Source organism: Ornithodoros turicata, chromosome 4, assembly GCF_037126465.1.
Source record: "Ornithodoros turicata isolate Travis chromosome 4, ASM3712646v1, whole genome shotgun sequence".
NCBI lineage: Eukaryota > Metazoa > Arthropoda > Arachnida > Ixodida > Argasidae > Ornithodoros > Ornithodoros turicata.
The window spans coordinates 33,485,950-33,630,128 of NC_088204.1; the positions used below are offsets into that span (position 1 = coordinate 33,485,950).

At 44.9% G+C, this 144,179-nt stretch overlaps 1 protein-coding gene across 1 annotated transcript; it reads left to right on the forward strand.

Moving 5' to 3' along the window:
• The first annotated feature begins 126,491 nt into the window (after positions 1-126,491).
• Positions 126,492-128,251, forward strand: LOC135392960 (uncharacterized). Its single transcript, XM_064623588.1, has 7 exons — positions 126,492-126,637; positions 126,725-126,772; positions 126,960-127,362; positions 127,437-127,535; positions 127,617-127,654; positions 127,891-128,110; positions 128,193-128,251. Exons 3-6 carry the CDS (start codon positions 127,195-127,197, stop codon positions 128,012-128,014), a joined length of 429 nt encoding a protein of 142 aa, XP_064479658.1. The 5' UTR covers positions 126,492-126,637; positions 126,725-126,772; positions 126,960-127,194; the 3' UTR covers positions 128,015-128,110; positions 128,193-128,251.
• The last annotated feature ends 15,928 nt before the right edge of the window (positions 128,252-144,179 follow it).

The following is a 144,179-nucleotide window of genomic DNA, read 5'->3' on the forward strand; positions in this document are numbered from 1 at the left end:
CGTTCTTGAGGGGATTACGGTGGTCTCTGAGAGAGCAACGCGACTTTCGGTCCTACTTTTCTTTCAAGAGGAGGCAGTGAACAAGTGTCCATTCGTGGAGCCCAGCCCTCCCCTTCCGATTTGTTTCGGTATCAGTCTGTCTACCAATGTCATGATGACATTTATATTATGTTGAGTTTCTTACGTGCTGTCCGGGACATGAATGTAGGTAGGTATGCCAATACATTTTTTTATTATTAACCTTTTTTGTAGTTTGAATCCCTCGAAAAACCATTGCACAGCACCAGAACACAAAGGCTACATGATGACCCAGTTTCACCAACCTTTTCAGCATCTGAACTAAGATGAAGAGTCATTAAACTATCTGCTTCACTAAATGAGTTATTACTGAAATATTCCCCTCATCACCGATGGAAAAAAAAGTGTCTGTTAAGTTCAAGAATTGGCAACCCTTGATATTGGTTCAGTTAACCAGAGTTGGTGAAACCGGGTCGATGGAAGTCACCGAAACATTCATCACATCACAATCCAAAGTTTGTAAAAAGAATTGAGTGCTAGCATGAAGTTTTGGCAATTGTGAGTAGCATTTGAACTGCTACCTATGTAGCTGCAGCATAATTACGAGTAATTCAGAAAAAGTAGTACAAAATTTGAGGGTACTCTACTCTATATTCCTCTGCATGGTACTAAAAGCTGTGATGATTCCAAGTGTTCATCGTCTTGGCCCACATTTTGCAGCAGATTTATCAGCCATTTGTGTTCCTATTTGTGGTACTGTGGCAAACTAGCCACTCCACCCACATACCAGCATTCCTAGGTTACACATAACATGTAGTTGAAGTGTATACGAAGAGGGGAGACAAGTCCTGTAGAGCTTTCCGTAGCGACAAGTCCTGTAGAGACAAGCTTTCGCGTGGAGGTCCACTCTTCCTCAGGTAGGACCTGAGGAAGTGTGGTCCCCCACGCGAAAGCTTCTACAAATTAAACTTAAACAAAAATCTTCAGTGTCGGTTTCTGTATTTTGTTTATATAACATGTAGTTATAAGAGTGGTTTAAACCACCTCGCAGAAGTTGCAGATGTTGTTCATCAACTTTCTTTTTAGATGGACAGGGAGTTTCATTGCCTGGGGCGATAGTCTACCCCATAGCTGCTTGTCGTGTGAGGGAGGAAATAATGTCCCATGGAGTTCCAAATTGCCAAAAGAGCTTTGAGAGCAGGCATTCGTGGGCTCAATTTAGCCATAAGCCAAGCAATTTTATCTGAAAATGGCAGTCTGGAAAGCTTGGTAGCAGAGGCGGGGAGTTTTCATTTTCCCGGGGGGGGGGGGGATATTAATAAAAGAATAAAGGAAAGGTGAGCCAGATGGATGTCTGCTTGTTATTAAAACAAATGTGAAAGGGGAGGATAAAAAGGCAAAGAAAAGCAGAACACAAAAGAAAACAAAAAGAAGGAAAGAAAAGGAAAAGAAAAATGAAGAACACAAACTAAAGCTGAAGAATCACACAATCTGGCGGGATCCTATGATGTACGCACAACTGGTATATAAATAAGAGGAAGGAAGAGCAGGAAAAAAAAAAAACAGAGAGAACGTAAACAGTGAACATGTGCACAACTGAAGGCATTACGCTTTGAAAACTGAGTGCATAAGGAAGAAAATGTATTCAATCCTCGGTGTTTGACCCGAAATGCGCGCAATATAATGAATATGGTCAATGAAATGGAGCCGCGGAAGTTGAACCCGCTCCCAACGGATATGCGTTCCGAAGATCCTACCGTTACCAGGGATCGGAACCGGTATTTTTTTCGGTCCGGTTCGGGTTCGGGTTCAGGCATATTGGTTCGGTTCGGGTTTAGCTCCGCTGAACCGAAATTATCAGCTTGAACCGGTTCAGGTATATCGGTTCGGTTCGGGTTCGGCTCAGGGAGACCCCCCCGCACATACACAGACAAAAAAAAATCTGTCAGCGGTCGGGCCATTTACAGGGATTGGAACAGTTACTTCTTTCGGCCTCGGTTTAACCGGTCCACGGGCAGTAATTTTGCTACGTGCAAGCAAGCTTACGCTCACCGTACACGATTGTAAGAGAAAGGCGTGAGATAACCGTTCAGGTGAGCAAAAAAAAGGTCCGTCAGTAGTACAATTAATTCACATCTGAACCGATTCCCGAACCGGTAACCGTATCAATTTTTTTCGGTTCAGTTCCGGTTCGGCTCAGGACAAGCAAAAAAATCGTTCGGGTTCGGTTCGGTTCGGGTTCGTCAGAAAATAACGGTTTTTTCCGGTTTTCGGTTCGGGTTCAGTTTCGGTTCCGATCCCTGACCGTTACACCTCACTGGCAGCTGCTGGTGCCTTTTCGACTGCTTCGTTTCATTGATCTGATTGCTTTGGGCAAAATTCAGGCTATGTGTTGTGTCATCCTCTGTGTTTCTTCGCCTCACCTTCTACTGTGATAATGAGTATGGTGGGCGGACACATATTTTACAAATTGCAAGATGCATTTTGGAGGTTGGAGCCTCTTTGCTCTTTTGACCCGGGCGCGCCCTGAGCCCCAAAGGTTGGTGTCAGTCTCTTAGCGGGACTTCCCGGCGACCCCCCCTAGTTCAAGTTCCGGGGGGGGGTATGGGCCCGCGCGCCCCCCGCAGTTGGCGCCTATGCTTGGTAGTGTGGGCAATGACACAGAATATACTCTGGGTCTTCTACAGCACTGCAGTGACAGTATCTGAGAGAGTCAACTTGCCTCAGATTGTAATGACACTGTAGCTGTAAATGCCCCATTGAGTCACAGTCCATGAGTCACAGTGCACCATCTTGGCGAGAAGTGTTTCGTGGCATCCAAAAACCAAGCTCTGGGTCAACATTACTCAGTATAGACGGGAGGAAGACTATTTATAGAATCCATTGATATGTTGGTGAACGAGATGTGCCGTCTACATGACCAGTAACAGTCCTTTGCTATCTTTCACTGTGATTTAATTAAACACCTCCCTCATGTGACGGTGTTCCCAACACAGTTTTACCTTGCTGAACCACTTTTCGCGGCTCTTATCAAGCATAACATTAGCGGTTCTTCGTAGGCTGAGGCCGCGGAACGCAAGAGACGTTTACATGATGTTTACGTGATTACCGTCATGACAAATGGTCGACACAGCAGTTTTGCGGTACGTTTTATATGTTGCTCATCCTGGACATTTTTCGCTACCTGATTTCCTGTCCAAAACAGCTAAGGCTGCATCGATGTCACTTCACCCATGAATTTCTTTATGAGTTACGCGCGCGTGTTAGCACACCAAATCGTTACACGTCTGAAAAATAAATACCTGACGAAATCGGCAGAAGAAACATATGCTTTATTAGAGCTTGCAGTGATTATCCTTTTTATGCAACACCATACGGCTCCGTCGACACTCCATTTTCTCAAATAGCCTCGTCCTGAATGGTAGCCGAACCGCTGAAGCGGCTGAAGCGTTGTTTTCCTAGTATTCATACGCGTAGTTATTTACGCCTGTAACTTAATTAAATTAATGAATAATTGAAAGATACATGCTGAATACGACACAGAATTGCATAAAAACTCGTTATTGTGGAGTGTGACCCTCTTAAACACTGATTTTCTCACGTAAAACCATGCTTAACACTGGACTGCATAGACCCATTGTGATTTACTTTGACAGCTTGGATTTCAAAGGATTGGAATTTGAAGGGTGGATTTCTTAGCGTGGATTTCAAAAGTTTTATTATTAAGAGTGGGTAACTGGGTACACCCGTCCGATATGGGGATTTTGCAATTTCGAGACAGGTCGGCGCATCGGAGAAACGAACGCGGGTGAAGCCTGAGGCAATAATGATCGAGAAAGGTCACATGGGGGACCGGAGCCAATGGAAAGTACATAGCCGGAATTTGGCGGGAAATGCCAGCGGCGACACTATGTTCGCGGTGGCGAAACCCGCTTACTGTGCCTCCTCTGTCCCGTACCGCACGCGCATACCTCGCCTCGCCTCGCCTCGCCACGGAAGAGCCATCGTCGCTGATATCACCTGAAAGTTACGCAATCCAATGCACATTGCAAGTTTCCACTGGCGTTCCAAAGGCGCTCGCTCGGATAGAGTACAAAGGAGGGCGTCGCAATGGGTAAGCTGATAGTTTATGTTTTTCGTCGTTTGTAACCTTTCATTAAGTAACATGAAAAACGGTTAGGAGCAACTAATATTTATTCGAACAAGAACTTTCGTGCAAGAGACTGCACTTCTTCAGGTTACACAACTAAGTGCGACACGAGTATATATATCAAGTGAACAGATACAATAAAACAGGTTTCCAGAACTAAGTAAACACAAAACAACCAGACAGTAATACAATGCATCACGTGAGCAACCGTCACATAAGAATCAGGAAAGAGAAGGTGTACGGGTAAATGAGACATTCGGAGAATTGGGGTTCAAAAGATTTGGTGGTGAGAAAACGGGGGCACAGGTGGATGTCTAGCCGTGTACGAGGGGAACACAGCTTTTGTTGAACTGCGTGGGAAGGTACGGGTGACCTTATGGGCTGAAGGGAAAATGGAGCTAAGAATGCTAAGAACAGAAGGCGAATGGAGTAGCTTAGCTGGATGATGGGTTGAACAACTGCAGAGGACCGCCATGAACGTTTAGTCCCCGTGGTTTTAAAGAAGAAAATTTTGAAATGAAGAAGGACTCGCGATTTTTGCGTTTGCAATCGGTGGTGTAGCCAGATTCCAGAATTGCAATGGACAGGTGTGTATCCATGTCGTGCCCGGGAAGATTAAAATGTATAGCAACGGGAGTGGGGCGATTATTGACAATGTCGGATTTATGACCGTAAAACCTCTGACGCATGGTGTTGGAGGTTTCACCAATGTACTGAACATTGCATTTCATACATGTTATTAGATAACAAATGTTAAAGGAGTTACAGTGCAAAGATTGTTTAATTTGAAAGGTGTAGTTGTTTACGGTACTGGAGACCGAGGTGCAGGTAGAAATAAGATTACAAATTTGGCAGCGTGTGCCGTTGCAGGGACCCGAACCAGGTGTTGTAGTACGGCGCAAACGCGAAGAAGTAAGGATATTCCGGCTATTCCTTGACCTGCGGAATGTAACAATGGGGGCAGAAGGAAATAGTTCTTTCAATTTTTCGTCACTGTGTAGAATGTTAAGATGGCGCTGGAAAATACTTTTCGTGTTACGAAGGGCTTTGTTGTAGGTAGTCACGAAAGTAATATTTCTGTGTTCCTCGTTAGGTTGGCTGGAAAGAAGTAACTCTCTGTCCAGCGAGCATGATTTGGTGAAAGCATTTTCAATTAGATTGCTGGGATAGTTACGCTTCCTGAAATCAGCAGACATTTCGTAAGCGCGTCTGTGGAAATCGTCGGTATTGGAACATATGCGCTTGAGTCGTGTGAACTACCCAAAAGGAATATTTGTTTTCTGGACATTGGGGTGATAACTACTAAAATGAAGATACTGGCGTCTATCGGTTGGTTTCTTATAAAGGTCGGTGATCCCCCTCATCCCCCTCATCGTGGGGGATGTTAGTATACAGTGATTTTACGTCAATGGTTACCAGTGTCATATTGGTCAGATCTGAGAACTGGTTGTTGATAGAATTAATTTTAAGGAGAAAATCATTTGTGTCTTTGACGTATGAAGGAAGTAGCGGAGGTACATGTTTTATACAATGGTCTATCAGAATGGAAATATTTTCTGTTGGTGTGTGAATGCCTGATATTATAGGTCTGCCAGGGTTATTTTCCCTGTGAACTTTTATAAGGAGATAAAATGAACCAGGATTAACGTTTTTAGGCTTGATGAATTCTGCTATGTGGCGTGGAATTAAATTGTCATTAGCGAGTGCGGAAATCTTTTTGATGATTATCTGACAAAACAAGGGTGTAGGATCATTATCAAGAACCCTGTAGAAAGTAATGTCGTTGAGATGTTTATTGGCCTCATTAATATAGTCGGAAGTGTCCATGACCACAATTCCCCCTCCTTTATCCGCAGGCCTGATCACTATGTCATCCCGTGTTTTAAGATTACGTAAAGCAATCCTCTCAGCTTTAGATAAGTTAGGATTTTTAACGTTAATTGACTCGCCGACTAGCTTATTGATATCGTTATAGACCGCCTTGATGTAGTTGTCGATCATGGGACTAGTTAGTGATGCGTCAGGGGTCCAAATGGAGGGCTTCTTAAAAGGGTTCGTGTTGGTAATTGCACTGCCATGAAAAAATGTCTCATTCATCAAGCCTAAAAACGTTAATCCTGGTTCATTTTATCTCCTTATAAAAGTCCACAAGGAAAATAACCCTGGCAGACTTATAATATCAGGCATTCACACACCAACAGAAAAGATTTCCCTTCTGATAGACCATTGTATAAAACATGTACCTCCGCTACTTCCTTCATACGTCAAAGACACAAATGATTTTCTCCTTAAAATTAATTCTATCAACAACCAGTTCTCAGATCTGACCAATATGACACTGGTAACCATGGACGTAAAATCACTGTATACTAACATCCCCCACGATGAGGGCCTGAATGCAGTGGAATCCTTTCTCCTTTCTTTTCCCTCCGACATCCTCCACACTTCTGCGGTCATCCCACTACTTGAATTGGTCCTAAAGTATAATAACTTTGAGTTTAATGGCAGACATTTTGTCCAAGTACATGGCGCAGCGATGGGATCCCGCGTGTCACCTAACTATGCAAACCTCTTCATGGGTCAATTTGAAAAGAGGGCCCTTGAATCCTTCCCCGTACAGCCGCTCATTTTCTTGAGATACATCGACGACATTTTTGTTGTGTGGCCAGGTGACAACTCTCCCTTATTGCCTTTCTTTGAACACTTCAACTCCTTGCATAGCACTATCCAATTCACCTGCAACTATTCCAATGTTTCAATCAATTTTGTTGATGTCACTGTCTCCATTCGGTCTGGAAAACTAGTCACCGACTTTTATAAGAAACCAACCGATAGACGCCAGTATCTTCATTTTAGTAGTTATCACCCCAATGTCCAGAAAAGAAATATTCCTTTTGGGCAGTTCACACGACTCAAACGCATATGTTCCAATACCGACGATTTCCACAGACGCGCTCACGAAATGTCTGCTGATTTCAGGAAGCGTAACTATCCCAGCAATCTAATTGAAAATGCTTTCACCAAATCATGCTCGCTGGACAGAGAGTTACTTCTTTCCAGCCAACCTAACGAGGAACACAGAAATATTACTTTCGTGACCACCTACAACAAAGCCCTTCGTCACACGAAAACTATTTTCCAGCGCCATCTTAACATTCTACACAGTGACGAAAAATTGAAAGAACTATTTCCTTGTGCCCCCATTGTTACATTCCGCAGGTCAAGGAATATCCGGAATATCCTTACTTCTTCGCGTTTGCGCCGTACTACAACACCTGGTTCGGGTCCCTGCAACGGCACACGCTGCCAAATTTGTAATCTTATTTCTACCTGCACCTCGGTCTCCAGTACCGTAAACAACTACACCTTTCAAATTAAACAATCTTTGCACTGTAACTCCTTTAACATTTGTTATCTAATAACATGTATGAAATGCAATGTTCAGTACATTGGTGAAACCTCCAACACCATGCGTCAGAGGTTTTACGGTCATAAATCCGACATTGTCAATAATCGCCCCACTCCCGTTGCTATACATTTTAATCTTCCCGGGCACGACATGGATACACACCTGTCCATTGCAATTCTGGAATCTGGCTACACCACCGATTGCAAACGCAAAAATCGCGAGTCCTTCTTCATTTCAAAATTTTCTTCTTTAAAATCACAGGGACTAAACGTTCATGGCGGTCCTCTGCAGTTGTTCAACCCATCATCCAGCTAAGCTACTCCATTCACCTTCTGTTCTTAGCATTCTTAGCTCCATTTTCCCTTCAGCCCATAAGGTCACCCTTACCTTCCCACGCAGTTCAACAAAAGCTGTGTTCCCCTCGTACACGGCTAGACATCCACCTGTGCCCCCGTTTTTTCACCACCAAATCTTTCGAACCCAAATTCTCCGAATGTCTCATTTACCCGTACACCTTCTCTTTCCTGATTCTTATGTGACGGTTGCTCACGTGATGCATTGTATTACTGTCTGGTTGTTTTGTGTTTACTTAGTTCTGGAAACCTGTTTTATTGTATCTGTTCACTTGGTATATATACTCGTGTCGCACTTAGTTGTGTAACCTGAAGAAGTGCAGTCTCTTGCACGAAAGTTCTTGTTCGAATAAATATTAGTTGCTCCTAACCGCTTTTCATGTTACGTGTGTGATTCCCTCTTCGCGGACTCCTTGACAGTGTTTTATTTTTTTTCTCCCCTTTTCGACTTTCATTAAGTGTGTGATTGCAGTGCAGGTATATTTATCCATGGCTTGTCGTCCTGTACTTGCCGTTGAACAGCGGCTGCAGCCATTGCTTGCGTCCCATCCATGTAAGCATGTAGAAAAATAGGTTGGTGGCCGATGTTGCTTCTGCTAATTTCATCGTCGATTTTGTAGGCTTCGATTTGTGGTAAGGTAAGCTGTTGAACCAAGTTGCAGTTCGAAGATGACTAATCTGTGATCGAACATCTCATTTCAGACCTGGATTTCTTCATGCAGGTTTCAATTAGATCTTGAAATGTACGAAGATTCATCGTAGCATAATCACAAGACGAAATGCGGACTGCACGAGTCATTGTCTGTCCGTTGTGATACCTTGTAATATTGGAGCATGTGTGCGTGTGAAACACTTCCCGACAGTGTGCACGGTATGTTCCGTGTGACTGTGTCAATCTGGATACCACTTACAAGGTATGTATTTTCCTAATAAAATACTGCGTTACTGTGTGCCTCATTTCCTGTCTGTGTTTTGTTCGCGTCGCCAGTGTGTGAAACTGTGAAAATCAAATTAGACTTCCCGGACGGCATGGTTCCCTTTTCCACGTCAGGTTGGAGGCATGAAATGGCACGGGGTAATGAGACCTGACAATGTTTGACGTTTGTCTGGTTTCTCGCGTCCGTGCATATGCTTCTTCCATTCAGTGACGAAGGGGCATCGTATCGTATGCGTACCTCATGCACCAAACCGTTCCGTATCTCATATTCTATCAGGTTCGCCGTGTATATTTCTTGAATCGTGAGGCACAATTAAATAACAAGTACTTCATGTACTTGTTTATGCTGTTTATGCGGTTGTTTATGCGGTTAAAAAGAAATTTAAGACATCTATTGGCAATATCAAGCATTGCATCAACTGCATCAGAAAGACACACTCTTATGCGGAATCCATGCCGCAGGCAGTTCTTAAGATTCACCATATGAAGTCTGTTTCATTTTTTCACGGTTTTTGAGATGCTTCTTACTTGTAAAATTTTTATTTGTAATCTTTTTAAAGCTCAGTATATTTTTACTGAATATAATTGTATGTATGGTGTTCAAAAGATTGTCTGCGGCATAGAATACTGTTTTCAGTGATGCATTTGTCAGTCATTTCATTATAATTATAACGGATATAAGAACTATATGTACGAAATGTTGTACATCGTCTTCTGATTTGCAAGTCCGTCTAACTCATTTGTAGGCAGAAGCTTTTGTGTTCTAACCGCAGACATTGTAAATAAAATGTCTAACAGGTTCATGCGTACTGTGTCTTTTCCATCTGTCACAGAAATTATAATAATTGCACGATTATTGCACGATTATAATTGCACGATTTTGGGGACGGTGTAGGCATCGAAAGGGGCGTTAATATCCACTTGTAAAGGAGTAACTTATGGTATGTGTCAATTACACATTAAAAGAGTGTTTAAGATTAACAGTGCAATGGAGCCTGATGGTACATCAGGCAATCCTGTTTGGATCCCGATGGCCCACCAGTCCTCTTCTGGTGAAGCCTGTTGGGCCACAAGATATCGAGGTGTCATATATGTTACAACATGTGTTCGCTACGAGATCGACTTATAGGTGAAACACCGTCACCGTTCACGCCGGCTGCTGTTCGCAGCCGATAGCTCTTTTCCGTAATTCCTGGGTATATTCACCAGAACATCACAATTGTACCGCGATGGTACGGTACTGCTTGAGTCCCTAATAGTACACCTACTGCACTGAACGCGGAATAAACATGTAAAAGCAGACGACGTGAGGAAGCTAGCCACACTGCTGTAGTTCACCATTTCTCCGCAGCTCGCCGACACCGTTCGATCTCGGAGCGAATAGCACAGAATTGCTCTTCTCAGATGTGATTACTATTTCATGCAGACCTTACTGTCCCGTGTCCTGGTGCATGAAGAAGCACAGCCTTACTGTTACTTACTTTTTTTCTCTTTTATTTTTCTACCTTTCCCTTCCCGTAATCAAAGAGATTGTCAACATTCAATCCCTCTCGAAAGAATTAGGGATGTCACATAAATGCATTGTATGAGAAATACAAAGAAAGACAAATGCACTGTCAACATCGTGTCCATGCAGTTACAACAAACAGGGATTCACCTTCGGGACGAATTGTGCATTCTACAATATACTGTACTTGTCCGAGATCCCATGAGGAGACTATGACCTCCTTGCACACCAGTATTATGTTTCCACTCTGTACACAATTGTATATTATGTGAATTTCAAAGTACTTGCCACTGGTCGTTTTGACGAATCGGGAGCATGTTTTCTGCGGTCTTGTGTATTCTGCACTGTGTACAGTTACGGCTGTTCCAGACAGCACGTAAATACCGCTCAACCCATGGGACGTAGCCTGTGTGTCGAACAAACACAGAATCGATGAAGTGATCCAAGTTGCTTGTCAGCTGTGGTGCACCTAGAACACTGTTTTTCGATGCTTGCTTTTGCCATCTTAACCGGTTATAGACAGTTTGCAGAACAATGCGAAGCTGTACAAACGACTGGAGCCTGTCTAGTTGTTGTAACACTACACAAGGTTCAGACCCTTGAAGTGGGACTGTTTTTGCAGCTGTCACCTTTTTGAGGAGTGTGCCGTTTGCTCCTTCAAAAGTGAACGTTGATGTTGTCCAAAGAGGACCAAAGTTCCGAACTGTCTGTGACAAGTGCAACAGCTGATGGACGTTAGAAGTGCACGCAACAGTCCCTTAATAAAGTTCTACCAGTTTCAAGCAAAATTCACTCAGCAGCCTTTCTGCACCTCACATCTTCTTCTGAAACCGTGTGCTCTAGAAGAACAAACAGTGCTAGGCTAAGACCTGAGAAGTGCATGAAGAACCTGTTAAGCAAGATACCTTTCATACAAGGAAGGCAATAATAGGGTGTTCATAATTTCCATTCCGTTGCCTTCCATAGTGATCTGCCCTTTGTACTCCTTGGAAGACGGGCGAAAGTTATTGGTGGTTGAATTCCACACAGTCAATGATGTCGGCTGGTCTGCCGATGTACGCGGGGCTATTGGCATCTCGAAACCAAACTTCTGCAATCTGATTCGCAACGCCTTCTAATATGCAATGCATATAGTCTGGACATATTCCAAGGACGATGTTGAGACCCTTTAGGTTGACGATTGGGCTCACACTCTTCACTCCGTTGACAATTTGTTTTTGTTCGCGTTGAATTTTTCATGTCCCTTAAGTCTTCGTGGTGCTGTCGCTGCTCTGTATTTGGACGACAAGGGTACCTCAAGCTTCCTGTAAACGGAAATTTGTATTCCATGTAGACAACTGACGACTGCATAAAACACGAGTGGGATCAACTATGTTGTAATTCTACGCACAAGCATATGATATATACAAAAAGGGTCGTGCCACGCCCAGTCCTGCTCGTACCCCTCATTTCCTTTCCAAAAAAAAAAAAGAAAGGCCGTAGATACTTTTTTCCTATCAACAGGATATACGGATATTTTACTGAAAAATACTGAACCGCTCACTAGCTATAAAGTTTAAAAATTTATTTACACAAAGGCGAAAACCACACTACGAAGGAAAAGCCAAGATGGCAGTCTTCTTCACGTGGACAGGGCTTTGTGGCGCAGAATGACCAAATGAGGCCGCGGGAAAGTGCCAAAGGCAATTTCGTTGCCCACTTTTGATTTTTAAGCACAAAGGCAGGCATATAATTTCGCACTATATCTTGCATATCTGTGATTCTTTTGAGGTACCTTGTGTTCAAGGAGGAAGAACGGGAAATTTTGTGCTTGCTTAATACTCCTCACACAAGTTATCGGTACCTTTTCTAAACTTGTCGAAGCAGCAAATTTTCCTAGCTGAAATTCTAAGCATGATAGTTATGTCGATCCACGGCAGTTTTCGCAAATTGAAGCAGTCAACGGGGAAATGTGGCCACATAAGCCTATTTTGTTGCACAGGAGCCCAGAGATTCCCCTGAAATGTCTCGGACACTCGAAACAAGGAAATAAGTGGGATCGCGAAGCGTTGCCCCGTCGAACGCCATGCCTCGTGCTTACGGAAAAGTAGTATTTGACTGGGGATTTCGCTCTTTCATTTTCAACGTGTCTCCTATTTCTCCATCCACCACTACGTTTCTGAGAACAGCCCTGAAAACAATCATCTTTGACAGAACTGTCATGTTCAATGTAGCAAAATCTGCTGCGCAGAAAAGCTTCAAAACATGCGAACATGTTGTATGGGATGCGGTAAAGTTATCACAAATTATTCTGGTATTCCTCCTTGAATGCGAGGTACCTTAAAAAAATTGCAAACTTGCCGGAAATAGCAGTGGAATATGGCCCCGCTTCTGGTGCTAAAAATAAAGCACTTTGGGCACATTGTCGTGACATCGCTCTGTCATTCTGTCCATGTGAAGCCTCTTGGCTTCTCCCTTCACTATATGCTTTTCATCTTTTGCATAAATTTTGAGCCCTTGTAACTTCGGGTTGGTTCAATATTGTTAAGTAAATCTTTGGGAAATGCCCATTGGTAGGACACAACAGGGCCAGTGGACCATTTAGCGTGGGATGACACTGATTTTTTATTTTTTTGAAAAGGTGCATCCCATGAGAAGGTCCCATGGGATAGGGAAAGGTTAAAATCTCACATGTGGTGACAACAAATTTCACTCGAATATGTGAGATGTGCATCTGTTGCGTTTAGTATGGTTAAGAGATGTATAAGCTCTTGGTTATAGCACTAAAATCTGAAATTACAATGATCACAAATGCTTTGTCTACTACGTCTAACACTTTAAAACTTTCAAATGAAATGAAAAAGAAAATCAAAAGCCAAGGAACTCTGTGCTGGACACACCTTGTTCGTATGTGCCAGGATGGCAAAACCGTGGGCAACCAAAGGAACCATTAAACTATTTCATGTTGAGCAGCGCCGCTCTTGCTGGTGAATCAATGACACCACATACTGCATAAACGTTTCAATAGATACGTTCACCGTTACTCTTTATCAAGGATAATTGTCCAATGTTATTGAGTGTGTCAACAGAGGCTTTCATGAACAGCAGCATATTTGGATGACCGTTCGAACACCAGATTACAGCTAGAGAGACATTCTGCCATCGTGGTAGCACAGGGAGCTCATTCAACTGGAAGTGAACTGGCCAGAGCGATGACGTGCTTGATTTGAACACTGACGCACCGTCAGACTTAAAAGTGATGGCTAAATCATAGGGCGCACATCCCAGACCCCGTCGTACCTTTCTGTACAGAGCACCATCTGTGATGTCGGAAAGGAAGGACGATGTATGTATTTGCTCTAGATTTTCGGTGAGTATGTTCCCAAATCTTTGTGAGCAGCTCAATTTGGGACTTCAAATTGAACAGAAGAAAGAAAGTGCCATCTTGAACCATATCTCTTGTGTTTTACACCTTGTCACATATTGCGCTCTTCTGTTTTTCACCACCTTTCGGTTTCTTGGGTTTTCCTATGTAGTACTGACAGTCGGCACAATAGTAATGGTATTCAACCACTTCAGATCTGGCTGAATGCAAGATTTTTCGCAGCATCTTCTGTGAGTTTGGCAGCACTTTGTCACCGAACAATGCATTGATCAGTTTGAGGAGGCCATCTGCTTGAGACCATGAAGGCCCTGCTGTCTCAACATGTACAAGAATCAGAAGAATGGCTTGCGCCTTTGTTACAGCACTTCCAGGTAGAGTCAAAATCAAATTCGGATGCTCCTTCATTATGGAAGAGTGGCTGATCACTTTGTTCAAAGATATCTGCAACAGCTGCACTGTGATCATTCAAACTGCCATCTTCAACAATATTCAACTGAGCAGGGCCCCAATCCACCCCCACGCACTCAACGTCCGATCACTGCACTTTTATCCAAAAAGGTAGACATTAACTCCAGAAGAGAAGCAAACGGCTTGTCCCATAGCGAACGCCTCCAGAGGAGTTATTTTTACCATTCTAGAAGGAGTAGGCCTGTACTCCTTCTGGGCTGTAGCAGACATACTCCTTTGATGGAGTTCTGTAGCCCACACGATATATCAAATCAGGCGTGAAATACGAAATACCGAACGAGAGAAGTGGAACACGTCAGTAGTAAAGTGTCAGGCCGTACTCTAGGGGGGATGAGTTAGCAACATGGACCCCTGACCCTGGCGTGTGTGGAGGGTTGTCCGCGCGGTTATAACATGCATAGACATGCAAAGAGGAGTCATACACAAAAAGTATCAGTTGAAATATATTTATTAAAGCCAATAGTGCTGGGAATTGTACCAACTGTAATGCGAATAATGCTGCCAATTGTGATGCCAGCCAGGTGAAGCAGAAAACCCCAGCCGAAAAACCTTCACGAGCTGAAACAGAAGAAACAAAACACAGGACAGTACGTGTATTTTTTTACTACTTGTAATTTATTCACTATTAATAGTTCAAGTCATCAGATTTTGAAAGAAAACATAATATCAACATTCATCACATTGCTTACCAATTGTTCACTTACGGAGCCCCGCACCAACGACCTGAAAGATGACATTATTATATGAAACTACATTCGCATTCAATAATACATACAATATTGCGGCCACACTGGATAATCTCAAAAAGACATTTTAAGATCAACAATCACACTTCCATTATAGCAACAATAATCTGAAAGAGAGTAGTAGTAATGACTCGACACAGAATACCGCCAACTCACAACTTCCTCTAAACACGATTTAATTAGCAATAAGAGCTAATTGGGACCCCCCACATTAATCCGCACCCTCCAGGGTGTCACCACATTAATTGGGGAACATCTATCTCGTGTCCAGACCAAGCTGTGAGTTGGCGGCAACCTGTGGCCATAAAAAAGAAAAGAAAAAGAAGAAAAATAGATAGAAATAGAGTGGAGAGAAACAATTTATTCGAAAAGCAACGACGCCGTGGCGAAGAAACCGCTCCGGCGAAGAAACCGCTCCGAAACGTCCCAGTGACCAGCGCCCGCCATGTTGGTAGTTGGCGACGGGCAGTTGCAGAGATCGACGACAGGTGGCCACTTAGTTGCAATGCATCACACCAGATGGTGCCACCATCATAGCTCTATGCGAGAAAGACAGAGAACAACAAGATACTAGCGGCGGGTAAAAATGGCAATACTGCTAAACAAGTCTATAGGCATGCGAGAAAAAAGGTCTAACTGCTATTGCTAAACAGCACGGAGAAAACAGTACACATCAGGGAAAAGGCTCGATCGGTTAGGCCTAACCACAGCGTCACAACACTATGCAGCTAACACAAGGCGGGAACCACTGGGCACACATCGCTAAACATGCGTCAACACTAACAAAAGGCTTGCTCACTGCTAAACAAGTCTAAACATGCGCGTACGGCGAGAAGGCTTAACACAAGCGCGGTCAAACATCGGCAAATCACTTGTTGGTCACCGCTAAACAAGTCTAAGCACAGGGGCACGGCAAACCTGCGAGAAAAAGAGCACAGTAAAACAATGCAGCAAATCACTCTCCTTTTTTCCCGCGGCGACGTGTGCGACTGCTCTGTCTTAGAGCCAGGCCGGGCGCAGGGACTGCGGAGCAACCGAGCGCACGTCTGCTGTCCGCGACAGCCAGCGAGCAAATGACTGGGGTGACGCGACGCGGCAGCTACGCATGCGCGCGCCCTCTGTGCCGCCCGCCCGCAGGTGGTTTCGGTTTCGGCTCTCTGCTCCTCCCACTGCGCGCGCGCGCTCCTGGCGGCGACGGGTGGCTTCTTCGTTTCGGTTTTGCTCTCGCTTCTTTGCGCGCGTTTATCTGTATAAACACACCGGGCTTGCGTCATCAATACGTGAACATGTACAGCTACCACTTGTTACAAAATTGTTCGCATTCAATAATACATACAATATTGCGGCCACACTGGATAATCTGAAAAAGACACATTTTAAGATCAACAATCACACTTCCATTATAGCAACAATAATCTTAAAGAGAGTAGTAGTAATGACTCGACACAGAATACCGCCAACTCACGACTTCCTCTAAACACGATTTAATTAGCAATAAGCATAGATTGAGAAGTTACCCGTCAGAAAGAACTCGTTACAAGTGAAGTTACCGTCTGCAAAATGTAACTAAGTTAATAACGAAGTTCTTCAGCATGAAATCTAACTCGCAGTTACTGAGTTACTTAACAAAAAGAACGAGTTACTTTACTTCGGACACAAAAGAGCATTACGCAGGTGCAGCGCGCGAGCAGTTGAGTTAGACCTTGAGTTGCTTGCGGAGGAGTGCAACACGCTTAGGTCGTTTTCGTTTATGCCCAACAATAGACCTCTCCCTGTTTGTAAATAAATGACGTCATAGTGTTCGACTGCGCCAAAATTTGGTAGAATTGAACTACGCTCGAAGCTAGAGGTGAACAAGGTCGCGCCCGAAAGCCACAGTCTTGAGGGGATTACGACATGATCGCTTGAATGGACGAGACCCTCGGTCCTACTTTTCTTTCAATGGGAGACAGCGAACAAGTGCCCGTTCGTGGAACCCAGCCGTCCTTCCGCTTTGTTTCGGTTTCAGTCTGTCTACCAATATGTCATGATGACGTTTCTCTGGTAGAGGTCTATTCGAACGCTTTGCATCTTTCCCCCTGTGGGCGCACAACGGTTCAGCTTTATTTCAATGGCAGCAGTTCTTACTTCCTGAATAAAATACTGTCACTCATTGAATATCACGTTTTATGGCAAAATATGCCATGAAGGAACCGGGGACAAAGCAAGAAAATGTGTGGATGTGAGTGAAAAGCGCGTTAAAAGTAACTTGGAACTTAACTTAAGTTACTTTGGCAAAGTTACCAAAAAAAGGAACAAGTTCCTCTGAAAGTTACCACGGCGCAAAAGTACCGAGTTACGTTACAAGTTACCAAAAAAAGGAACTTAGTTACAGTAACGAGTTACTTGTAACGAGTTACCTCGAACTCTGGCAATAAGAGCTAATTGGGCCCCCCCATATTAATCCGCACCCTCCAGGGTGTCACCACACTAATTGGGGAACATCTATCTCGTGTCCAGACCAAGCTGTGAGTTCGTGGCAACCTGTGGCCATGTGTTCCCGCACCCACGCTTCTTGGGAAGAAGTGGAGAAGGAATGTTTGAGCACCGAAAGTCCCCGCAACGAGCTCGTCATCACTGCTTTTCGCTACGTGATAGACATCGTAGGCTTTGGCAATATAGGAGAGATCTCGCCGGGGCCGCTGCAGGGGATGGTGCGTCGGATGTACACCCATTACAAGAACGTCTGCATAACGGTTCCGGACGGACCCCTGGGACTGATGAGCGAATTTGTGAGCTTGGCCAACGCAGAATTCAACTACATCGCTGTAGGCATCGTGGACCTTCTCGCTCGTGCCATCGCTCATATTAAGCACGCCCTGCGGAAACAGCGACATTTGCAAGCAGTCTACATCGTGAACTTCATTCATCAACTGTCATCGAGATGCAACGCATTAAACAGTCCGAATAACTTTGACGAGACTGTGTTTTCTTTCACTGAAACACGTTTATTGAATACATACAAAAGAGTTGGTCGATAGATGCCTGCACCTTCCCTCACTTGTCTGATCTCACGAACGGAGCATTACGAGATGATCAGACGTGCCAGAAAAGGAACAGGGAATCTTCATCGCAGCATCGTCATTGCGCGGGTCACTGCACCAGCACGATGACGGAATGGTCATTCTTTTCATACCCCCATTCCGCTACCACACTGCCACAACGACCCGTGTCTCTCCTCTCTGCGAGAGAGAGAGAGAGAAGCATGTCTCGAGTAGAACTTTTATTCTCAATTATATGCGCGTGCAGGTCTTTGTTCCACGGTGACTCGATCCTTGACGTCGACGGTCTCGGGCTCTCTTCCGGGTTTTCCGTTGCTGCACAAAGAGGGAGTACTATCGTAATGCGATACGCGTCAAAACACCAGCAAAGCTTACCGTATTCGCTGCTTCCATAAGGGAAGGAGTGTACGGCATCCACGAGGTAGCGTTTGTCGTCATAGGGGACCAAGCTCTTCTTGAGTTTCGAAATGGTGTACATCGTTTGCTTTATACTCTGGATGGTGCACTGCTTCTGAGAGACCGTCTTTTCATTGAACGGAGAATCTCGGTACACTTAGTGCAATAAATGTTTCCTCACCATGTAATCCGGGGGAAGAAATTTGTTTTTGAACCGCTTCTGGAAGTCCTGAAAGGACGGAAACTCCGATTGCGACCGAAGCCAGCAAGCGGCGTCTCCGACCAAAGCAACCTGCAGGATGCGTTGGATTAGAACTTTGTCAGGAATTCCCATACCCGTCTGATAGGCGGTAAGGTCATCCAGGAAATCGGTAACAGACTTCTTATCGGCGTAACCTGAGAAGGTAGGCACCGGTAAGTTGAGTCGTAGAGGTGCTTGTGCCTGCGGCGGCGAAACCGACCCGGCATCCAGGTGTTGAACCACCAGCGAGCACAACTCCGTCGTTGCGTTGGCGTCTGGCTGCGGCGTGGGCACCTTCGCCTTGTCAGCCATCAGCTCCGAGGGCTCGTCCACCGGGTGGGAGCTGAAAAACTCGAAGAAAGAACACACGCAAAAACACAAAAAAGAAACAGCAATGAAACACAAACAATTGAACCGCAAACTAAAACAACTACTATAAACTAACCAAAAATCTAGTACAAACTAAGCAAGATGCGTGCCGTGTGTTCCCCGCCACTCGGACCCCAAACGTGGGGCGCCAGATGTGGAAACCTACCTTCTCACAACCTCGGGGTGTCAGCCCGTCTGTTCCGCGCGCGAAGGAACAAGCAGCACACACAGAAATTCAATGCAACAACATGGTTTATTTTACCTCTTCAGCTTGCATCCAGCAAATCAACCCTCTTTCCCAGCGGATCACCGCTTTTATCCCCTGTAACAGGGGTACGCACCCCAGAGCACGGCTGCCCTGTGTCGCCGTGATACTTGGCGCTTTCTAATCGCCACAGGTGACATTCTTCGTCCGGACAACGACAGTGGCTTCAACCATGGCCCACGGCAGCGTTACGTCGTACGGAACAGGGAGTAGCTGGACCGCGTGGCTGGACAGGCTTCATTTCTATTGTGAGGCGAAGGACATAACCAGCTGTGAAAAGAAGCGTGCATTGCTGCTGTCATTTTGTGGGGAGGAGACTTAGGACGTACTGTGTGGACTTATCCTGCACAGGAACGTTCGGGAAGTCAGCCACGAAAAAATAGTGCAACAGTTGACCAACAGGTTTGAAACCAAGCCATCTTAGTTGGTTGGTCGGTCTATATTCTACAGAAGAGATCAACAATTGTCGGAGAGTATCGACGGCTACGTGTCTGCACTCAAGACGCTAGCAAAAGAGTGCAACTTTGGCGGCATTCCCGAGACAACTCAGACAATGCCGACAACAAGTTCACAGACGGTAGAGCCCCCAGTTATGGTGTCCACAGCATCCTCATTGTTGATGACAACGTCTTCTACTACAGAATCTGTAACGCGTCTTCCCCTGGACGTCATGTTGAGAGACAGGTTTGTGTGTGGACTGCACGACACGCACCTGCAGCAGCGTACTGGCCGAACGTCACCTGACGTTTCGTCTTGCACTCCACATGGCAAAGGCAGCTCAAGCGGCTGCACAACAACAAGCAGAGCAGCGTGGTCAGGCACAAGAGGGTGCCGTGCATTTCTCGCACAAGAAGAAAGGCGGCTCCCACGACGGTCAGAAGAAGAAAGAAGTACAGAAGTCATGTTTTAGATGTGCTAGTATGCACCATCCAGGCACTTGTAAATTCAGGAGCACCGTTTGCAATTTTTGCGGGAAAACAGGGCACATTGTAAAATCGTGTCTTGGCAAGAAAAAGACACAGCAGAAAGCAATGAAGAACCATCACGTGGATAACGCTGAGCCAGGCAGTGGGGAAGAAATGCTGTATGATCTACATCACGTACACGGCATCACAGAATCGTTTCGACGGTTTTCGGTTGACTTGAAAGTGCAAGGGAAGCATCTGGTTTTCGAGGTGGACTCTGGTTCGGCCTACACTTTGATTAGCGAAAAAACTTTTCAACTAACGTGGCCTCACCACCCACTGACGTTACGCCAAGACTGTGTGCAACTACATACCTGGTCCGGTGAGGGTCTACACTTGGGAGGTGCCTGTGACGTAAGAGTTCGATGGAAGTCTAAGGGACTACCTTTTGCCACTACTTGTAGTTAAGGGCACAGGATGCAACCTGATGGGCCGGAACTGGTTCGGCCCCTCTGTATCACATTCAAAGGCATTTTCAAGTTGGAGCAGCATGATCGACTCACGGACATTGTGAACAAGCATAGTGCGGTGTTGAGCGACACAATATAGGGGCACGTTGGTCCGCCTGTCGATCTCGAGCTGAAGGCCAATGCAACCCTACAGTTTCAGAAGGCTTGACGCGTTCCTTTTGCGTTGAGGTCAGCTGTGGAAAAGGAGTTCGAAAAGTGGGAGGAGCAAGGTATCATAGAGCCAGTACAGCATGCAGACTGGGCAACGCCAATAGTGATTTTCTGCAAAAAGAACGGTACCATCAGGCTCTGTGGAGATTACCGTAGCACGGTGAATCAAGCAACTAAGAAGGCATTCTACCCCTTGCCTGCAGTGACAGAAGTCCTGGCTGGCTTGCAAGGAGGGACGTTTTTCTCCACATTGGATTTGGGAGTGACTCCAGGACTCCAGTAGAGTGACTCCACATACAGAGCACATATTGACACTGAACACAGTGAAAGGATTGTATGCTGTGAAGAGGCTTCCATTTGGCGTGGCAGCAGCGCCAGCCGTTTTTCAACGATATATGGAGAGACTACTTGCAGGAATTGAAGGAACCAGTGTATACTGGGATGACGTAATAGTATCCGGCTCCACAAGAGACGAGCACGACGACCCTCTAGAGCTGGTTGTGGATCATTTACAGAAGGCTAGATTGCGTTTACGAAAGGAAGAGTGCTAATTCCCAGTTCGAGAAGTATATTTTCTTGGTCATTGAATCAATGCAGAGGGAATCCACACCTCAGAAGACAAAGTAAAGGCACTCGTGGAGGCACCAGAACCAACAAATAAGACAGAACCTCTGTCCTTTCTAGGGCTTCTGGCCTTTTATGACAGGTTCATAGCCAACAGGCATCCATTGCTAAGGAGCTCTACGCCCTGTTTAACAAATTGCCCGTGGACGTGGAAAAGTGTCACAGTGCAGCATACGCACACCTCAAGAGCCTTATCAACAAACAAACTGTTTTGGCCCACTATGACCCGAACAGGCCTTTACTTCTATCTTGTGATGCCCTGCCCTATGGGGTCGGAGCCCTACTGGCGCAGATTGATGAAGCAGGCCTTGAAGCACCAATAGCGTTTGCCTCGCGGACTCTAGGAAGCTCCGAAAAAAAAACACTCACAGTTAGATCGTGAAGCTTTGGCTATAGTGTTTGCTGTGAGCAAGTTCCATATGTACATAGCAGGCCGACAGGTTAAGATTTTAACAGATCACAAGCCGTTGCTTGCCATTATGGGAAACCAAAAGCCAGTGCCACAAGTGTTGATGATGATTAGGATTTTAATGGCGCAAAGGCAACTTGCCACAAGTGCTGTCGCCACGGGTGACTCGATGGTGTGTTAAACTGTCTGCTTATGACTACGAGCTTGTCTATCGTAAGGGCGCTGAACATCAAAATGCTAATGCATGAGTAGGCTTCCCCTGCAATCCAACCTGGATCAGCCACGACCCCCGGGAGATGTGCTCATGTTAGAGGCCTTGCAGTCACCACCCCTCACTGCAGAACAGCTACGACAGTGGGCAGCGAGTGACGAGGTACTATCTGTAGTGTACCAGGCAGTAGCAAAAGGAGGACTTGAGAAGCTCCAAGGAGACCAATTTGGAACCTACGTTAGTAAGGCGTCGGAACTAGGAACACACAATGGTGCTTATCTAGAGGTAACCGAGTAGTATTTCCAGCTGCGGGTCGGAAGAGGGCGTTGGACCTGGTGCATGCGGGACATAAGGGAATAGTGGCATCTAAAGCCTGCGCCCGCAGTTATACGTGGCGGCCGGGGTATGAATTTGGAGATTCAACGAAGAGTAGAGGAGTGCATGGAATGTCAGCAGCACAGACGTATGCCCCCAAAATCAGTGATGCGAGAATGGGTGCGCCCCAGCGAACCCTGACACACGATTCATGTTGACTTTGCAGGACCATTTGAAGGTGTGATGTTACTGATAATAGTGGATGCGTTCACCAAATGGTTGGAAGTACGCATTGTTCGCCATGCAACAGCGACTGGAGTAATCCAAGAACTGCGTTGTCTTTTTGCTACCTTAGATATTCCTAAGAAACTAGTTTCTGATAATGGTACATCATTTGTGGCAGCAGAAACCCAAAACTTTTTGAAGCAGAATGGTGTCACAGCTGTTACTAGCGCAGCATACCACCCTGCCACTAATGGGCAGGCAGAGAGAATGGTGGTTGAAGTGAAGACTGCACTGCGCATGAATCAGAAGGAACTTTGGAGTGCAGACTTGCACGTTTTTTATGCAAACAGCATACCACTGTCCACAGTACGTCAGGACAGACACCGGCTTTCAGGATGTTTGAAAGGGAGTTACCGTGCCCCTTAGTGCATTTGGAGATGGAGCACACCACGAACGAAATTGAAGAATCTGATCCTTCACGGGTGCAGAAGCTGATAGTCGGACAGTCTGTAGAATTCGAAACTTTATAGGTCACACCAAGTGGATCAAAGGGAAACTACTAAAGATAGGAAGGCGTTCCTGGCTGGTAGAGACGGAATTGGGCATTTTGCGTAGACATGTTGATCATCTTCGGCGAGGTCCAACATTGACAAGTGAAAGTTGCCAAGGAATTGCACCTTCTACTGCCTGGAATATGCAAGCAGAAACCAACATGAGAACATATCAGGAAGACTAGCTGTAGCCAGAGGGCGCTTTGTGTGTGTGCTCTAGAAACATGGCCGATTGAAAAGTTGCACCAGTTGAAACGATGTATCATCCTCCTTAATCGGGTTCTTCCACGAACTCAGCCTCTCGGACACAACATTATCTTCAAGATTCTTCTTCATGTTCTTCTCTCCTTTTCGGTTTTGCCCCCCCCTTCCCTTTGGGAAGTAAAGCTTCAGTTGCTAGACAGCGCTCTGTGTGTGCACTTGTTGCTTCTGCGCTGTTTTTACGTAGTCATATCGCCCTCTGTAAGCTGCCAGAGAGGCTTGCTAGGATGGCTGAGGGACACTTTGACACTTTGGGAACCAGCTATTGATAAAAGTCAATCAAAGTGTCCGAGCAATATAATGTACAAGGTGTGCAAGCAAAGCGTGAACATATATCTAGCCAATAGCCAAGACACACTACGATGACGTCAGGAATACCCTTTATAAGCAACTGCGACTGAGGACAGCAACTTGTCCAGAAGAAAGCTGAGCCTCCGCCGAAACGTTGACCCTAGAATTGTTTAATTAATTTCCCCTTAAAATTGTAATACATTTCTTATGTTTTAATTCACGCTAAACTCCCCCCCTCCCCCCAGTCTGATTTTTCTTTTTCACCTATAACGTTTCGTGGCCGTCTGAACCTCCCTTTATTGACTTGTACATATATATATATATATATGTTTATAAGTCCCAAACGTCGCCACGCCAGCATTGTACAGCTGTTTCGGCCTTATTGGGCCTTCATCAGCAATGCGTAGGTGGGCGACGTATGAGCGAGTGGCGTCGGAAAGTCACTTGGAAGTCACTCGGAGTCGGAAAGTCACTGGAAGTCACTCGGAAAGTCACTCGTGACTTTCCGACGCCACTCGCTCATACGTCGCCCACCTACGCATTGCTGATGAAGGCCCAATAAGGCCGAAACAGCTGTCCAATGCTGGCGTGGCGACGTTTGGGACTTATAAACATATGTTCGACGTGCAGCCAAAGAGCGTATGCTATTTTTCTTCATTTATATATATATATATATATATACTCATGGAACGATGCGACAGCACGAGAGGAAGAAGCCATCTTAATCTGTAATTTTGAATTGCAAACACGTCTATTGTCATTTACTTGTTTCTTTAATGGATTTTTCCCTCATTATATATATATATATATATATATATATATACAAATGAAGAAAAATAGCATACGCTCTTTGGCTGCACGTGGAACATATGTTTATAAGTCCCAAACGCCGCCACACCAGCACTGGACAGCTGTTTCGGCCTTATTGGGCCTTCATCAGCAATGCGTAGGTGGGCGACGTTTGAGCGAGTGGCGTCGGAAGGTCACGTGGAACGTGATGTCCTCCCGTCAGGGTGAGTGACTCACCTCTGAAAGCCCAGTGCGAAGCCAGTAAAGTATTAAATGAAGAAAAATAGCATACGCTCTTTGGCTGCACGTGGAACATATGTTTATAAGTCCCAAACGCCGCCACACCAGCACTGGACAGCTGTTTCGGCCTTATTGGGCCTTCATCAGCAATATGTAAATGTATATATATATATCACTTTTTGCGAGATGAAATCAATTGCAATATAGCATGGGCTGAAGGGCACTCCTTAGGAGGGCATTAGCGATCTCCTAAGACAATGTCTTAATTAACTTTCAATAATTAACTTTTTAATTATAAACGCTACGAAGTTGTCCCAATGAGAACATCTGTTCCTTTCGGTCACCTGATATCGTAGCCGTCTTCGCAACAAAAATTCGTTCGGTAGATCGTGCGCAAAAAAAAAAAAAAAATCGTGAAGGAACACCGTTTTTATCGCGCTACTATTTTTATTATCGGTAGCAGGACTGCGATACTTTAAAAATGAAGTATCGATATGGTATTTCGATACTTTTTACTCAAGTAACGAATATCGGTATAGCGATACCATATTTCGTTAACGGATACAACACTGCCACAGGGTGTGTCCGTCTTCTTCGCGTAAGACACTTTGCCTAGCTGTACTTAAAGGAACTGTAAAGTGAATTTTAACCCAGGGTTATCTTATGATTTTATGAAAGCCTAGGAAGAGTACATCTCAGTTACGAAATATTTCTTTTTAAATCCCTTCTTTCTTTGAGTAATCGAATTTCAAAGATTGCATTCGAGCGCAAAGCTCAGTACTCCCTCAGACACAACACTGGGTTGGCTCGTGTCGGCTACGGCTAGTCTCGCTTTGCTATAATCCGCCTCCCGGTCTGTGGCGAAGGCGTAATGTTGTTTTGAGGTCCACGTCGTGTGATGTTGATTTTTCAAAACTTGAATGCCCTCGAGCTTGCGATAGTCCAGCAGTCACGCCCGCAAAACGTTTGTTCGTACGAGTGCACGCGGTAGACGCAGTATGACACGACATCATCCGCAGAATCGTCGACGGAGGATGAATTACCGTCATAGCAGTCACCTAGCCGCCGTGGGAAACACTCTTCATGTGTAATGAAAATGTTGAGAACCTCGCAGCGGAAATATGGCATTGCTCTTTCGGTTCAGGTGTCCTTGTGGCAGATGCGTGCCGATGCCGACGGCAGAAGAATGCCTTTGTTGCCGCGAAATGAGACGTTACTGAAGCAGCACAGCGGTTGCATTTCAAGAAATCTGTACTTTAAATACTGTGACTGAAGACTGAGTTGCTCCATTTATCCTCTGCTACGTGAGAGAAAGCGACGAGTACGCTGTTAAGAGGAACAGCAAAGTGAACAAGTGAGTTCACCCATGTGTGCCTTCGATTTGTTATTAGTTAAGTTACATATCATAATTTTACGTTGTCCATGATACATGCAGGAAGTTTCGGTACGTTGCCTACAAACAGTTTACCAGGTGGCTCTGGGGACCATTAGGAAAGCTGAAAGCACTGCAGAAAAGTCCTTGAAGCATGTGCTGTACATGCCATAAGGGAAAACTTTCCTTCTGAGGCATACAAAGGTTTTTGCCTTTTTGACGTGTGATGTAGTAGGTGCTGTCTGACCATGTATATGTCTCTTTGATTTCACTGAGATGAAGCTCTCAATTTTCTTTCAGGTGCTTGAAGGCAGCATTGAATGCCTCCCATCTTGACAGCAGTACACTGGATGGTTTGGTCGTGAACACTGCTTTATCACAACAGTATCCCTTTCATGAACAATAGAGGTCTGCCATATACCCTTCTGGAATAACCAGACAGCCGTTACACAGTAAAATACATTCTACAGACATCAAGGCTTGTAATGTTGCTTTATTGATCACTGCGTTTATGAATGAGCATACAAGTGATAGCAGTAAACAAGCAAACAATGAAGGAGAACATCCCCATACTGTATTCATATCAATTTGCAAGTGCTACTTCGCACCAACCAGTAACGCAATGTATGTATGCTTTTTTTTTATTCTGTGCAGTGCACAGGTGATTGCCGCAAACACGTTCCAGTCCATAAGCTCTAAGAGAACATAGGCTATCGCCTTGCCTATAATCGATTTATATATTGATATAGATATATACCGATTCAGCTGCGATCGTATCAAGGGTCAATTTCTATGTTCCACATTGCAACACTAGAACCCACAAAACATTTTATGTATGTGGTAACAGTTACGAGAAACCGCCTTCTTTGAGGCTTCAGATTGTATATAACTCCCATTCCGGGGTTTTTGATCTGTTCAGTGGTGACCTATTTGGCATCGTACGCCAACTTCGATGCCTCCTTCATGATGGGTCCAAAGCTAGGCCAGTTGTCTCGCCATCTACATGGTTTTGTCTTTGTCGTAGTATTTGTTTTTGTTTTATCTTATGTAATTATGGTAATTCATTTCTTTGTATTGACTGTCTGTATGGTGCACCATTAGGGAGGCCCTCTGGCCATTCATGGGCACGAGAAAAATAGAAATAAATAAATACATAAATATAACATCTCGCGTTCATGACTTTATCAGTATAAGAAGGCCTTACGTGGGGTCATGCCAATGGCATCAACAGTGGCTTCTCTTCAGAGGCATCCCTATCGTTGACAAAAATTTTGGACCTTTTCTGTGTCTGTGCACATCCATCTTTGCAACACCTTCTCAATTTCGTATTACAAATTTCCCATGTTTTCCCTCATACCAGTCCAACTGCAGCCATTGGTGCGGGCTCAGGCCTTTTGCAGACCGCTACTACTTCACTGTAGCTCACATCTTTGCAAGTTGTTGGTGTTTCACTCCTGAGGTGATCTACATCCTCTGCAAAGATAAGATATGGTCATGGCTAAGTGTCTTCCCTATGCTCTTTATATCGAAACATGGCCCCTCATGGCTGTCATGGCTGTTGAAAGCGTGCCAGGTCAAACCTAGTCACATTATCTCGAAGCTTGTATACATTGTTTCCTGAATGACAGCTGATTTGTATACGTAAGCTCATAATTCTCCACATGCTAAGTAGAAGCTCTGCATTTCCCTCAGAATTGGAACTACACCTGTAAAGGTGGTTACAAGTACGCTGCATCCACTGGTTTAGCTCAGCACGTGCACAGCACTTGATTGCAGGTTCGAGCTTTTTCTTAACCCATCGGTATCTTAGCCCTCTGTTACAAGATCCTCTTGTGGACTACATCGCCACTAAGCATTCCTGAGCATGGCATTTGCATATTGCAATTTTACAAGCTTGTTCTTTTTACCTTTTACTACATGTACCTTTTATGTCATTGTTGCAGATAGAAGTATTGTAACTGAAAATTCAACTACACAATGCCTGTGTGCCTTGTTTTGTATTATTTTTTCGTGCCCTCAATACATTCTAACAAGAATTTGGATTTCCTCCTCACTACCTTCTTTGTTCCCTTTCTCTAATGTACATCAGTATAAATATCTGTACCATGTGTGTCTGTATCATACCTAATGAAGGACAGACTCTATTCGAAAGCTTGTGTTTCAGTAAGATTATTTGGATGTTTCAGTCTCTCATGACCGTGAGTTGATAATCCTACCTGTGTCACGAAATAGAGCCTGCGACCTTTCTGGTTGGTGTTGTAGGTGAGGTCTGTTGAGGTGACTTCAATATTAATTAGCTCGAGTAACCACGGAACTGGTCAACAGCAAATACTACAAGGTGTCATTTGAATCTGTGAAAACATAAGGCACTATGAATTCACACCTTGGCTACACTGGTCCCATTGAAAAGGATTGTGCAGGACAGCAGGATGTTCCCTGCAGCCATCTTGTTCACTCCTGGCCGACGTTTCCAAGATAAATTGTGTTCACTTGGGCACTCTGCTTTTGTGGTGAGAAGCGTGACACGAACATCAGTGGCCTCTTTGTGAGATGCACCGGAAGTTCTGAATATGATGCACATTTGATGTACTACTTCTGGTCTGGTGAAGCAGAGGGCACAACACTGCAAAGTAGAAGATATTTTAGTATCTGCAAACCAGAGTTGTACGTAACGCGTTACTAGTAATTGCGTTACTAGTAATCAATTACTTTTTTCAGTAATTTTTTAACGTAATCAGTTAATTTTGTGAGCAAGTAATTTTCCAAGTAATCCGATTACAATTTGCGGTAATGAATTACTGAGTAATTGATTACTTCTTTAACCTTCTGTCAACAATGGCAACCCCTTTTCAGCAAGCCAATCTGTTCTTCTGTTCCACCACCAGTTCGACTGAAGCAATGACGCAGAGGTCACTGTGACGGCCGTCTCTAGTCCACACATGTTATACACACGCGTTATTACCGCAGCAATATGATACAACCGCAATAATATGATGATATGATAATATTACAACCGCGACCTACTCGAGCAACAGTAAAATAGGTGACTGTATTGATAAATTGTGGGAACTGAACATAACAGTAAGAAAACGAAGCCGAAGTTTCGATGTTGTTTTAAATGTATGTATAAATCTGTAATAAACGTGTGCATGTATTTAGTATGTTGCTTTCAAACGTATTTGTGAATTTCACTTATCATGTATGTTGGTGTCTCATATTAGAACTTGCAACAAGAGCTGCATGGTTGCATTCACTGCAGGCTTGTTGGCTTTGCTACAATTTAAAAGTAATGGGAAAAGTAATGCGTTACATTTTTAATCGGTAACGTATTACATTTTTGATGAAGTAATTTGTAACGGTAAAGAATTACTTTTAGTGCAGCTGCAACAGTAACTGTAATCAATTACTTTTTTCGAGTAACGTGTACAACTCTGCTGCAAACTTGTATCAGCAGGCCATTCAAAACTGTTGTCTTCAGATTTCCAGAATGACTCAACAGCTGGTTCCACCAGTGGTGAAGATATTGTCCTATCATGCACCTGCAAGGCATGCAGAAGTTCAAATGTTAAACAAAACAAGAGCTTGACCCACCTGTGAGCATGAGTGTGTATGGACAATAGGTGTTGAATTCATCACTGGATAAAGGTTGAGAGGTGTTGACGGTAAATCATGCGTTGACACGCTTTTACTTCTGAGTTTCACATTCTTGTCAGTCACGATGGAAGCCTGTGTCGCTGATATGAATGAAGAATGCGGTCAGTACCTATAGCGCATAATTTATTTGACACTTATATTCTCCTGCGAGAGCTCGGGGCTCCCCAGGGGAAGGGGGGTATTGCGTTTGGTACATTACGCAGCGTAGGCATCACAAAAATCGATTTGAATTTCAAGTGAACCACACATATGTATTATTCCTGTGTATCGGTACATACATACCTCATCTGCACTAGTGTTCGCATCCTCAGACGTCACATGTTGAAACACTGGTGTCGGGGTCGGGGCTGCCGTCCGTGTGAGAAGTTTTCGACCGTCCGCTGCTACCATTTCGTACGAGTCGTCAGAGAAATGGGTTGAGCAAATACGGCGTGGCTCACGAACGTCTTGACCAAGCGCTTGCAACAACTTTCGTTTCCGTGCATTTTCCATTGGAATCTTGTGGTACACAACGTCCCTTGTCGAAAGAGCACACTTGGTGTATCCCCGAACATTACAGTAGATACCTGGCATCTTCTCAGGTGAAGCTTTGTTCAATTTCGACACGAAATGAACTTTTTTGCGTACACAAACCTCGCAAGGCCGCAATAAACGCCGTCGCCGTGCAATATGGTTGGGAGGAGAGAAGACAGAGGGCGGTGACCGCGCTGACAGTATTTTGGTATACTGTTTCTTCGATATTTTGAAGAATTGTCTCGTTAATTCTTGTGATTCTAAAAGTAGTGTTTATTGGAGATTAGTAGCCGGTCGTAAGTTCATTGTGTATTACTTCGGTATCACGTGACAGGAGTACTCCCATCATGACTTTTTTAGCTGTTACGGGGCGCAACCTACCGTCCGATTTAATTTTTCTAATTTATGTTGTGTAATAATTAACCCACTTGAGTGCTTAGGCTCTATGTGAGGCATCACACAGGCAAACACTATCAGGTCACACACAGAAACAGGGGGGTCAAATTTCACTTTACAGTTCCTTTAAAGCACAGTTGCGATGGGAACTTTGTACTGTACTCGACTACTAACAAGACAAGGTACTGATACTTTAAGTACAATTTCGAAGTACTCTGTCCATCAGTATTCGAAGCCAAGTGCAAATCATGTTACAAAATGCACTGCTTAATTGCTTACTACATTACGAGGATATGCCGAACTGTTGTATTACCAAAGACGAAGATTACAACAATCTTATTTTGAGGTGGACCGGCCTCGGTGGATCAGTCGGTAGCGTGTTCGCCTTCTGATCCCGAGATCGCCGGTTCGAACCCGGCCGAGGACGCCATCAACATGGTGGCGGGGTACAAGTTGCTTAGTCTTCCGCGACGGACGTTAAATATGGGGTGCCGTGTGATGAGCTTTCATCGCACGTTAAAGAACCCTCAGGTGGGTAAAAGCAATCCACAGACCGACCGCTGTGGCGTCGCTCATGATCTCAGTTGCCTCGCGACGTAAACCCCCAATTAAAAAAAAAAAAATTGAGATGGAGAGTGGGGAGGTTCATCGCCAGAGGCGATACTCTACGCCATTGCTGGTGGGGATGTGGGGAATAAAATAATGAGCCCCTTCACAATAACGATCCAAGTCCGACGGTGTCCAGAAATGTCAAAAGAGCTTTGAGCGCCGATCGTTGCTGGGCTGGATTGGGTCAGGGACCAAGTAATTTCGATACGGAGAAGGGGCGAGAGTTCAGCTGACGAAGAGGCTCGGAGAGCGCGGTTCGGGAGGGTTGGTAGTGGGGGCAATGAAGAACAATGTGCTCCAGATCCTCAAGAGCCCCACAGTAGCACCGGGTGGGAGAGTCAACTTGTCTCAAGCGGTAACGCCACTGAGCTGTAAAGGTCACATCGAGTCGAAGACGAAGATTACTATGCTGCATTGAAATCTGTGGGATCTAGTCGCGTTCTGGATTGCAAGGGCGATCTTCTTGTATATTCTTGGATCTTTTTGCAAGGAGGATCAAACGTTTGTCTGCTTACCTTTCACTCGGGCGTTCGGCTATGGCTTGAATACCTTCGAAATCCACGAAACGAAATAATCGTCTGCCCACATGGACGCCAGCAGCACAGCAGGCAGACTGGTCGGAGGAAACGAACGCGAGCGAATCCACCGGTTAAATGAGCGTCAGCAAACCAGGAACGAGAAAGGTCACGTGAGGAACTGGAGCCGATAAGGAGTACATAGCCGAAATTCGGAGGGAAATCTATTGGGGACGCTATATTCGAAGAGGACATGACAGCAACGTTTCATAATGGCTAATTTCCGTGCTCGTCCGAGGTTCACACTACGGGCATGATTTAGAGCAGTGCCCATACTTTATTAAGCAAGACAAAGAAAGATGCAATCGCAAACAATCTTGCATCAAGTTCCGTAAAGTTAAACTCTGTTAAAAGTCCCAGGAACAGAAGCGATAAAAGCGTGGCCCAGCACTGTAGCGAGAACTAACTGGTTGCTCAGTGCAGGAGTCACACAGACGATAGCCGTAGCAAGCAATTAGTAATTGTTTGCTTCCCTCAGGTAAACCACGTAAAGGCGTGTCACTCAACGTTGTGCTTGACGGCATCAGTGGCCGTTGGATGGCACATTTCAGAGGATACACCTCACAAACCCTCAGGATTTCCACAATATATCCTACGATGCAAAATGCATGATAATGGCCACACTAATGTTGCCTGTGGGTGGCATCCATGAAATCACAACCAAATAACCCTGTGCTTGTCTTCAAGCATCATGGTGATCACGATACCCTAGACACAATACCACAAAGTGTCCCAACCTTCCACGCCTTGAAATCATCGGATGCCTCGCCGCTGCAAGACTCGCTGTTCACACCCGCCCCCCCCCCCCAACTTCCTTTGCTCACATCTCTACCCACCTATTTTTGGACCGATTCCAGAATAGCATTACACTGGATCACAGCCGACCTACCGTCTAAATTTGCTTTCATTCAGTGCCACGTCGCCGAAATCCAACGCCTCTCCGCAGGTCACACGTCGCGTCATTTTCCCGGACAAGATAACCCCGGCGATCTTGTCACTCCCGGTGTGTCTGCTCAGCGACTCAGCTCTGCTTTGGACGCCGCACGGTGAAGTCATCACTAAGACTGACCCTCGGCCATAGTCGCAAGGTATTTGAAGAACTCGTCACCGTCCTTCACGAAGTCGAAGCGGCCCTAAACAGCAGACCCCTTACGAGTGTATCCAGTGGCCATCAAGAGATGCTCCATCTTACCGCGCCTTATTTCCTTGACGAAAGACGGTGAAAGAAGGAAGCCACTGAAAGGGTTAGTCAGCTGTAGGCCTAGCTGTCCCATCATATTCCCATCACATTATTTCCTTGTCTGGAACAGTATTACCAAGCTGCTGCTTCTCGAGAACGTCCAACAAGAGAGCACGCCTTTGATGTTACGCAGACAGAGCGAAGGACGCCAACAAGCCATTGAAGTGTTCTGGAAGCGCTTGAAAACAGAATATCTCCTCCAGCTCTGTGCTCTGCACCAAGAAGCTGGCAGATTTCCTACAGCTCTGAAGCCTGGTGATCTTGTCATCCTTGAAGATGACCGCCTCCCGCCATCGTTGTTGCCGCACACCCGGGGCGCCACGGGATCGTCAGGAGCTTAACCCTCAGTCTTGCAAACGGAAGGGAAATTTCCCGTCCTGCTCAGCGGCTGTGTCTGCTACAAGCCCACGAGGAAACCATGGCCGCTCGCGGGACGATATTGACAATCGACGGGGACGTTTGTGCCCGTACGGGTACCGAAGGAGAATGAGGAAGCGCGAGCGCGACACTTCGGGCTGTACCCTCGTTCAGTCAGTTTGGTTTCCGCCCCTCTCGAATAAAGTAGGGCCATATTCACGATAGCAGTTCTCAGAGTTTCCTTCCTGTAACAACATTTTAAGAGGCGAAGATGTTTCTCTTGTCCTCATAACGGGACTTCAGAAAGAACTGATGATGATTAGAATTTTACTGGCGCAAAGGCCACTTATGCCATAGAGCGCCACGGCGGCAGCCATGTACTGTTTTCTTTAATCTCTCCCTCAACCAAATTCATACCTTGCAGTCTTGAAGTAAGATACACAACGCCATTCACTAGCCTTTCACCTTTACTAGGACCAGGACCCCCAGTAAGCACAAAAATGTAGCAAAATTGTCGCGGTAATATTGCTGCAGCACTCCAGTGTTGCAAAAATGTCACCCTAAAGATAATGTTGATAAAATGTTGACCTCTGAATGGTTGAGCGATGTTGCAGCTGCTATGCTGAAAGGGCACTGCAGCAGTGTTGATGGTGCGTCGTGTCATACGCTGCACTATTCACAGTGCAATATTGCTGTAACATTACTGCAACAAGTTGTGTTGACCTGGTACTTGGCATTTTTTACTCTGCCTGGACCATCTGACAAATATTAAATGTTAGATTTCTCGCCTATACCTCTCCATTTGAGAATGCTAGAAAGTACATAAAGGGGCACTGAAACTGGCGCTTGTGCTGTGCACAGGGTACGTCCACTTTATATTTCTGGCATATCGCCGTTTCTATCTGTTTCCTGTTTCCAACGAAGTCTTAACTACTTTCTCAGTTGCTGATGTTAAAACTGGAAAAATAAATAAGCAATATATATAAATTTTGTGAAGAAGATGTGTCTCCATGCTCATCACCGGGGGCCTATTAGCGACCGCTTTGTTTCGAACTGGGTCCGCCGAGTGATCCCCTTGTGTACCACTCCCAGAACACGCTTGTCATTACGATATATATATATATATAAAGAGGGGGAAAAGCCATTAAAAAATAAGTAAATGATGCTAGACGTGTTTGAAATTCAAACTTACAGATTAAAATGGCTTCTATGGCTGCACGTAGAGAAACAGATACTCATTGAACGATGCGACAGCACCAGAGGACACGTGTTTCGCCGTGTTTGCGGCTCGTCGGCCCTGGGTAGCTGCGCATCGTTCGGGATTGGCAAACCAGGGGTCACTCAGCGAGCGATATACACCTGGGAGGGTGACTGAGCACTCCTCAATGCCACACTGCAAGCCAGTGCATTATAAAGAGGGGGAAAAGCCATAAAAAAATAAGTAAATGATGCTAGACGTGTTTGAAATATATATATATATATATATATATACAGGGTGTTCCATTTAAGATTGACCCCACCTTTAAATAATAATGAATCATCGCAGAAGAATGAAATCAAGTGCATAGTGTTACCAGTGACCTGGAGCATTTAATATTATTTTTTGTAGCGCAATTAACTGATTAATTAATTAATTTAATTTTCTAACTTTTTAATTAGGAGGATAACACCGGAGATTTCTCATTGATTTAATAATCTCGCGCTCGTGGTTCAAGGTAAGCCGTGAGCAGTTATCTTCCGCTTCCCGTGTATTGTGTCGTTTCACGCCTAAAAAACAAAGAATCAAGAGATAAAGCGCCGCAGTGACCTTGCTGGTGTCCCCGCACCCGTGACAGATAACAGCATCGGCGGAACGGACGGCATCAATGCTTGTCCGTCAAGCGGCCGTGAGAAAACGCTGCAATCAACCGCTCTTTTCGCGCGACGGAAACTGATTTCATTGTAGTTTCGGAACTCCGGGCCCTTTCTGCTGGCCGGGGAAAAAAAAAGACTCGTATGAGCTAGAGAGTTGCAACACACTGCATTCGCTTTCTCATGTCTCAGAAATTCCTCTTAGAAATAGGTCTTCTATCGTGCCGTCAAGAGCTGCCGTGTCTTCTAGATTCAGGCTCAATGCCGAAGTTTTAGACGACAGATGCCCACGTGACCCGGGAGAAAAAAAAATGCCATAAAAACTGTCTTTTTTTTTGGCGCGTACGCCGTGTAGAAGACACGTTTATCACGTGACCAGGAATCGGACGTCGTGAAGTCTATTTCGTGTTGTCTAAATTTTTGCCGTGGTTTCTATGCGCTCGGGGTGATCACCTGACCGGCGTCGAGGACCGGAGTCACGTGAACTATGCGACGGGGCCAGACATGCTGGTGGCGCGGCACTGGTCACACCTCTTCTTCGATGCCTTGCTGCCAGCGTTTCTTCGCTTTGCTGATTCTGGGATTCTTTTACAGGTAAGACACCTCCGTTTAACAAATCGTATTGCGATAACTATGCTAGCAGCACTACTATTGTGGTGGCTACCTGTTACTTCCCCACGCTTCTAACGGGCATTTGGAAGGTGCAGGTGCGAATGGAAGTGTCATGGCGGTCGTGACCGAACGACAACGAAAGTTATGTGGTGATGCTTGAGAAGTTGAGTAGTGAAGGCATTCGAGAGACGCTTATGTGTTATGAGCTGTATCCGGTTTGTAGCTCTGTTAGAACTGCCTCTAAACGTGGACTTCACGAGCGCTAACGGTTGTGTACAGCGCAGGATGTTTGTCTTTCGGGGGCTCGTTTCGACCGTGGTTTGAGTAACCATTCTCTGTCTCAGCTGGCCGCAGTGGGTATGGACGTCACCAACGAGACTTCACTGGTGTTCAACGTGCCGCCTGGAGGAAATGTGCGTGCGATTCATACGGAAGACTGACAGATATTAGCCGGCACACTGCACAAGTGTTACCCGGAACATGCGTCCAATGCTAACACTCACCTGTCGACCATGACCGCATTCAGTAAGATATCTCTTTGATCTCTCCTCCTACATACTTGGTATTGCTGTGGTACCAATGAACCATTTTTCTCTCATCGCTGCCTCACCTATCATCGTTTTAGTATAACCTATAGCTCGTACCTTTTCACTGTTGTCGATAGTGACTTTTATTACACGTAATGTTGTTCGTATCCACTTAGTAATGCGTCCTTGTCGTCGTTTACTTTGTCACAGTTACGCCTTGAAGCAGAATTCCGATTTGAGTACAGGATGAGAAGGATGGAGGAAACGCTGCGCAACGGGTGACAACTGCCATATCAACAGCCCCCACAAAGAGATGTAGAGCCGCTGAAATATGGTGATCATATGCCCTGAGCAACAAACAGGTCTGCATCCCAGCGAAACTTGTTTCGTAGCGAGTTTCAAGCTTGCAAATAGTATCGCAGCAGCGGCGGCGAGCCGCGCCGTTTTGTGCAATCTCTGATATTTTGACTATGTGTGGTTATTATTCATTTTTATTTTATCTGAGCCATTTCTCTGTGAACAGCGTATTTTGCATAGTTTGCAAGTCTAGTCAATATTCACTGTATCACTGCCACAATATCACAACTTTGCCGAAATAAAGTCTTCAATCCCCTTTGATACAAATTCTGTGGACCGCAAGCCTGCCTGCCAAGCCTGCGCCGGGGGAGAAGGGAAGCCGTAGCACGCGGGGAGGGGGAAACGACCGGGAAAGGAGGAAACTGTGAAGCATAAAACAGACGCCACTTTTGTGGCTTCTACGAGGGAAACCACGTGATGCGACGTCATTCCCTGCGCTTTCGCGTGGTCTCTACGTAGAAACCCCGAAATTACTGTTTTTCGGGTGTTTGTAGAAGACACGATATAAGATCCATTTCTAAGAGTGTAGCACCACGTTTTACTCGGTGGTCGATCCATGCAGTACTTATCACCAATGGCATGAGTTTTTGTTAACCGCTCCATATTGTCCCCCCTCTCCGTTAGGTACTACGACCTTTTCCCTCGCAGACAGGTGTCAACGTATTCAGCAAGCTACTGTATAGCTTCCTGAACGACTGCCGTGGAAACCACACTCGGGAGTGGATTGTTCTGTTCAGGAATAGCGTTGTGAAACTGTATGGTGGACGACCAGAAACGTGGGCGCATTATTAGGGTTGGCACAGGGCTTAACACAAACATGCGCCTCGAAGCGTTTCACCATGTGTTGAAATACTGCTATATGGACGGCAGAAAGAACAAACGAGTGGACAAGCTCATTTCAATACTTCTGCGTCTCGCACGTGACAAGACCTTTGAACGTATAATTAAAATAAAGATGGAAAGACCCTGCTCATATACAACACCTGTAAATAATAGGCACAGGAGTGGAGCAGAGGCAAGGAGCTTCCTTGAACAAGACTTGTTTGAATATGAGCCCTATCAGGAGATCATACATATGTACGGATATAAGGTGACAGAATTTTGCACTATACGTAGCCATAAGTTTTAGGTTTCAGTGATTAGGTTTTAATCTATGGCATTGTTGAGTGGTGTTACTTTATGGCAGAGATATGCCTTCTGTTGCAGAATAACATCTACTGAGGGCAAGGCACTCACTTTAAACTGCTTCGTGTTTGATATAACAGAGGTTTGTCATGGTTACGAAATCAACCATGGCTTTCTTTCTTTTCAGACATGTTGCTGAGTGAATGTTGCACCATTTCTCTTTGTAGGCAGGGCTAAGGAGTACTGCAAGACAAGGACACACATTCACTCGCTCATTGATTCACACAGAGTGTGGTGGAGCGGCAGGTTTACTCTGTAACTTTGATGGAATCGAGATTAAAAGACAGATACGCACACATGCCTCTCAATGCTCAGTGGAGAGAATGCGGCGGGGTTGAGGGGTATGTGTTTCTATTTGTTGTATGCATATCTCACCACATTCTCATCAATGTCATAGAATAAAGCGAGCTGCTCTTGCGCCAAAAAAAAACCAAATCAAATCAAATAAAATAAAAGAACGAAGCTGCCACCCTGTCAAAATCGCGTGTATGACAACATGAGGTATGACAACAGTCCTTGTCATCGTGTTGTACGATGCTGACGTAGCCCAGTAGCTTTCATTTTTGAATGTGATAACGAAGTCACATCATACACATCCAGTGGACAATACAGCACTAAAACACATCACAAAGAGAGCGAAAGACAACACAGCCGCTGTGGTTGTATTGTGTGCCTCTCTTTGGTTAGGTGTTCTCAGAGACGATTGGATGCCAAATGAAGAAACTGGAGCTACAAGGACAACGCACAACACACGAATAAACGGAACCGGCTACACCGGACGCATTGGTGAGATTTACATTGACATCATGCCCAGCTCAGAAGACTAAGTCAGCCTATATGGACCGTCATGACGTACCATCACTTACCCTATAGGATATCTACAATCACTGTTCAAGGATACCTTCACAGGGCTACCGGCAAAGTGCATGACAGCAGGGTTTTCAAGCTCTCCTTTATTGCAACAACGTTTCAACAGTTGTGTGTCCCTGAAAACTTGACAGTTTGCTCATACCACCTCCTGGGGGATAGAGCTTATTCACTTCGGGAGTACATGATGACTCCCTACAAAGAATATGGAGACTTGTCTTCCAAACAGAGAGAGAGAAACAAAAAACTCAACTAACACCATGTGTGACCCCATGGAAACTTGTAGAACTCAAATCACCAGTGCTGCACTAGACCAGATTCAACACGTGGAAACAATGAGTAGTCTCTAGATCTCCGCTGGTGACATCCTGACTGGTAACGGAGCATGCGAACATCTCACGTAACAGGGAAATCATGAAGTCTCCTGTACCGCATCGGCGAAGCGGACGTTACATCTAACCAAGACCTTGATAGACCCTTCCGACATCTGCGACGGCGGACATGCTATGGCCTTTTCCATTGGCATTACTGCAGAGGTTGCTCCAGCTAACGCTAGCCCTGTGAACAAGAAACACAAAGGACGTGCGTTTGGTCAGGCATGTCTACGTCATATCACGCTTCGTAGCAGGGACTCTTCCTGTCGTCACTTCGCCTTGCGACGACGTCTTCATCGGAACATTCATGTGAGGTCGCAGTGCCACCAGATCTTCTCATGTAAGGACGCTCACTTATCACGGGATTCCGGGATTCGGCTTTCTTTTGTACATCGGTTTCTGTTACGTTTTTATGGTCTACGTTTCGTGTTTAGGCGTATATTTTATCGTATCACCGTTTGCGCCGGGAGTGTGTTGGAAAACGACGACGACGAAGTTGCATCGAGTATCACACGCATCTCTCATTCGATTCATGACCATTAAAGAAGCCAACGTCTGCGACCACTTGTTCGATTACTTACATTTTGAAGCTGAGCAGCTCCCGTGTGCTTGTCGAAAACGCTTTCGGGCTCCTCAAGCAGCGTTTAAGGCAACTGCAGCACTTGGAGCTGTTCACAGTTGGTTCATAATAGCGTGTTGTGTGCTACATAACTTGGTAATTGATGCCGGATCGTAGGTGGCGGAAACATTCCTCTGCTTCTTCAAAAGTGGACAACACAGTTGTATCGGCAGATAATTTAGACCCGTTATGTGAAGACCATTTGGCATCTGTCGTTAACATATTGATAATGAACATATTGATATTGGTGGAGAAAGAGATCACGAAGGTGCGCCACCGCATTGAGCTGTGTCAGTCCGAAGCTGGCTCAAAGATATGTTTCCTGGTTGGTGGATGGGTCGAGGATCGCCTAACATGCCATGGCCCCCAGGATCTCCAGACCTCTGTGGGGTTGACGGTAGACAAATTGCAAACCTGCAAGTACTTGAAGAACGCATATAAGCAGGATTTCTTAGTCTCAAACGAAATGCAAGAAGCCGCACGTCGCGAATATGTGACAGGCCGCATCGCTGTATTGCCCTGGACGGACGCCAGGTCGAATCGCACTTCTAAAAATGAACATAACAAATTTCATCATATCCCTCCTTTGACAACGGCCCTTAGCCTTCTCAGAGAGTTTTTCAAGCGCTTATTAGGGCTACAAATGATTACACAGAGGCTGCGTCATACCGAAAAACCCAATCGCAATTATTCTGGTGAAACACCTTATCTCATGGCCATTCAGGTTGTTGTTCAAAAATCCACCTCACCTTCGCACATAGAAAGACATTCGTCAAAAAACAATGCGACAACAACAACTATTTCTAAAAAAGTCAGGCGGAATCAATGGCACTTCCCACTTCACCGCTAAAGTACCAAACATGCACATTTGATAGGAAAGTTTGACAGACTCTGTGTACGAGCGTCATATGAGGGGAAGAAGTAGCCCTGATGGTTGTCATATACCTCAAAAAGATTAATTTGCTATCACATAACCCTTCCCAAACACGGAAGCGAAATTTAAACGTCAAGCAGGTTATGGAGAACCGCAGTTCCACATGGCTGGCTGCGTGATGTTGTGCGACTTGTTGCCGTCTGGGGAGCAACGTTGGCAACATCTGAAGTGCTCTTGGTAACAGCGCCATCTTGGCTATTTTGACTACGAGAATCACACGTTTCGCGTTAAAACTTCACTGCGCACGGCTCAATCGTGTGGAAATGTAGCACGGTTGATTGTCCCAAAGAGCTTTACATGCAGGCAGTATAATGTCACGCCTGCATTGTGTATTTGCGAAGCATGGAGTGCCGGCGCGAGGTAGGCTTTTATAGGGTAAGACCCTGTACATCCAGCGCATCATTACAGCCTGCCGCTCTTCTGAGAAGGCCAAACAACGCCTCGATCGGGTCGCTGGAAAACTTTCGCGTTAACACGAAGATGAACTTCTTTTCGTTTAGCGGGAAAAGGAAGCACTGGACATTCGAGGGTGTTGTCACTTTCAGGGCGTGGTACGTCTCCTTGCTCATGAAGTTCTCGGGGAGAGAACTTGGAGAACCACGAGAAACGTGGTTTCCAGCCACTCCAGTCACGGGTCCTCAACGTCACTGAAGTGGCGGCTATCAGGATCGTTTTTGTGGATGTATTGCTGCGTATTCCTAACATCCATAGCTGAAAACCACTTGTACATCATGGTCATAAACTCCACAGTTGGGCCAACCAACGCAAATGCCGAGTTGTGTGTGTGGCCAGCTTGGTCTTGCATGTACTGCAAGGCGGCAGGGACAGGCGGAGCAAAATGCTGCACAGCATGTTTGACAGTCATTTTTTCAATGTTTGATGGATATAGGTGTTTTCGTGTGCGAAATCTTATGGGCTTTACAGTAGAACATTGCTGCATTTGGTAGAGCTCCTTCAAAGAAGTCGATGAGATTTCTCTGTCGCCGCCCATGTCATTTGCGAGGAACTGTGACCGTATGTTCCTAATGACGTGACGTTGGTCAAAAGGAAGAAAAAGTCCGCTGGATGAGGGGCTGACGTTGCTACTTTTCCTTTACAAAGTGCTTCCATGGCAGCAACATTTGTTTTGTGGTTATCCGTCACTAACCTGATGACATCGAATCCCAGCTCTTCCGTGGATTGGATTTCGTGTATTATTGTCTCAGCAAGCTGTATTTCTGTGCAGCCCTTTGTAACAAAATATCCTGACAGGAATTTCGAAGCGATTAGCCAAGCTACAGAGGAGGAAGCAAAGCAATGAATTTGCAAAATTGTAATTGTTGCCAGTTAATACTAGGTGCTTTAAATCGGTTGTCATGTCGACGTGGCCAATGAAAGCATCACGATATTTGTGTTATTGCAACTTTCATTTTATCCGCATTGCCAACCAAACGGCGACCAAACCGCAAGCCCTTTGAGGCGCATTAAGGCCCTGAAGGAGTTTCTAGCCTACAACACAGGGGAGGAGTGAAACCGATAGCACCAGTGGACGTACCGATATATTTTTGCAAGATGTTCCTGCACGGCAGGCGCGGAAGGCGTTCAGCGCGAATATACTTATACTTGCCTAAGAGTTATTTCCGACTAAGCTGTTTCCGGCTCTCGCGGATTGCCGTGTGGAAGTGCCAAGTTGTCCGGTGTTCCCGTCGTTCGCGGCTTTCAGTGGCGTAGTGTGGATGGATCATGAAACGGCAAAGGGCTTGCTGCTGGAGATAACGGAATAGTTCGACGTGGCATTCCGCACCTAGTCTTTGTGTGAGATCACCTTTATCCACTGCTGGCGCAACTCTAGGTTCGACAGGAATTTCGTCAAACGAAACACCGGACTTTCTTTTTAGCTTTTGTCGAACATACCGGCACGCAGCACCCTTATAAAAATTGCAGTTGAGTGTCAACTGAAACTCTATCGACTTCACTCAATGTACCATACATAGTTTCAGATGAAAAGCAACTGAGTTCCTAACGATGGAGCCGTTGAGTTCTTACTGTGTGGTATTGAAAAGTGGCCACCGTGTGCTTCTGGAAATTATGTTGAGCTCGAGACGAGTGAATTTCTGTTGACATTCATCTGGATATGAACTGGAAGACAGGAACTGCTGCGTACCTGCAGCGCTGAGTTCCGCGCTGAGTTCCGAGTTCGTGAGCAGTTCCGCGTTCCCGAGCATGTCCCGCCCTGTATCAGAGCGATGCTAAAGTCCAGATCCAGAAGGCTGTACACTGGCTTCCTCTCGTGGTTGAGTCGACACAGTTTGTCCTGCTTCACTTGAAATGATTTCGTCCTGCTCCTGAGCCACGTCCCCAAGCGGAACTTGCTACCTTGCTAACCGTCCCACTTGCACCGGTTCATCAGAGTGCAGGTGGAGTGCAGGGTTGATGGCTACTGACACCGCGGAAGCACTTCGCGTTCTGAGTGGCATTCCGTGCAGCATGCGCCGGTTCGTTGTTTCAGGTACCAGCTCAGTTAACCCAGGCTCTAAGTAGCGCTTTCTTGTTTTGCGAGTTTTTCTACCTCCTGCAGACGACATATGTTGACGTGTGACAGAACTTAAAACGCCTCACGTCACTGAACTAAACCGCGACGGATCGATAAACAAAAACGCCACGAAACGCCACGAAAAATGCTACAACAAAACTCGCGAACACGAACTAGAACTAAACGAACGCACGTTGGAGCACGGAGGCGGCGCGCACGCGAAGAGCTCAAAAGCAGGGAAGGGTAACGGTAATGGCAACGGAAACAGAAACGATATATTACCGAAATTGGAGGTGGTAACGATAACGGAAACGCATACCACGGTCCTCCATTACCGGAAACAGAAACGGAAACGAATTTATTGTTCGGTATTGAATTCGGTTAATGACTATTCCTGTTGTGCGATAACACTTGAGTGACTTTTTTGTTTGTTTTTGTTTGGATGACTCCATTTCCTGTAATACTCTAAATACTATACGAAAGCATGGAAGGAAAGCGCAATATTGGATCTCGAGGGTGCATCCGTCGCTTACATCGTCCCAGTCCTCATAATTCCATGACATCAACACATGACTATACTCCACCATTGCACGAGGATGACAGCCTACTATTTAGTTACTTATTTTGTACTTTGTTATTTTTTTTTTATTTCACCGTGGCCATGACAGTATTATTTACTACTGAGAGCGTCTGCTTATGAATGCGACATTGAATGAAGGTTGCGCCCATCTTGAGTTGCTGGACTCCGAGCGACTGAAGACTCAAAACATGTTCCTACATTTTTTTTAAATCTTGCCAAATGTGCGCATCCCAACGACGTAAAATTACTTGTGTAGTGTGTACGCATGACACCGAAGGCACTTGGGCAAAACAGGGTGCTGACAGAGCCGGAAGGGCTGTCCTCTCGCAGCTCTGTAACAACCGTTCCATTACCGGAAACGGTAACGGAAACGAAATTGAAGGGTCGGTATCAGAAACAGATAACAGAAACGAAAATATAGCAGTACCGAAAATAGAAAGGGTAACCAAAATACGTCCGTTATCCTTCCCTGCACAAAAGGCGAAACGGTAAAAAAAAAAAATAAGAAGAAGAAGAAGAAGAAGAAAAAGAGCGAGAGCGAGAGAGAAAGCATACCAGTGTTATATCGGGGCTGTCGGAAGTTTTAGGCACTGTTTTTCTGTCGATTTTGTGAAATAATTGGGCTTAAAAACAGAACACTGTGGCAACAGAGTGCTATGAAACTGCGGAATGAAATAGATGGATCAGCGTAAGGGGCTCCCCGCGCGCGAGTCAAAGCTGGAAATCACGGGAGATGGAGAACAGTAGCTTCAACAGCTGTGTCGTCTGTGACAGTGTTCCGCGTCTTCTTGTCTTTCTTTCTTTGTTTTTTTTTTTTTCTTTTTGCAAAGTATGCGCTACTTGAATACATTTATGAGAGGGCTGCATGCCGTACAAGCATGTGAGATCGAAAACTTCGATCCAACGGACGAAACCGACTTCAACAACTTGTGATATTTGATTATCTGTACTGCATATGTTGGTACTATAGTACTGACGATGCACTGGTTGTGTAGGGAGTACACTGGCACACGCAGTGTAGGGAGACGCGCGTCTGCACTCACTAACAATGATCTGTACGCATGAAATGGGCAGATCTTCTATTACCTACAAATGGTTAAATGCAGGTAGCTGTGCCAAAATCTCCCAAGCGTCGCTGTCCCTGTTGGTTGTAAGGTGTCCGAAGGCACAGGGTGGGATTTTTCCCAGCACCCCCAACCAATCTCTCCCAAAATCTTCTTACAGCCCGAAAATTCCTTCCAGAAAGACAAAACGAAAAAAAGAAAGAAGACAGAAAAGCGTGACTACTAAGAAGCGCTTGGGAAGCCAAACACATACACACGCACTGATGGTGCTATGTCATGCGTTTCTTCCCAAAGCACCTCTATCCGCCTCTCCAATCACCTGTAGGGGCGCTAGTGTTGTCATCAAGCTGGCGGAAGAAAGGATGATTGCTGCCGATTCAACGTGTCGTCTCTCACAATGCGAGGTCGTTAAATACGTTGACTACAATGTAAAATGCAATGAATTTGCGAAGGGGAAGCAATACTAAAGGCAGGACATATCATAGCGTGAGGCAAAAAGGCCGAAACAGAGCAGCAGGTGAACATTCTTGCACTCTGCCTTGCAACGAGTGGCGTGAAAAAGGAGCCGCGCACCATCAACATTTCGCTGCGTAAGCACGGCGATGAGCTTCGCATATCGGACAGAGAGTGTTCATGTAAAGCCGGGAACTCTGGTTCATGCAAGCAAATCACTGGCGTCCTGCACTTTTGCAACAAGGAAGTTAAGAACGCACCTGCATGCCTCGCAAGTATCTTGGGAGTGCATGAACACTTTACCCAGCTTACCCTGTATGTTTGTATGGACATGCGAAACCAGGTAATAACACAATATGCAGGATCAGATACAAAGCCGGTGCTAGGGGTGTGCGGGGCCTGAGGCAAAGGCACATCGCGAGGCTTGTTTCAGACGATTAAGTGTATACTTGATATTTAAAAAAAAAAAGTAATCTCTGGTTGAGGGCTTCGTGCGCGGTGCCTATGAGAGCGCGGGGCCTAAGGCGGTCGCCTTACTCGCCCTCCCTCCCCCCTCCTATCGCCAGCCCTGGTCAGATAGCAGCTTCACGAAAGGTCGAAAGTTTCACAGCGCTGTCGTTGTTCCCGTATTGCTCTATAGTTCCAGTTCCCTCTTGAGATACGCACACATGCCACCAATCATAATTGCATGTTTCGCTAAGTTGCACTAATTAGAAAGTTATGCAAAGTGGTTAACAAGAAATGAACATGTCAAGTGGCCACGGTGACCGGTCAAAGGATGCCATTGCGCACACGATGTAAATAAGCATTAGAAGTAAAAGGGGATTGGGCGAGTTAACAGATATGTTATGTAATTATTTGCACGCAATACACAAGGTCACTCTACAGCAGATGATGTGGCATGTTCAGGAATGTCCCTGCCCCTACGAATGCACACCGAAAGACAATGAGAACCTTGTTTCTCTAGTGGTTTCTCTTGTTTTCTGGTCAGCAAGCTGTAAATATTGCGTTCTGGATAGTTGTCTGCGTCCATTATTAACAGACAGCATAAACAGGTTTGGACTTAAAGGAACTGTAAAGTGAATTTCAACCCAGGGTTATCTTCTGATTTTATGAAAGCCTAGGAATAGTATATCTCAATTACGAAATATTTCTTTTTGAATCCCTTTTTTCTTTGAGTAATCGAATTTCAACGATTGCATTCGAGCGCTAAGCTCAGTACTCCCTCAGCAACAACACTGGGTTGGCTCGTGTCGGCTACGACTAGTCTCGCCTTTCTAATCCGCCTGCCGGTCTGTGGCGAAGCCGTAATATTGTTTTGAGGTCCACGTCGTGTGATGTCGATATTTCCAAACTTCAATGCCCTCGAGCTTGCGATAGTCCAGCACTCACGCCCGCAAAACTTTTGTTCTTACGAGTGCACGCGGGAGACGCAGCATGACAGGGTATCATCCGCACAATCGTAGTGCATTACTTGACTTATAATTCGCTATGGTGATTTGATATGCTTCCAGTGATGACCCTCAACCCATGTATATATTGTAAATAACGCGTAGCGTCGTCAGACAGTCTACGGAAAGAGAACACATCTCGCTGTCTCTCCTTCGGCACACGTGTCGCCACGACGACTCCCGGGGGCAAGTTCCCCGAGGTTCCTTACAGTTTTTCATAAGTGGGATCAGTTCGTTACAGCCCACCTGTCGCTACACGAGCGACTCACGACGATGGGCTCCGAAGTCCTTCAATCTGGCAACCGTAAGTACAACGACCATGCCGCCCATAACACGAAGCAACGGTTCAACAACGGAGAAGGACGACGGCGACGAGAATCCAGACGGACCGCCCGATACGACGCACAACACCCAGCAACCAACGGAGCCCCATGGTGATCAGCGCGGACAGCGGAGTGACCTGGATGCTCTACTGGAACACCTGCGATTACAGGAGGCAGCGCGAGATGCCATGTTTCGGGAACTATTGCAAGCCCGGACCACCAAAGACGACAGCCCAGTTGCACGACCTGTTCTCCCGGACTTATCCAAGGAAGTGCAGACCTTCGACGGCCACGGTGGCGAACGTCAGGCGGAAGAATGGCTGAACACCTTCAGTCAACTGGCAACGCAGTGCAAATGGAACGACGACGCAAAATTAATGTTGGTGCAAGCCAAGCTCTCCGGACCAGCTGCGCAGTGGTATAGAAGCAAGGTGAAGGACTGCACGACGTGGGAGTCTTTCGAAGTGAACTTTAGAAAGATGTTTGCACCCGGTGTGAGTCTGGTGACGAAGTTCGACGACATGAGAACACGTGTACAACGCAAGGGTGAGTCAGTCATGCAATACTTTATGGACAAAGTACATTTATGCAAACTCTGTAACCTAAGCGATGCCGAAACCAAAGATCAAGTATTGTTGGGTGCTCTAAACACACAACTTGATAAATGTTGGTGCCAAAAATATATGTATGCCTAGAGGATTTGTTACATGACATGAAACGGTGTAGCGAACTAGGACAGGAACGACGAGAGCTATTTGCGAATATAGTTCCTAAGACGCCCCACCAGACAGACCGAAGCCACGCGTCAAATGGTTCCAAACAACAAGGGAGCATGTCCGCTTCTGCGAGGGACGACTGCGGAAGGCTAAAGTGCTACGATTGCAACGAGTACGGCGACCACATTTCGAAAAATTGTCCGAAAAAGAGGCGACCGAAATATTGTACTCTGTGCCATGAAAATGGACACGGAAGACGCGAATGTACTAAAGCGCAAACTAAGCCGAAAGAGACGCTTTGCGTAGGACGTCAAAGCGCTGAAAAGTACATCAAGGAAGCAACGATAAATGATAGGACTGTCGCAAAAGCTTTCGTTGACCAGGGTAGCGCGGTAACCATCATTACGGCATCAATGGCCCTTCGCGCTGGCGCTACTGTGCAAGCCGTCGATGAAGCCGATGCCCTCTTTGGCCTGGGCCAAGCAAAAACGGTGCCGCTAGGAAAGGGTATCATCAAAGTTGCTGTCGACGATGTAGCGGCATCTGTAGAGGCATACATTGTCGAAGATAAGGCAATCTGCTACGATATGCTGATCGGACGCAATGATCGGACGCAACTTTATTGATCGCGACAATGTCATTATGATCAAAGTGAAAGACCAGATGAAACTTTACGACAGTAGCAAAGACGGGCCGTTCAAAGACCTTCAGCTTGAGACTACAGAAGCAAAGCATAAACTAGTCAGCACCGAATCCGTGGGGGTGCCACCCAATACTGTCCAATTTGTAAAAGCGCATACTTAATCAGGAGCAGCAACGTCGCTAATTATGCTGAAGCGGGAGAGTACCAACAGCGGCTATCTGTTAGAACTATGCGACGGAGAGACCAAAGTGCCCGCGGTTAATGACAGCGACTTAGTTCTAATGGTGAAGAAAGGATTCAGCTTAGAAAGAGCTGAAGATGTAAGGTTAGCTCCGACTACACCACACCGTGCAGAAAACCCTCAAGGTGCGGCCGACGAAGAACGCGCTACAATGACGTGTGCAATGCCAGTAGAGTGCGCGCCAGTGCTCATCAGGTTGGAGGACGTTACACTAGGAATCGAACGTTACACTAGGATCGGCAATGCTTTGCGATGAACTTGAACGAGTTGGGGAAAACAACAGCGGCGGCCATGGTCATAGAGGAGCTCGAAAACTCTAAGCCGGTTTATTCCCGACCGTTCCGCGCCACCCATGACGAAAGGGAAAGGTTAAGACCCATTATCGAAGAGCTGAAAGGCGCGGGCATTGTCCACGACTCGTTATCTCCCTACGCAAGTCCTGTCCTCCTTGTGAAAAAAGAAGAATGGGGAATACCGTAAGGTGGTAGACTACAGGCGGCTAAATCAGCAAACCAAAAAAGACAGATTTCCGTTACCTCTCATTGACGATCAGTTGGACAGACTGAACGGAAATTCTTATTTCACAACGCTGGATCTGGCGAACGGGTACATGCAGGTACCAATGAGCCCAGAGTCAATCGAAAAGACAGCATTTATAACGCCAGACGGACATTACGAATACATGTACATGAGCTTCGTCCTATGCAACGCGCCAAGTGTATTCCAGAGGCTCATCAACCGGGTTTTGGGAAATCTCCGGTTCGACACTGCTGTGTGCTATCTCGACGACGTACTTATACCCAGTAAGACGATAAACGAAGGAGTAAAAGCACTGGAGAAGGTTCTCCATGCTTTTGATGCTGCGAATTTGACATTAAAGCTGTCAAAGTGCGAATTCTTCATGCCGGAAGTTACTTTCCTAGGCTTTAAGATAACGAGACAGGGGATTCAGCCGAGCTCCCTGAAGTTAGAAACTATAACCCATTACCCAACGCCGAAGAACGTACATGAGGTACGACGATTTCTCGGACTGGCTAGCTATTTTAGAAGATTTGTACCCCACTACGCGCAAAAGGCGAAACCACTAACAGTACTTACTAAGAAGGATGCAAAGTTCATTTGGAGTGCAGAACAAAAGTGCGCCTTCATGACGTTAAAGGAGGAGTTAACTAAAGCACCTGTGCTCGCCCTGCACGACCGCAACGCGGAAACAGAGCTCCACACCGACGCTTCCCAGGACGGCCTTGCGGGGATGCTTCTCCAGAGGGGAGACGATGGTGAACTCCACCTTGTCCACTGTGTCAGTCGGCGTACGAGCAAAGCGGAAAGAAGATACCACTCGACAAGGCTGGAGCTGATGGCGGTAATATGGCCCATCGAGCATTTCTTGTGGGAATCCATTTCATAATCTACACTGATTGTCAAGCCATCGTCTTCATGAACGCTATGAAAACGAAGCTACCGCAGATTGCTCGGTGGATGGACTTTATCCAAGATTACAACTTTACCATACGGAACAGGGAGGGTGCCAAGATGAACCACGTTGACGCCCTGAGCAGGGCGCCTGCCGCCGACCCCGAGGATGACGAGCGACAAAGTCGACTAGACGTTTGCTTCACGATGGATGAAACGGAGCGTATTTCGGCAGTCCAGACAGCTGACAATGAACTCCGACAAATAATTCACGCACTTAAGAAGAAACCAGAGGAGAGAACAAAGCGCGAGAGAGGGGAAGTTAAAGGCTTCATGCTCAAGAATGAACTGCTATATAAAATATATCAGGATGACGAAGGAAAAAGGCGATGACGATCAGACATCACGATTTGATGGGACACAGCCACGCAGAAGAAACAACAAACAAGATTTTGAGACGATATTGGTTCGTAGGTGTACGCAGGTATGTTAAGAATCTCGCAGTGCATTGAGTGTTTGCTGCACAAAGGTCCCACGGGGAAGAAACCGGGAGAATTGCACTCCATCGCTCCAGGCAGCCAACCCTTTGAAGTCGTACATATGGACCATCTCGGACCCTTTCCGCGAAGTACACAACAAAATCAAGAATTACTTGTCATCATCGATAATTTCAGCAATTTGTAGTGCTGTACCCCGTTCGCAATACATCGACGAAGAGTACCCTGAAGGCACTAAATCGCTACGTTAACTGTTACGATGTGCCCCAGAAAATCATCACCGATCGAGGGACAGCATTCACATCAGCACAATTCGAGGAATTCTGGGAAGAAAAAGGCATTCAACACGTAAAAATATCTACTCAACGACCTCAAGGCAACGGCCAAGTCGAGCGAGCGCATCGTACTCTCATACCAAGAATCGCAATGGCAATTGAGAGGCCAGATCACAAAGACTGGGATAAGAACATCCAAGATTTTCAGTGTAATTTGAATACCACACGAAGCAATACAACGCAAAAGACGCCGTTCCAGGTGCTCTACGGGTTCAACGCCAGGCATCAGCACAGTCAGCTACGCGCACTGGACGCAGACGATTTCCCCCAGGCAAGTTTGGACCACGTTAGACAGACGGCTAAAGACTCCATCGAAAGGCAACAAACAAAACAAGGTCAGCACTATAACCTGAGGCGGCGGGCCGCCCCAAAATATGATGTAGGCGACATTGTTGTTGTGAAACGTCTGCCCGTGCACACCGGGAGACCGACAAAGACACAGCAAAAGTACAGAGGCCCTATGGTCATAGATGCAGTCCTTCCGAACGATACGTACCGTATTACACATTTGAAGGGGAGGCGTAGACGACGCGATTATTGTAGCACGGCGCATGCCGATCAAATAAAGCTGTGGCTCTCTAGTCCCGACCAAGCAGACGAGACGACAGAAGACGACGAATCGGGGACAGAGTCAGCTTAGCGGTGAGAGCATACCCGGGATTTTTGTTGGACACTTATTGTTTACGATACGATAAGGGTCTCATGTAAAACAGTAACACAGTAACATGTAAGACAGTTACATATTGACGCCCTGGCTCTGATTCCGGATATATGGCTACATGCGAATTTTCGTTCGTTAAATGTTTTATGAGTGATGTTGTTGCTAGTTAATAAGACTTGCTTTGCTAACTATGTGTTTCCCGTATGTATTACCGCTATTATTACATTGTATTATTATTATATTATTACAAATTACAATCTATGTTATCAATAGAAATTCTACAGAGTGTAGAAGATTTATGTCACGAAGATCCACGTACAGGGATATGTGATTATGGGTGATTGTTTGTGTGTATACGGGACATTTTATTCCATGTCACTCTGTAAGTGAGATTAACGCTATTTAATGAGCTTATTTTTCTCTAGTGTGCATATTGCCACGTACCATGTAAACTTGTGTTGATTAGCGGTGTCTGCTCGACTTTTGTTCATTATCACATTTCGGGGCGAAATGCAAGTAGGATGGCCGAATGTGGCGAAGGCCATGTCCTTCGACTTAAAAGCACCCATCACCTTAGGCATGTTTAAAATGTCTTGCGGGCAGGAGGCCGAGCCACCTGTTTGGCCCCTGGCAGTAATACCCGCTTCCGTGTTTCCCCCCCCAGACACCTGTAGTGCATTACTTGACTTATAATTCGTTATGGTGATTTGATATGCTTCCAGTGATGACCCTCAACCCATGTATATATTGTAAATAAAGCGTAGCGTCGTCAGACAGTCTACGGAAAGAGAACACGTCTCGCTGTCTCTCCTTCGGCACACGTGCCGCCACGACAACTCCCGGGGACAAGTTCCCCGAGGTTCCTTACACATGTGTGTGTTTGTTCGCTTTCACTGAGATGAAGCTCTCACTTTTCTTTCAGGTGCTTGTAGGCACCATTGAATGCCTCCCATCTTGACAGAGGTACACTGGATGGTTTGGTCGTGAACACTGCCTGATCACAACAGTATCCCTTTCATACACAATAGAGGTCTGCCATATACCCTTCTCGAATAACCATACAGCCACTACACAGTAAAATACATTCTACAGACATCAAAACTTGTAATGTTGCTTTATTGATCGCTGGGTGTATGAATGAGCATACAAGTGATAGCAGTAACCAAGTAAACAATGGAGAACACCCCATACTGTGTTCATATCAATTTGCAAGTGCTACGTCGCACACCAACCAGTAACGCAAAGTACGAATGCTTTTTTTTTTCTGTTCAGTGCACAGGTGTTTGCCACAAACACGTTCCAGTCCAAAAGCTTTAAAGAGAACATAGGCTATCACCTTGCCTATAAAACATCTCGAGCTCATGACTTTATCAGTATAAGAAGGCCTCAGGTGCGGTCATGCCAATGGCATCAACAGAGACTTCTCTTCAGATGCATCCCTATCGTTGACAAAAATTGTATACCTTTTCTGTGCACATCCATATTTGCAACCTTTTCTCAATTTCCTATTATAAATTTCCCATGTTTTCCCTCATACCAGTCAATTGCACTCATTGGTGCGGGCTCAAGCTTTTTGCAGACCGCTACTACTTCACTGTAGCTCACATCTTTGCAAGTTCTTGGTGTTTCACTCAGGAGGTGATCTACATCCTCTGCGAAGATAAGATATGATCATGGCTAAGTGTCTTCCCTATGCTCTTCATATCGAAACATGGTCCCTCATGGTTGTCATGGATGTTGAAAGCGTGCCAGGTCAAACCTAGACACATTATCTCGAAGCTTGTATACACTGTTTCCTGAATGACACCTTATTTGTATACGTAAGCTCATACTTCTCCACATGCTAAGCAGAAGCTCTGCATTTCCCTCAGAATTGGGATTACACCTGTAAAGGTGGTTACAAGTATGCTGCATCCACGCGTTTAGCTCAACACATGCAAGGGACTTGACCGCAGCTTCAAGCTTTTTCTTAACCCTCTCTTACAAGATCCTCTTGTGGATTACACGGCCATTAAGCATTCCCAAGCAAGGCAATTGCATATTGCAATTGTACAAGCTTGTTCTTTTATATATTTTACTACATGTACCTTTTATGTCATTGTTACAGATAGAATTATTGTAACAGAAAATTCAACTACGCAAAGCCTGTGTGCCTTGTTTTGTATTATTTTTTCGTGCTTTCAATACTTTCTAACAAGAATTTGGATTTCCTCCTCACTACCTTCTTCGTTCCCTTTCTCTAATGTACATCAGTATAAATAGTTGTACCATGTGTGTCTGTATCATACCTAATGAAGGACGGACTCTATTGGATGCTTGTGTATCAGTAAGATTATTTTAATGTTTCAGTCTCTTATGGTCGTGAGTTCTGATAGTCCTACATGTGTCGCTAAAGGCATCCTGCAACCTTTCTGGCAGGTGTTGTGGGTGAGGTCTGTTGAGGTGACTTTAATATTAATCAGCTCGAGTAACCAGTGAACCTGGTCAACAGCAAATACTACAAGGTGTCATTTGAATCTGTGAAAACATAAAGCGCTATGAATTCACACCTTGGCTGCACTGGTCACATTGAAAAGGATTGTGCCAGACAGCAACATGTTCCCCGCAGCCATCTTGTTTACTTCTGGCTGACGTTTTCAAGATAAATTGTGTTCGCTTGGGCACTCGGCTTTTGTGGTGAGAAGCGTGACGCGAACATCTGTGCCCACTTTGTGAGATGCACCGGAAGTTCTTCAATTTGATGCACATTTGATGTACTTCTTCTGGTCTGGTGAAGCAGGGGCACAACACTGCAAAGTAGAGGAGCTTTTAGTATATGCAGACATGTATCAGCAGGCCATTCAAAACTGTTGTGTTCAGATTCCCAGGATGACTCAACAGCTGGTTCCACCAGTGGTGCAGATATTGTCATACCATGCACCTGCAAGGAATGCACAAGTTAAAATGTTAAACAAAACCCACCTGTGAGCGTGAGTGTGTATGGACGATATGTGTTGAATTCATCACTGGATAAAGGTTGAGAGGTGTTGACGGTAAATCATGCTTTTGCACGCTTTTACTTCACAGTTTCACATTCTTGTCAGTCACGATGGAAGCCTTGTGTCGCTGATATGAATGAAGAATACGGTCAGTATCTATAGCACATAATTTATTTGACACTTATATTCTCCTGCGGGAGCTCAGGGCTCCCCAGGGGAAGGGCGACATTGCAAATCGATTTGAATTTGAAGTGAACCACATAAATGTATTATTCCTGTGTATCGGTAAATACATACCTCGTGTGCAGTGGTGTTCGCTTCGTCAGACGTCACAAGGTGAAACACTGGTGTCGGGACTGCGGTCCGTTTGAGAAGTTTTCGACCGCCTGCTGCTATCATTTCGTACGACTCGTCAGAGGAATGGGCTGAGCAAATACGGCGTGGCTCACGAATGTCTTGACCAAGCGCTTTCAACAACTTTCGTATCCGCGCATTTTCCGTTGGAACCTTGTGGTACACAACGTGGTGTTGTGTATCCCCGAACATTACAGTAGGAGGTGATTACAGTAGATACCTGGCATCGCTGTCAGGTGGAGCTTTGTTCAATTTCGGCAGGAAATGAACTTTTTTGCGTACACAAACCTCGCAAAGCCGCAATACACGCCGTCGCCATGCGACATGGTTGGGAGCGGAGCAAACAGAGGGCGCTGACAGTATTTTGGAATACTGTTTCTTCGATATTTTGAAGAATTGTCCCAGCAATTCTTGTGATTGTAAAAATAGTGTTTATTGGAGATCCGGTCATAAGTTCATTGTGTATTACTTGTGTCACGTGACAGGAGTACTCCCATCATGACTTGTTTAGCTGTTGCGGGGCGCAACCTACCGTCCGATTTAACTTTTCTAATTTATGATCTGTAATAATTAACGCGCTTTGAGTGCTTAGGCTCTATATGTGAGGCATCACACAGGCAAACACTACCATGTCGCATACAGAAACAGGGGGGGGGGGTCAAATTTCACTTTACAGTTACTTTATATTTTTGTGGCGAAATATTCGCTTGAAGATCGTTCTTTCCGTGCGTACCCATCCCTAACAAGGAGACAGAGGAATATAGAGACCTGATATATGACCTTATGTTGTTTGTTGTCTGAAAAGCAAGTTTCTGCATTAGCAAGGCATGAATGCATTGAAGCGTTCGGATGCCACAAGTGTTGTGGATTTGAAATCCTAGATTCCGTTAAAACCGATGTATATACATGCAGATTTGAGGTCGGATGTCAGTGGTAGCTGCTTATTCAGTGGTATTTCGATTGAATCACACTAAAACTTGAGATTTAACCCTTTCGGCACTGGCGTCGTCAAAATCGGACAGGTCAGAAAAAGTGCTCGTGCGGCCCGGAAACAAAACCGAAATCACTGGAACCGACATAGAACTGTATGTTGGGCATCCCACGTGCAGCTCCTCCGTTGTCTGCAGTAAACACTTCGTCGGGTGAGACTTCAAGGAAAGTACAAGGCTGCGCTTACTAATGTAGGGAGCGGTACCCAGCGTGTTCCCAGGCTCCCCGCTGTACATGATGCCCAAGACTCCTCACGTTCGTCGGGAACCAGAGAGCCGTAAGCGCGCCATGGCTGCCTACGTTGACGAGGCAACGGGCAAGGACCCAGAGTCGCACAAAAGGTGAAATACAACTGGGACGAACGTGCGCGATGCGCCGTCCGTCAAGGACTCTGTGGTTTCCGGCAACGTTTCTTCTGTGGGCAAAGAATTACTTATTACGGAGGAGGCCGCCCTCATCCCTGCACAGCCTGTGGAACAAGAACCTACATCGGACAGTTTTGCAAGAGGTCATCGAGGTACTTGTTCCCACTTGAACCACTTAAAAGAGTACTCCAGTGTTCGCAAAGCGATCGTTCTCGACACAGACGGAAAAGACAAACTTCACCGCTTTTGTTGAGCGACGTAAATGGAGGGCTACTGAGCGATCCCTTCGACAGCAAATATCGCGACTGAATGAGTCTTTAAGGAAGCAGCAGGAGGACCTTCGATAGCTCAAAGACGCCTTTAGTGCTGATGCCTTCCTCGATGTCGTGACGGATGCTCGGCAAAACAAGATCAGAGAAACACTTGTTCTTGACCAAGTTGTCAATTATAGGGGGAAGAAGCCAACATGGTCAAAACTCACTCTAATGTACTGTGTGATCTTGAGAAGTCTTTCCACCAAGGCCTACGAGTACCTTCGGTGTGAAGAGCTGCTGCGACTGCCGTGCAGAAACACCTTGCAGAAATCGGGGAAAGGGAGATCGACTCGCGAGGTTGGCTTTAGTCTTCTCGTTCGCTGTAGGCTAGATATTGAGCTCCACAGCCTAGCTGCGCCTCAGTCCAAAGTTTGCAGTCTCGTTATCGACGAGATGCAGATTACGCAGAGGCTAGAATATAACAAACAGCGAGATGCATTCATTTGGGACGTCAACATGGGCAAGGAGTTGGGCCACCTCACGCCAGCCGAACATGTTAGCACTCTAACCAATTCATTGCTTTGTTTCCTGCTTTGTGGCCTGGCTGAGCGTTTCAAGATACCAGTTGCATACTTCTTCACCAAAGCCTGCTCAGCACCGGATCTTGCACATGTCATCGCGTAAGTCATAAAAAGTACAGAACTGCTGGGGTTCGAAATTGTCAGGTTGGTTAAGGACAACCACAAGACCAACGTTGCCGCCATGGACATATTGTGCCATGGTCAAGCCACGACGTTTGCCCCGCACCCTGTGGAGCCACCGAGGCGTCTTTTTTTTTAGCATTTGACCAATGCCACATTATCCAAAATGTCAGGTCCCAGTTTCTTGCGAAGAAGGATATGGGCTGCCAGACAGAAATCTCGTCTTCATGTTTGAAGGACCTCTACAAGTTGCAGCGAGGGTCAACCGTAAAGCCCATAAGGTACCCCACCCGCAAGCATGTTTATCCTTCAAACATCGAGAAGATGAGCGTAGTGCACGCCGTACAGATTTTTTCACCTAGTGTGACTGTGGCGCTGCAATACATAGAGGACCAAGCTGGTCACACATGTGACGTCCAATTCGCATCAATTGGGCTGACAGTGGAGTTCATGACCATGATGCACAAATGGTTCACTGTCATGGAAGTGAGAAACACGCGGCAGCATATTCACAAGAACGACTCTGATACAAGACCTTTCTATGACGTGTATGATGACAGGCTGCAGTGGCTGGAGACAGCCTTTCTCGACTATGTCCAAAAACTGAGGAGCGAGAGTCATCCCGACAACTTCCTTAGCAAGGAGACATTTTACGCCTTGGTGCTGACAACAAGCTCAAACGTGCAATGTATTCGCTTCCTCCTCAGCAAGAAAACATTTATTTTCGTGCTAACACGAAAGTTTCAAGCGATCCGATTGAGGAGCTTTTCGGATTTCTCCGGAGAATTGCAGGATGCAACGACGTCATGGACATGAGGAGCATTCTCAGCGGTATTGAAAAAACGCTGAAGACGGGTATTGTGACATCATCAAACCGCAGCAACCTAAGTTACTCCGGGTCACTCCTCAGTTCACAAGCGATCACTAATCAGGTCACTGGGAACGGAGGTAGCACAGCCACCGAGTTTTTCCCACCGCTGGCAAAAGACAGACTTCGTGAACTGCGCACGACACTAAAACAGCGGTTGCCGGACTTAGAGGTAGCCAGCATTGCTCTAATCGGTGGGTACCTAGCTCGCGTGATATCAGAAAAGCTAAGCTGCTCCTCCTGCATTGAGCTAGTTGAAAAACCGAAGGGAAACGCACCTGTCGATGGACTCATCGCATACCAGTATCGAGGAAGTCTCAAGTATCCTTCGAAAGAGCTTGTTTCCGTCCTTATAGGCCTCAGAAGCTACGTAGATATTGTACTCCTTCACAGGAAGCGTATTGTTAAGCCACTTGAGTTCAGTGTAAGACACGCTGTCGAGGTGCTGATGGATGCCCCCGTACTTCTGTGCGAAAATGGAGATGGCGAGCACAGAAGGACATTCCTGAGTCTTTTGTGCAGGAAGTTTATAAAACCTCTCCTTAGCAACCACGCGTTAACTGTAACTGACGAAAATTCCATCGAGAAAATGTTCGCTAGAAAGCCACTGTCACGCAAAGTACTGAAACTCTAAAGCTTTCTGTCACTCAGCTCTTAGCAGCTTTTAAGTTTGCGTTTGCGCAATAACTCTCCAAAGGTGAACAGGGTTGTTCTTTTTGTTTTTTCTATAACTCCAAGCCCCTGAAAGTGAACAATGTTCTTTTTATTGTTTTTGTTTTGCACAACTTCAATCTTCGAAAGTGAACAGTGGGTACAGTGAGGCACGAGGACAGTGTGACAGCAGGAAAGTGCACACGAGGGCAGTACCAGCGGGAACCATGACGCAGTTTTTATCTTTTGTCGCCTTTCTCGGATTGAGAAATTTGAAAGTGAAATTTTAGCGTACATCACGGTGCTCGGGTTAAACCTGCTCTCATGCAAGTCATTCATGTCAGGGCCTAACAAAACACTTACGTACAGTTTGCACATAATTAAACGATAAAGCTGTTCGTTCTTCAATCATTCTGCAGTTTACGCAAACTGAAGAGCACCAAAAAGAGCCGGGGGCGAGCGAAACAAGTACAGAGACCTGCGGTCCTGTCCCGAGTATAGTCACGGGGTCTACCGCCATCTCTCGTCGCACGAGGTAAACCGAGCCTCCGCGAGGGCTCGTTTCGGTCCATTGGTAAGCGCGCGATTTGACAGGCATTCATTTATAGAGGAGGCGTTGGTTAGTCGCGCGCCAAGACGAAGACAAAGAGCTAAAAATGGCGGAGGTGGGCCGTGGTCATGAACGCGGAAGGGGTGAACTTTGTCATTTGATTGCCGCTTTCTCTACAGGGTAACGACATTGATCTTGTTCGATGACATAAAGTGAGACCTACGAAACATCACTGCGTTGAGAAACTGATCGGTGCGCAGTTGCCTTTTGTATTCTGGGGTGCTAAGCACTTGGGCGATTTTGACATCATCATGTGTGTGTTGTGCTATAGGGCGAGAATGTCGATGGTTCATGCAGCACCTGTCGCATAACTTGCGAATATCTTCATTTCGGTACTTTCTAATGGGGGGGGGGGGAGGGTACGGAAATGCGTTTTTGATGGATTGGGTCGGGGCGAGGCGAGGGGGCGGTCGAGCAAATAAAGTAGCGAAAGCAGCGAAGGCAGCGAAACTACCACAAAAGTGTATGAGGGCACGCGTAGTGAATCATCGTGGTAATGAGAAGAAACGTGCGCCAGTGTCACATCCCTTCTCAGCTGACATCTTGACCGGGTGACAGCTTGCAACAATCCACAAGAGTGACGCACCATATCGATGCATTTCTTGTCGGAGTGCATGCCAAAAAGCGCGTTGCTCATGGAATACATTATCCAATGTTCGGTCCAAGTTTTTTGCAAGCCCCCATACTTGGGATTCTGGATAAACCACAGCACCTTGCTGACTGTTTTGGGAAGAATACGTTACTCCATGTCGGTGTAGCAAGCCTGACAAATGCTATGCAAAACATATATTACTACATATTACATTATTATTATATTATATGAGTATAAGTGCAGCATAGAAAGCGTCGATAAATATTCCTAATCGTTGTAAGTAAATCCTATGAAACTTCTTGGTTTCGTACCAATGTCCTCAAATATGTATCACGTGAAGACGATTTAGACTTCATATGTTCATGCTGCTTGTATTCGAATACTATCGTCATTAAACGCGCGGTCAGTCGGTCCTACCGTTCACTAGAATCGCAGCCTTCGTCTCCCATATGCCCCCGCAGTCAACAACCATTGTGCCCTGGTGTCCTGTTTTGACGACACGTAGCCATTCCACGAAATAACTCTGAACTGAATATTTTTTTAATGTAAGCATACTATATGGGTGCACAGCAACAACAAAAAGTAAATTGAAAAAAATCTGGCTCAAAATAAATAATTCCAGGCCCGAAAGGGCTACATTCAATCCTCTTTTCTTTTTTTTTTCTTTTTTTTTTTTGACGGACCTGGATCAAGCTACTGAGATCACAGTTTCAGACTGATTTCATAGTATATTTCTTTAGCAAGGAGGACTTCGATTAAGTTTGAATATTTCCACTAACAACTGATTCAGAATTGGGTTGTATCAAGTTTCTCCTGAGGTATCAGGACTTAGGTGGCTTTTCCTACCAGCCCAGATTTTTGTTGAGGCCAAGCTTCCATATTTTGTAACATATTTATTAAATCAGGGTTGGAGCGGCAGTCTGATGACAAATTTTCATTTGCACTTGATTAGCATTCTATTGTTGCGTCCTTAAAAATGATGATTTTATTTAAATGTGATATGTTTAATGAAATTTGCATCACTGGTTCCCAGGGTTTCCCATATTAAATCTGTTGGGCAACTGTATCTGTATAACGGTAGCTTTATTTGCTTATGATTTTTTTTCTTGCGTTTTATTTTGCCTCCCTAGAACGTATGAAGTGCAGAGCAGAACTCCACAAGGAAGTCGTTACAGAGAGGAAGATTGATGTGCCACATGTTCTGAATCAAATGTCTACCCTACTATCCGGAAAAATACAGGATGCAAGACAGTCGGATAAACGAAAGCTTCTAACTTAAAACGATGTGCTGGCTCACTGACCTTATGCATTCTCCATGGGGCACAGTTTGTGTTTTTCCTTTGCAGCCGAATGGTGAAGGTTCAAGTGAGTGGTCCCGTTTTAAAGGATGGAATGGTGTCGTTGCAATGACGGCCCCATTGAGGCTGCTGTAAAACACAGAGGCACATTTCAAGGGTGTAATAAATGCTATTCCATTGATTTCCACTCCCTCTTTGAAAATGAGATCACTCATGTCAAAATCTGTCATTTGGCTGCCGGAGAAAGATATTTATGTGCTCAATGGAAAATGCATGTGATGGAGAGCTGGTATATTCTCTCGTACCGTGTGATGTCGATGCATACATTTATAAGCTTTTTACTGCAAGAACCTCTTATTTCCTTTTCTAAGTTCAGTTGAGAATAAGAATAATTATCTTGTGTTCTATTTATTGATTTTATCCTGTATATTATTTTAGCAGCGTTTTCCCTAATGACGTTCTCCTTGTGCAAGTGGCACAAATGTTGTGAGCTGCTTCTGCCCCTCTGGGGCCAGAGAAGAAGAGTGAAAGTGCCTAATAAAAATTGATAAAAAGAAACTGACTGACAACATTCCTATGACTGACTATAATGGGCTAGAGTGGACCCTTTTGTAAGTGGGTCCGGAAAATGGAACCACCTGCAAAAGGGTCCTCAAATGCAACCACTTTAGAGTGGGTCTCAAAGTGGAACCACTTCCAAGTTCTTTTCATAAAGTGAATACTCCCAAAGTGTTTTTTGGTTAACTTGACAGAAATTTCCGCCTTGGTAGCGTAAATGGGGATTCGTGGATGGACTTGACTATGATTACAGCTAACCATGGATATCATATTCGCGACTGGCAGGTCCACGATGTCGCTTCGGCGTCGGGCCAGAGGTTCATTATTTTTTCACTTTCCTCGCGGGCAAGGGGAGGGGGGGGGGGGAGACAGCTAAGACTCACCAGGACGGGATGGGGCAGGGAATGTAAGGTCATAAAAGACTATTGTTGGTTTTCATGAATAAAAAGAAGCAAGATACATTCACTTTAGAACACGTCATTGTTAAGATGCACCATAGATTGGAGGAGATACGGAAAAAAGTGAGTGTGATGGTGGTCAGAGGACCTCTCCAATTATCAAAAAAAAAAAAAGAAAACCGCGCCCGTAGACGTAGGTACCAAACGGCCCTTGACCCAGTTCGGGCTGAACATAAGAAAAGATATTTCGAGCATTTCAGAGTATATAAAAGCAAGATTACAAGGGCGAAAGAGGAGTTTTGGCACGGTAAGAGAGAGAGATCTCCACGGCCAACCCCTTTGGAGTTCCATACAAAATTGTAACCAATACGTACATTAAGAAAGAGGATTATTATTCCCCCGGTTCGGAGGGAAGATAGTTCAATTACAAATAGTCATGCAGACAGCTGCATGGTCATCCTCGACACCTTATTTAAAGTGTTGCATTTTGACGGTGAACAGGTTTTGGGAAGTGTGTGTGTGTGGGGGGGGGGGTGCTGGCGACTTCCATGGAACGAATGTACAGCGAAAAAGCAGCGAACTTCGCTCAGCGTCAGACGCCCTGAACGCGCCGCCCAAAATGAGAGCGTCCGCCGGCGATCTGCCCATGCTAGATATTTTGGCCCAGCGTCGGCGAATTCCGGAAGCGTCGACTGCTGCAGAACGTGAGGGGGCCAATCAAACCGCATTTCCGCAACGATTTTGCGCACCTATGTCTCGCTGCCTTGTCGTCTGCTATCTTCGTGTGTTTGCCAACGTTTTGGTAAAGTAAGAATGGAATCGAGGGCGGGTAGTTCGACGCCTAAGCTTGTACGGCTAGAGTGCAACGACAGGTTGAGAAGTGCAGTTGAAACCAGGCCAATTTTGTGGGACTGCAGCAATCCGAATTATAAAGACCATCGGAGAAAGGTCCTCGTGTGGGAGAAAGTTCTCTCCGAAGTCTCGGGAGATCCAGACGGTAAGCTAATGGGCTTTTAAGCTGGCATTCTGTTAACATGGGTAACCTCACTGAGGAACACGTTGACTTCAGTCGACATTATTTTCGTTCCATTCGTAGGATCGATCGCGCAGGCACGATGGAAGAGCTTGCGCGACACGTTCCTGAAGAAATACAAAACCTGGAAGACCCAGTGGGTCGGGAGTGAGTGCCGCGAAGGAGGTCCGATGGCCATATTTTTGGTTCACGATGTTTTTAAGGGACCAAGCAGATGTTGGCAAGTAAGTGCAGCTTTCATTTCATTCCTTGACTAAACGTTTGTCCCATATCTGGTTCTGGCAATTAATCCTTAGTACTTAATTGTATAACATAGCAACAAACCTTAAAACAGTGAGGTGAATAATTGAGTGCGTCTTGAGTGTCGTGTTGACCTGTGTTCATTGCACATTAGCATGTATTGTACAACAAAGTCTGGATGTGACGTGTTTGGTACATTAGTTGCATAAAGCAAGAACTAGCATGTCGTCAATAGATTTGCTCCCAACACAGGTCAATCTTCTATGCCTGACATCTATTGGCAGACTCCACAATCCAGTATAAATTTACCAGGGTATGATTTCTTTAACTTGCTTTGTTGTTGTAATGCAGCCCCGGGCACTTTTCTTCTCTGCATGTGTATATAAACATAATTTTAGTTGAGAGTCTGCAGCCATGTGTCTTATTTCTTTAGTGTGGAAATGTACATCACCATGCAAATGTATGAGATTGCTCTTTTCACACCAATATTGCACCCAGAGCACCATGCACCCACCAGAGCACCCCTATATTGCCTATGACCATGTTGCACATGGGGTCCAATAGTATCATCTTCAAAGGCACTTCTGCTGTGCGCGGAAATAGCTGGACTACACCCACTCTATTTAGAGAAGGCTGGATAGCGGATGGGTGAGGGTATCTCGGGAAAGGGTACGCCAACCGGCCGCCGTACTGCGGTTCGTTCCTGTCCCGTTCCGGTGTCACGTACATGTTATTTCCTGTCTATATTGTACTCGTGTAAGCTCGTGTCGTTCCAATTTTGTACTTTAAACTTGTATTATGTGATTTGCTGGTTCTGTGTGGTATTGTATTTGTTGCGTTACATTTCCTTTGTGGTCTGTCGTGTCTGTCGTGCGTGTGCGCGTGTTGCTTCTCGTGTTTCTCCCATTTCCTTTCTGCTCGGGGGCCTGGAATGCTAGGGAGGAGTATTCTCAGAATTGAGTCATGGCATTCAGCAATGTTTGGCACATTTGTGTAGGAAAGTACCTCAGTATGCCTATGAGTGCTTGGGCATAAACATTATGCTTTGCACAGAAAGTTTAGATATGATTAAGTATGACATGTAAGGCCGAACAGCAGTAAAGCGCTTCCAAAGGACTAGAATGAGATTAAGTATGCGATATAAAGGCTATATGATGGTAAAAACATATCGACTAGAAAAATGAGCACCAGGAAGGTAAATGGCGGTAAAAACAGTTCAAAATGACTAGGTGTAGAGTGAATATGCCAAAAAGGCTAGGGAGCAGTGGTGAAAGCTCCAGCACCAAAGTATCACAAGTCCAGTTGCAAAGGCAAGTTTGAAGCAGTCAACCAGGTAAGTGAACAGAGTGCATTACTGGTTGTTGAACACGATCAACCTTGACAATTTCTTTCGCAGATGAGGCTTGGCTGTCACCTTCTCTGTATATTCCTTGGCAAGATGGTACAGCCTGATCCTGCTGTAGCACTGGGAAACTTCTTTGATCAGACGGATCACATGGTTTTCATTTGGGCTGCATTCAAACATATGTTGTCGCAAACTGGGGAAGATGCTGGGCAGCAGTGATGTTGATGAGATATGTTGCAAGACAGCTCTCGTAGGTAACATCTCATTACGACCGAAGTCTCATTACGGCCGAAAATCCTTTGTTCCCCAAGTGTCTCATTACGGCCGACGTCTCAATACGGCCGAAAGTCTCAATAAGGCCCATAATCCTTTAATCCCCAAGTGTCTCTTACGACCAAAGTCTCAACACGGCCGAAGGTAGTCTCATTACGGCCGAAGATGTCCCATAACGGCCAAATGTCAAAATGTGTATTGTAACATGCATTGATATGCAATGTCGCAGCCAGATATGGATATATATTCAGCAGGGTATATCATTCGCAGCATATATTCAGCAGGGTATAAGCCATGCAGTGTGCCCTTAGGGTCCTTATCATATTTATATTCACATATTGCGAGACAAACGGTATGTTATCACACAACAGCACAATGCAACATATTCTGTAATGTGTTGATGTTGGTGTGAAGCAGGCTACTATGTGGAGTTAGCTACTTGTGGAGAGCTAGATGAATATTGGCTTTGTTGTGACGTTTAGAGTCATCCTACAGTCACTGGCCAAGAAGGAACACTTATCTCAGTCGATGACAGTTTATTTCCATTCGCCTTACAATGGTACAATTCTTGCTTCTGGAATGAGTAAACCTGCAAGAAGCGAAGAGCAACCATGAATAGGCAATAATATTTAAAAAAAAAAACAAGCATTTGACTTCACATGGCTGGTTTTAATGTGCACGAACTGCACACGTGTTGATATGTGTCCGTTATTTCTTACAAGGCTAACATAAATCTTCATCTAGATAAAAGAATAACAAGCCTTAAAAATGTGACCTCCAGGTAAACACAGAGCATGACCATGAGATGAATTTAGGTTCATCAGTTCATTCCCTTAATGGAAACATGTGAATATCAAATAGTGATACATTACAATTCATGAAATAATGCATGCATAACTTTCATTTCTGGTTTCTTTTTTATAAAAGTAGTGCATGAATTAACATTCGTGCACTACTACAAAATTTCTCACTTCACAACAGAACCCTATGATGATCTTAACTGCTCACCTCTTCGGCCAGGACCCCCTGGGCAGCAACATTCTATTAGCCATGTAGTTGTTTTTCTTTTTCGGAATCCTCCGTGCAGCCACATACCATGCCTGGAATGGAAAACGAGCTATAAATAACAATGTATTTGAATGACTTCCTCTTGAAGGATTTATTCTAATCAGCTATGCTTTTGTGCCTAGTATGGTGCGCGAAGGCACATAAGTACAACATTTGCAGACGTTCGACGTAAGCAGTTCAAGGAGATCAATTCAAGTACTCCGACTTGCGTTGTTATTATTGAACAAATACGACGAGAAATTTTAACAAATGAAATATGGCTGACAATGATACGAGTAAATGCTGCTGTACGGTGATGCATTATCGGTATCTTATCGTCTCCGAATAAATTTGTTGTTCAGTTATCTTAAAGGAGCATGGAAATCATTTGGAACATATATTTTTTCACCGCTTGATATGAACGTACTACTTTCATAAACTGCCACGCAAAATATTTCCTCCGAAAAGCGCGAATTCCTGAGAAAATTTGTTTGCAAGAATGCATCTCGGACTCGGACAACAAGGAGCAGTCGAAACAAGGACGAAGACACAAGAAGACATACAAACAGAGGCTCCAATGTCTTCTTGTGTCTTCGTCCTTGTTTCGACTGCTACTCGTTCTCCGAGTGATGTACTAACAAGCCCATCAAGCTACTATAGTCATGCAAGAATGCTCTCCGCGGCGACAGTCTCCCCCAAGCAGAGTCTGGCGTGTGGTGACGTCAGGCGGCCACTTCATTGGCTGCCGGAACCGTCCGCTCCCCGCCAAAATCGTCTGCTAGCTCCGGAATCGTGGCGACTTATCGACTGAGACGCTGTTGCTATTTATTTTCGTTTGACATTCAGTTGCGTTCTCACATGATTTATCTCGTACGTTTTGCATAAAACAAGACTGTGGGCAGTGTAAAAGGTGTGGCTAGGCCTCTGTGTTGCCGTGACGGCCCGGGTTGAGGTGGATCGTACGCGGTTGTGGTTTCTGTTCCGATTGTGCTGAGGTGTCGTTAATTACTGAACAGAATTTTGCCTGCGTGTGCAGCATATATATGATACGACTAAATGCATTCCTGTCAGTTGGGGATTTATTCCATGTGCCATTGTTGTAAGCTGTGTATGACCATTCAAAAAAGAAAATGCTTATTTGGCCATGTGTTTTGGGGTTTCCCACAGATCGCTAGCAGATGAACTCTACTGATTTTATTTTGGTTGTTGTGCTTGTGGAGACGTCGCGCACCTGGTATCAGTAATATATGGTAAGCGCAATCTTACACAGCTATGCATTCATCCGTCCGCTGTTTCGGCTTGGAGATGCCAGTGTCCATGCGGTTCAGAGCCCATATAGTGTTGACCACAACACGGAGAAGTCATGATGGTCGACTACCTCTTCAAATGAAAACACTGGGCACTGCGCCGCGTCTTCATGGCTATGCATTCGTAACCAAGAAGAAGCACTATATTTCAATCAGAATATTCGTTCACACTTAGCAGCATCACTTACCAGCCTCCGGTACATTCGTGTGGCACAATCGAAGCTGGCGGAGCTTATACTCCAACTCCATAAAACGTTTCGTCAAGAAGAGCAGACGTGTCGCCTAAAGAGTGTTCTGTACATCACCTGTCCTTTCCATGGTGTCCGATGAACAACAACGCTTCCTGTTCGGTCGGCTTGCCGGCGCCGCGACACCGGAGAAATCGCAAAAAAGAAAGAAAGAGACGGCGCGGCCATATGACGTCAGCGGCTGGTAGCCGAGTGAAGGGGCATTTCTGCCGCGAGATTCAAAGCTCCCTCGCGCTCCAGGATTGCGCGGTACGCTCAAACTTTTTGTGCGAATATGTATCACAGGGCTCAGAATCGTAATGTCTACTTCTCCCGTCATATTTTATTCCGACCATTTCCGTGCTCCTTTAAGCAGGGAGAATAAAGAGCAGGCGTTCGAGGTTGAAAAATTATTGATTGTCTCTAAGTAAAGTAAACATGTTGGAACGCACTAAAAATACATGTGGCTGGTGTGTTAGTATCTCCCACTAATATGAGAGTTTGTAAGTTAGGCAAAATTTACATGCAGTACTTTTTTTCTTTATATGCTTTTGCCTATCTTAGTATTGTCAGAAGTCAGAAGAAGAACAGTCCCTGTTCGAAATATCGGCGGCTTCTGTCCTGAGGCAACTCCCTTCCTACATGATAGATGCCAGATTTTTATGCAAATACATTGTTATCGAGGTCAAGGATATCACGAAAGTGGGGTTATTGTTATGGGGGATTCATGGATACAAGCCTGGTAATACTCTCCTATCAGTTGGAGATGGCACAAGACATGAGCCATGTTAATAAACTGTTTCTGATGTTTTGCAATTTGGAAAATGGTATGCTGGCTGAAAGATTCATTGTTTCATGCCCAACCAGAGGCATAAAGCTCAATGCATGTTCAAAGCATTAATGGACTGTCATGTGTTGTCACACGACAATGCTGCATTCATGAGTAAGTTATGTAGGTGTGAAGGTCTTTAAACATGAATTCAACCGAAATACTCTGACTGGGTGTGCTTCCTGCTGCTTGGTAGGCTCTTAGAATCTGGTTGCTAAGCTGCTTCTCAAAACTGCCTTGCTGCTATTTCTTTCTTCACACTGTCTGTGCATCAATATTTGTACAGCTTGGGACAAAAGTCTACGAAACACCAGGGTGTCACATTGAGCGACACCCTAGGAGCAAACAGAAGCAGGCACACACACTCAGAGGTGCATGGAACAGCCAGTAGCCCGTTCCTTGTTCAATATCCTCCTGCTAGCCAACAGAGGGCTGCTCCGACGAAGGGCTAGCCAATAGGCTCATTGATATGGTGTTCAGCTGTAATTTATGTTGTACTTTGGAACGATGTGTTGTTAATGATCAACAAGACCAGCAAAAATATCCAAAACTGGACCTGAACTGCATTTTTGGCTCACTGAGGTTACTGAAGAGCTATGTTTCCTTGAGGTTTTGAGAAATTGGAGCTGTAAGGACAAGGGACCAGTCCTGTGGATGTGCGTTCTTTATTTCCATTGTCCTTACAGCTCCGATTTCTTCATATTAGCTATGTACCAGCAGGCTCACTCTGCCATTCTAATCAGTTTATGCTTGATTCTGTGTGTTTGTCTCTCCAGTACTGAGTGACCTGCGATGTACTAGACAGCTGCCCCTGTGATGGCACCCCTGACTAATGGTATAGTTTTCTTAATCTGCAACAGATGATTTTTACCAAAATGTACTTAGTGCCAGTACACAACTGTCTCATAGGGTGGCCCACCTGTGGTGCCATGTATAGCATCTATGCACACTTTTCTTAGTGCCCAAATGTCTTAACAGCTGTTTTTGCCTGTCACGAAAACAAGCAAGAAATGGTCAACAAGTCCTCCTCCTTGCAACAAGTCAGTATTTCCTCATTGAAAGAGAGTAGCATCACCCTTCTTGCCTTTGTGTGTGGGGAAAAACACTGAACTGCTTGTTTGGGCTCTGACGAACAGGGCAACACTGCTTTAATTGTTATCTTTCCTCTCGCTGTAATATATATTATAGTACTTCATGGCAGTATACAAGCACTGCCTTGTAGTGAGGTGAACTGAATCCTTTGCAATGTGCCATCCAGCACACCTCGAATACTGAGCTGCATAGAAGGCCGAGTGCTACACAGACACGTAGTTTCCCTAATATAAACAAATACTTCCCAAAACAGACAGTACAACAAGAAAAAAAAAGACATTCAAGTTAGTGCTTTACAGGGTCCTGCACGGACTGTCTGTATTGCATCTTCCTCTATTTTTGTCAGTGGGGTGTGGCACGGCCCGAAGTCACGTGCATAATAGCACGCTTGCAAGGCAAATGAGACCTTGCCAGTTTGGAATGTTGCAGACACATCAGCAACGCAGGCGTCCCCATGCATGACGGAACCTCGTGATTCTATGGAACATTTCCTTTGACGTATCCTCTCTGTAAAAGCACCTGATTAGTCACAAATATAATAACGCTTTAAACCTCCACCTTTCAATCTTTTTGCCCCTGTGCCTTTAGTAAAATGACTCTTGGCTGCCTTCTGCATTTCTTCTGCAAAGCAGCAAAAATAAGCAATGTCCGCAGTTTTAACACAACTGGCATGTTTTGTAATTTCGTTGCCCCAGTTAAAAATGCAGCATGAGAGTTCTGTGTAAAAACACCGTAACAAAATAATAGGAATAATTAAGCACAATTAGATAGTCCGAACACGCCACACGGTGGGTATACATTACACACCAGACCGTGGTGCCGGTTTAGGCCACTGCATCAATTTTTGGAACACCTGCTAGGTAAGTGCATTTAACGCGAATGGCATGTCTGTATTAGTGTAACAGAGCATGAGACCTACTTACCTGCTTCTGAATTGTACATTCACCAGGTGCTGCTGTTGCCTGGGCTCAGAAAAAGTGGACTTTCATTTGTTGCAACCTGCAATAACAGAGCAGCCCATGGAACAATTTTGTTCAAACGCCCTCACCTTTGAACCGAACATGCTACTCGCAGGTGTTACTTAAACGTTCCCTCACCTGGTGAACATCGACGGACATCCAGCGAGGAGCTTAAACGAAATAATGCAGCAAAGCTGCTTCTCTTGCTTCACGTCCCTACCACACAAATCCATCCTCAAGCAAACCGCTCGCTCCTAGCGCATGCGCACGAGAAGCGAGCAGACGACAAGGCGGAGGTAAAGAGCGACACGTGACGTCCTTGCTGGCGCATGCGCAGTGCAATTCGTTTTCCTCTCCCGAAGGCCAAGTGACTTACTGATGCCGTCCGCCGGTGTTTCCCCTCATGAAGCTGGAACAAGTGGCGGCGGAACGCGCGTGACAGTCTGCCGTGCGAACGTCGTTGCGAAAGTTCGCTCCATGGAGGTTGCCCTTTGGGCGTAAACATTGACAGACCGTTTATGGATGGAGAGATACAAAATGTCATCAACAGCATCAACGAACATTTAGATACCGGAATTGATAGAGTCAACATAGAAATGGCACGCGCACATTACAGTCGGGGCATGAATCCTTTTTGACATGGCTATATAATGTTAAATATCGTTTCGGATATCTTGCACAAATTTGGAAGCTTGGAAAAGTTGTACTGCTGCCCAAGAAGGATGTTGAAATTGGAGACCCAGGGGACTTCAGACCGATAAGTATTCCATCGGTATTGGGGAAAATTTATGAAAAGCTCGCACAGTTTATCACTTGCACGGCAGAAAATATTTATAAAATATGACGTCCTTTGCACGATTCCAGAGAGCGGTTGAGATGTTTGCACCTGCTGTGACTTCAGCCCTTCGGTACCTCTAGCGTCATGGGAAAAGTGTCGCATACAATGGTTTTCAGGACTCGCTCCCCACTATAGAATTCATGAAGCAGACATGCAGCTGGTTTGTGCAACAGAACATCAAAAGCACTACGAGTCATGTGTTCAAATGAGATGGAATCAGGATGCCATCCTATACACATAAACGCGATTCAATGAGTGTGCGCCGCCATTAAAGCGATAGGTGCCGCCGCCTAGTGGCAGTCTTTTAGACTACTGCTCGTGGACTGCCGTACACCAGCGGAGTACAAGTTTGTAAGTTGACTCGCACCCGGTGCTGCTTCTGCTTCCTGTATTTTCTTCTTTTTTTTAGTTTGGTGCTGTTATGACAACACAGGATTCGGTGAAAATTTCAGGTGTGTACTTGTGAGACATTATATCTATTCTTTCCACCTGCACCGTCTGCATGGGTTCTGGCAGTGCCGCACTTTCGCATTCTTTTCGTTGCGCACTTGCACTGCACCTGTACTTGCCTATTATTTTCGCTAAAAGTGCTGCACTCAAACCGCACGAGTTCACAATTTTCCTGCAATGACGAATCGATGGCGCAACCAATGTGCAAAAATGAGAGTAGCAGACAACACGCGTAGCAGACGACAACATGGCGACGACAACGTCGGTAACAGCCTGGCCAGTGCTGTCAGAGGAAACACAGCAGCTTATGAACGACGGAGAATACCTCTACATAACATCAAGTAGGTATACACGTACGGTATGACGAAAAATGCTAGTCGTATTGCAAATGAAATACGCGGCTATCGTAGAACTACGGTCCGTCGACGACACGGCGCGTGCTGCAAACTACCCAGGGAAGAATGGGAGTATGCCATTTTATCTCTTTTTTTTGTTAGGGAATATATTATATGTTAAGAATGACGCATAAGCATGTACTCGTGCGCCTAGGGAAGGTCGTGCAAAAGTTGACAAAGATTTGCTGCCTTGCCGGAATACAAAAGATGCAAGTGAAGCGCAGGAGTGTTGATATCTTCGCGTACAGCGGCAAACCCCATGCAGTTCAATTTATCTATTCAGTCATTTATGTAGGGGCTAATATAATGGCATAGTCCAACATCGTGCAATGTCACTGTGTATAGGTATCGGGTTATTTTAAAACCATGTGTCACATTTGTCGCGTGCACATTTGTTCCATTTAACGGATAGAGAGCGCATCTATATGCTGCCTGCGGGACATTTTCAGAACACACACCGCGTGCAACTGTACTGTCAGCGTCGTCGTCGCCATGAATACTTACATTATGTCGCACAAATAGGACATCCAATGCAGCTGCCTCTCTTACACGTTCACATGCCACCATCAGGGCATACACAACTGGCAGATCTGAAAGAATCGCAATATGCACTGCACTGAGCAGTATCCACTAAAAGACCAGTGGTTGTTGACACATCAGTAGAGAGGCCCACAGCAACCCAAAACATAGGGATCCCAGGAAGCAGCACTTACGTCTCTTGCGAGTTTCTCCGAGGGGCAGAGCTGGTATGTCCTTTATGTTCTGCACAAGTTCTGGTCTGCACTGTATCTTTCCAGACAGGTCAAGGCGCTTGACTTTGTCCAATCCCTGCTGCATGCAATGAAGGGGATGCTTCCCCTGCAATCTTTCATATTCCCTGCAAAACTAAGATAAAGAAGACATCATGTCGTTGGACAAACAACAGACATGACAAACCATGGAAAACATTGCAATTATCACAACATTTCAGTAACGAAAGTCAGACCTTGTACAGAAAGTGCCACGTACAGGTCCCGACAAAAGTTTACGGAACACGCGAGCGGTGTATTTTCTCCTCGGTACGACACCCTAGCGGCAAGCGGAAGCTGGCGAAATCAGGCCAGTTCACTGCCTCAGAGGGGTGGACGACTGCACTCTTAGCGACACACAGCGGTAGTTTCGGTACGATTACTGTTGTATGTGCCCGCGAAGTGAGTTGGACTTAACTGTGGTGCTCGTCAACAACTCGTGACTTACGTCAGTTGTTTATCAATCAATCAATCATCAATGTCAGCGTCAATTGTTTATCAGCTCGTCACGCGTCGTCCATAATAAAGCAACTGTTTACCAGATACCTTTCTTTCTCTTGTCTACATATCATGGTTTCCAATAAAAGCAATACACCATAAAGTGTTGCTACTATGATTCATCCTTGTTATCACGATGATAGCGGAGCTCGCTGTCTCAGCAATCGGTGAATCACGTGTTGTTGGCGAGCACAACAGTAAAATCCAACTCACTTTGCGGGCACATACAACAGTAGTCATACCGAAACTACCGCTGTGTATCGCTAAGAGCACAGTCGTCCACCCTTCTGAGGCAGTGAACTGGCCTGATTTCGCCAGCTTCCGCTTGCCGCTAGGGTGTCGTACCGAGGAGAAAATACACCGCTCGCATGTTCCGTAAACTTTTGTCGGGACCTGTACCCGTGTAGCTTCCATTAAATATGGAAACTGTTGTCGTATTGTTGGTATGGAAGGTAGCTGCAACAGTGCTGATGCCCTTTCCCTAAATGTGGCGTCCATGCGATGACTTATTTGGTTCTCATCTGGATCACCATTTCGCACCTCTTTCAGAAGCCATTCGTGGTGCCCGGCCACACTTGTAGCATCTTCACCCCCAGATGCAACGTCACCATGCTGTCAGGGAAAATGATGGTGATGGTTAGAGATGCAAAATTTCCTTGAAATTTGGAGTCGCCCACGAAAAAACGTTTTTCTTTTTCGTTTTTTCCCGAAAAATGGAAAATAACCTCCCTACTCTACTTAATGCCGTAACAAGTTACGAAATTCAGTTGGAACATTATTTCCTTAGCATTGGCCACCAGTTCATAATATAAAATAAGTTATCAGTGCTAGTATTTTTCGTTATTAAAGAGCTAATTGCGAAGTGTAACATGTGCGGGCCAACTAACACATGACCACGAGGGCTGACAGGGATCAGTGAGCAAAGGAAGCTTATTGTAACTTGGAATTGCTGAGAAGAGGCAGAGTTCTCAGTTTACTGTTTTGTTTTCAATAAAATTATCATCAATGCAATATTCGGACGGCATATTAAGTAAGGGCACTCATAACAATGTTATACTAGATAAACGAAAAACAAAAACAAAAAACTGAAAAATCAGTAAGGCACAACAGAAACGTTTGGTGCTACAGGGTGCAGCGTTCTCATTCGGGACGAGAAACAAAGGCTCACCGTACAAAAATTCATCGGACGAACGCTCACCAGGGCTAATTTCTCACCGCAGGTTTTTATTATCACTTTCCGGCCATTGTGATGTATAAACGTGTTTCACCGTTCCTCTATCCGGTTGGAATCCATAATCCCTGGAGCCTCGCAGCAACCTGCATCCCTGCCATGCCCAGAACCAGCAAGAGAGGAACCCGAAGAAAGGCTGTGGACCACGCGCAAGACGCTTTCATAATAAATTCTTACAAAGAGGAGATCACACGCGTCGGCACACAAAACCAAGAAAGCTCTTTGAACCCATCTGGCCAACAAACTGAACCAGGAATTTGCAGAAAAGTTAACTGCAGTCCAGGTCCGAAACAGATGGAAGTCCGTGGAATGGGCTTACAAGAATGCAAAGAAAAGGAATAACTCTTCTGGTAGTTGCCGAGTTGCTTTTAAATACGAAGAGTAAGTAACGACCATGCAGGCTCACGTAAAACGTGCGCATAAACTAAACGCCACATGTGTTTTTCATTATGGCATTCAATCCGTTTTAGAGCTCTTCACGACGTGTTGGAAAAGCAGCATGACATTACTGCAGTGGTACTTCTGGGCCACGGAAAATCAGTGCTTAATAAGTACCCAGTGACTCCACAACTTTTCTTACATCGCCTACATGTACATAATTCCTTATAGTGAAGATGACCCCCTTGTTAATGACGAGGAATCGCCGGTTCCCGATGTTTCAGAAGGGATACACATGACGCAGCAGCGGAGGAGAGTTGCGCGGAAGGAATCTGCACCAGTGGCCATACGAGACATGACGGCAGAGGTGCGTCACTGCAACGATCTACGGGAAGCTCACCATATACAAAGAGTCGAACTCTTCAAAATTTTCTTAGCCGAGATACGATGCGGGAGCCTGCCACATGCACATGTGCTCACAACACAACGCTGTGCACAAATGGACAGCAGCCGTGACTGTTCTGTCTCACAACTATAATTCATGTATATGTACTCCAGTTGACAATACAAAATTCTGGTTGCTTTTCTGATTTTTTTGTATCATGTATCGTGGCTCGGCATGAAGCATGCCGACCGCACGGATCCCGACGGGACCTGTACCCGTGATAGCAACATTTACTTCGATGACTGCTACAGGCCCAGTGCAATGTCCTTACGCGTTTCTCCCGCATGTCGATTACCAGATTCATTAATCTGATCTTCTTTTTCTGTGGTCACGCACTCAACATCGGACAGCTCATGGATGTCATCTATGTCGTCTTGCTCTTCGCACATATTGTGCAGCACGCATGGCCCAAGTACTATGAGACACGCTTGATGGATGCCGTCTGCGTCCACATAGTAGAGACGTTGGAACCGCTGCTTGAGCACCCCAAATGCGTGTTCTATCGTAACGCGCTGCTGTGCCGTGTAACCGGCTGTGCCGTCTGGGGTTTTTCCTGGGTTTCCCTCAGATGTGTAATAGGCGTATGCCGGCACAGTTCCCCTGAAGTCGGCCCATGGACGCAGCTATCCTCCCCCCGAGCGGATTCCGCTCGGTCTTCCACTTCACCCTTACCTCTCCTCCTCTCCACCACCTTTCCCTTCCCGAGAAACATGCCGCCTAATCAGGCAGGCAGACCTCTCGGGTTCCTCCCAACGACACTCCTCCTCCTCCTCTTCTCCTCCTCGCTGCTGCGAGTGCATGAGGTTGTACTTCTCCACGCAGGTAAACCCTGTCCAACGTCTCTGTACGGGGTCAAGAGCCACGGAAGAAGAGGGTAGGCGGAATCACCTAGTATATAGCCACCTAAAAATGATTGACAGGGTATTGAGATTATTATTGAGACATTAAATCAGATTCTGCACCTGCACACTTCTTTTCGACGTCCGAAAAAAAAAGCTGCCTGTTTGGATGCGAGCGTCATGGGCGGACCCAGGAAATCCAACGAACACGTCAAGAAATTTGATTTGGTGGTCACAGGTTCCTTGTAGGACGATTGAATGATATTTCTTGCGATTAAAATACGAGGCTCGTGACTCACGTGGCCTTTTTATTTCAATGTGCGAACCGTCCGCACACCCTATAACGTCTGGTATGGCGGCTCCTTTCACCTTCGCCCGTAAGCCTTTTGCTATGGACGATCGTCTCTCCCGACTTGACCATGCAATACCACCGCTGCTAATGCGCTGCAGAAATTTTAACACACGTGTTACGGTGTCGTGACCGGCCGATTCAGTGACGTCGAACTTGTCGGCAATTTTCGCGATGGGGTCGTCGAAAGTCAGGTATGACAGCATGATCAAGATTGCCTTTCGAGCGGGTATGCATGGCTGGCCTCCGTGTGGCTGCGGGTGAAATTCCGATTCTTGATACATAGAGGCCACTCGCTTCACAAGGTCCGGTGACAAGCGAAACATGCGCTTGTACTCAAAAATCATGTACCGCGGAACGACGTTCTCATAGTACAGCGGAACTCTTGTACGCTCACGACGAGTTACGAGCTCGGCAGCTGCTGCCGCTATGCTGTTTTCTGTCTCATCTTCAGATTCGGGATCCAGAAACTGCTGTGCAAAGGCCAGAAAGGCTGTCATTTGGGGCAATTCCTCAAAAATTACCGAACTGCAAGCTACCGCCGCAAAAATGTACTTTTATTTCGCAGACGACGACGAGCAGACGATATAGCAGACGACATGACGTCACGCACCGAAACTCTAGCATTCTTTTCTAGATGTCACCAGTGCAGCTAGCGCAGCACCCGACTTGCACTCCGCATGCACTGAAATGCAGGTGCAGAACTTTTCTTGGTGAAAGGAATGGACTTATTTGATTGTATATACAACTATGGCTTCGGCTATCATAGGGTCCATGCGTAACTGACGTTGTATAACAAAGAGAAAAGTTTTCGTAACTTAAAGGAGCACGGAAGTATTATGTAACATGACTCGAAAGACTGCTTCATCTGTGATGCTGCCCACAAGGAGTCACCATGCAAAATATTTTCGCTCTAAGTAAATGCGCAATAAAATTTACAAAAGACAGTCGGAGGAGGCAGTCGCGAACGAGAGACACGAGCCCCATTTTTTCTCGGCTCACTCGCCGCTTATACATGCTTGAGCTGTGCCGTTGGACGTCACTGGTCACGCGCAGGAGCAACACCACCTTGGTAACACAAGGCCTCTTCATGCACGCCGTGACGCCACGCTAGTTGTCCCTCCGCTGCTTCCCTCTGATACTTGGAGGGTCACCAGAGCGTGTCTAAGCAAGCGACGTCGCGCTTTTGTTGTTGAAAGCGAAGTTTTAACGAAAGTAATGGAATTTAGCATCAACTCAAGAACAAGGGGAATGAAGCACTTCGAAGTTTATATATTTATCCGAACGTTGAAAATACTACTTTACTCCTTCGAACACTTAAATGGTTACATAAAACCTAAGGTCGATGATGGGTTGTTTTCAATGATGAGACACATCACACACTTCTCGGTCACACTCATTGTCGTCCAGAATTGGTGTTGCACATGCCTCCTAACTTGCTTTTTAAGTCGTCATAGAAGACACTGAATCCTTCATTACTTTTTTCTAGGGCTTTCTGAAGAGTCGTGTTCTTCATCATGGTGCGTTTGGAATTCGTTGATTCGCGACGAGCACGCGTAGATGACATGTAGGCCGGGCAGTTTGAATAAACTGAAGGCACAGCACTTGGCACCAGTCGTTGTAGATTGCTTTCGATATCAGTCATCTTCCCAGTGGCCCCATCACTGTGCTTGAGTTTCGCGACAATTCCCGTTGCTCAAAATGCAGTTCGCAGTCCTGCGAGAGAACGAAGACGACCGTACTACAATCAACATGTATAAGGAAGACCCTACAGCGGATTCAAGCGGCAGTGGCTTCACGTTTACTTACATACCTTGGAGCGAATGCTCGATTCAAAATCCGCGCGTGGAATCCCTTCAGCTATGATTATTTGAGAGCTTCATCCTTTGCAAATGCACTATTGGACCCTCGCCGTTGTTGTCTCGACGGTGAGGAACGCAGCACCGACCCATGTGGAACTGACTCACCAACATCGTTTCAGTTAACCAACGCTGCCTATCTCTACATAAAGCGTTCCAAAAGCATACGTACCTGTCACTCGAGAAACCTGACAGTGCGGTACGCGACGCACAGGCCAAAATCTCACGAAACAGACACTAGAAGCATGGAGGGATGACCGGCAAGTTGCGCAACGCTTGCATCAGCTTGCGTCGGTCCATCAGACTCGGGATCATGCTCGGGCAACTAGAGTTTCGTAACACGCGGGGAGAAGGAATCATGAAGAGGCCTTGTGTTATCTAGGTCGTGTTGACAGAGCCCGTGATACGTCACTGCGTCTTCTGCTTTGCCGATGCGCTCTTGGAGAGGTTTTTGCGGTAAGGTGTGCGGAACAGAGCCTTCCGCGTTCTCTGTAGGTTACCTGCGCTTATTTCTTCTTTCGCAGGAGCTCATTTTATTCGTTGCAGCAGACGTTGCAGCGAAAAACAAAAATATTTTGGGGGTCACTTCCATACTCCTTTAACACTGTGCACACGGCTATATTACCCTTTCAAAACGCCGAATAACGTTTTCTCCTTTGTTTTTGCGGCGTCACTTCGTTATCCTCACCCATCGGTTTTGACAGAATGGGTTGACGACGTGCGTATCTGGCCGCCCGCAGAGGAGTATCATATATATTTGAGTATCTCGTGAAAACCAAGGCTTGCGACTGAGAAGATGTGAACGCTCTCAAAAGCGTGGAATCGTTCAATTATGTGGTAAGCGGAAAAGTTGGGAAGGTTTGAACATACAGTGTCTCGGAAGACAATGTGTACGTGATAGCGGAAGTGACGCCTTCTCATGCAGCAAATGCATCACCACACAAGCCGTGGATATGTCTGGACAAAGGAGGGAAAGCTGTTGCCGCCTCCTGTACCGGCATGGCTGGGTAGGTATCGGCATGCAGCCTCGTTGGTAAGAGAGACTCGAATTTCTATGCTTGAATTAGGATTTGCAGTCTTTACACAGTGGGAAGAGTATCTTCAAAATATGTTTACCCGAACAGGTGCCCTTCTTTGGAAAATGGAATTAGCGCATCGCCTACTTCTGACAGGTTTCTCTTCCACTGAGACGCTGGCCGCATGGAACAGAGGAGCGAGGCGAAATGTTGTGGCCAGTGAAATTCACCATATTGACTTGAAACTACGGAAGATCTTGTTTGACGATCTTTCTTTGAAGATCTTTCCATCTTGTGATATGAGACGTCGATATGTTGAAAACTATCCCGATGAGGAATCATTTATTCGCTCTATGACTTCATCCGACATTTCGCCACTGTTAGGTGTTCTTGGAACTACTCTCCACAGCAGTGGTCATGGACAAGGGGCTGCAGCATGGTCAGTGCTTCCAGAACATGCGGACCACGTGACTTGTGAAAGCCTACCTCAACAATGTTTACCATGCATGGAGTTTTATGCAAAGGATCTGAAGCGGCCAAGACTGTGGTAGGAGAGAATACAAGAGGAGAAACAAGAAGGATGTGGCACACAAGCAGACAAATGCGCCTCACAGCATCCTACCAATCATCAATGATTTATTTCATTCATCCATACAATGCATACAATTATCATAGAACAGAAGGAACCAGAGGGAAACCAGTCAACCGCTCTACGATCTCAAAGCGGAAATCAACATGCCCTGTTAAACGTATCATGAGTAGTGTATTTGCTGGAAATTCTGCCACTCTGCATGGAACGATGCATGAAGGCATAGCTATACAAGCGCTTGAGGAGATCACAGACTTTTAAAGTTGTTCGTACGGGAACGTTTGTATCCAACAGCCATCCCTATATTTGTGCATCTCCTGATTGGACGTGTGTGCGTCGAGGTGAAGTTTTCTGCAACTGACGACTATAGCCTGTTACTGAATGCTAATAGCGGCAGGAGGTAGGACGCAGCGGAAGTAAGAGGTGGTGGATACACACTATCTAAAACGGGCCCACGAGACTATACTACTTCCAAGTACAATTTGAAATGTTTTGTACTGATACACGAGAATGCTTGTTATTTGTTCCAAAAAGCGACACATCCTTATTTGCGTGGAATATGATGATGCATTTGTTGCGAGCAAGTTAAAGCGCTTCCGTGACTGTTATTTCATGCACTATTCACCTGGCTTAGCAAATGAACATGCTTGTGGCAGACTTCCATTGCGTAAAGCATATACAGACATCGTGGTGCACCAGTAAAACAATGTCTTCGTTTATTGCAGTTCTCACCTTAACTACTCCTTGAGATTAGTGGACCCTTAAAGGGACTATGAAACGATTTTTTTCTTGGTTTCGTTCGAAAGAAGACATTTTTCTGAGTCTAGAACCGAAATTTTACTTGCGTCGCGCGAGCGGATTTCTCGGGAGCGAATTTAAACGGAGCGGCGAAGGGAGGACAGCTGGCGCCGCGCCGTGACGAGCTGCCGAGCAGAGACACAACGGGTAACTTGACGCGACCACGGCCGACTCAGCAACGCGTCATCGTGACGTGTTGCCGAGCCGAGGAATCCCGCCAGGAGCATGCGCCGTAGGATCCCGCGTATGCGTTCATCGGGAGTGGAAATCTCCATGACAGCAGCTTTCGCGCGATCGGCAGATTTCGGCAGTGGCGGCAGCCACAGCGCGAGCTCGCGGCATTACTTGCCATTGTGCAACACCGGTGACGTAACGGGGAACCGAAGAGCGGTCCGTACAGTTACACCATCGGCAGGAAAATATGCGCGGGAGAGGAGGAACGCGGAAGAGACATTTCCAGCGCGCGCTCCTCGCAGAGTGGAGCGATTTCGTCCGGAAAAATTTGTGGCATATTAGCTTCTCTGCGGGAAGAACAGTTTCCATCGAAAAAAAGTATGGGGGTTCGGGAAATTTCATAGTCCCTTTAATGTTGCACAGTCCTGCCACAAACCGTCGCAATGCCGTCCAATTTCAAGATTCTGTACGACTTGATTCTCTTGGTCAGCCTCTCGACGTGTATGTGAGGTGTTGCAATTCGCTTTGTTCTTGTAACCGCGCCTGCTCTGACACCTCTGACTTGCCTCGCGTAAAGGCTGGAACGTTGAGCTGCATGCCTTTCTCAAATAGCTCAGGGGTCAGTGCAAAACCTGTGTCCGCCATAACCTCATCTCCACGGTTGAGGTAGTTATCCAGGTCAGTTTCTTACAAAATGAGCTTATCCCGTCCACCATACACATAGGAAACGAAGATGGCATGTCCGCGTGGGGCTATAACTACAAGGAATATAGCAATGATCTGTCCTTTGTAATTACTAAACGTCTGTGCCCTTGCATACGGCTGCTTTGGCCGCTGGAGACACACTTCAGTGCAGTCTATGATGCACGTTATATTTGAGTACCACTCCGTAAACGTGAAACGGCTCCGCGCATTCTACGTTTGCGTGCTCACATTCCCCGTCACCCGATCGCCAGGAAAGTTCGATACCGCCTGAAAGCGACTTCTATCGAGTAGCGCGGAGGACAAGCCAGTGTCTCACAGGCTTCATAGCTACGAACGTAACGCCGCCGGAAGCCCCCTTGTCTCTGTCGCTACCACCGACCTTCGTAAACCTTCCGAACCATCTGAAAAGAAGTGATCAGGTTCCCGCTCAAGTCCTTCGAGACCATTTTTATGCTCGGGTAGACGAGAAGTTTTCTTCATCAACAGCAGCATATACAGAAACGGCAAGTCCGCCTCGGCATTCGTCATACCATCCGCAGGCGTAGTGCAAGGACGACGCCGGCTGATGGTGACTGCACACTGACAGTACCTTCAGTGTACCACGAAATATGTATCCAGCAACAGTCGTAGGAATGCTGAGCCGGCGAACCTGGGGGCTTAATCGCAAGTCCACCTCACGAGCTACCGAGAGCAACGGCGATCGTTAAAACTAGCGCGAGACGGGTTTCACGGGGCATATTTCGTGCTCGCTTCGTCAACGGGACAGTGGCGTAATCTCTGAACAACCTCGATCGAACAGACTCGGCTGCATACCGAAATGGGGGAAGGTACAGAACCCGAGCGGTGCGCGTGGTCCTTCTCATCCTCTTCTCCGTCCTTAACACGACAAGCGAAGCAGGAGGCTACCGAATAGAACAAACTTAACGACGATATCCCCTTGGCGAAATCACATTTCTTCGTCAACCGATGTTGTTAAGCTGTCGGTGTCGTTACGGCCGTGCACGTGATGTTAGCTGACTACGCCTGGGGCGCGAGCGCGTCAACATCATTTCCGTCACTTCACTTCTTCAGTTTTTCTGCTACTCTTTCGAAGGCAGCAAACATGCCGTCGTCGCGTGGTTCTCGCAGTGCTCGAATAACTGCCCAGCAATACGCGATTATGGCCCGATGCATGCAATCCAACGGTAATTTATTCCGAGGGGCATTTTCGTCCACATATACTTGCCAACATCGGGACAGAGACTGGGAAGACTTAGCGGCCAGGCTGAATGCTGTTGGAGGTGCCGTGAAAACGGTGCCGAAGTGGCGGAAGGTAAGTGTGACTACCAGGCAGGATGAGGTGTGTTTCTGTGTTTAGGGAGGTCTACGTGGCGTTTCGTGTAAAACTGTAGCCGTTAGCAATCTCGTCGTACTTACGAATCGTAACGCATTTCTCTCTCTCTTTTTTATGGCGTAGGCATGGCAGGACTGGAGGTCCTACGTAAAAGCTAAAGCTGCACTGTTCCGCGCTTGGCAGAACAGAAGTGGGGGGATCCGCCCTGCACTGAGAGGTTAACCGATGCAGAAGAAATTCTTGTTAGCCTCATGGGAGACGTGTGCATTGTGGGTGTCGCTACGACCCCAGAGGCTGGAATTTCCCTGGTGGCCAATGCTCTATCTGAACATCAGCAGTAGTAATAGGGGTTGTCCCATTAAACTGCTGTCCAGTTAGCTATATGGGTGTCTGGTTCGAACCCCACAGCGTCTGGCGTATTTTCCCTGCGCGGCGCCAGTGCGGAGGGTTGTCCGCGCGCTTATCGGCGAGGGGAGGGCTGCGTGCGCGTTTACCCTCTCACATTTTCAAGCCTGGGCCAACTTCTTTCGTCATTTTTCAATGTGCGCCGACTTTTTTCGCGACTTTTTCCCGTGCGCGACAGGCGGCGCTCGGGTGGAGGCTCTTACCGGTGGGCGGAGCGTGGCCGGAGGGTTGCGTGCGCGCTTACCCGTTCAGCCTGGGCCGATTTCTTTCATCATTTCTCAATCTGTGTCGAATTCAATCGCAATTTTTTCCCCGCTACAACAGGTGTGCAGTAGGCAGTTTACATGCAAAGGATAGCCATACACAAAAGTACAAGTGAAAATATATTTATTAAAGTCACTAGTGTCAGGAATTATGATATGACTCTGTGTGAAGGAGAAAAACCCAGCTGAAAAACCTGAAGCAGAAGAAACACAATATATGTAACAAAGATTATACTTATTACAGGTATGATGCAATAGCATTGAAGGGGTATCACACATCATACACAATATTTTTTATTAGTGGTAATCACGCGTTTTCAATTAAGCAGAAGGGATAGCACATTTAATCAAAGAAGATATTTTTAATCCATATGATTACAATCAAAATTACAAGTTTTATTATAAAAAGTCTCATTTTTTCAGCCTGGGCAGACTTCTTTCGTCATTTTTCCTTTATTTATTAAAGCCATTAGTGCTGGGAATTGTAATGCCAATTGTGATGCCAATCAGGTGAAAGAGAAAAACCGAGCCGAAAACCTTCACGACCTGAGACAGAAGAAACAATATACATATTTTATTCACTATACCTAGCCATCTGATTCTGAAAGAAAACATAAAATCAACATTCATCACGTTGCTTACTAGTTTAATATTCCAACGTGACACCAATAATCAGTTTCTTATGAAGTGAATAGCGCAGACATAAGCAAATAATTAGAATCAACACGATCAACACATAGCATTAATACAGAACCAATCCTCCAACATGTAGGGAAATAATAGCTACACAATACAATATCAAAACGAGAAACAGTCACCACATTTAATCAAAGAAGATATTCTTAATCAATACGATTACAATCAAAATTATAAGTTTTATTATAAAAATTCTGAGACGCGAGAACCTGAGAGATGTAAGTAATTTCGAGCGCAATAGGGAAGATTATTCCAACATTACACAATTAATCAGTTTCTTATGAAGTGAATAGCGCAGACATAAGGAAATAATTCGAATCAACACGATCAACACATAGCATTAATACAGAACCAATCCTCTAAATGTAGGGAAGTAATAGCTACACAATGCCATATCAAAACGAGAAACGGTCACCACATTTAATCAAAGAATATATTTTTAATCAATATGATTACAATCTAAATTAAAAGTTTTATTATAAAAAGTCTAACAGTATTATATGTGACCACCATAGTGGAGCTTTAATTACAAGCGCCGATAGATGTATGTGAACAGCAGAGAACCTGGAAGACCATGGGACACGAACACAAGAGGAAATAAAATCTATAACAATACATTGGTTAATCAAAACAACAGAGGAGAATAATCTATCACTTTAACTGTCATAAAATCATCCTCGTGACTTCCCAATACAATTTTCATTCTAAGAGACACTACAAGCTTTACTTTGTTTTATGAATCCGACACAGAAAATATGTTAGAAAATTAACTTCATCACATAGCACGCTCCTAGCCAACAATCAGCTCTAATAACATCTGCCCTGATTTGTTGAAGACGGGAGGCGTACACCTGACAGTTATGAACATTTTCGAGCGCAATAGGGAAGATTATTCCAACATTACACAATTAATCATTTTCTTATTAAGTAAACAGCATAGACATACGGAAATAATGAGAAACACGATCAACAGCTAATAGAGAACCAAAACCTATCACATAAACAACAGACAGATGCAGGCAGATAAATGAAAAAAGAATCTATCAAAACGATAAACATGCACGGACGAATAGCAGAGAAACACTTTGAACGCCACATGATGAATAATTTAATACAGCACAGAGCTAACGCTGAATAGCAGAGAAACAATCTAAACGGCGCATCTGCCAACATGTAAACAACAGACAGGAAAATATTACTGAAACAAGATCAACAACTAAAGAGAGCCAAAAGGATAAATAGTTGAAGAACAATCTAACAAAACAAGAAACATGCACGGATGATTAGCAGAGAAACACTCTAAACTGTGCATCTACCAACGGTAAACAACAGACACATGCAGGAAAATAATTGAAAAAGAATCAATCAAAACGATAAACATGCACGGATGAATAGCAGAGAAACGCTTTGAACGATGCATCTGCCAACATGTAAACAACACACCGGAAAATAATAGCGAAACAAACTGTCAAACATTACAATTTGAAATAATATATCTTTTGAACTATCATAAAATCAACCTTGCGAGCTAACAATATAGAATTTTCACACTACTCAGGCACTATAAACATGAGATAAACTGATGTTCTGAGGCTGGAACAACACAGAAGGGACAGATACAAACAAAGCCTCAAATTGCCTAAGAAATCAACGATGAAAGATGAAAGTCACTGAAAAGGTTAGCCAGCTGTAGGGATCGAACCCACATCTACTGGATTGCCGGTCCAGGGCTCTACCAATTGAGCTAAGCTAACACGCCTTATCTCTTGTTGAACAGGTGCCACTTGCGTCGATTTCCGTCGTATGAATGTGTGTATGAGTGAGCAAAAATGTAAGAGTGAAAGGAGGGTGAGTGAGAGTGAGTGGCTGGTTTGTCGTCCCTTCAGATGACGCACCCCGAAAGTCGCTGGAGAGGCGTGTTAGCTTAGCTCAATTGGTAGAGCCCTGGACCGGCAATTCTGTAGATGTGGGTTCGATCCCTACAGCTGGCTAACCTTTTCAGTGACTATCATCTTTCAACTATAAACATTACCTTGGCAGAGGTATCCAAACACGCACCACAGCTAAGCTTTCCATAGTACAACCACACTGGAGCCAAGAGGGGTCACTCTCTCCCTCTATGCAGCCCGGTGGGGTCACTCTCTCCATCTATACAGCCCAAAGCAAAGAATCTGTTGTCAATCTATGAAGTGGGGAAACCCTCTCTCTTTTTCACATTCTTTCCTCCGAAAGGAAATATTCTTAGGACCAGTGTACAGAGGCGAAATTTTTTATTGATTGCAAATAGACATTGGAATTATTTGACTCTCAAGAATACAATAAGAATTCTATCAAAAACAATAGCACGCAAAAAATCTAAAAATAGACGTTTATGTCAGTGCAAACTGATTTTAGAGAAACTTTATCTAAGCAAACGAGAAAATATTATCGGCGCAAACAATACCAAACGAGAAACGATGCATTTTAATGTATTTCATATCTGACACAACTATTATGCATACACTATTCTCAACTCACAAAATATCAATCGAGTGAAAGTCAAATTTATTCAATGATAGAAAGAATACTCATTCGAAAACAAGAAACAGATTTAATTACATATTTTTTATAATAACTTTGCAACAGTAATTTTTACACGCAGAAGCCACAATCAACTCATGTGAAATGTAAATTATTGTGTTTGCTACAACGAAAATCAACGCGCACAACATTCCCAACTAGTAGAATATTTTTATTAATATCAATTAATTTGCGAACAAGCATTGCAATTAATTGCAATGCGAATTGCAATTAATTTGCAATTAATTAATTGAGGTTGCGAATTGCAATGCGAGCGAATTGCAATTAATTTGCAATTAATTAATTAAGGTTGCGAATTGCAATGCGAGCGAATTGCAATTAATTTGCGAGTTACGAACTGAGTTGTAGAAAGTGTAATTTCACGGCATTAGCTGGCTCACTTTGATACGCGAAGGTTTTAAGAACTATTTCACGATGACAAAGAATTTAATCGAGTGTATTGATATTTTCTATACACTCTATAATGTAATGTGAATTGTCCATGATGCGGATAGTAAAAGTTACGAATATTTTTCGAACGAATTTACTTAAAACTCGAAGAAATGGTCATTTATTAATATAAATTAATTAATTTAGGCAAACATTTTTTGTAACCATACAGCGCAAATATACATCACGGAAACATGTCTTTTTCATTCGCGCCCCCCAACTAGTGGAAACGAAGTGAGAGAGGGAAGCTGAGTTCCCGCACACTTTCGTTAAAGGGACCGAAAAGTGAATATAAACCTATCAAAACTTTATGTTCAGCGAGAAGCTTGAACCTTCAAAAGTTCAAATATCAAAGAACTCCGCTGAAATCGCTGTAGTTTTTCTGTAATCGAATTTTCCATAATTGCATGTCCAGGGACCTAGTAGGAAACCGAGCAGTCTGTCAACAATTGCATGACCCTGGGCCATCTGTCGAGGACGCATGTAATACGCGCACTTCCGGGCGCTAATCCGGCGAAAACGAAAATGGCAGTGGGCATTTGTGACCACTTTCTATGTCGAGAATGTCGAGCCTCTTGGACATGAGTGCGCTGGAATTCCGCATTCGAGAACTGTCGCTCACACAGAACTGTCCGTGCGTTAGCGTGCTGGAAAGTGTGTTCGCAGCAGCAGAAGATTCCTCGTCCAGAGATTAATCGGAGTCACATTCGTCCTCAGCAGTAGCTCACCGTGCCGTGAACATGAACTGCTTTGTGAAATTTCCATGTATCAGGGAGAAGCACTTGTGTAAGCCGAAACAAGCGCTGTTTTTTCGTCGTGCAGGTGTTCATGTGTGAAATGCAAACCGACGGATACTACGGATGGATACTACGGTTTTTGCTGCCGAGGGGTAGAGAATGCGTGTAAAAAGCAGACAGACGATTGCATCAGAACTAACGAATATTTCGAAATACTGTGCCTTGACACCGAAGTACTGCAAGTGTCTTTTACATACATCCGAGAAACCGAAGAGCATGGCAACCCGGCAGCGCCGTGTGGTCTTTACGCGCTACTTGAACGGAAAACCCTTATTTCTTCAGGAACAGCATATTATAATTACTAGTTTGTTCCTGAAGGGTTAAGTAACCTGTGGGCATAGATGTATTTGTAGGTTATACTCATGTCTCAATTGAGTCTCATGTGAGGAGTAAGTAAGATAATTTTCATCAGTGTCATTGACCTGAACTGTGTTCATAACCTTTTAGTATACTTCTTAGTGACCACGTTTCCAAATGTCAACTAATAATTGAACCACGATTGGGATCTAACACTTAATTAACTCTGTTTTGCTAAACGGAGTAGTACTTGTAACTGATTCATTATCACGTCACCCATTAGACGTCACCAACATTTGTAAAGAAGGACTTGAGGGCTTACTTCAAGTATTATTAACCCTTGATCTGGTTTCAAAGTTAACCATGCACCATTGGTGTGCATAGTACTCCAAAATGGCTAAATAATTTATTGCATAAGTTTTCTATTACTGTAATTGAGATGTACTTTTGTAAAGTACTTTTTACTGCCCGGCAAATTGAAACTGGCTTCAGTGTACACTACAAATGCATAGTAACATTTAATTGAAATATAATATAACAGCAGAAGCAACATTTTGTCACAACTCAAACTATATCTTTCTTGGTTATTGTCCAGGGATTTAGGAAACAGAGTAGGACTTCCTGCCCTCTGATGTTTTGACGTACTTGATAGAGTTGTAAAACCTGCAACAAAATAAACAAGAGCAGTATAAACAGTTTCGTCTTTCCCTTTTGAATTTAACAAGTTAGTTATATTTTACCATTTGTTCACTTTTGTATTCTCTGTTGGTGAAAAGATTACAGGAACAATAATGCTGCAGATCGAACAATGACCTGTCTTGATGAAGATCAGAACATTTCTTCCGGCATGCTAAGTGAGCATCGTCGAACCCGTTTCCGGAAGAAAGCAACACGCTAGCGTGCGGTACCGCGTTAACGCGTCGGGCGCAGAATCGCGTTCGGTTTCGGGTACGGCATTCGGGAAAGGCGGCCCGGCGTGTTGCCGAAACGCATTCGACGACGCGGATGACCATTTCTTCGAGTTTTAAGTAAATTTCGTTCGAAAAATATTCGTAACTTTTACTATCCGCATCATGGAGAATTCACATTACGTTATAGAGTGTATAGAAAATATCAATACACTCGATTAAATTATTTGTCATCGTGAAAGAGTTCTTGAAACCTTCGCGTATCAAAGTGAGCCAGCTAAAGCCGTGAAATTACACTTTCTACAACTCAGTTCGTAAATTGCGGCAGCAGTTCAAGTTTAAATTAAACACTTACCGATAGTCACCACTGCTCCGGAATGTGATCTGATAAATTTTATCCATTAATGTACAAACAAATATATTGTATACAATGTGTGACTATATAGACAGCTTTTTAATCTATATATTAAAAAAATTGTAAGAAAGAGTATACAGTTTTGACTTTGAAATTTTAACAAGAACCTTTGGTGTTTGCGTTTTGTCTCATTATGAGCTAAAATCTTCTAAAATTAAAGTATGCCCTTCCCATTTGTAGTGCCTCATATGCCGTGACGTAATGAACAGCCTCATAGTTTTTCAGTAAGGCTAATGAAAAACCTCGGATACATTCTGTGAATTGGAGCTCTGTTTATGGGTGCTGCTTTGGTTAAGTTTGCAAAAGGAATATTTACTTATTATAATTACATATCTTATACATAGTGCTCATCTTCATTGTATAGCAATTAAACATTTCTGATGACAGTTGTGTGATTCGATTCTCCCAAAATCTTATTGGAATTGTGTGCCGCATGTTATGATGATTAGAATTGTAGACTCCACCTTCGCGTCATTTGATAACAGGTTCCTTTCAATATAGTATTGTCAACTGTTCAATAGTTTGAGAAGATATAAACATTGTGCAATTTAACTCGTAAAATAAGCTTTCGCAAAATATTAGTGATCCTCTTTGTAAACAAAGATTGATGTAACATGCCTCTAAATTTCTATTATCGATTCTTCTACAATTCTTTCCCTCGGGTGTCGGTGTTGTATAGAGTGTGGTCGTGTAAAAATCTCTTTGATTGCCAGCGCTGATTCCATGCGAAGATCCTTGTACATAGTGTCTCCTTAGCAATCTTCAACCTGGCCATAAGCTGTTTTCGTTGCGCTGTGTAGAATACATTACAATGATGACAAAGAATACAATTATTATTTCAATTATACACTTGTTTATTTCGATAAATTACAATTCTACTCCAAACTCCGAAGTTTTCGTTTGTTGTCTTGATTGATGAATTCCGAAGACATCAAGTAATTTATTCTGATTATTGGGCGCTTGAATCCAGCGTTGATTAACGCAAGTGATATGTTGTCGCCGTGTTTGTATTGCTTCAACAACTTGCACTTTGTTGCGACGAACTTGCACAGTCTCTTATTGATGCTTCCTTTCTTTGCATGAAGATTCTTGAATGGCGTACAAGAGAGTATTAGATGAAAATCGTCCGGTGGCCCACCGCAATTGATATGTTTGTTGAGTTTCAATAAGTGATGATACATCAGACCTTGCACGACAATATTGAACTTCTGTTCATTCGACATCCTTGACTGGTAGAATAAAATAAATGTGTAGAGGTTCTAGGGTGGAATATACCACGTGATAAGATTTTTTTATGTACTTTCCATTTGAACCGTTAGGTGTAATTTCAACAAATCCGTAATGAATCGTGCGATATAGACTGCTTGTATATGATAATTTGATCTGATTGCTTTCTTGATTAATGCAATGCCCATTGCAATGATTACAATTACGTTTGGTCTAGTGTATTTCAATTCTTCGTTAGCGAACCTCAAAAACTCCACCATCAGCCCAAGTGGTCCTTCCGACGATGACGTGCAAATATTTTTATAACTATTGTAGATTCGGCATACAAGTTCTCGCATCTTGAATTCCATAATTTGCACCATATCTCCGAATACGACCATGTCTAGGACGTATTGAAATGCAGCGATAAATGAATCGTTTCGCGTCTCCTCCTTTTCGAAGCAACTTTTTATCAGGTCCTCCCATGACGTATGGTAACGAGTACAAAATCCGTCCATCTCTTCAATGTATAGCAATTGTCTGTTCTGTTTTGTAGTGTGCCTCGACATTTAATCGATGCTAATTTTATTTATTATGTTATCAGGTTTAGAATGTTCCACCTGACGATAGAATTATGAAAGTCAGTTTACAAAAAAAGATGTGATGTGTAATGAAAAAATGTGAGCTTTCAATGATTCTACGTACAAGACAGCGCTAGAGTCCCTCCTTCCCTAACTTGACTTGCGGGAGTCGGTTTATGGTACCAAGACCATTGGTTGGATTCCCCTACTCCCTGCGGGCGTAACCTTAACGAAAGTGTGCGGGAACTCAGCTTCCCTCTCTCACTTCGTTTCCACTAGTTGGGGGCCGCGAACGAAAAAGACATGTTTCCGTGATGTATATTTGCGCTGCTTGGTTACAAAAAATGTTTGCCTAAATTAATTACTGCTTTCGACTTTGTTTCAGATGATCACTCGATTGATATTAATAAAAATATTCTACTAGTTGGGAATGTTGTGCGCGTTGATTTTCGTTGTAGCAAACACAATAATTTACATTTCACATGAGTTGATTGTGGCTTCTGCGTGTAAAAATTACTGTTGCAAAGTTATTATAAAAATATGTAATTAAATCTGTTTCTCGTTTTCAAATGAGTATTCTTTCTATCATTGAATAAATTTGACTTTCACTCGATTGATATTTTGTGAGTTGAGAATAGTGTATGCATAATAGTTGTGTCAGATATGAAATACATTAAAATGCATCGTTTCTCGTTTGGTATTGTTTGCGCCGATAATATTTTCTCGTTTGCTTAGATAAAGTTTCTCTAAAATCAGTTTGCACTGACATAAACGTCTATTTTTAGATTTTTTGCATGCTATTGTTTTTGATAGAATTCTTATTGTATTCTTGAGAGTCGAATAATTCCAATGTCTATTTGCAATCAATAAAAAATTTCGCCTCTGTACACTGGTCCTAAGAATATTTCCTTTCGGAGGAAAGAATGTGAAAAAGAGAGATGGTTTCCCCACTTCATAGATTGACAACAGATTCTTTGCTTTGGGCTGTATAGATGGAGAGAGTGACCCCACCAGGCTGCATAGAGGGAGAGAGTGCCCCTCTTGGCTCCAGTGTGGTTGTACTATGGAAAGCTTAGCTGTGGTGCGTGTTTGGATACCTCGGCCAAGGTAATGTTTATAGTGCCTGAGTAGTGTGAAAATTCTATATTGTTAGCTCGCAAGGTTGATTTTATGATAGTTCAAAAGGTATATTATTTCAAATTGTAATGTTTGATAGTTTGTTTCGCTATTATTTTCCGGTGTGTTGTTTACATGTTGGCAGATGCATCGTTCAAAGCGTTTCTCTGCTATTCATCCTTGTATGTTTATCGTTTTGATTGATTCTTTTTCAATTATTTTCCTGCATGTGTCTGTTGTTTACCGTTGGTAGATGCACAGTTTAGAGTGTTTCTGTGCTATTCATCCGTGCATGTTTCTTGTTTTGTTAGATTGTTCTTCAACTATTTATCCTTTTGGCTCTCTTTAGTTGTTGATCTTGTTTCAGTAATATTTTCCTGTTTGTTGTTTACATGTTGGCAGATGCGCCGTTTAGATTGTTTCTCTGCTATTCAGCGTTAGCTCTGTGCTGTATTAAATTATTCATCATGTGGCGTTCAAAGTGTTTCTCTGCTATTCGTCCGTGCATGTTTATCGTTTTGATAGATTCTTTTTTCATTTATTTGCCTGCATCTGTCTGTTGTTTATGTGATAGGTTTTGGTTCTCTATTAGCTGTTGATCGTGTCTCTCATTATTTCCGTATGTCTATGCTGTTTACTTAATAAGAAAATGATTAATTGTGTAATGTTGGAATAATCTTCCCTATTGCGCTCGAAAATGTTCATAACTGTCAGGTGTACGCCTCCCGTCTTCAACAAATCAGGGCAGATATTATTAGAGCTGATTGTTGGCTAGGAGCGTGCTATGTGATGAAGTAAATTTTTTAACATATTTTCTGTGTCGGATTCATAAAACAAAGTAAAGCTTGTAGTGTCTCTTAGAATGAAAATTGTATTGGGAAGTCACGAGGATGATTTTATGACAGTTAAAGTGATAGATTATTCTCCTCTGTTGTTTTGATTAACCAATGTATTGTTATAGATTTTATTTCCTCTTGTGTTCGTGTCCCATGGTCTTCCAGGTTCTCTGCTGTTCACATACATCTATCGGCGCTTGTAATTAAAGCTCCACTATGGTGGTCACATATAATAATGTTTATAACTTTTTATAATAAAACTTTTAATTTAGATTGTAATCATATTGATTAAAAATATATTCTTTGATTAAATGTGGTGACCGTTTCTCGTTTTGATATGGCATTGTGTAGCTATTACTTCCCTACATTTAGAGGATTGGTTCTGTATTAATGCTATGTGTTGATCGTGTTGATTCGAATTATTTCCTTATGTCTGCGCTATTCACTTCATAAGAAACTGATTAATTGTGTAATGTTGGAATAATCTTCCCTATTGCGCTCGAAATTACTTACATCTATCAGGTTCTCGCGTCTCAGAATTTTTATAATAAAACTTGTAATTTTGATTGTAATCGTATTGATTAAGAATAAATGTGGTGACTGTTTCTCGTTTTGATATTGTATTGTGTAGCTATTATTTCCCTACATGTTGGAGGATTGGTTCTGTATTAATGCTATGTGTTGATCGTGTTGATTCTAATTATTTGCTTATGTCTGCGCTATTCACTTCATAAGAAACTGATTATTGGTGTCACGTTGGAATATTAAACTAGTAAGCAACGTGATGAATGTTGATTTTATGTTTTCTTTCAGAATCAGATGGCTAGGTATAGTGAATAAAATATGTATATTGTTTCTTCTGACTCAGGTCGTGAAGGTTTTCGGCTCGGTTTTTCTCTTTCACCTGATTGGCATCACAATTGGCATTACAATTCCCAGCACTAATGGCTTTAATAAATATATTTTAACTTGTACTTTTTGTGTATGACTCCTCTATGCATGTCTATACATGCATGTAAACCGCCTACTGCGCACCTATTGTATCGGGTAAAAATACGAGTGAAGTCGCCCCATGCATCTAAGCCGCCTACTGCGCACATATTGTATCGGGTAAATATACGAATGAAGTCGCCCCAGGCGGAAAAAATGACGAAAGAAGTCTGCCCAGGCTGAAAAAATGTGAGACTTTTTATAATAAAACTTGTAATTTTGATTGTAATCATATGGATTAAAATATCTTCTTTGATTAAATGTGCTATCCCTTCTGCTTAATTGAAAACGCGTGATTACCACTAATAAAAAATATTGTGTATGATGTGTGATACCCCTTCAATGCTATTGCATCATACCTGTAATAAGTATAATCTTTGTTACATATATTGTGTTTCTTCTGCTTCAGGTTTTTCGGCTGGGTTTTTCTCCTTCACACAGAGTCATATCATAATTCCTGATACTAGTGACTTTAATAAATATATTTTCACTTGTACTTTTGTGTATGGCTATCCTTTGCATGTAAACTGCCTACTGCACACCTGTTGTAGCGGGGAAAAAATTGCGATTGAATTCGACACAGATTGAGAAATGATGAAAGAAATCGGCCCAGGCTGAACGGGTAAGCGCGCACGCAACCCTCCGGCCACGCTCCGCCCACCGGTAAGAGCCTCCACCCGAGCGCCGCCTGTCGCGCACGGGAAAAAGTCGCGAAAAAAGTCGGCGCACATTGAAAAATGACGAAAGAAGTTGGCCCAGGCTGAAAAATGTGAGAGGGTAAACGCGCACGCAGCCCTCTCCTCGCCGATAAGCGCGCGGACAACCCTCCGCACTGGCGCCGCGCAGGGAAAATACGCCAGACGCTGTGGGGTTCGAACCAGACACCCATATAGCTAACTGGACAGCAGTTTAATGGGACAACCCCTATTACTACTATCAGCCACCCGCTGCTGACCATTTGGAGACAAACTGCGACGACGCAACGGTACGTTCATTTGTTTGTTTTGCGCTTGCAGTTATTACTGTTAGGTTCAATGCCAATGTTTGACACCTTACACCGCGATGCAGAGGGGTAGAATGCAATCGAGCAGTCGTCACAAGCAACACAGATAGCTTCTCAGGTGGAAGACACTGATACAGCAATAGCTCCTGACGATGCTGCTGATATGAATGCGTCGCAAGATGGTGAACCACAGATGTCACCGGACGTGACTCAAGAACCCAGACACAGGAGGCGGAGCAGAATAAGTACAATTCGAATTTTCTTGTGTCTCTCTATTTACAGGGGCCATTAGACAGCAGTACCAGAATGAAGTCGGCCAGGGCTTCCTATCCCTTCAGACCAAAGAACAAGAGCAGCTGGGCCGTATATACGGCTCGTTGACAGAACTTGTAAACGCGGTCAATAGGGTCGCCGCCGCAGAGGAGCAACAAACTATTGCTCTTCAAGAAATTATTGAACTCCTTACTGTAAGCACACATTTATTTTGTACGCACTTTGGGTGCGAAGCATACAAAACATTTAGACATCATAAAGCAATATCACACTGCGCATAATTGACTTCGAACTCGCTCCCTGACCCTTGCCCTTCCAGCTCGAGTTTCTTCCTGATCGGCTTGGCTGTGTGTGTCAAACATTTCAGAGTCTGTCTCTGGGGGATCCTCCAGCTCAACGCCCTCTCTCAAACAAATGTTGTGTAGAATTGCACAGGAATTTATAATTTTCCCAGCTACACTTGGTGAATAGCGCAGTGCTCTATGTCTATGTAGGCACCGGAAGCGGCTCTTCAAAAGTCCGTTGCACTGCTCGATGACTGCCCGTGCCTTCTGATGTCGAACATTAAAAGTTGCTTTCGATGAATCAGATGCTGCCTCTGATTTAGCATAGGGCACCATGAGCCATGGCTCCAGGAGGTATCCGCTATCCCCTGCGAGAACGGAATATGGTGTGGTGACAGACGTACGGAACAGCCCTTACCAATGAGCCATGAGTTCGTTCTTGGAATCCTGTTGCAGGACAGTGCATCGCGCAGTGCGGAATTCTTCCATATGAATGCATCATGATTGCTCCCTGGGCACTTCGCATTCACATTTAGTATCTCCATTTCCGAGGAACACACCTGCCAAGGGAGGCAAAGATAGGCATAGGTTGGGCCTGTTCAACTATAGTGTGTGCCATGAGTAAAATCTTGCAGCCAAAGAGAGGACGAATAGTGTGTGGCTCCCAATTCTTCTGAGCGCCGTGGCCGGGAAGTTACGGGTTAACTGAGCATATTTTTTTAGTTAGGCGGTAGAGGGTATAAACCATGAAGGAGTTCTACTGAATTTTTACTAGGTGTACAGAGGTTGTGTATTTGGAATATTATAAATTGTAATCAATTCTAATTTTATTTCAGGACCCAACTCGCCGGGTGAGGGATCCCTAAATATTGTCTAGTTTTCTGCACAATGGCAAATAAAGAATGGTTTGAAAGTGACACGATGTTTGACGTGTAACAGTGACTTAAACTAGCTTAAACTAGATATGTTAGGTATAAAGAGTCAATTACCTCGGTTGTAAGTTGCACACCAGTGAAAGTAGTCTAATCGCAATTGCAAGACGTACCAGTTGCACGTTGAGAAGTGGGATAGCCCTTTCGATTTACAAACACTGACTCATTCAATGATGGGGCGACGATTGCCACATGGGTGCAATGAATTGCACCAAATGTTCCAGGAAATCCATAGCTCTCAAAAAAGACCTCTTTGATGTCTTGCGCACTTGCCGAGTCACATGGAAACTGTATCCAGCGCTGCATAACTTCTGGCTCCTGCATGGAGTTTATCACTTGGTGAATGCAACGACTAGTGCTACTCTGCGGCAGCCCGACCTCCGGTTGGTTCCCAACAGGCATTTCGTAACTCCCGGAGCCAAAGAAGTGCAGTGCGCAGAGCACCTGTATAGAAGTAGGTTTCTGTGTACTGCACCTAATTACATGAAACATTTGCTGAACGAGGTGCCTCGGACGAAACGACGACACACCACATCGCGGAACCCTCTTGCCATTCACGCATTATAAATAATGGGAACACACGTACCTTTGTTTCGACCGACAAGGCATTCAACCTCTCCAAGAACGGTGTGAGGTACGGCCGCAATTCCTCGCATAGTACGTGGGCTACTCTTTTTGACAGGCGGAATAACCTCCTAAAATCTATTTCATCTAAGTCAAATCCACCTTGACGGTTTCGGCTGCGTGGTTCACGGTTCGCAGCTTCCGTTATCTTCCAGGCAAAGAAACCTTCCGCCATTTTCGTGTTCTCTGTGGGCGCATGCAACGTTAACGTCTTTTCACCTGGGTTACCCTCTCGTACACTACCGATCACGGTATGTAGTTTGCCGAAGCCAGAGATTACGCCACTTTTAACGAAAACGAGGAAGTTGCGTCATTTTCACGAGGAGCAAATCACGGGCCCGCTGTGACAGCCTCGTTTCCTCGTTATGCGTGCAACTTTGTTATCATTTTTCGTTTCGGTAAGCTTACGATTCCTTATGTCGGTTCGTTTTGCTCGCGCAGCGATTAAGCCCCCAGATCTCCATCAAGTCTCAACCTCATTAGAGACAACAAAACTTGGTCACCGAGGGCAACTTTAGTGCCAACCGGCCTAGCGACATTGATAACAGCCATCACTAATCTGAGAAACATTCCAATGTACAGGCCTGTGTAAAAATGGCAGTTAAAGGAACTGTAAAGTGAAATTTGACCTCCCTGTTTCTGTGTGAGACCTGGTAGTGTTTGCCTGTGTGTGATCATGATTAGGATTTTTCTGGCGCAGCGACTACAAAGGTCATAATGCGCCAAACATGGTTATGAACACAGATGAATTAAGTTGTAAGAATAAAGTGAATGAAATTCAACATAAAAATATACTGATATAATTAAAAGAAGTGTTTGCCTGTGTGATGCCTCACATAGAGCCTAAGCACTCAAAGCGCGTCAATTATTACATAGCATAAATTAGCAAAATAAATCGAACGGTAGGTTGCGCCCCGTAACAGCTAAACAAGTCATGATGGGAGTACTCACGTCACGTGATATCTAAGTAATACACAATGAGCTTATGACCGGCTACTAATTTCCAATAAACACTACTTTTATAATCACATATGAATTACTGAGACAATTCTTCAAAATATCGAGAAACAGTATCCCAAAATACTGTCAGCACGGTCAGCGCCCTCTGTTTGTTCTCCTCCCAACCATATCGCACTGCGACGGCGTTAATTACGGCCTTGCAAGGTTCGTGTACGCAAAAAAAGTTCGTTTCCTGCCGAAATTGAACAAAGCTTCACCTGACAGCGATGCCAGGTATCTACTGTAATGTTCGGGGATACACCAAGTGTGCCCTTTCGACAAGGGACGTTGTGTACCACAAGATTCCAACGAAAATGCACCGAAACGAAAGTTGTTGCAAGCGCTTGGTGAAGACATTCGTGAGCCATGTCGTATTTGCTCAACCCATTTCTCTGACGAGTCGTACGAAATGATAGCAGCGAACGGTCGAAGACTTCTCACGCGGACCGAGGTCCCGACACCAGTGCTTCACCTTGTAACGTCTGACGATGCGAACACCAGTGCACACAATTTATGTATTTACCGATACACAGGAATAATACATATGTGTGGTCCACTTGAAATTCAAATCGATTTTTGTGATGCCTGCGCTGCGTAATGTACCAAACGCAATATCCCCCTTCCCCAGGGGAGCCCTGAGGTCTCGCAGGAGAATATAAGTGTCAAATAAATTATGCGCTATGGATACTGACCGTATTCTTCATTCATATCAGTGACACAGGCTTCCATCGTGACTGACAAGAATGTGAAACTCGGAAGTAAAAGCGTGTCAACGCATGATTTACTATCAACACCCCTCAACCTTTATCCACTGATGAATTCAACACCTATTGTCTATACACACTCATGCCCACACATGGGTCAAGCTCTTGTTTTGTTTAACATTTTAACTTCTGCATGCCTTGCAGGTGCATGATATGACAATATCTGCACCACTGGTGGAACCAGCTGTTGAGTCATTCTGGAAATCTGAAGACAACAGTTTTGAATGGCCTGCTGATACAAGTTTGCAGATACTAAAAGCTCTTTTTGTACCAAATGCGCATCATATCCAGAACTTCCGGTGCATCTCACAAAGTGGCCACAGATGTTCGCGTCACACTTCTCACCACAAAAGCCGAGTGCCCAAGTGAACACAATTTATCTTGGAAACGTCGGCCATAAGTGAACAGGATGGCTGCAGGGAACATCCTGCTGTCCTGCACAATCCTTTTCGATGGGACCAGTGCAGCCAAGGTGTGAATTCATGGCGGCTTATGTTTTCACAGATTCAAATGACACATTGTAGTAATTTGCTGTTGACCAGGTTCCCTTGTTACTCGAGCTGATTAATATTAAAGTAACCTCAACAGACCTCACCTACAACACCTACCAGCAAGGTCACAGGCTCCCTTTCGCGACACAGGTAGGATTATCAGAACTCACGGCCAAAAGAGACTGAAACATCCAAATAAACTTACTGAAACACAAGCTTTCAAATAATGTCTGCCCTTCATTAGGCATGATCAGAGGTGGGCAAATGCCCTCACGATCTTTGCCCTCACCTCAATTTTCGTCACAAATGTTTTTCCTCACCTCACCTCATTTTTAGGGGGACTTCGTTCCTCACCTCACTTCAACCTCCTTTTAAAATTATTTTCCTCACCTCACCTCAATTTGTTTCTGAAAAATTTTCCTCACCTCACCTCAACATTTTCCAGAACACTTTTTCCTCACATCACCATTTTCTGAAAAATTTTCCTTACCTCACCTCAACCTCCTTTCTGAAGTATTTTTCCTCACCTCACCTCAATTTTCCTTTTAGAAATTTTTCCTCACCTCGCCTCACCTCAATGTGCGTGAGGTGAGGGTGATGTGAGGGTGAGGGCACCCTCACCCTCATTTGCCCTCGTGAGGATGCCCACCTCTGGGCATGATACAGACACACATGGTACAGATATTTGTACTGATGTACATTAGAGAAAGGGAACAAAGAAGGTAGTGAGGAGGAAATCAAAATTCTTACTTAGAAAGTATTGAGGGCACAAAAAATAATACAAAACAAGGCACACAGGCTTTGCGTAGTTGAATTTTCTGGTAGAATAATTCTATCTGCAACAATGACATAAAGGGTACATGTAGTAAAAGGTAAAAAGAACAAGCTTGTACAATTGCAATATGCAAATGCCATGCTCGGGAATGCTTAGTGGCCATGTTGTCCACAAGAGGATCTTGTAACAGAGGGTTAAGAAAAAGCTTGAAGCTGCAGTAAAGTCCCGTCCATGTGCTGAGTTAAACCCGTGGATGCAGCGTACTTGTAACCACCTTTACAGGTGTAGTTCCAATTCAGAGAGAAATGCAGAGCCTCTGCTTATGATGTGGGGAAGTATGAGCTTACGTATACAAATCAGCTGTCATTCAGCAATGTATACAAGCTTCGAGATAATGTGTCTAGGTTTAACTTGGCACGCTTTCAACATCCATGACAGCCATGAGGGACCATGTTTCGATATAAAGAGCATGGGGAAGACACTTAGCCATGACCATATATTATCTTCGCAGAGGATGCAGATCACCTCCTGAGTGAAACACCAACAACTTGCAAAGATGTCAGCTACAGTGAAATAGTAGCGGCCTGCAAAAGGCATGAGCCCGCACCAGTGGCTACAATTGGACTGGTATGAGGGAAAACATGGGAAATTTATAATAAGAAATTGAGAAAGTGTTGCAAATATGGATGTGCACAGAAAAGATCTAAAATTTTTGTCAACGATAGGGATGCATCTGAAGAGAAGCCTCTGTTGATGCCATTGGCATGACCCACCTGAGGCCTTCTTATATTGATAAAGTCATGAACTCGAGATGTTTTATTTATTTCTATTTTTCTGGTGCCCATGAATGGCCAGAGGGCCTCCCTAATGGTGCAAAATACAAAGAGTCAATACAAAGAAATATATTACAACACCATAACTACATAAAATAAAACAAAAACATAAATACTACGACAAAGACAAGCCCATGTAGATGGCGAGGCAACAACTGGCCAAGCTTTGGACACATCATGAAGAAGGCATCGAAGTTGACGTACGACGACAAATAGGTCACCACTGAACAGATCAAAAACCCCGGAATGGGGTTATATACAATGTGAAGCCTCAAAGAAGGCGATTTCTCTAACTGTTACCACATACATGAAATGTTTTGTAGGGTTCTAGTATTGCAATGTGGAACATAGAAATTGAGCCTTGACACGATCACAGCTGAATTGATGATATATATATATATAATGAGGGGGGAAAGCCATTAAAGACACAAGTAAATGACTAGACATGTACTAGACTAGACGTGTTTGAAATTCAAAATTACAGATTAAGATTGCTTCTATGGCTGCACGCAGAGAAACCGATACTATCTATGTCAGTAAACAGTAATAGTAATAAACAGTATCTATCTCTATATATATAAGGGGAAAAAATTAGCAAGAGCTCTTTGGCTGCACGTGTAGCATATGTTTAAACGTCGCCATGCCAGTACTGGACAGCTGTTCCGGCCTTGTTTGGCCATCATCAGCAGTACGCAGGCAGGCAACGTTTGAGCGAATGGCGTCAGAAGGTCACGTGACACGTGATGCCTCCCGTCAGGGTGTCCTAAGACACCTCTGAAAGCCCAGAGCAAAGCCAGTCAAGTGTATAAAGGAAAAGAAAATGAGCAAGAGCTCTTTGGCTGCACGTGTAGCATATGCTTAAGTCAAACGGAATGGGAGCATTGGCTCCTCTACTACAGTTTGTCATGTTTGCGCAGTGTACTGCCAAATGAATATTATACGCATTATAGCCTTCTTGTATGCGGGGTGTACAACCTGATCAAGGGAGAAATATCACAAAATGACATCAATAACAGCACAGATAATTTAACAGAATTTGTTGTGCAGCCTGAAGTGTTGTACGGTAAGGGGCAGATGCCGTCAAACGTGCACACTTCGCTGCACCTTCCCAAGGCTGCTCTCTTGCTGGACCCCTTGTGGGCACTCTCCTGTTTCGCTTTTGAAAACAACATGGGTAAGCTTCTCAACCATGCCAAGCCATCTAAGGGTGTCACAATCCAGCTTCTGTCAATGATGCTTTTTTCAAACTAGCACTGCATCACTTAAGAGCATGGCAAGTTGAAGTGCGGCTGATGTCTTCCACCAAGAGCGCACTGCAGTGTCAGACAGTCCAAGTGCACTCGGAAGAGGTCAGCCACCAGATAGTGCCTTGAAGTCATTTGTTGAGCGACGCATAGAGCATTGTACGGATATTGTGGAATATACCCGAATGTATGTTAAGAAGCACACGTTTTATAGCGTTAAGTACACCTTGCCAGTAAAAACTGACTCAACCGCACTCAAGCAAGGGGACGTGTACACAGAATTGAATATATCATTTCTGTAGCAGGCGGTGATGATAGCAAAAAGTATATTTATAAAAGTATATAGTTACACAGTATAAAAGTTAGTTACAGTATAGTTAGTGTAGTATAAAAGTACATTGTTACACGGAAGTGCATTGTTGATAGCTTTCACTGTGCCCCTTACATAAATCTTTGTAGGATGACATCACAGAACAAACTCGTAAAAGTAATAAATGATGCTTTGCAATGCATGTACCCGAATGTTGATGAAAACTCGTTGTTTTGTGATCTGTGTGTGAGATAAATTGCAAGACCATGGTCGTTACTGTAGAAGTGGTCTTTTTCGCGCTGAATTATTTTTCGCGTTTTTCGCGCATTCCTCCAAAATCGCGAATTTAAGTCCCCACGAATAACTCTGGCCATACGAGGGTGAAAATCGTGCGGCGTTCGACGCTATACCGTGAGTACCCTTTCTACTCTATGCAGCGTAGCCAGTTTAAGCAAGCCGCAGAAGATTGTTTTATCCCATCAGCCAAGATGTAAAGAAATGAAAATTTATAACGCTTTTGTTACTCCTACAAACGCATTGCACTGTACATATGTACCACTATACCACGAAGCCGCAACGTGCCTTTCCCCGCATTCTCAAAGTCAGCTTGTATGATAGTACGACATCCCAACCAAACTGTTCAGTGACCTGAGTGAGAACGAATGAGAACTGCTAAAATAAACTGGCTGACCTGCACACGGCCAGTATATTACGACCTCATGCAGGGTCCCTAAGGGCCATTGTACAAGGCCTTTCCTTCCATGTCTGTGTGGAGAAGGGATTGACCTAGAATGCCACCATCCCCGTGAACAACGGATGTCTTAGTACGTGCCGAAAGATGCCTGAGTATTGACCGCGGCACGATATGCAAGAGTAAAGCCCTGTCGGAAACCTGTATCGCGAATTTCAGTTCGCGCGAATCACTCCTCAAACCAGCTTTGTTCGAAAACGCGAAAAAAAAAAAAAACACTTTGACAGCGTTTTTTAGATGGATTTTGTCTCAACAATGAACCAGAAAAACGTGTAAAATATGTATAATATGGTTCTTCTATATTATACACAAACTCTGTATAGCACATAGTACTTATTTGTGTTTAAACATTTGATCCATAAACCACGCTGTTTCCTACTAGAACATGAGAACATGAGTTAGTTCATCAAATGCTACCCACATTTTTAGGTTAACCAAGCAGAATGCAATATCGGTATTGAGGGTTGCTCCGAAATTGTGATATCTCCTCATTTATTTTGCATGTTCATAATATCAAAGATGTAACTTGCCGCGCTTCATCATTTCCTATGTCATTGCCTAATAAATTGTGTATATCCTTACATGCAAACACGGAGAATCACTGCATACCGGACCTTTACATGGGCAGTTTGTATATTTTGGGAAGCAATACGTTTTCCTTATTGGTCATTAGTGACGGATATGTTAACCACCACCTTGTGTACGAAGCAGGACACAGGCTGGTTCTCCAGTGGGTTCCAGCTCATTGTGGTGTCGTGGGGAATTAACATGCCGACGATTAACATGCGGACGAGTATTGCGCTTTTGAGAGAAGACCCCCGTTCCATATTCTTCGACACCTCGTGCACACGCCTGGCTTCCCGCCAATGAACAAGTGACATTCTCCCGCCATCTATGCTGACAGGAGTTGATCCAACTCTTACTTTCTGCATGCCACGAAACACCTCTCGTCAAAATGCTGCATTAATTCATTGATTGCGATTCGATGCGGCTTTTAGAGCTCAGTGGCGTTACCGCTTGAGACAAGTTGACTCTCCCCAATGCTGTCACTGCGGTGCTGTGGAAGATCTAGAGCATATTCTTCTTCATTGCCCACACTACCAACTTTCCCGGACCGCACTCTCCAAGTCTCTTAAAAAGCAAGACTGCCCCCACCTCTCCTCACAAAATGGCTTGGTCCCTGGCCACATCCAGCCCATCAACGCTGTGCCTTCAAAGCTCCTGACATTTTTGGACACCATATGACTTCCCCACATCTCCATCAGCACGATGAAACTCCCCATTCATCGTCATAAAAATAAAGTTGCTATTGGTTTAACACTGACAAAATAGTTACTCAGTATACACGTTCTCGTTATATAAAAGTGTGGACCACCTGCCAAAGATATTTAGTAACAAATGTTCCGTAAGAAACACTGATCTATGTGTAACCTTCCAATATGTGCAACATGGTTCAGTCTGATCCCCTCAGTTTTTAAATTGGTCAGTTTGATGCCCTCCAATAATGTTGTCTGCATCAAACTGCAAGTGGTTCCAGTCTAGCCCAGAATGACTTCGGTTGTCTTCTGAAACCCATCTTGAATGAATGAGGGTTAAACCCACATTCATTTCAAAGCGGACACTCTTTGGCACATCCTGCATTCTCACAAACTGGATCCATTCCAAACCGCTTCACTGTCCAAGTGGTTACCTTATGGCCCACCTTGGTCTCAAAGTGGTTCCATTTGGACCCGCTTCGAGTTCAAGTGGTTCCATTTTGACCCACTTTGCTGTCCCAAATGATTAGCTTTTGGCCCACCTTGGTCCCAGAGTGGTTCCACTTTAACCCGCACTTTGCTGCTGTTTAACTGGTTCCATTTTGACCCGCTTTGCTGTCCCAGTGGTTCCATTGTAACCCACTTTAGATTCCAGTTTATTTCTTCACCTGGGTCATGGGAACAAAACTGCCAGAAAGTAAGTAAGTTTGAATCTGAAAGTTTTAGAATTGTTGAGCCAATTTCTTTTATGTCGGAAATTGCAGAACGATCATTTTGAGTCTGGAAATTTTATTCTCCGTGCACTCTGTGTTGGTGGAGATAAGTCAAACAAGAAGCTAAACTTCACAGTGTGCGACGTGCACCAGTGCAGGTAGAGTGATGCTTCGATTTGTGTACCACAAAATAACAAAGAGGCATCAGTCGTACGTCAAATGCATAGTACTTGACGTGCTCGCTTTTCTCTTCAAGTGTGATCCCTTGTTATTTCCTACACAAAATGCATATTGTGTGCTAACCGGTATTTATGTTGTATTTGTACACGTTGTTTTAGTTTTTCATGCAGCACTGCCAAGTAGCCAACCACACATTGACACATGTATGTATGTATGTATGTAGTTGAAAGTTTAGTGGCGCGACTCTTTGACACATGTGTTGTACATTCTTCTCTTAGATTGGATATGGATCAAACATTTACATTGTACAAAATGATAAATCGCAGTTTCGTTGCAAATGAGGGGACTAATTTAGAATAGCAGGTCAGCCAGACAAGCTTTGTTTACAGGGTGGGGACCTAAACAAGTATACTTGTACTGGGGTGCTGTACTTACTGAATACACAATTCAGGTAAAACATTATTGTGTTAGAACATAAATCATAATGGGCGCCCATCATAGTTGAGCACGGCAACGCCGAGTTAAAGCAAAACGTCCAAAGCACTGTGAGGAAGGCTGCGCTAACCCTAGCATACGATGGCAGGTAGCAGGTGCCTTTCTGCTCCATCTGCTACGGTTGATGATGATGATGATGATGATTTGGGTTTTCATGGCGCACGAGCAACGAAACTACGGATGATGTTGCCGTCCCTCCTATAGTGTTCTGGACACTTAGCCTTAACTCTCTGTTGCTGTGCTCAATCGATTTGAAATTTACTGTAATGAAATTTACTGTAATGAAACCTACCCGTGGGACTTATGCTGTAACACAACACTTTTCCACATGCATTACGTATTAGGTGAGCACGGCGGCCTCATGTGAGGATACTTTTAGAGGTCCTCACACTCTGCACGGTGTGTGCAGATAAACTTTACCCGCGTTTCCGACTCATTTGTAGGCTCCAAAGCTGCACAAAAATCGTGAAATTTCTCTGCACACACCCGTAGATCGCAGAGCACAGCACATACAAATTAAACAGACTTCATTTACGCAGCTAAATGTGATGTGTTTCCCATTGGCATGTTTCATTCTGGCATAATTTCTTTATGGCTTTTCTGTCTTAGATGCTTCAGATTGGGAGCTAGAAAGTGGAAAGGCTCAGTCCTCAAGAGGCTCAGTGACGTGACGGAACCTTAAAACCCAGAGACAACCAAGAAATGAAAACAGTGTGCAGCAAAATAAGACTGTTTTACATGGTATTTTTTTATACATATGTATGAAATTGTGGTGACGATGATGCTTCAGAGTTTAATGATGCAAGGGCAGCTTAGGCCACAAGTGAAATTGTGGCCCTCTCTTGCTAGGGTGGTTTCTGCGTTTGTTGGTTCATTGTGTGCTCACAGTGGAAGCAGCTGCTTGCATAAAATAGAACTTCTGCACTGTTGCATACTTCTACATCTTTCCTGCATGGTTCCGTACTTTTCATTGCAGGTGAAATAGAGGGGCAAGCCGAAAGGCCAGCATCGGCAACATTGGGTGTACCACCACTCACCGGTATGGCAAATGGTCGTGTAGGTATTTTGTTAAGGCAGTTTAGATAAGCATATTTGTACTGTTGTACAGAATTTTACACCCAAGATGACATACATTAAAGTTTGTTTAAAACAGTCTATCTGTCAGAAAATAATAGACTGGACTGTGTTTAATTTTATACAACTTTTGCTTCACTAGAAAAGAATTCTCTTTACCTTGCAAAATTAGGTTTTGCAAACCAAAATACAGGGTTACCTTTCATGCTGTACATAAATAAGAGGCACATGTTAAATTTTGCTGCTCTTTGAAAATTCATTTTATGGGAAAGGCCTGTGAATTTGTGATGGCACAAACACTGTAAACTTACAGTTTACCCCATGAGCTGTTGTGATTGCATCATGCCCCCCTCTTTAACTTTTCCTGGCATAAGGTGAGCAAATGCTGATGATGCAATGCTGTTAACATTTGTAATGAAAGTGACACTGTGAGGGAAACATAATCCTCATGTGTATGTTGCAGGCACACAGTCTTTTTTCGTTGAGCATTTATTCCTATTAACTTAGAAACAGTAGATATTTTAATGACATGACATTATATATTTTGTGACTTCCTCTACATCTGCGTATACACATATAACTGGGGCTGACTTTCATATTTCTTTTTTGCATTACAGTACCACGTAAACAATGGGTACATCATCACTTTGACAGCTGCGCTTCGTGTGATGAAGAACAGCAGGCGAACACTTGTCGTCAAAGGTATGGCTCAGGCTCTCTGAGGCAATGCTGTTCTTTGTGAGAGGAGCTACGGGGGCAGGGTTGCTCCTAAGGACAAGTGCAACCCTGGCATTAAAGCGAGGAAAGAGCTGACCCCAACAAAGGTGAACCTAGTCATAGGTGAGCTTTGCGTTTTCTCCATGGGTCTGACCATGTTATTTCACTACTACTATATAAAATTTTGTCTTTACAGAAACTGTAGCACACTGGAGCAAGCTACGCCAGGTGGATGTGGCCAGCATTGGCATCATCCTGTACGGGAAAATTCTGGATGTTCGGAAGACCGTTAAGGCGGAATTTGTCTAAGGCATACAGTAATAAAGAGCCGATGCACCTTATACATCCGTGTCTTGTTTTTCTTGCAAGCCCATGAACAAATGACACTCTCCTGATTTAGCAGCTGGAACCGCTTGTATCTGGAACCTGTTCACTAAATCATTTTGAAGTCGGACCACTTCAATACTACCACCTGGGATGTCCTTACACGTGAGAAGGTTCTAGAGTTTTAAAGAAAATCTATCGTCCGAGGCTTGACAAAGACCCCGATCGCCCCCGTTCAAGGCTTCTACCCTTCGCCTTTCATGCCCTCGGCACGGTACCGACAACAACTAGGGACTGAGGACTGGGTCTGTGGTGGCGCTGCTTATCAAACATCAGCGCTCGCTGATGCCCCCTGTGGGGTCAAGTATACTTACTCTATTTTTTATTTCCATCTCTCGATTCGATTCGATTCGAGTTTTAGTGGCGCACCAGGTACTAAGGTCATAATGTATTTCCATGTTTTCCGGTGCACACTTCTCAAGCCAGATATCAGACCAGGAGTGCACACTGTTCGGAATAGACGTCTGAAGGTTATCATCTTACTGCGAGGGTCCAGTTCCTTTTTTTCTTTTCTTTTTTTCTTTTTTTTGTGTGTGTGTGCTGCTCTGCTGACTTTCCCATATCGTGACTTTGATTGATAATGGTCATGTCACTTGTTGTAGATGTCAAGGCAGGATAAGAGGTCGGCGCCGTGGAGGGGTAGGGTGGCCCTGCATCACAAGAAAACTGAGCGGCCAGTACGCAGGGCGGCTGCAAATAAGGATGTGGCAAAACTAGTCGTGGAAGACGGCAAGAAGCTTGTCCTGCTGGGTTGGCACAAACCATGGGGGCAGCAACCCGCAGCCAGGAAGCGATCCACCGAGTGATTTTTAAGGGAATCCTCATGTTGGAAAGGGAGCACCCCGACACCACCCCTCAGGTGCCAGAAAGGGAGTGGTTGGCAGAGTGTTTGACGCGCCGGGGGCACATCGTGTGTCAACGCGCACACTGCAGAACAATCAGACACGAGCGCCTGGAAGATTTTGCAAACCTTGAAAGCAAAAACCCATAAGACTCAAAAGACAAGGACATGATAGACACATTCAAAATATAGTAACTAAACGAATGATTTCTTTTATTGCGTGCTAGCGCCGCAAAGCAACGGTCGCTATCTAAACGAATTAGTAAAAAAAAAAAAAAAATAGGGTTGCAATGTAGCTTCCACTAGACATGATGAGTACAGCAAAGATTGGAGAGGAGGAGTCGTGTACAAGTTTTGTTTGTTGCTCCGAACACCTCTCCACTCTTAATTAGCAGTATTACCAAGACTACCGCCTCATATGTCTGTAAATAGCGAGCATCCTGGAGGGCAGAGAGATTGTCTTTGCTGGGATTAAAAAGCGATCTTGATTTGATTTGATTTGGGTTTTTCTGGCGCACTAGCTACTCAGGCCATAATGCGCCAAATACTACTATAAGTTTTATCTACGTAAAATTTGTGTGTTTACTAAAACAGTGTTAAGTGCAGGGTTAGTAATTAAAATCACAGATCCTTTAAAAACCCGGTATCTTTAAAAAATATGTATACCTCTTCGAAGGGTACGAAACTTTCATCGCCAAGCAAAAACGCCAGGTGGAGTGGTAAGAAGTTTCTGTAGAATAAAACAAAATGACGTTCACGAAGATGCTGATATGCTGAGCATACAATCAGGATATGAAGGATTGAGAGCTGTTCCCCACAGTGATGGCATTCATGAGGGTCTTCCCGTAAGAGATATTCATGTGTTAAATATGTGTCCTAATCGGAGCCGACAAGATAGCACCTCATACAGTCGATTGGATGCAGATGGAGAAGGGCCTATCTTTGGTTTTGTAGTGTGTAATTTGTTGCTTGTCTGGTGGTCCCAAGAGCTTTGCCAGTGTCTGTTAATGCTGCTTTTTAAAGATAACCTGAGATCTTTTGATGGAATGTCGAAGAGCGTTACTTCATTTGTTAGGGCAGCAGCAGCTGCTCGATCGGCCTTTTCGTTTCCGGGTATCCCAACATGGCTGGGTACCCAGCAGAACAGTAACTGATCAGCCCTGTTAGCTATAGTGCTTCCTAGGCTCCTTGTACGATGAACAATGGAGTCTTTTGTGCAACGCATGCTACAGATAGTATGTAAGGAACTCAAAGAATCTATGTATATGACTGATGATTTGATATGATTTTGCAAAATATAGTTGAGGGCTAAAATAATGGCATACACTTCCGCTGTGAAAACAGATATAGTGGCTTTCAAACGATGTGACCTTGTAACTGTGCCAGTGACCATAGCGCACGATACCCCGGAAACAGTCTTTGAGCCATCAGTGTACAACTCTACATGGCTGCCAAAGCTATCTTTTAGCACCTCAAATTCCTGCTGCAGTACAGTGTTAGCAGTATCACGTTTGTTGTATCTGGTAAGGGACATGTTGCATTTTGGAGGGGGCTGCCATGGAGAGATTTTCTTAGTTGTCTCAAGAATTATAGAGTTGTATCCTGGAAAGCCAGTGTTCGACTGCTTGTGACATTCTAATGCTAAAAGAAGGCACGGCTGAAGGTCTGTTCAAGAAGTGCTGTCTGAATTGTGTATCTTTCACACATTGATATGCTGGATTCTCGGGGCGACCCCTGATTCTGAGTGCATATGAAGCAGTAGGGTAAAACCTACGTTACTGTAAAGACCACTGATTTGATTCTATGTACTGACTTTGTATCGGAGAAGTTCTGAAAGCTGCGAGAACTAAACGTAGTCCTTGGTGGTGTACTGGATCGATGATTTTGAGTGTAGATGGCCGTGCTGAACACACAGCACATCCATAATCCAAGTTGGAAAGAACAGTGGAGACATAAATCTTCTTGAGCGTAAATTGAGAAGTTACCCGTCAAAAAGAACTCGTTAGAAGTTAAGTTACCCTGTGCAAAATGTAACTAAGTTAATAACGAAGTTCTTCAGCCTGAAATGTAACTCGCAGTTACTGAGTTACTTAAAAAAGAACGAATTACTTCCAAGTTACTTCGGACACAAAATAGCATTACACAGGTGCAGCACGCGTGAGCAGTTGAGTTAAGCCTTGAGTTGCCTGCGGAGGAGTGCAACACGCTTAGATCGTTTTCGTTTGTGTCGAACAATAGACCTCTCCCTGTTTGTAAAGAAATGACGCCATAGTGTTCGACAGCGCCAAAATTGGGTAGAATAGAACTACGCTCGAGCTAGAGGTGAACAAGGTCGCGCCCGAAAGCCACGGTCTTGAGGGCATTACGATATGGTCCCTTAAAGGGACACGACCCTCGGTTCTGCTTTTCTTTCAATGGGAGGCAGCGAACAAGTGCCCGTTCGTGGAACCCAGCCCTCTCCCTCCGATTTGTTTCGGTTTCAGTCTGTCTAGCAATGTCAAGATGACGTTTCTCTTGTAGAGGTCTATTCAAACGCTTTGCACCTTACTCCCTGTAAGCGCACAACGGTTCAGCTTCACTTCAATGGACGCGGTTCTTACTTCCTGAATAAAATACTGTCAGTGATTGAATATCACGTTTTATGGCAAAAAATGCCATGAAGGAACCGGAGAGAAACCAAGAAAAATATGTGGACGTGAGTGAAAAGCGAGCTAAAAGTAACTTGGAACTTAACTTAAGTTGCTTTGGCGAAGCTCCCTGAAAAAGGAACGAGTTCCTCTGAAAGTTACCACGGCGCAAAAGTATCGAGTTAAGTTACAAGTTACCAAATAAAGGAACTTAGTTACTTGTAACGAGTTACCTTGAACTCTGTTCTTGAGTGCATCACGATCTGCTCGCCAGGACCGGTGAGAAAGCACCTTTAGAAGATTGAGAGATTTAACGACCTTTACCTTGAGGTGTTTGAGGTGAGGAAGGAAAGTCAATTTCTGGTCAAATATAAGCCCAAGGAGTTTATGCTCAGGCTTTACATTAATGTCGTGGCTGCCCATTTTAAGTGCTGGTTCGAGAAATACTCCCCGTACCCTAGAGAAGGAGACACAGACTGTCTTTTCTGGGGAAAACTTAAAACCATTTTCGTGGGACCATTTGACCAACTTGTTTATTATCAGTTGGAGTTGACGTTCGCACCTAGCAATGCTGGAAGAGGAACAAGAAATTTGAACGTCATCAACGTACAGTGAATACCTGACTGAAGGAGGAATGACACTTGCTATGGAGTTCATCTTTACAATGAAAAGTCACACACATAGGACGGACCCTTGCGGTATACCGTTCTCCTGTATGAATGGGCGAGAAAGTGCCGATCCAACCTGGACCCGAAATAATCGTCCTTGAAGGAAATTGGCAATGCAGCGAAACATGCGGCCGCGTATTCCCAGAGTGTGCAGATCCTGCAAAATACCATACCGCCAGGCAGTGTCGTAAGCCTTTTCGATGTCGAAAAATACGGACACACAATGCTGCCTTCGGACAAATGCTTCCCTGATGGCAGTCTCTAGCCGCAGCAGGTGATCTGTTGTCGAGCACGCAGCTCTGAAGCCACTCTGGAATTTATCGAAACATTTATTTTCTTCAAGGAAATACATCAGGCCATCATTTACCATGCGCTCAAAAAGTTTTCCCTAGACAACTTGTGAACGCTATGGTTCGATAGCTGGAGGGGTTTGAGGGGTCTTTTCCAGGTTTTAGCAATGGAACGACGGTTGCCACCTTCCAGCCAGACGGAAGTTAACCCTCTCGCCAGACAAGATTAAAGAAATCAAGAAGGGATCCTAAAGACGTGGAAGAGAAGTGCTGGATCATGGAGTAGGTAACACGATCCGGACCTGGTGCTGTAACTTTACTGGATGACAGAGCCCTTTGTAGCTCGGTCATTGTAAAGAATGAATTGTATGCATATTTGTCACCGCCTTCGCTTTGAATAGTCTGTTTCTCAGCAGATGATTTTATTTCCAAAAAGTCACTGCTGTAGTGAGCTGAGCTGGATACATGTTGCATATGCTCCCCAAGGGCATTGGCCTGCTCTTCCAAACTCTGACAAACTATGCCATTTACCTCCAATAGCGGGACAGAGAAACTTGTGTAATCCCCTCTGATTTTCCTTAGCCTGTCCCATATAAGTTTTGAGGAAATGCTACAATTTAAAGAAGGTACAAAACTTTTCCAATATTGTTTTTTTGCCTGTCTTCGTGTCCAGCGCGCTTTTGCACGTGCTTTCCTGAATGCAACTAAGTTTGCAGTTGTGGGGTGCGTTCGAAAGACACCCCACGCCCGATTTTGTTCTTTACGTGTGGTCTCGCAGTCGCTTGTCCACCAAGGCTTAGAGCGTTTAGGGAGGCGACCGGATGTTTGTGGGATTGACTGTTAAGCAGCATTTATAATGATGTCAGTAACAAGATTATTGGCATCTTCTATACTTAAACCTTGGAAAGATGGTGTTAGGAGATTGGCTTCTTCTTTGAAGAGATCCCAATCAGCTTGTGACAGTTTCCACCGAGGTGGACGTGTGCCTAGGATGGATGGGGCATTATACAGTTTTAGAACTACGGGAAAATGATCGCTACCCCGAGGATTCTGATATACTGCACAGTCAATGCTTTGAAACATCGATGGGCTGCACAGAGAGAGGTCGATAGCAGAGAAAGGCTAATAACACTGCATACAAAAGTAGGACTTCCTTTGTTAAGAAGACAGGTAGCTCTAGAAAGTAATATCTTTTCCTACATTTTTCCTCGCCTGTCGACTCTCGAGCTGCCCCATAAACAGTTATGGGCATTAAAATCTCGTAGTAAGAGGAAAGGCGGCGGGAGTTCGCAAATTAAAGTTTCTAGTGCATTCTGACCTACCACACCTGATGGTGGTAGGTATAAGGAACAAACAGTTAGGACCCCATGAAGACATATTTGAACAGCAACTGCCTCGAGTGTTGTTTTTAATGGGAAATGTTATGAAGGGAGGGTTTTCGATCTAAGAATATCAACACCCCCTGATGTACGTGTTCCATCAACACGATCTTTTCTAAACAAGTTCCACCGCCTCAGTGTATGTGTCTGCTGCGGATTCAGATAGGTCTCCTGTATTGCAAAACATAACACATCATACCTATCTGCAAGATCATTGACATCGTCAAGATTCGTGAAAAGCCCTCGACAATTCCACTGTAGAATCGCCATAAAGCAGAGGGAGAAAGAGACGTGTGGCACGTATCTACATTATGGTGAAGAGTGTGCTGTTCAAATAAGCTTGCATTATTTCTTTTTAGGGGCCATTATTGGTTGTCTCGGAGTTGTTTTCCGAGCAGCCGCTAGTTCCTTTGGCGATATATCAGGAAGTGAGCCACTCCCCGACATACTACATTTTGGCTGTCTTTTAAACTGGGAGCTCGCGCTCATGAATGAGCTTTGAGAGCTTGCATCGTCATCGCACTCCATAGAGGTCATTTCCATGGGTGACAACACTGATCTCTATGTACAAAGGCTGGGTAGCGGATGGGTGAGGGTATCGCGGGAAAGGGTACGCCAACCGGCCGCCATATTGCGGTGCTCAAAAGAGCCATTGCAGCCCATTGGAATGCATGTAAGCTGTGACAAGTTTTTCTGTTTGTGAGCGCTTCCCTTGCTGCTTCGCTAAAATTTTGCCACGGATCGTTGCAGCAATCCCTCGTGATTGGATTCCTTACGTTTTTTGTGTGAAATCCCGTCACATACATGTTATTTCCTGTCTATTTTGTACTCGTGTGAGGTCGTGTCGTTCCAATTTTGTACTTTGAACTTCGATTATGTCATTTGCTGGTTTTGTGTGGTGTTGTATTTGTTGTGTTACGTTTCCTTTGTCGTCTGTCAGCGTGTGCAGCGTGTTGCTTCTCGTGTTTCTCCCATTTCCTTTCTGCTCGGGAATGTGCCGGGAATCTGCCGTGCAATGCCAGGGAATGTTTGGCACGTTTGTTTATGTAACCACCTTAATATGCTTGGGTATAAACATAATGCTTTGCACAGGAAGTTTAGATATGACTAGTTATGACACGAAATGCCGAACGGCACTAAAGCACTTCCAAAGGACTAGAAAGATATTATGTGATATAAAGGCTATATGACGGTAAAAACATATCGCCTAGAAATGTGTGCACTGGGGAAGTAAATGGCGGTAAAGACAGTTCAAAATGACTAGAGGTAGAGTGAATAAGTCATAAAAAGGCTAAGTAGCAAGGTCTTCTGGTGAAAGCTCCAACATCAAAGTATCACAAGTCCAGTTGCAACAGCAAGTTTGAAGCAGTCAACCAGGTAAGTGGGCAGAGTGCATAACTGGTTGTTGAATATGATCAACATTGACAATTTCTTTCGCAGATGGGGCCTGGCTGTCACCTTCTCTGTATATTCCTCGGCAAGGTGGCACAGTCCGATACTGCTGTAGCACTGGGAAACTTCTTTGATCAGACGGATCACATTGTTTTCATTTGGGCTGCATTCAAACATATATTGTCGCAAACTTAAGCAGGGAGAATAAAGAGTAGACATTCGAGGTTGAAAAATTATTTATTGTCTCTAAGTAAACATGCTGGAACGCACAAAAGAGACATGTGGCTGGTGTGTTTGTATGTCCCACTAATACGAGTTTGTACGGCAAAATTTTCATGCAATACTTTTTTCTTTATATGCTTTTGCCCATCTTAGTACTGTCCTATCGAATATGGAGTGGCTTTTAACTGCATGTGAATGCATAACTCAGGAGTGTTTTCATATATTGGACTAGTTGCAGCTTTAAGGTGCCCTTGATGCAGTACTGATTCCAATCATCACCCATCGCTTGAAACTCTTAACTAGGGAACATGATTCATAGAGGCTAGACTTTCATGCAAATACACACTTTCAACCAGAGTTCGAGGCCAACTCATTACTGTAACTAAGTTCCTTTTTTTGGTAACTTATAACTTAACTATCTACTTTTGCGCCGTGGTAACTTCCCAGGCAAAACTGCCCTTAATGGAACCGGCAAGATACCAAATGGCTTGTACTGGATCCATTTAGTGCCCAACTAGTTCCCTTTGGGATAGCAAATCCAGTTAGAATGGTTCCAGCTGGAACCAGCTGATAATAAATCCAGTTAAAAAGGTACAAGCTGGAACCAACTGATAGCAAACCATTTAAGGCAGGAACCAGCTGGTACCAGCTGGGAGGAGGAGCATTTAGGAAGGAATGTACTGGAACCAGCAGAGGGCAAACCATTTGTGAGAGGTCTAAGCTGTACCGAATTAAAAGTTGGGCATACCTGCGGGAGCAAAATCATGCTGAATAATAATATTTTATTTGTTCCAAAGAACAGCACAAGGGCGCATTTGAGTAGATGCTTACATACTATATAGAAATCAGTGATGGGCAGTACTTGAACTACCAAGTACTCAAGTAGTACTTTAAGCACATTTCTGTGTACTTGTACTTCACTTTAAGTATATTTCAAATCGTGTACCTTGAACCGTATTTCAAGTACTGTTTTCCGAGTACTTTCTCATCAAGTACTCACCCAAACTTGGACTCCAGACAAAAAAAAAATCACAAAAGAGTATAAAAAATGCACCCTACTAAGCGCGCTAAAATGAGAACAAGAAAACGAAAACACACAGATGCGCTATTTGTGTGTTTTCGTCGTCTTGCTGTCATTTGAGCGCTTTTAGTGGGATGCAGTACCAAGAGTCCCAGTCTGACATTTTACCAAAAATGATTTTTGTGCTGTTAAAGAGCATATTTATTGAAGCAAATTTATTGTTGAGAGACTTGAACTGTTAAAAAGTATCAACGCTTCTACGATTATGTAAAATGAATGGAATGCAAAGAGACGCACACATTATGACACAGCAGCCGGAGCACAATGACTTGGTCAGTTGTCATTTCAGTTCTCCGAATGCAGGGTTCTATGCTTTTTATATTGTTTCCTTCATTAGCAATTAATAATTAATTTAACGCACAATGTGTGATTGCATGACATGATGAACACTCTGAAAGACACACATGCTTTCATTTTTACATTTTACGTCTTTTTTAATTGGTCACATGGATTACATTACTGCAGATCACAGTCGTGTACAAACGATGGTTACATTGTGCTTCATCCTTATTTACTTTCTTCATAGTCTTTTTTTAAACGTGTTGTCTTTCAAAAAGCAGCATGGAATGCCCAGAAATATGTAATCTCCGTTGGCTTGTATTTTTTCCCTTGAAATTTCTGAGCCTGTTATAGCAGAAGATTAGTAGCGGAACACCTCACTAGGCTGGTGATCTTGGATCGGTCACGGTATAATACATAAGATTACCTCTCTACATGAAACTGCAAATTATGTCAACTGATCAAGTTCATATTCACGGGTTAGCACTTCACCTAGGACTTCGTGGCTTTAGAGCATTTGTCAAGAATGCTCGATAAAGTTTTGCTAAAAAAGCAAAACACAGGTACTAAACAGTGAAATGCAAAGTGATACAAATTAAATTCGCAATGTACTTGATGAATACTTGAAGTACTTTGCCAAGTACTTTGTACTTTACTTGAAGTACATTTGGAATTGGGTACTTTGTGCTGTACTTGTAGTACTAATGACGCCACATACCTCCTACTTTACTTTAAGTACAATTTTGAGGTACTTTGCACATCACTGATAGTAATGCATGTTATACACCTGTGACAGAGTGGTCATGATCTCCACAATGAATCAAATTTATTTACAACACTAGCAACATAAAACATGTTCCTCTGTTGGAGCCAGACACACGGTTCCTCATGCCCAGTGACCTGGAGAACCCTTTTTGGAGGCATACCATGAGCTTTCTTTATGTGCTTGGCAACGTACGGCACAGATAACTGAAAGTTCAAGGAAACTATGTACACTTTTCTTTGTCCATTTATAGTTTGAAAAGACACTATGTGCTGGATCTTAGCATAGTCTGTACCCTGCAGCTTTATAAAGGTAGCGTCAGATCTTGTCGGTCGCGTGTATTGCTCACTGTGATACATCCGCCCCTTGGACAGTGAAGGTACTGCCATCCAGGTAAAGGTCGAACTTCCTGAAAGCGAAGATGATCGCCAAGCACTCCTTTTCCGTCACGGAGTAGTTCCGCTCTGCCGTATTCAGCGTGCGGCTTGCAAAAGCCAATGGACAAAGTGTAGCGTCATGCTCCTGCAAGAGAACTGCGCCAACACCATAATCGCTTGCATCTGTTTGCACAACAAATGGTTTGTTGAGGTCGGGCAGATAAAGCCTAGCCGTATCAGCGATTGCTTGTGATAGAGCTCGAAATGATCGTTCCTGCTCTTCTCCCCAATTCCAGCGCGTGTCCTTGCGCAACAACTGGTTAAGCGGCTGCGCTAGCTCGGCACAATTAGGAATGAATTGTCTCTAAAAACCAACCATACCTAGGAAGCGCTGCAAGGCTTTGACGTTACCGGAAACTCCGTGATTGCCTTTAGCTTGTCGTCGTTAGGACGGATGGTACCTCCGTCCACCACAAAGCCCAGAAGGCTGATCCTAGACGATGCCAGCTGCATCTTGCGGTGGTTGATTGTTATGCCCGCTTCATTCATCCTTGCAAGGACGATTGAGAGGTGTTCCAAGTGTTCCTGAAAATTTCTAGAAAACACTACGACATCATCCATGTATGCCATTGCGAAATTGTACTACGCATCTCCAAACACTGTATCCATCAACCGCTGGAAACTGGCGGGTGAATTAGACAGTCCGAAAGGCATTCGTACAAATTCAAACAAACATCTATGATACGTAAAGGCTGCTTTTGGGACATCCTACGGGGCAACTTGGATTTGCAAAAATCCTCTACTACAATCAAGCGTTGAAAACACAGTTGCATTGCCCTGGGAATACAAGATTGACTCAATGGACTGATGGGGTAGGAATCCCTTACAGTTACTGCGTTAAGTCGACGGTAGTCGACGCATAACCTAGCCGTACCATCACGTTTCGGAGCCAGAACCACAGGAAATGCCCAAGGACTCTGGGACCTTTGAACTGCACCGGTTTGGAGCATTTCGTCAAGAGCAGCGTCTAACAAAGCACGCTTATGCACACTCAATGGTCTGGGATTACAACGCCAGGGTCTAGCGTTACCGGTGTCTATGCTATGCTGTAACACAGATGACTTACCCGGTTCTTCGGTAAAGGCTTTGGTTCTTCGTCCGTCAAACTGCCGCAGTACTTGTTCAAGCTGACGGCGTTGCTCCTCGGGACCATGGAATGGCTCCAAGACAGTCGGCAGCCCAGACGTTTCAACGGACGCTGCCACAGCTTGCTGTGCTGTGCAGTGTTCCCGTGCTGCGGCGAAGCGGAAAAATCCCGACGAGCCGTGGTACACGTATCCTCCATTGGGCAGGTCCAGCACCAACTTCTGCCGGATGATGAAGTCTCTGCCCAGGATAACAGGAACTGCCAGGCCAGGAAGGTGCACGAAGCGCTGCTTTCGTCGTCTCCCATCCGAACGTACAGGTCCCGACAAAAGTTTACGGAACACGCGAGCGGTGTATTTTCTCCTCGGTACGACACCCTAGCGGCAAGCGGAAGCTGGCGAAATCAGGCCAGTTCACTGCATTAGAGGGGTGGACGACTGCGCTCTTTGCGACACACAGCGGTAGTTTCGGTATGATTACTGTTGTATGTGCACGTGAAGTGAGTTGGATTTAACTGTTGTGCTCGTCAACAACTCGTGACTCACGTCAGTTGTTTATCAATCAATCAATTATCAATGTCAGCGTCAACTGTTTATCAGCTCGTCACGCGTCGTCCATAATAAAGCAACTGTTTACCAGATACCTTTCTTTCTCTTGTCTACATATCATGGCTTTCCAATAAAAGCAATACACCGTAAAGTGTTGCCACTATGATCCATCCTTGGTATCACGATGATAGCGGCGAGCTCCCTGTCTCCCCAAGCAGCAAAATGTACTGAAAGTCAAGTGCAATAGGGGTGGATGGGTAGGTGGAAGGCCTTGAACAGACTGATGAAACTAAAGAACATTGATAAGACACATACCGTCCACCCCTATTGCACTCGACTTTCAGTACATTGTGCTGCTTGGGTCAACAATCGTTGAATCACGTGTTGTTGGCGAGCAAAACAGTAAAATCCAACTCACTTTGCGGGCACATACAACAGTAGTCATACCGAAGCTACCGCTGTGTGTCGCTAAGAGCGCGGTCGTCCACCCCTCTGAGGCAGTGAACTGTCCTGATTTCGCCAGCTTCCGCTTGCCGCTAGGGTGTCGTACCGAGTAGAAAATACACCGCTCGCGTGTTCCATTAAACTTTTGTCGGGACCTGTACCCAGAGCACAACTGCAGCCTGTGCTGGAACGGCGTCATTGGAAGCAAGACGAAGAGTGACATCTGTGGATTGCAATTCCACGTGCCGTGATACGCAATGTTCGTAAACACTACCCCCGATAAGGGAAAGCGTAGCTCCCGTGTCGATAAGGGCGATGTAATCTTTACCCAAAATTCGAACGACGATGTTTGGTTCCTTATCCTGAATGAAATCTCGGACAGAAAAAGCAAGAGGAGCCAAAGCATTTGCGTTATCGTACCGCTTGCAAAGCTAGTTTTTGACTGATCAAGGCCACGGATAGTAACCGTCTGCTCGGTTTCTTCGCAACTTGCCGACGTCGTTGAGCGAGCATTCATGGACGCCGGCTGCGACCGTTTCCCGATGGCACATTACGGGTGTTTGGTCTTTGTCGCGGGCATTCCCGACGAAAATGGTCAGGGCTGCCGCAATTCCAACAGCCGTTGGGCGCTTGTGGCTGCGGGGGCGCAGGATGATGGCGCTCCCGCTACCGTGGGGTTTCGCTAGCTGAAAGGCCAGGTTGACCGCGACATCGGGGCGGGACGGGTCTGTCAAGGCTCGTTCCTGCGGGGATCGTCCTCTGGTCATAGAGGAACGGATCTAGGGCTCGGTGGGATGACTCCGCATTGTATGAGTTACGGGGGTTGTCACCCAAACCTGTTGCATGCAGGCGTTCGACCGAGGCGGCTCCTCCCGACCAAGCGCAGCGCGGTTCCAACGCTAGCTCCGAGGGCGGAGGGGGCCGGTATTCGAGCTCTGCCAGAAGGTCACCTTGTATTGAACGAGCCTCCTGGGCCAACGCCTCAAGGGTTTTAATGCGATGGGCTCTTAAGTAGGGCCGGAAGCGCGGGTGGCACTGACGGATAGTCCGTGCGACGCGCTGCTCTTCCGTAGCAGTGGGATCCGCTCTGCTGTACAGATCCTGCAATGCCCGAACGAATTCAGATAAGCTTTCCTCAGGATGTTGAGTACGCTTATGCAATTCCTCTAAGACACGGTATTCGTAATCCGAGGGAAGAAATTCGTTTTTGAACCGCTCCTGGAAGTCCTGCAAGGACGTAAACTCCGATTGCAACCGAAGCCAGCGGGCGGCGTCTCCGACCAGAGCAACCTGCAGGATGCGTTGGATTAGGACTTCATCCGAAATTCCCATACCCGTCTGATAGGGGGTGAGGTCATCCAGGAAATTGGCGACAGACTTCTTATCGGTGTAACCTGAGAAGGTAGGCACCGGTAAGTTGAGTCGTAGAGGCGCTTGTGCCTGCGGCGGCGAAACCGACCCGGCATCCAGGCGTTGAACCACCAACCAGCACAACTTCGTCATGCGTGACAGGAGTTCTGCTGTTGCAATGGCGTCAGACTGCGGTACAGCAGGTACCTCAGTCGACGTAGCTTTGAACGAAGGCACGGCATGTGCCTCCTTGCCCTCGGCTGGTCGTTTCGGCTCCGATGGCGCCGAGGCGTTGGAGTCCAGCCTTTCTTCCGAACGGGCCCGCTCCCGTCCAGGGACCACGGATCCGCTACGGAGGTGGTACCTGTGTAGCGGCGGTGAACGCTGCATCCCCTCCGGGACACAGGTAGCGGGCAGGGGCTGTAAAAAACTCAAACACAAACAAAAAACACACGCAAGAACACACAAAAAACTAACAGCAATAAACTCTAATAACTCCAATAAACTATTCAAAACTACAAACAGTGCCGCGTGTTCCCCGCCACGGAACAGACGAGCTCGGATCCCAAACGTTGGGCGCCAGTTGTGGAAACCTACGTTCCCACAACCTCGGGGCGTCAGCCCGTCCGTTCCGTGCGCGAAGGAACAAGCAGCACATAAGCGGATTCAAGCAAACATACCAGATTTCTTGTCCTCTCAGCCGTCGAGACAAAGCCAAGCGAAAAAATGACCCCAGTTCTAACGAGACCCACGCTTTTATACGACGTTCGTCTGCCACGCACCCTTGCTGTCGCTGTGGCACTGCGTGCCCCGTATCTTTTGATTAGATATCCCACAACTTTCATTCTCCCATATTCAAAGACTGGACCGGTACTGGTCTCCCCACTCTCGTGAAGCATAAGTGCAGAAAGTTCTTCGTTTGCCAGCTTCTTAGCCCCGATAAGTGCAACCTCACCTCTAGCACCTACACCATCATCCAGAAAACTAAGCACGTTGGCACTTGCCATACTTTTCATGCTGTTAAGGTTGCTGCGCAAAATTATTCTTGAAATAATCTGCAATGGTACCCCGTTCCCACTTGTAACCAGGTCTTTGAGGCTGCCCATGTTAGATTCGAAGGGAAAACAGGAGTGGGCCCAGAGAGGACCCTGGAATGATGCAGACTTTGGCAAGTGCAGAAGCTGGTGGACATTATTTGTCACATGTTTCTCATGGTACAGCTGTTTGACACCTTTGGCAAATCGTGTCAAGCATTCTTCGCTTCTTTTGATGCATGCATCTGTGATGCGTCTTTGGAGGAGGAGAAAAATGCCTTCAACTAGCAGGCCGAGGTGCTCATGATATTCTTCGGACAATATCCCTTGCAGGCACAGGAGACTTAGGTACAGAAGCCACGTTTCCCACTCTACGGCTTTCCACTGTTTCCTCAACGTAATAGACCTAGGTAGCCGGGTGAACATTGAAGGTAGTTTAAAATTCAAGATCCTTTTGGCGATGTCACTGACCTGCATGGGAAGGCCGATATAATATGGCTCCCCAACATCCTCCAACCACATATCCACTACAGCACGTGACACACCGAGCAAAACGCAATGCATGAAGTCGGGTGTGAAGCTCCACACAATGTGAAATCCCGGAAGATTAATCAGCGGTGAAGGCCCTTTCACGCCATTCACTGCTTGTCCATTTTGTGCCTCCTCCAACATGTCCTGTATCATGCCGTCTGCTCTCCGTTCTAGAACTGGAACAGGCAGCGGAGGGAACTTCACTATTCCTGATTAATAGAAGCGAAATTCACAATTTCCCTGCGACACTCCTGGCACTGCTCATACCTTCAATATTTACACCAGGATGAAGGCACCATCCACAGCCATAGTATCCATTATACTGCTTAGTGTTGAGCATTGCGGACCGGGCAGGTGCATCTGCAGTTCCTGCCACGCAGTAAATCTGCATTTCGGAAGAAACAGTGATTTTCGAAAAAGTGAACTTTCAGCTTTAAGGAAGATTTTAATTCTACCTTTGATCGCATTGTTCTCCCTGAAGCCGGCCATTCAACAGTAGTCTCGGAAAGCTTCTTCATTTCAGTTGTGAAGCTCTGGAGCAGTATGACCATGTCTGGCTTGGACTTTCCATACCAAAGCATGGAGACTATTACGCTCTTCCATCGCAAGCATGGTGGAAGCTCATTGATAATTACTTGTACAGGCCATATGGAATAGCTAGAGGACTGAAAAACTGGACTGCCGTCTGAATTTAGGGTCAGCGTGATGTCATGTTTTGAACATTTCATCTTTGCCCGCTGCTGTCGGTATAGTTGCCCATCAGTGAGATCTGCCAGGTGGCTGGGCTCCGCCTCGATCGAGAGGCTTTCCAAAGCCGATAGCAGTGACGTGGCAACAGCTTCCGATGACAGATGTACTCTGAACTGTTGCTCAAATGGCAAGGTGACAAAGAAGTTTTCGTCAGCGGTCAGCTGGTCGCCGGTGTAGAACGTACCACAGATCGAGCATCTAGCTTTTACTCCTTTTCTGGCGCTTAGTGCCCCATCACTCTGAGTGAAAACTGTGCTGCATTCACTACAGTAGAATGTGAAGGTAGCGTCACTTTCTGCAACACCACAATGTTTCCGGAAGAGGTACTGTGTGTCAGGAAGGTCATCTCTCTGCAGTAGGTAGCTCTGTAGCTTCATCAATGCTTCATTGGCAGCCCAAGACAATCCAAACTTAACAGCAAAGTCCAAAACAAGTGTGACTACATCGTCCACGGAAAATACCCTGTTGCCGTTGGTCATGTCACCCAAATTACTTTCATCGTTAACAGTTGGGTCACTCTCTCGCTCTTAATCATTAGATCCGTCGGTTCTCGTGGCTTCGGTAACAGCCTCCTGGCTAGTATCGAGAGGGGGAGGTATCACTAAGGTGTCCGGAAGGAGACAGAAAAACTCGCCACTGGACGATGACCCAGCACGTCGTGTTTCAAGCGCGTCGTATCGGAGCCTTGTCCTCCTCGGCATTTCACATGCATGCCCAGGGACTTGTGGGTCTAAATACACCTTGCTGCGCTTCATCGCGAGCTAACGGCCAATGCTAACGGCACTCAGCACCAAAGGATGTGCGCGCACACAATTCAAACGCTGCGCATACCCGCCATTAAGTGCCGGCCTGTGCGTCTCGCAGACATTATTTGTTCCAAAAATATTCATCTCCGCACTGGATTAATTGCAGACGCTTTAGTGTGCTGTAGAATATATGCTGTATGATAATTGGTATGCTCACAAGCATGTTGTTATTAATTTATATGGTAATTTTCTAGCTCCGGGATCTGCTCACGTGATTACACCGCGAAGTGAAGAGAGCGGAGGGGGACGTAGTATCGTGAGCGCGTGTTCTCCCTTTGAGGCCGTTGGCGGGAGTTCTAGTTGCGGTTTTGTATCGTAGGTGCTTTGATCGAGCTGTCATTGCGTGTACATCAAAATGTATGCTTTAGTTCGCTTTCCTGAGGATCAGGACAATAAACTGCACATTATTCGGGCTTCTACAATCGCGGACTTCGAGCCAGTGGACGAGAAAGACTTTGACAGCCGAAGGTTGTACCGGGCGTATTGGTGCGATGACAAGAATACCGAAAATAGTGGGTACTATACTGTCCAGATTTTAATGTTGGCAGGTAAGTGCTGATCATGTGTTGTGTTCCCTTTCGCCATGATATGTGATATTCAACGCTGATTTGTAGAAACAGAGGAAAAACTCGAGGATGTGCGAGCGACCAAAAGGGTACCCCGCCCAAAATTGTGGACCGATGAAAGTCGCAAGAACACAAAGCAAATATGTTATGTTATGTTATGCTGGAAGTTGAGAGCGACACTTTCACGCGATTATCGGAAACGAAAGGCGCAGAAACGAAAGGACGAGGGCAAGGCAAAGAAAGAAGACTACGACGTTATATTAGAAGAGCGTCTGGCGACCAAGGGAGCCTCGGCCAGCAAAGAATCTTCTAAAAAGGTTAGAAGTTGTTAGACATGTTTAGTGTTAGCGGTAAACATTTCGAGCTTTCGTATCAGTGGCAGAAAAAGAAGACACGGTCAAGGAAGTCGTCGACTGAGTCTGATGTGAGTGATGACTACCTAGTTTCATCAACCGAAGTTCTCGCATTGAAAGAGAAGAACAAAAGGCTCACGCGACAGCAACGTGACATGAGAGAGGAAATACTTTTCCTGAGGGAAGAAGTCAGGTCACTGCAGCGGTGCCTAGAATCACGTATGCTGTCAGCTATGATCCGGTTTGAATCTCATTTGCATATGGGCTATCAGTGGTGTACACTACAATAAAAGATTTACATTGCAGTTGATGCGCCTGGGTCTGCATCCAGAGATACGCTGGAAACACCAGCAGGTACGAGGTCTCTGTATTTCGCTAGTCCACATATAACCTAAATTTTTTTATAATGCTTCCAATCAGTTAATCCGTATTTTTTTGCTTTTACCACATCTCGTGGTCTCGTCAATTTTCTTCTTGTTATGTACGAGTATACATATAGTCTTATCAGGAATCTACATCAATGGAAAAGCTTCTGTTGCAGTTGATGCTCTGAGTACAGAACCTCCAGATATGCCATCAACCCCAATAGGTGTCCATCTTCAACATTTCGTTTGTCTGCATGCGTATAGCTCAGGTGCAGTGTCCCCGAGTACCGGAATTCTATTGCAGCTGATGCTGAGAGATTCCCACCCCCAGGTATGGCTGCAGTGTGGTGATGTTCAGTTTTTCCTTTTTTGCATGACCATACATAAAAATAGCTGCACCTTGTGAATGTGATGCTGTGGAGCTGGTACGAGCGCGTGGACAACACTCCTGGACATGCTGCAAATAATGATATTGAATTTGCATATCATGATTATTTAAAACTAGCTACCCCCTGTCAAGATGACAGAGCAGACTCTTTGCTGGCACAAGGGCAACGTCCCCCACACTTATCTACTCGGGTAAGAGATTTCTTCGGGCCTTCTCTTTTACCTGTTTGCACTCCGAGGTGTGGACAACCACCTTTTGTTCTAAGGCGACAGAGGGCAAGCACAGAAGCAAGATGTCTGCGCTTCCGCAGGAGCTAGTGGGAGCCAGGTGTTGGCAGAAACCCCTCTGGCATGTGTACCTCAAGGTATGTTCCAGAATTCCACATTCCTTGCATCCACTTGGCTGCTGCTTATTTACTTCACTTTTTCTTTCTGACTGTTCACAGGTACATACAAGGATTTCAGCTACACTGAAGATGGATCTGTAAGTGTGACACTTTTTGAGTCCTTGACCTTGTTTGTTGTTCCGACACAATAGTTAGCCTTTCTTTACAGATAATACGAAGGGAACCTAGAGACAAGGGAAAGAAAACACGAAACACACGTGTGTGTTTCGTGTTTTCTTTCCCATTTTTCTTTCCTCTGTTTCTGGGTTCCCTTCGCATTATCATGTACCAGCTCGCCTGCGCCCTTGCACGTCTTCCACTACTTTCTTTACAGTTTCATCTGTCCAGGGGCATTGTCATCAACAGAGTTGCTGCCGGAAAAATTTTTGCAGACAAAAAGCCCACAGTTGCTGCCAAAGACATCGCACAAGCAGTGTGGGGACGAGAGGTCCTCATGACACGGTCCGTGAGTGGACAGCTGCCTCCAAAGCAGCGGCATTCGGGGATGGAGCCGAAGCAGCCCTTAACACCAGAGAAGATAGATATCGTTACAGGTAATCTATGCCATGTCTTGTCATTGCAGGTAATCTCAGCCGTCAAACGAACATCGCTCTGGACTTTTTTCTTTCTTTGTAGAGGCCCTGCGCCACTGGGGTGACAAGAAGGGGATACCAACAGACAGTGTGGTCAAGAACCTCACGAGGGTCCTGTCAGAAAAAATTCAGGATCTCGTCCGGCAGGAAAAAAAATCAAAATAAATGTTGCTCTGGATAAGTTCTGTGCTTTGCAGTTCATCGGCAGGGTTCTGAATGGGGTCTCAGCTGTAACTGGTACATCACTGCTGTAAAGACTGAGCTGTAGAACTACGGCACAGTCAAGGTAGCAGTGAGCTACCAGTTCCACCTGGAACCATCTGTAGGCAGCGTCAGCTGGTTCCATCGGGAACCATTTGCTGGAAGCTTCTGCTGGTTCCAGCTGGAACCATTTGCAACTGGATAAATGGCCATAACCCATTTGAGCTGGAACCGTTTGGATTCCATTGGGATATTTCTGACTGGGTTTCAGAGGGACTCATTTTTTTTCAGGTAACTTTGCCAAAGTAACTTAAGCCAAGTTCCAAGTTACTTTTAATTCGCTTTTCACTCACGTCCACTTGTTTTCTTGCTTTCTCTCCGGTTCTTCCATGGCATTTTATGTCATAAAACGTGACGTTCATTCAATGACAGTATTCTGTTCAGTAAGTAAGAAGCGCTGCTATTGAAATGAAGCTGAACCATTGTGTGCCCACAGAGAATAAGATGCAAAGCGTTCGCATTGTTGGGCATAAACGAAAACTCAACGCAGGCAACTCAGGGTCGAACTCAACTGCTCACATGCGCTGCACCTGTGTAGTGCTATTTTGTGTTCGAAGTAACTTGGAAGTAACTCGTTCTTTTTTTAAGTGACTCCGTAACTGCGAGTTACGTTTCGGGCTGAATAACTTTGTTATTAACTTAGTTACATTTTTCACACGGTAACTTCGTAGGGAGGTCCTTTTGACTGGTAACTTCTCGATCTATGCTTTCAACTGTGCATGCTTTTAGTACACTGCAAAAAGTAAGATACTTTTGCCCCAGTGAATTTGTTTCGTGTTCTAAATGCATGCAAGTGAATTTCTAGAGGTGCATATTTTGAGCAAGATTAATGAATTTTTCATGCATGTGTGTTCAACCAGCTTTTAGTGCATATAAATCCGGCCTCTACAACATATGACGTATGCATCATTATTACTTTCTTTAGGTGTTCTGGGAAGTCGAACTTGTTGGGCACATCGTCAGGCCTCAGTCGAACGGTTTGCCCTGTTCTGTCGAAGCATCTGTCTTTAAAATGTTTGCTGCAGACCAGTGATGTCCTCGGCGGCGTCCAGTCCTTTCGCCTGACATTCACCACACTCGTTTTTAAATGTTGTGGGCGGCTGTGGGGGAACCTGCATTGAACAATTTATGCCATCAGTTACGGCAGGGATGACAAGGCTGATCCAAGCAAGCAATCATCGATACCGTTACCAACAAACTGCGCCGTAGATCCCACACCTGACAAGCGCACTTCAACGCCTGCTACGTGCCGAGACCATACCCGTGAACTGCAGGAAGTCTGGACTATCCAAATGACTATATCCAGATAACGTACTGCTTAAAGTTTAACGTTTAGATCTTGAGATACGACTCACAAAGTGCCGCGCACATGCTTCCACGGCAACGTTTTGTCGCCTCGCTCGTGGACTAATAAATCACATTTATTACTAAAACTAATTCACTTACTTGTGAAATGTCGTCCCCGGTATCTTGCCAGTACGGGCAGTACACCCATAACCACAGCAGGCGGGCATGATACCACAAAAATGCTACGCAAAGGCGCATGCAGAATATGCAGCTGAGTCGCGGACGGCAATGTTGTGAGCTTCGCAAGATGGCGGCCGGTGACCGAACGGATTCACCCTCAATCCGCTATCCAGCCTATTACTATAGAGATCAGTGGGTGACGATGACAAAAGGGTCGTCGATGACGGTGACGCCACAGAAGTAAATGGAGTTGGGGGTGGATCTTCCACTCCCCTGTTTTCCTCTGTGTACTAATCTTCTGATTGAACGTCTCCCAGGCCGCTGCTGTTGTCTGATATTGATAATTGTCGACGCCAACCACTGCCTTCATCTGTGCTGCTCGGCTATCACCTGTTCGTCGGGTTGACACCCCTCGTACTGTTTCCACGTGTCTACTGATCTGAGCACAGCGACATCTACTCGAGCTCCGACGGCGACACTACAATAGCCGTGCTTCTTGACGGTCCCATCATTTGGTGACAGTGGCGGCTTGTGTGAAACCTCACTAATCTTCTGATTGAACGTCTACCAGGCCGCTCCTGTTGTCTGTTTCCTTGGTTTTGTGGCATATTGCGCTCACTTCATCTGCTTTCTTCTTGGGCCCCACTTGGGCTATCGCGGTCTCAATGGGGGTCCTGACACATGGTTTGGGAAACACTGAGGCATACTATATATTGTTACATGTGACATATTGTAGTGTACTGAAGCCAGCTTCACTGTTGTATTGTTTCTTCGCATGGTTATTTCTTCGACGTTATTTGAATGAGGAATGCGGAGAATGAGGAAATGTATACCTTGCATGTTCTGGATGTTCACTAATTGCTGATCCCCAGCTGTTGGGCTAAAATCCAGCAACTACACAAAAAGATTAACAAATGTAGAACAGGAGACAGAAACACGGACACAATGACATGATTGAGATCATGATATGCTGTTAGTTTTTTTCTGTGTCTCTGGTTCTGCATCTTATGAACATGTGCCACATTGCCAGCACCCCTTTCCCTCTAGCTACGAAGAGAGCCTCTCAGCAGTGCCGGATTTAGGGGAGGTCAGACGGAGCACTTGCCCCGGGGCCCCCACCACAAAGGGGCCCCCACCAGTAAAGGTCTTGCCAAGGGAAATCTGTTTTGCATGCCTGAATGAAACGGAAACTTCGTAAAAATTTGACCTCCGTCCACGCATATCGACCCCGAATAACACATTGGATGAAAATAGAATACACGAGGGAGCCCCCACAGCACAGTGTCCCGGAGCCCCCACCACTGTAAATCCGGCACTGCCCCTCAGTAATAAAAATGCAGGTTGTCAAATGCAGGTAAACAGTGCTTACATTTTTGGGGGCCTTCGCTCATCTAATGTTTATGGCAGAAAATGCCCCTCTAGTTCACATGGCATACTGAATATGAGTGTGCTCCACAGCCACAAACTACATTGTAAATTAGCACCGCAGTATGTTCATCGGCAGACATGAAATTACCCTTCATAAGTGCATCATGCAAGCTCATTGATTCTGATGCTAATTGCTCATAAAATAACATGGGATGGGGTGAAAGACACTGGAATCACATGTTGCGTCACTAGCAGTGCCGTACTCAATCAGCAGTGACATCACAAGCAGTGATTTTTCACTGACGACTGCAACTCAACGATGTAATTCACATCTTGATTGCAGAAAAAGTAAGCACATGTTTGTTATTACTTGGTATACAGATGAAACTGGTTAATGTGATGACGGCCATTCTCGTGGATTTTGGCAATAAACCCATTTTAGGATAAAAAAAAACACCTGTCAAGGTGTAAGCTATGGAAAGTAGTAAATTGAGTAAGGCATTTAAAATTGTCTTTTTTTTCCTTTATATTTTCAATGCTGACATACATCAGCTTGTGTAACTGTCAATCAGTGCTATTCCAGCCAAAACCAGCTGACCAGCTTGACTCTCTTAAATATCACTGAAAAAAATTGTGTGCGTTTTTTAGACGATGGTTATATCGAATGTAAATCATCATTTCGTTTTCTTGAACAATGGGGGCGCATTAAACTGTGCCGAAAGATGAAGTTGTCCCTTACGAGCTTTCTTCTGACATCTACATATACATCATTTGTGCGCTTTCCTTGCCTGGTGTTAAAGGGGAAGCACGGGTCTGCCATCCCAAATGGCATTTAGAACGAGTATAAATCTGGTGACGTAGTGAGAACTCAAGAACGGATCATATTTTGGGTAAAGTTTACCATAAATTTCCGGCAAATTAGCATTCTTGAAGGAGCCCCAGATTATTTATGCTTGTAACTGATTGCTTGTGATTAGCTTCACATAAAAATATCAAGCTGATCTATATCCATTGTTTAACCAAGTGTTTGAGAATATCAAGCACTTGCAAATATTTTTTTACAGATACTATATTCACATATAGGAAGGAGTTGCCTCAGGACAGAAGCCGGCTTCTGTCCGGAGGCAACTCCTTCCTACATTCTACCGGTTCGCTGGATTTCTACCCATCTATATTCACATATAGGTCGTCTAAAAGAAATCTTCCCTTATTTGTATAACTAGTCCTCTCCTGTAACATATTTAAAATCTACAGGTTTATTTTTCTTAAAAAAACAAAAATTTCACCATAATGTGCTGCAGCTTGTTGGTCAGTTGAGGCCATCTAGGAAGCAAAAAAAAGAAAACGAAAAAAGATGCCTTTGTGGGTGTCTCCTGCGAAAATCGACACTCTGCTTTTCCATTTTGAGGACCTACAGGTGTATTTGTTCTTACGCAAGAAAAATGTTTTGTCAGCTCATTCATATCCCATCTGTATGACGCTATAGCACACTTTGAACAAATTTTGCATTCAACTGTTCTGCCCAGTTCCACAGATTAGTTGCAGTCGCTGCTTCATAACAGCTTTGTCAACATTTATGATTGCTTTCACATACCTGAAGTCATCTGGAAAGTGAACAAATCTCATCATTTCAAGGGCATACCTTCTCCTATAGCATGTTCAGAATCTGCTGGCATGTGCTTTCTGTAGATCTTATAGCATCAGCTGACCATATTGGCTCAGATCACGTCAGAATGCGACGTAACAGCTTTTGGACACAATTTATTATGATTTCGTGTGCCCTTCAACCACAACAGAAAAAAAGCCCACAGTGTTTCTTTCAGTGGAAATAGGTGTTTTTGCTGCATTAACAGAAGGTGGCTCAAGGTAATAGTGCCTCCTCCTGGCCTGGGTGGAGCATGCCTCACTGTGCTTTATGTCCAGTAATTTCTTCTCCAACCGTATCTCTTTGGCACAACCTACGCAGTCTTCAAGCTTTCTTTCACCAGGAAGAACAGCTTACAGCTCTGCAGACATCAGAATATCTGCACGCAATAGGGGACTGCAATCTAGCCCTATAGGTGACAACGTTTTAAATGGTACTGCGAACACAATCATATAGTACCCTTTATCACGGCACAAAGCAATTATGTCAAAGTCATGTTTGTGGAGGCAAAGCCATGCTTGTCAAAGCCAAAGAGGCAGAGTGATGCTTATGGAGGGTTTTATTATGCCCTGCTGCTCGGTGTATGGGCGTCTGTTTTTAGCTGGAACAAAGTAGATAATAAGATCTGCACGACATTCAATGAGTAACATAAAAGCGAGATCATTAGATCACTAGATCGCTAGCGATATCGTTCGCTGGATGCTATTTTTCTACTGGTGGTCAGACACGCGTGCTTTAATAAAAAAAAAGAGAAAAGAGAAAGGAGAAACGAGCTTTACAGTTGTCCCCCGCGTCTTTTCCGTGCTGATGTTTATGGACAATAAAAGCTGTCGCCATCTCATTCGTTGTTTCATTGGCTTTACAATTCCGCTTCTGCGAGAGATACGGTTCATAGGCATACAAAGTATGACAGAACAACTGTAAAACCTGTGTGACCAACAATAGGATAACACTAGCATCCAGGTTGAATTGGGAACTGCACCCAACGACCCCCCCCCCCCCCCCCCGTACAGAGAGTGTGAAGGTCGGATCCAGGCTAGTGAGCGCAAGGTACGTGTAAAGCGTTTAGGTGTGTTTTATTTTATTGGTACGAATACAGAAGGTAACGTGCCTCTTTGCTTACGCCTCTATAATCCATCCTGTTATAAAAGAATGCGGGTACCGTTTTCCCGACATATCTGCAAGACATCGCTTTGTCTGTACTACACAAAAAAGAAAGAGAGGAACAGGAGGAACAGACGCATTGCGCTCAGTACAACCGGTGTAGCGAATGTAATCGCTTTTCTGTTCCTTATTGAATGTCGTGCATCTTTTATTGTTCATTAACATCAATGTTAGTTTTAAAAAACCCATGTCTCCCAATTTTAACAAATCGGGAGACATACTAGAGTTTCCACACTCCACACTCTAGAGTTTCCCGCCAAATCCACACGAAGTGGACATGAGAAGAAGATGAATGTCGGCCGTCAAACGTATGCGTCACAAAATAAGCTACTCCGTGGATTCTATCTGTCTTCTTTTATGCCAATGAGCCTAATTGGTTGCCATAATCAGACCGTATATCGTTCGTGTTGTGTTGAGTGATGTGATGTGTGTTCTCCATTCAGACTTCCAACTTCCAACTAGCTTGGACCTTGTCGTTTTTTTCTAACTCAGCTAGTGAGAATTCTGCATCCCCTGTAGGTGCAACCTTTGCAAGGTTGCTGTAAAAAGTATAGAAGAAAACATACGCAAGTGCGGTGCCCACCAAGAAAAGCTAAAAGAATTGTAATAATGCTCACATGCCTGCTTCTGCATATAGCCTAATGCCTTATAGTCTTATGACCGCTGAGGACCAAAAGTAGTCGTTCGGAGTTTAAAACGATTGAAATCCACAAAGTTACATAACCGATTCACACAATTTCGATGTTCATGACGCCCGCCACATACACTTTTGACTGGTTTCGATATCCGACGACTCACACAAAAAGCGCCACCTTTAGTCTGTGCACGAGGCGTATAGGCCTTCGTTCCAGATGTAATACCATATCGCTAGTCGACCGTCGGGAACCAAAAAAGAAAGGCAGCAACTCAGGAATGCATGTCGACTATACATCAAAGAAAAAACGGTGCCGTGCTTTTGCGCAGCAATTATAATACAAAAGTGATTCATTTAGTTTTACTTTTATTTGCTTGCACATATATTTTGGAAGAATACTACTGAGTGGAACGGGTAAATGCGAATATCATTGGCTACACGCTGTACCTCTCATTATTTTTAAACCAAACCAGTTTGCATACGTTCATAAGCATACGACCATTCACTAAATAGGTGATTCGCTAATGACTCACATAAAGTAAAACAAATTAGTCATTCCATCATCATTGACGGCATGCTTTAGTACCCAACAGAGCAATGCGCGCCCATCAACACGCCTTGCGGGCTCATCTCACACACACACACACACGATACCTCTCTGGATATATCCTTCCGGCACTGGAATCAAAGATTTATCGCAAGGATAATCATCTCCTGCGCGTCGTATTTTAATAAGAGACGCCAAAAAGGCCTCACTGTCGTTGTGTTGAACACTATGCAGGGAATGATGACAACGACGGCAGGGCAGTTTTTCTTTATTTTGTTATTTATTTTTTGTCATTTCCAAGAGTTCATTACTTTGTGCGAGACATTAAAATGTCTGCTTTGCTGCTGTTAAGGTGATAAAACAGTGCTCCCACTCATGGAATCAGTAACGGATCGCGCGCGTTCCCCTTCAGCGCGCCCGAACCCCGACAACGTGCCGGTATGCGGCTCGCGTGGGGACGCGGTCCGAGCAGTACCTTAACACTAGCAAAGCAGACATTTCAATGTCTCGCACAAAGTAATGAACTCTTCTACCTTAACAGTAGCAAAGCAGACATTTCAATGTCTCGCACAAAGTAATGAACTCTTCTACCTTAACAGTAGCAAAGCAGACATTTCAATGTCTCGCACAAAGTAATGAACTCTTCTACCTTAACAGTAACAAAGCAGACATTTCAATGTCTCGCACAAAGTAATGAACTCTTCTACCTTAACAGTAGCAAAGCAGACATTTCAATGTCTCGCACAAAGTAATGAACTCTTCTACCTTAACAGTAGCAAAGCAGACATTTCAATGTCTCGCACAAAGTAATGAACTCTTCTACCTTAACAGTAGCAAAGCAGACATTTCAATGTCTCGCACAAAGTAATGAACTCTTCTACCTTAACAGTAGCAAAGCAGACATTTCAATGTCTCGCACAAAGTAATGAACTCTTCTACCTTAACAGTAGCAAAGCAGACATTTCAATGTCTCGCACAAAGTAATGAACTCTTCTACCTTAACAGTAGCAAAGCAGGCATTTCAATGTCTCGCAGAAAGTAATGAACTCTTCTACCTTAACAGTAGCAAAGCAGACATTTCAATGTCTCGCACAAAGTAATGAACTCTTCTACCTTAACAGTAGCAAAGCAGACATTTCAATGTCTCGCACAAAGTAATGAACTCTTCTACCTTAACAGTAGCAAAGCAGACATTTCAATGTCTCGCACAAAGTAATGAACTCTTCTACCTTAACAGTAGCAAAGCAGACATTTCAATGTCTCGCACAAAGTAATGAACTCTTCTACCTTAACAGTAGCAAAGCAGGCTTTTCAATGTCTCGCAGAAAGTAATGAACTCTTCTACCTTAACAGTAGCAAAGCAGACATTTCAATGTCTCGCACAAAGTAATGAACTCTTCTACCTTAACAGTAGCAAAGCAGACATTTCAATGTCTCGCACAAAGTAATGAACTCTTCTACCTTAACAGTAGCAAAGCAGACATTTCAATGTCTCGCAGAAAGTAATGAACTCTTCTACCTTAACAGTAGCAAAGCAGACATTTCAATGTCTCGCAGAAAGTAATGAACTCTTCTACCTTAACAGTAGCAAAGCAGACATTTCAATGTCTCGCACAAAGTAATGAACTCTTCTACCTTAACAGTAGCAAAGCAGATATTTCAATGCCTCGCAGAAAGTAATGAACTCTTCTACCTTAACAGTAGCAAAGCAGACATTTCAATGCCTCGCAGAAAGTAATGAACTCTTCTACCTTAACAGTAGCAAAGCAGACATTTCAATGTCTCGCACAAAGTAATGAACTCTTCTACCTTAACAGTAACAAAGCAGACATTTCAATGTCTCGCACAAAGTAATGAACTCTTCTACCTTAACAGTAGCAAAGCAGACATTTCAATGTCTCGCACAAAGTAATGAACTCTTCTACCTTAACAGTAGCAAAGCAGACATTTCAATGTCTCGCAGAAAGTAATCAACTCTTCTACCTTAACAGTAGCAAAGCAGACATTTCAATGTCTCGCAGAAAGTAATGAACTCTTCTACCTTAACAGTAGCAAAGCAGACATTTCAATGTCTCGCACAAAGTAATGAACTCTTCTACCTTAACAGTAGCAAAGCAGACATTTCAATGTCTCGCACAAAGTAATGAACTCTTCTACCTTAACAGTAACAAAGCAGACATTTCAATGTCTCGCACAAAGTAATGAACTCTTCTACCTTAACAGTAGCAAAGCAGACATTTCAATGTCTCGCACAAAGTAATGAACTCTTCTACCTTAACAGTAGCAAAGCAGACATTTCAATGTCTCGCACAAAGTAATGAACTCTTCTACCTTAACAGTAGCAAAGCAGACATTTCAATGTCTCGCAGAAAGTAATGAACACTTCTACCTTAAAAGTAGCAAAGCAGGCATTTCAATGTCTCGCAGAAAGTAATGAACTCTTCTACCTTAACAGTAGCAAAGCAGACATTTCAATGTCTCGCAGAAAGTAATGAACTCTTCTACCTTAACAGTAGCAAAGCAGACATTTCAATGTCTCGCACAAAGTAATGAATTCTTCTACCTTAACAGTAGCAAAGCAGACATTTCAATGTCTCGCAGAAAGTAATGAACTCTTCTACCTTAACAGTAGCAAAGCAGACATTTCAATGTCTCGCAGAAAGTAATGAACTCTTCTACCTTAACAGTAGCAAAGCAGACATTTCAATGTCTCGCACAAAGTAATGAACTCTTCTACCTTAACAGTAGCAAAGCAGACATTTCAATGCCTCGCACAAAGTAATGAACTCTTCTACCTTAACAGTAGCAAAGCAGACATTTCAATGCCTCGCAGAAAGTAATGAACTCTTCTACCTTAACAGTAGCAAAGCAGGCATTTTAATGTCTCGCAGAAAGTAATGAACTCTTCTACCTTAACAGTAGCAAAGCAGACATTTCAATGTCTCGCAGAAAGTAATGAACTCTTCTACCTTAACAGTAGCAAAGCAGACATTTCAATGTCTCGCACAAAGTAATGAACTCTTCTACCTTAACAGTAGCAAAGCAGACATTTCAATGTCTCGCAGAAAGTAATGAACTCTTCTACCTTAACAGTAGCAAAGCAGACATTTCAATGTCTCGCAGAAAGTAATGAACTCTTCTACCTTAACAGTAGCAAAGCAGACATTTCAATGTCTCGCAGAAAGTAATGAACTCTTCTACCTTAACAGTAGCAAAGCAGACATTTCAATGTCTCGCACAAAGTAATGAACTCTTCTACCTTAACAGTAGCAAAGCAGACATTTCAATGTCTCGCACAAAGTAATGAACTCTTCTACCTTAACAGTAGCAAAGCAGACATTTCAATGTCTCGCAGAAAGTAATTAACTCTTCTACCTTAACAGTAGCAAAGCAGACATTTCAATGTCTCGCACAAAGTAATGAACTCTTCTACCTTAACAGTAGCAAAGCAGACATTTCAATGTCTCGCACAAAGTAATGAACTCTTCTACCTTAACAGTAGCAAAGCAGACATTTCAATGTCTCGCACAAAGTAATGAACTCTTCTACCTTAACAGTAACAAAGCAGACATTTCAATGTCTCGCACAAAGTAATGAACTCTTCTACCTTAACAGTAGCAAAGCAGACATTTCAATGTCTCGCACAAAGTAATGAACTCTTCTACCTTAACAGTAGCAAAGCAGACATTTCAATGTCTCGCACAAAGTAATGAACTCTTCTACCTTAACAGTAGCAAAGCAGACATTTCAATGTCTCGCACAAAGTAATGAACTCTTCTACCTTAACAGTAGCAAAGCAGACATTTCAATGTCTCGCACAAAGTAATGAACTCTTCTACCTTAACAGTAGCAAAGCAGACATTTCAATGTCTCGCACAAAGTAATGAACTCTTCTACCTTAACAGTAGGAAAGCAGACATTTCAATGTCTCGCACAAAGTAATGAACTCTTCTACCTTAACAGTAGCAAAGCAGACATTTCAATGTCTCGCAGAAAGTAATGAACTCTTCTACCTTAACAGTAGCAAAGCAGACATTTCAAAAACAACTTTATTTTCGGTCTTGGAGAGTGGGGAGTTTCATCGCAACAGGCGATACTCTACCCCAGTGCTTGGTGGAATGGGGGGAATAAAATAACGTGCCCCTTTACAATAACGATCGAAGTCCGATGGTGTCCAGGAATGTCAGAAGACCTTTGAGCGCAGAGCGTTGCTGGGCTGGATTGGGCCAGGGACCAAGCAATTTCGGTAGGGAGAAAGGGCGAGAGTCCAGCTGACGAAGAGACTCGGTGAGTGTGGTTCGGGAAGGTTCGTAGTGAGGGCAATGAAGAAGAATGTGCTCCAGATCCTCAAGAGCACCACAGTGGCAGCAGGTGGGAGAATCAATTTGTCTCAAGCGGTAACGCCACTGAGCTGTAAAGGCCACATCGAGGCGCATGCGGTGGATTAATGCAGCATCCTGACGAGATGTGTTTCGTGGCATGCGGAAAGCGAGCGTGGGATCAACTCTGTTCAACATAGAGGGGGGAAGAATGTCGGTTGTCCGTTGGCGGGAAGCCAGGGGTGTCACTAGACGTCGCAGAATTGAACGGCGGTCTCCTCTGAGCAGAACAATACGGGTCCGGTTCCGAGACGAGAGTGCTGCTTCTGCGGCGCTGTCGGCCTGCTCGTTCCCCACGATACCACAATGGGCTGGAACCCACTGGAGAACTAGCCTGTGGCCTGCGGCGTAGATAGTGTGGTAAGCCATTAACACGTCTGTGACTAGGGGTGCGGATGGGCCTCGTATGCCGGAAGTTTCAATTGCTTGAAGTGCAGATTTAGAGTCTGTGAAGACTGCCCATTCCCGGGGTGGAAAATCAGCGATGTGTTGTAGAAAGAAAAGGATGGCATAGAGTTCCGCAGCTGTGGAGGAGGTTGGATGTGAAAGGCGTCTTCCGTGCACGACGCCTTCGGATGGAATGACGAAGGCTGAGGCGGACTTATTGTTTCGGGATGCGCCATCAGTATATGCTGCCGTAAACGTAGAAAACTTCTCGTCTACCAGAGCATGAAAATGGGCTCGGAGGACTTGAGGGGGGACCTGATCTCTTCTTTGCGGAAGGTTTGGGAGGCGTACAAAAGTGGGCGGTACCGGTAGAGACCAGGGGGCTTCCGGCGGTATAGTGTCCTTAGTTATGAAGCCAGTGAGAGTGTGGCGTGTCCTCTGCGCTACTCGATAGAAGTCGCTTCCAGGGCGGTATCGAATTTTCCTGAGTAGCGGGTGGCGGGGAATGTGAGCACGCAAACGGAGGTAGTGCCGAGCCGTTTCCCGTTCACGGAGAACTTCAATCGGGAGCTCACCAGCTTCAGCCAGTACTTGTCGTGTTTCAGCCATTCTTGGAACTCCGAGGCATCGACGAAGGCTTCGAGCAAACAGGGACCGAAGCGTATTTAATGAAGTTGTTGATATCCTGTGCAGAATAGGAAGGCTGTAAAGCACAGTTACCCTCACCAATGCCGCGTGAACCGCGAGCAGGGAACGCTGATCACAGCCCCATCCTGGGCCAGAAAGATGTTGGATTGCGGGGAGCCATCGCTGCACTTTAGTTTCAAGGTGTTTAATGTGCCGAGCCCAGCGCAAGTCCGAGTCGATTACCACGCCAAGGAAGCGGTGAAAGCGTACTGGTTCTAGCTTCTTTAAACCAAGCCAAAGTGGGAAATTGGCCATAGCTTTACGCGTGAAAGGGAGCTCGACACACTTTTCGGGTGAAAGGTCCATCCCGAGGTGCGTCAGGTACGTATGGATATTGTTTAAAGCGAGCTGCAGGCGGCGCTGGAGAGCCGGGCGTGATTTTCCTACTGTCCAAAGGGCGACGTCATCTGCATACACGGAGAACGACACTTTGCGAGGAATTACTGATTGTAGGCCGGCCATCACCACGTTAAAGAGTGTCGGGCTGAGAATGCTTCCTTGGGGGACTCCTTGGGGTACAGGATGCTGAGGGCTTTGGCCTTGGGACGTACGGACAGCGACAGTTCGGTCCGTAAGGAAGTCTTGGAGCCAGATGAAGAGCCGACCGGATACTCCAAACGAGCGCAAGGCATGCAGCACACAAATGTGCGAGACGGTATCATAGGCGCGCTTGATGTCGAGGAAGACCGATCGGACGATCCGTCGATGGGCTCGAGCATGTTGAACTGTAGAGACTAGGTCGAGAACTGGATCCATGGAGCTTCGGTGGCGACGAAATCCAGCCATTTCGTGAGGGAACGCACGTCGTTTTTCGAGCCACCAGTCGAGGCGATGCAAAACCATTCTCTCCATCAGTTTCCCCACACAGCTTGTCAGGCTCACCGGGCGAAAGGAGGATAGGGCATTTGGGGGCTTGCCTGGTTTCAGGATGGGAACAACCAAGGCCTCCTTCCATGTATGTGGTAAAGATCCTTGTTGCCAAGACGTATTATAGACATGAAGGAGAGCTTGGAGTGACCGCCCGTCAAGGTTTCGTAGGGCGGCATAGGTGATTTTATCGGGCCCAGGGGACGAGCTGGCGTTCACAAGCTTCAACGCTGCCTTTAGCTCGATGAGTGTGAAGTCGCGGTCCATAACTTCCGGGGGACGGGGCCAGTCGTGGTGAAGTTCAGCCGTCAAACTGTGGACAAAACTGTGGTGTAGGGGCGTGGTCGAGGCAGCCGCCGGAGTCGTTAGTACCACACAGAAGTCCGTCGCAAGCGTGTTCTCGTCTACACGCTGAACGATAGCCAAGGCCGCGAGAGGATTCTTTTGAGGGGGCGCCTCCTTCAGAGATCGGATTGTCCGCCAGATCTTCGTGGCCGGATCGAACGGTGAAAGGTGGTGGCAAAACTTACGCCAACGCTTCCTGTCCTCGTTTTTAAGTTCTCGTGTTACTTTAGCTTTCATCCGGCGGTATTCCACAATGTCCGTAAGTTGCCCTGTCCGACGAGCCGTTCTTTCTGCTCGGCGACGTAATGCTCTAAGGTGATTAATAGCAGGGGAATGGCCGATATGGCCTGTTACCCTTTTAGACATGACCACCGCGTCCTGAATACCGCGGGTAATTGCTTGAGAGAGAGCCTCTGGGGACATACCGGTGTGCACAGATGTTCTGAGGCCCGCACGAAAACGTCTCCAGTTTGTGAAAGGAATCAGTCCAGCAGTTGCTGAGAGGGGCAGTCTGTCGTGCGAAATATATAGAGGAAAATGATCGCTACCTCTAGTGTCGACGTCCGTAGCGCACGACAAGTGGCGAATTATGTCGGTTGAGGACCACGAGAGGTCCAATACATCAAGTGACATTGGGGATCGCATGTAAGTGGGCTCGCGGTTGTTCAGCAGGCACATGTTATTATTCTCCATTGCCTCTAACAACCTCCTTCCCCTACTGTCCGTCCTTCGGCTTCCCCAGACCGAGTGATGTGCATTGAAGTCCCCTAGCACAAGCGCCGGGGCTTCCAGAGAACCAAGTAAGCGTTCCAGGTCACTCCACGGGACCTGTACCGCGGGACGGATATAGATACTGACGACCGTTAACAGCATGGGGCCAAGGCGGATCCTGCATGTGACGTAATCATAAGAGCGATGGCAAACTGAGCCGATGGGTGCAGCAACGAGGTCATTGCGAACGTATAGCGCTGCCCTACTCTCAGGGGAATGATGAGAGCGATAGATTGTGTATCCACTAACACGATGTGTACAATCCATGCCGTGTTCGCATATAGCTATGAAAGGGAACTTGTACTGTTGGAGATGTAATTTAAAATCTGGGAGCTTGTTACGCAGGCTTCGAGGATTCCACTGCATGGCCAGGGCGTTTTTATACAATTCCGTCATGCTGATGCGAAGATAATGCCTCCAGTGCCAGAAGCGCTTGAACCTCGGGCAGTTGCGACGCACCAGGAAAAGCAGAGACAATGGCCTTAAGGGCAGCGAGTACCGCTGAGAAGAGTCCCAGAGGAGGCATATATTGGGGGGCTGATGAGGGTGCTGGTTCCGTCACACTGGCGTAAGTGTTTGTAATCTGTCTTGATGGACGAGGAGGCGGTGCGCTTGTGATAGGCGTAGCCGCGACTGTGTTCAGCGACCCTCGTTTACCTGGTGCAGATCGAGGTGGTAGTGCAGGAAATTCTTGTGCATTTGTACGAGACGGGAGTGTGGCACTAGCATCCCTAGGAGCGTCAGACGGAAGTCGTAGGGTTCGGTCTTGGTGCCTCTTGGTGGCGGCGGTCTTGACAGGACATAAAGAAAATGATGCGGGATGGCTGGATTTGCAGTTAGCACACTTTGGCTCTCTTTTATTGTTGCAGTCTGATCTCCGGTGAGGTCCGGCGCAGATGCCACACCGTGTAGAACCTCGGCAATTTCGTGCAATATGGCCAAATCGTTGGCAGTTATAACACTGTATGGGGCCTTCTATGTACTCTTGGACTGTGAAGGTCTGAAACCCAAGGGCAATTCGGGGAGGAAGACGGATTGTAGGTTCAAAAGTCAGGATAACGCTCCGTAACGGGGTGAACACATCACTGCCATCTTCTGCTAGGGAATGCCGAACCTGTCGCCGTGCTGATAAAACCCCTGCGTCTTTAAGATAGAGCACGAGGTCGTCGTTCGAATACTCTCTCGGAACATCATATATCTTGCCCATATTTCTGGCGTACGATTGGGGTATGGATGGTATCACCGGAATGCCAGCTAAGCACTTAGCAGACAAAAGGTTGCGGGCGGCTGCTTCGGACCGTACGGAGACGAAGAGAGAACCATCTCGGTGGAAACGGTGGTGCATAACCTGTTGTTGGGTTAGCAGGCGTATCTCACTAGCGACCGCATTAGGATTCACCTTCCAGAAGGAGTAGTCAGTAGTTGCTGGTCGAAACAGTATGGGAATACCGCCGGCTCGGTTCTTCTTGTAGGTGACAGTGGTGAACGGGTCATGAAGTGAAGTGGCA

Bases quoted from the DNA above. Each gene is read 5' to 3' on its own strand.
- LOC135392960 (XM_064623588.1), top strand. From the start codon at position 127,195: ATGCTGTGGAGCTGGTACGAGCGCGTGGACAACACTCCTGGACATGCT. The intron at 127,536-127,616 runs GTATGTTCCAGA...GACTGTTCACAG, and splicing joins TCTGGCATGTGTACCTCAAG to GTACATACAAGGATTTCAGC. The intron at 127,655-127,890 runs GTAAGTGTGACA...CTTTCTTTACAG, and splicing joins GCTACACTGAAGATGGATCT to TTTCATCTGTCCAGGGGCAT.